Source organism: Ascaphus truei, chromosome 4 (genome assembly GCF_040206685.1).
Source record: "Ascaphus truei isolate aAscTru1 chromosome 4, aAscTru1.hap1, whole genome shotgun sequence".
Lineage (NCBI taxonomy): Eukaryota > Metazoa > Chordata > Amphibia > Anura > Ascaphidae > Ascaphus > Ascaphus truei.
The window spans coordinates 230,063,036-230,207,214 of record NC_134486.1 but is presented as its reverse complement, the minus strand read 5'-3'; positions in this window follow the sequence as shown (position 1 = coordinate 230,207,214).

Below are 144,179 nucleotides of genomic sequence, written 5' to 3'. Positions count from 1 at the left end.
CCCTGTTTTAGCCATAGATTCCTTTGTTAATCAGTATTGCTGACCTGACGAAAAGAGGAGAACTCTCAAAGCTTGTCCTATGACATAAATTGTTAGTCCAAATAAAAAAGGTATCACTTAATACTGAAGATCTCATATATTCTACAGAATTAAATACAAAGACAAGTGAGTCAAGGTGCAAGTTAACGTTTGTTAAGGTTTATTCAAAGTATTTAGCAGGTTTAGTGAGGTTAAGTTAAAGATGAAGTCATACACAGTATGATTTGGTCATATAAAGCACAGAGAGAAAGGTGATAAATAGAATGATAAATAGAATAAAGTGTACATTTATTTTTTCCTATTTGAATTTTTTACTTCAATAGCAAGAACTTATTATAGCAAAAAATGGTAAAATACTGTAATGTCAACCAATAAAAACATCACTGTCTTTGACATATAATGATTAATATGTTTCACCAAGGGCATTTGCCTATACTACTACATACACTTTCTGCTCTGTACAGAACTCGCTTTCCTCCTAATAGCAAAAATAACCCTATTCATTACAAAAGTGGGACAGAAAGGGGCTATCACAATGAAGAAAAAGGGTAATCATAATGAGAACAGCTTAATGAGTATATAAAAAATAATTAAAAATGTGGTCACTGTCCTGTGAAAGATCTAAGAAATGTACTTACAGAATAGGGCCCGTAGAGATTTGCTTCCCCCATTGACTATGTGGGCTATAATATTCATAAGAGGAAAAGTCTCAAGTGGGCTATGAATCCAGTAGCAATTTCCACATTGTAGAGGTTATTTCTGTAATGTCAATGTCTACCGAAGAACACGTAGTCCTTGCTACGAAAAATCTACACTAAAAATGAAAGTTATATTCTAAGTAAGTATTGCTTATTTGAGTATTGTAGAGCACACATTTTAATAACAGTTAATAATCTATTAATTTAGCAAAACATTTGTCAGTTTAGTTGACTTTTTGGCTTTAGTTATTTTAGTTGTTTTATTTTCAGGTATGCTTTTGTTTGTGGACAAACTGACAGATGTATCTGTAGGTATTTGTATGTATCTGTACACAAAGTCATAAAAATGAAGCGATAATAATAATTATGCCAATTATTATCAATCTTCTTATCAAGTTTCTTACATTTGAGGTAGACAGAAGCAGATGGAAAAAAAGGTTGATATAGGGCATAGCATCCTTGCCATACACAATCAGGCATTTGGAGACCCTCCCATTCCTACTACTGTGTTAATTATTAAAGCAATATGGCTGTCAAATAAGTGAGACATTTTCATTTAAAGGCTTAGATTGACTAATCTCAGTTAAAACAGAGTCAATATGGCACCTGGAAAAAAAAAAAGATCAGGTCGTATTACTGCAATTGGATGAAATAAGTCCTCAAAATTGTAGTAATATTTTCTGAGATGCGATATTTGAAAAAAAGTCGAGAAATGGTAATTAACAGAACATAATAAAGTGTTAATTACTGCATCACGATCATACAGTATATCTACCCTGGGGCGATCTCACATAAATGATTATTAAACCCTGTGGTAGAAATTACATTAACCCCTCTGATGCCTGTTACCAAGGTACTCCACAGGAATCATAACGGTTAATAGTACTAAAACTATGCTACCCACGGCTACTTAAGTGGCTAGTATCACAACTAGTGTTAAAATATTGTTTCCCCAAAAATATTACTTACTGATAAGGCAAGCAAGGGGTTAATCCCTACCACCCCTCCCCCTGAGGGGCCTAACCACCCTCCCTGGGTAAACTACTCCCACATACACCTCTAACCTCACCCCCTAACAAATAACCCACCCATCCCCCTGTTAAGAAATGGCTAATAGTCCTATTAGCAAATGTGGCTAATAGGGATTTTAGAGAGAAAAAGCAAAAAAATGAACACCTAAGTGTACAATGGTGCTCTTGGCATGAACTTGTTTTTTTTTTCATTATGTGTGTAGCAATGTACCACTCTTTAGTAATTTAATTATAGACTAAATATTACAATGGAAACATGGTGTAAAACTGGAAACTTAAAATACATATAAATGTATAAATATAAATATATGAATATATAAATAAATAAATCTTAAAACATTCTAAAACTTTATAATAACCACTGATAGATGTACCCTGCGACCCCCGCAGACAATCTTCTGTGAACCTTTCAGGGTACCAAGCATGTCGAGCAGCGTTCTATTGTACCGCTCCGGCATAGCGTCCCCTTCTGGGTGACAAGGTGTCATCCGCGACTTGGTAATATTCAGCAACTTAAGCAATTCTCGTATTAGATTATTTTCAAAGTCTCGGCCTGGATCCGAATGCAATCGATTTGGCAAGCCATAATGAAGGAAATACTTCTCCCATAATACTTTAGCTACAGTCACAGCCCGTTGGTCTTTGGTAGGGAAGGCTTGGGCATATCTGGTGTAGTGGTCTGTGATCACCAGTACATTTCCGATACCTCGGGTGTCTGGTTCGATGCAAAGAAAGTCCATACACACCAGATCCATAGGTCCGGAGCTTTTCAAATGGGCCATGGGCGCAGCCTGGGTGGGTAGTGTTTTCCATTGTATACAGAGGGTACACCTCCTACAGTGTATCTCCACCGATTCTCTCATTTTTGGCCAAAAGAATCGATCACGAAGAAACCCAAATGTTTTGTCAATGCCGAGATGACCGTTATCGTCATGTAAGGCTCGGAGGACCGTGGGTTGCAGGATTTTGTGTAAAAATAACTGCCGTCTATCGGGATGGTTGTGATATGGTACTACCCTATACAATAGACAGTTATCCAATTCAAATTTTTCCATTTCCTTCATTAGCAGAGCTACCATTTCTTTAGGGGCTCATTTAAGCATTGAAGGGTTATCTTGTTGCAGAGCTTGACAAACTATTCCCACCACTGACAAGATATCCTCACGGAAAGAACGGAGCACAGCAATTGCAGTAAGAAGGGGGCTAGATACCGCTGTTAAAAATCCTTTATTCCATGGTAGACATCATGGCATGGGATATGTTAAAAGTCTCGAACGCGTTTCGGGCCGTCGCCCTTTGTCAACGAGAATACTAAACAGACTGCGGCTGCCGCAGCTGATATAGGAGTTCCCCTGCCTCCAGCTGATTGATGACGTCATTTGCTATTGGCGCGGGATCGTCAAGGTATAATCTGATTGGTCCACACCCTGGACCAATGAGCTCCTTAGGTTGCGAATGCATCACTGATATCAGGGAGGAAAAGGGGAGTGACACCTATATCAGGAGCGAAGCTACTGCATGTTGTAAACTCAACATGCACTAATGACAACATACAGAGTTAAAAACAATACTATAAACATGTATAGAAGCAATCTTCTACTCTGAAATGGAGAACATGGAGGGCATCATTATATCATTTGTATGGTTATGTACAATATTCTTCATTATGTCTAATATATGGCCATATATAATATCATCCACAGTCCTTAATGTATGTATATACATAGAGCAAAATACATCTTTGCAGGTATAATTTTTACAAATGAAAAAGCTATACTATTTATCAAACATCTGTTGTAGACAATCAGGGGTATATATAAAATAGTTAGGAGTTGAGCCTCTCTTGTGACATGGATAGACAATTAAACAGTGGTATACAGATTTCTATGTCAGAGACGTCCAAAATATACATATAAGATAGTAATTATATAGTTGGAGATAAGTAGGGAATGGTAGAAAAAACATCTCTGTTAAGAGCCAATAGTGCACACCCGAGACCACTGCTCTATGGTATCCCCAAAAGTCAGTTTCTAAGATTAAGAAGGATTTGCTCCACAGAGGAATCCTTCGATACTCAAGCTGAAAATCTCAGACAAAGGTTTCTAGCTCGTGGATACTCTGACAGTGCTATCAGGAATGCACTTAATAATGTGAAAAAGCTCAAAAGGGCAAATCTCCTACACAGATCCAAAAAGAATAGGCCAGTTGAACAAAAACAAGGGAATTATGATAGAGAGGCACCTCTCTTCATCACCACCTATTCCAGACAAGCTGGCATCATTCGGTCTATTCTGAACAAACACTGGGAGGTACTCAGATTGGACCAAGATCTGAAAAAATACACCAAATCAAACCCCAGAATAGTGTACAGGAAAGCTAAGACGCTGGGGACTCATCTTTCACCGAGTATGTATAGAACAAAAAAACCCACTAAAAGCACTATCCCTAATGGGTTCTACAAATGTGGATCCTGTAATTTTTGCAAATACGCCCTACCTATTAAATCCATTAAGAATATATACACAGGCCAAAAACATAGAATCAATTCTTTCTTAACATGCAATACAAAGTATGTGATCTACATTCTGAGATGTGCATGTGGCTGTAGCTATATAGGTAGAACGATTAGACCTTTAAAAATAAGAATTAGTGAACACATCAGAACCATCAAGAAAAAAGATGAGAAATTTCCAGTCGCTAGACATTTCAATCAATGCTCAATGGGCTCAGTAGACCAACTTACATTTAGCGCCATTGAACATATTGCAATGCATCCAAGAGGTGGAGATAGGGAATCTCTTCTCAACTGTCGGGAGATGCATTGGATTTATACCCTTGGGACTTTGATGCCCAAGGGTATGAATACCGACTGGGAACTTAAACACTTTCTTAAATAATGTTATCTGATGTTCATACATATCCTTGCTCTTTTCGCCCTCTACCTCCCCCCTTTTTTCCCTCCCCTCCTTTTTCCTCCCTTCCTTTCCCTCCCTTATTCCTCCCTCCCCTTCCCACCCCCCCTTTGCCTCACCCCCTCCCTCTTCCCTCTCCTTCTCCCCTCCCCTTTTTCCCTTCTCCCTCCCCCCCCTTTCCTTTTCCCCCTCTCCCTCTTCTTCCTCCCCTCCCCCTCCCCCCCCCCCTCTCTTATCTTTTCCTCCCCCCTTCCTCCTTTCCCCCCCCCCTCCCTTTCCCCCTCTCCTCCCCACTCCCACCGGTCCTTGCCCCCCCTTTCCCCCCCTCCCCCCCCCCCCCTCCCCCCCCCCACCTTGCCATGTTTTTTCTACCATTCCCTACTTATCTCCAACTATATAATTACTATCTTATATGTATATTTTGGACGTCTCTGACATAGAAATCTGTATACCACTGTTTAATTGTCTATCCATGTCACAAGAGAGGCTCAACTCCTAACTATTTTATATATACCCCTGATTGTCTACAACAGATGTTTGATAAATAGTATAGCTTTTTCATTTGTAAAAATTATACCTGCAAAGATGTATTTTGCTCTATGTATATACATACATTAAGGACTGTGGATAATATTATATATGGCCATATATTAGACATAATGAAGAATATTGTACATAACCATACAAATGATATAATGATGCCCTCCATGTTCTCCATTTCAGAGTAGAAGATTGCTTCTATACATGTTTATAGTATTGTTTTTAACCCTGTATGTTGTCATTAGTGCATGTTGAGTTTACAACATGCAGTAGCTTCGCTCCTGATATAGGTGTCACTCCCCTTTTCCTCCCTGATATCAGTTATGCATTCGCAACCTAAGGAGCTCATTGGTCCAGGGTGTGGACCAATCAGATTATACCTTGACGATCCCGCGCCAATAGCAGATGACGTCATCAATCAGCTGGAGGCAGGGGAACTCCTATATCAGCTGCGGCAGCCGCAGTCTGTTTAGTATTCTCGTTGACAAAGGGCGACGGCCCGAAACGCGTTCGAGACTTTTAACATATCCCATGCCATGATGTCTACCATGGAATAAAGGATTTTTAACAGCGGTATCTAGCCCCCTTCTTACTGCAATTGCTGTGCTCCGTTCTTTCCGTGAGGATATCTTGTTGCTGCTTTCTCAACGTGATGCACGCCGTGGGACTCACTACACAGGATTTCTCTCTACTGTGAGTACACCCATCCGTTTATTACGGCTGGTTATTCATTCACTGTTGTCTTTTCTCCAGGGGGGATACAACATACTGTGTTACTGGGAGGTCAGAGATTTTTTACTGACACTCACCAATATAATACAGTTCCCCCATACTTTAGGAGATATAATCAGAGACACATTTATATATATATATCTGTAGAGAGTGGTGTCTCCCTGTTTCCCTCATTGAGAGGCATTATTTCAAATGGACATTTAAAGATTTCCTGCAGTTGAGCACGGTACACTGGGAACGCTGTGTCCTAGTATCTACAAAAATATTCCCACCACTGAATCATGAATTTGATATTGTACCAAATCTTTCCAGGCAATAATCTTATCCGGAGTGATATTCATTCCTTCTGGATGGCGGTACGCCATCGGGATAGCTTTTGATTGACATCCTCAATTCAGAAAAGGCTACTCGGTCATCTATGACCGCTGCTACAGAGCACAAAGCCCGTATGCTGGGTCCCGGAATTTCTTCCCCAACCTCCTCATCCGGAGTAGGATTTAGTAGGATTTAGCCCTGGTCGTCGCGATAGGGCATCCGCACCAATGTTCATAGGTCCTGGCTTATATTTAAGGTTGAATGGATAATTTGAAAGTACAGCTAGCCAACGGTGGCCGGAAGCATCCAGCTTAGCAGAGGTGTTGATGTATGTCATAGGGTTATTATCAGTCCTGACCTCAAAGTGAACGCCGTACAAGTAGTCATGCAGCTTATCCACTATAGCCCATTTGAGGGCTAGAAATTCCAACTTGTGTACAGGATAGTTTTGTTCACTAGGCGTCAGGCTTCGACTGGCATACGCCACCGGTCGAAGTCCGGTATCGTATTTCTGGTGCAACACCGCTCCTAAACCATTAAAACTAGCATCCACATGCAGGACATACAATCGGTCAGAATCTGCATATGCCAATACCGGAGCCTGTGTTAAATTTGTCTTTAGCCCCAGAAATGCCTGCTCGCATGCAGTAGTCCACTTGTCCCCAAAGGGTGCTTGGGCGGAAGTGGCTTTGCGACCCGTGTTTTCGGGGTAGATTTTGAGAAGGTTGCTTTGCCTGAGTAGCCTTCTACAAATCTTCGGTAATACCCGCAAAACCCCAGGAACGAACTTAATTCCTGGACGTTATTGGGCCGCGGCCAATTCACCACTGCTTCTATCTTCCCGGGGTCGGTAGCTATTCCTTTGGCTGAAACAATGTGACCCACATAAGTCACTGAGGTGTGGCAAAGCTGACACTTATCCATGGACAGCTTAAGCCCTTCGGTACTGAGTCGATCCAGCACTTTCAACAGCCGTTCTTCATGTTCCTCCAATGTCTTCCCAAACACTATGATATCGTCCAGGTACACTAAGCATTCCTGGGATTCATATCCCCAATTATCTTTTCCATCAGACGCTGAAAGGTAGCTGGAGCACCACATATCCCTTGAGGCATACGCGTGAACTGATAAAACCCCAATGGGCAAATGAATGCTGTCTTCTCTTGATCTTCAGAGTTCATTGGCACTTGATAGTACCCTGACCTTAGATCCAACACACTAAACCACTTATTCCTGGACAGGGCATTCAAAAGGTCTTCGATTCGCGGAATGGTACAGTACGGTTATTCAAGGTTCTATAGTCCACACATAGGCGTACCGTCCCATTCTTCTTTCGCACCACCACGATGGGCGAGGCATAAGGACTACGCGATCCCCAGACAATACCGGCCTCCTCCATTTCTTGTAGCAATTTCCTCACATCTTCCACATCCCTCGGGGCAATACGACGAGATCGTTCCCGGAAGGGCGTCGTATCTCTAAGCCAGATGGTATGCTGGGCACTGAGGCTGCATCCTACATCCATATCACTGATGGAGAATACCCCTCGTCTGTTTTTGTAACTTGGTCTGCAACCTTTTCTTCCATTCCGCCGTCAACGGGGAATCTCCGAAGTCAAACGCCAGTTGAGGAACAGCAGGGGAGACGGTAGCTGCCTGTGATCTAACTTCCATCTTCTCATCCGGAGTGACAGAATATATTCGGCCCAACAGATGCCCGTACTCAATGGACATGGAATAGGGAGAAAGGTTCTTTACATAGACCCGTACTCTATTCAGTATTTTAGACGGCCATTCTTGTACTGAGGCCAACAGCTTGTATCCGCGCTGTTGGTCGTCGTCTGCAGTACTCTCCAGTGAGAATAGTCGATACATATTGCGTCTTTTTGGGTAGCAGCAGGTGGTCGTCATCATCTTTCCTCCCCCTGGGGGAATTTCAGTCAATCCGTAATCAATGTTGTACAGGACCCCATGCTCTTCTTTGGCAGCTATCCTACAGCATTCTTCTTGTAACACGGGGCACGCCGCTAGCGCCATCAACGGTAGTTCGCCTGCCTCCTGTAAGTACATACAGATCACTGCCTGTACTATGTTGGTATTGGTTCCCATGATTATAGGGGCACTGGGATGTTCTTGGGGTTCGGGGCACACTAACGCTTCCACTTCCATAGGATGATGCTTGCCGGTATTCAACTGTGGAATATCCAAATATACCCGTACCACTCCATCAATAGGATAATCTTCATGGCTCAATCCCCTTAATCTCATAGTGTCCGCGGACAGTAGGACAGTAGGGGTAACCGGTGCAGGTGTTGATCATAGAAGGGTCGATATACAATGGTTACTTGTGAACCAGTATCCAGTAGAGCAGACGCATAGATGCCTTCAGTGACGACCTTTACAATGGCCGGCGGTCCGATGCGGCTGCCCATCTGTGACGGTGCCGGCACTTCATTAGACTCTGGGGTCGACCCTTCTTTGGACACAAGGGCGGTTTCAGCGGTCAAGGTGGGGCACAGCATGGATTTCACAGTGGTGGATGCCATTTTCTTTTTGACAGGACAGAAGGAAGAGATGTGGCCCATCTTGCCACAGCGGAAACACTGGACATTACTCCTAGCGGAATGGTTCCTAAGAGCAGGGGAAGTTCTTTCTGAGGTAGAGTCTTCAATGTCGTCCTCACATTCATCAGGATCCTCCTTTTCTCGACTCACTTCCACAGCAGGTTTCGCTCTAGCCTCTCCTTTCTTAGCTTCCTTGGAGGTGAGTCCCGCTTTCTTAGCTGTATTCAGATTCTGACCTAACAGCACAGTTTCATGAGCCTGTACTCGGTCTATAAGTTCGTCAAAAGACAAGGCTTGACCCGGCATGAGACATCCGCTGACTCTTACTGCTACCGGATGTAATGATAGGAGTCCCCTCAGGAATTGTGTGGTTCGAAGTCCATCGGCATTAGCCTTCTGTACAACTTTCCTCTTTACCAGAGTCCAGAGATGCAAATTCAGACGCCTAAGAAAGTCAGACACTATTTCTCCCTCTTTCTGGGCAAGCGTGTGGAATTTGGCCATCAAGGAGAACAAGTCCACCGGTGTTCCGTAGGCTTTGGTGAGTGCATGTAGTACCCCGTGTGTGTCCGCCTCCGGATGGTCATCTCTGTAGCAATGCACTATATGGGATGCGGGCGGCCACAGGCATTCAATGATTCGCTGCCTCCTCACTGCGTCAGTGCAGGCCCATTCGGGCAGTACTTGTTCAGCATGGTCCAACCATTCTTCAAAACCCACCTCCCCTAAAGGCGTCAGTTTGTCTCCGCAGAACACCTTCAGTTTCCTGTATTGATGCGACTGGGCGGATTGATGTATGGTCTCCGCCAGCACAGGTATTGTTAAGTCATTAGGCATATTTCCCGCATAAGGGCTACTTGAATAGAGTCTGGGCATGCTGCTTCTACTCAGGGAGGGCCGGATAGTGGATGGTGCGAAAGACACTCCTAGACCAGTGGCTGCTGGCCACGCAGGGGGCTAAGCTGCTCTCTGGAGTACGGAAAGGAGTATACTTTACTGCAGATGATGGTCCGGGGCGCTCTCTCTGGCCTGACATAGCCAATGGTGCGGCTATGCCCACATGGACCAGTGAACAATGAATCCCCGGGTCTTCAGGTAGGGTTAATATAGGGAGTACTGCTTCTGGGCATATTTCCCGTTACGTGGCCAATAGTACTTTACGCCATGTGTAGTCAGCATCATACTTATGGTCCATAACTCGGGCCGTCGCCAGGGATGGGAGTTTCCTCACTTGATCCCCTACTGTGCCCAAGGACATAGCGGCAGGAACATGCCCAACGGCAATGGCACAATTTAGAGGTATCTGGTATTGTTGGGCCCACTTGTGCACCTCGGTCTGGGAGGGCACAAACATGGTGAAATTGGATAGCACAATTTAGATACTGATTAGGGCACCCCAGGTCTAAGATCTCAGCAGCGCCTCCAAATGTAGCCCTCTTTCCTAGTGACATAGAAAGACTACGTATGCTGTATATACCTGTTGGCTTAGCGAGATCTGAACCTCTGCTAACTGGGAGCCTATGGCCACAATATGTATTTGGCAGCGCCTCCACCCACCCAGGATCCCCAATTAGTAAGATTCCCCTGGACAAGAATAACAATAATAGTTCATATAGTATAACGGTTTACTATAAGTGAATGTAGAACATGAACATACACACATCTATATAACTAATCACCCTACAAGCATATAGGGCAATATAATGATATAACACTGGCGGCCTGGCTGCCTGCACCTTGGAGTGATGTCTCTACCCACCACCGCATGTACCCCACACCGTGTCCAATGTACTGGACCAGTCCCTTGGTCACTCAACCCTCAGTGTCCCCAAAGAACACTCCCCCAAGGTGGGATCAGCGCCTGTAGGTACCGGTGTTGGTGCACTTAGTATAATACCTTCCGACTGCTCCAGCAGCTGGTAACTGTACTTCACAAAGGATCCATTGATCCAGCGTAGTCTCCTACGAGTCTGTACTTGAGTCCAGCAGCTTGATCCCAAACCACCACTCTCACTGCAGCACACGTAGACGCTGTGTCCCTGTCTGCTGATCTCAATAAAGGGTATGCTGTCCCTATCTATGGGCGTTCCCTGCAGTACCACAAGCTAGTGGTGACTCAGGGCCTGCACTGGGGCCTAAGGGGAATCTCTGGCCTACGCAGTGGGTCACCGACCCCCTGCAACACACACCTCCTCTCCCCTTGCTTCCCCGAGCGCACTGGCTAGCGTGGTCTCTCCCCCACGCTTCCCTTTCCTGCCTGCCAGCAATCCTCCTCTCCTATTCGCTCCCTGGCATCACGTGTCCCAGCTGAGGCTCATGGGAATTGTAGTCCCAGCCAAGAGTCTCCGTTCTAATGGCCATCCTTTGCGTGCTATTCACTGCGCATGCACAAACTTCCTCAGTGTCTCCCGTCGCGCATGATACTGCGCATGTGCCAGACACAACATGGTGGCGCCCTGTGCTTTTCGGTCCGCCGCGGAGTCTCTGTGACACCCGTACGCTGCCTGCTCGACCCTACAGTGCTCTCAGCTAAGTACCACAAATGGATGCTCAGGGGACCACCACTACACATGTTAAATATGTCAATATGATCATTTATATTTTAAAGATTGTTACAGTATATTTATAATGCTCATTTATAGTAATATAGAGCTAAGTAAATAGATCATCATTTTATAGAGCAACATAATAAATAAGTTGCTCTTAGTGCAATAGGTTGCAGATCGGTAGTACAAACAATGTGTCTATATCTGTAAGCATTGAATTGTTCAACTGAACCTTAGGGTCATATAGTGTCAGACATTGAAAGAGACAAGAGCAACACAAATTTAAACAGAGACAACCAAAGTGTAACTTCAAAAGACATGCATATGTCAAATCATTATTTGGATATCATAAGATTTTGTAAAGGGGACTTATCAATGGAATAATGCATTGAAGAGTAGAAAGCTGGATCAAGGGATCTATTATAAATAGATGACAAGTGCAATATATGTTGCACCATATCAACTATCTTGTTATAAAAAATGTTTTAAATCCCATTCTGAATTCAAAACTTTTGGAATGAGTGTATCTAATAGGAATATCCAGAAGACTTCTCTCCTTTACAAAGCATTGATCCTGTCACCTCCTCTTAAATGAGATTTGACATGTTAAATTGCTAGACGTTTAAAGTTATTCAAATTCCTTGTTGGCATATGCTAAAATGTTTCAAAACCGGAGGTATCTAATCTTTTTGAGAATAAGTTTCATATGCTCCATGATACGAATCTTGAAGGGTCTTGTAGTAAGACCTATATATCTTTTGTTATAAAAGATATGTGTAACAAAAGATATATAGCCTTTTGCATATATAATATAGAGAGTGAGTACATAGCTTATTTTGTGTGAGTATAAGGCCCAGGACATAGTGAAATCAGCATCGCTGAGGCACGCTGAGCCGCGCTGAACAGATGCACAAAGACCCTGCATCTGTAATCAGCGCGGCTATAGTTTCTCCCTCCGCATGCTTGCTGATGCGTGCGGAGGCTGAGAAACTTCCCCGAGATAGGCAAGTTTGAAATTTGCCGCTCGGGGAAGCGGAGGAGCGGTCACGTGACTGCTCCCATCCAATGGGTCTGCAGCCGGTCCGGCACAAGACAGAAGCAGCACAGAGGTGTGTGTGTATTTGTATGTGTGTGTGCATGTGTGTGTGTGTATGTATGTATGTGTGTGTATGTGTATGTGTGTGTATGTATGTGTGTGTGTGCCTGTGTGTGTCTGTTTATATGTGTGTGTGTGCCTGTGTGTGTCTGTGTGTATATGTGTGTGTGTGTTTGTCTGTGTGAGTACCCCCCCCCCCCCCCAGACTCCCATTGTTCTCAGGGAGGCGGCAGCAGAGGCTGTAGCATGGCACTTACCGTGGCAGAGGCCAGGCTGTTCTCTGCTAGGCTCAGGTGGTGGGGTTCCCATCTCCTGAGGAACTTGGAGCTGAGGATCTTGCTCAGGAAAGTCCGGGGGTGCCTGATCACACACACGTGGATGTCCCCCTCTGGCAGCCGTTTGTACCTCATCCCATTGAAGTGCAGCAGGGACCTCCTGCATGGGGCAGCCCCCTCTGTGGCAGACATCTCCCCCCCAGCAGAGGCTTGCTCTCCTCTATGTGTCTCCTCCTGCTGCCCGGGTCATTGCCCCCACAGGAGCTGCTGGTGAGGTCCATCCCAGACAAAGCAGCTTCTGCAAGTCTTCTATTGTCTCTCCCCCACTCAAATCCCAACAGCAGAGAGAGGGGGGGGGGGGGCAGCAGATACCCTCCAGCGAGAACAAGCCCAGTGCTGAGATCCTGTGAGATCCACTGAGATCCTGTGAGTGTCTCAGATCCCCAGATCCCCCAGGGGGGCCTCTAGTTGGGTAAATCCATCTTTCTCCTAGGAGCAGGCTGTATGTGTGAGCTGCCTGCTTTCTGTGTGTCACTGTCACTGTGTGTGTGTGTGTGTCTGTGTGTGTGTGTTGTATGTGTGTGTGTGCTGTATGTGTGTGTGATGTATGTGTGTGAATATATTTATCAAAGTTGCACAATGTTAATAAATAATTTATTCTCACAACATGTCTTTTTTTAAAAATGTTTAAAATATTATATAATACACACACACACACACACACGAACGCACGCACGCACGCACGCACGCACACACACACACACACACACACGTTCCCCAGTGACACACAAACACACAGACCACTTCAAAGTGACACACACACACACACACACACTGACAGCTACCAAGTGACACACACAGTGATACCCGCCTCCCAAGCGCGCTTGCTGTCTCCTCTGCCAGGACAGCAAAAAGCTCCTGGTAGAGCGAGCGGCAGCAAGCAAGAGCAATAAGCAGCACCAAAGTATGTACTATGTCCCAGGCCTAAGATATCAGCCGTAAAATACTTTGTAGCTATTTTGTTGTGCAATTCCTTCCATTCCTCAGCATCTCATTCTTCATTCATTTCTCGCTCCATGTCTTAAGAAAGTACATGATACACGGATACAAAAAAGGAGCAAGGTCTCTACAATTTAGAAACAATATACAGTAGAGACATACAGAGATATATAGACTCGAAAAAGGTAAAGGAGTGCGATATTTGTGAGCTGCTGTGTGTGTGTGTATATAGAGCTGCGTTGTTGTGTGTGTGTAGAGCTGCTGTGTGTGTGTGAGTATATAGAGCTGCTGTGTTGTGTGTGTGTAGAGCTGCTGTGTTGTGTGTGTGTGTGTGTGTAGAGCTGCTGTGGTGTGTGTGTGTGTGTGTGGTGTGCTTGTGTGTGTAGAGCTACTGGGTGTGTAGAGGTGCTGTGTTGCGTATGTGTGTGTGTCAGTAGCAGTGTTTATGGGTATAGCAGCAGCAGTGTGTGTGTTGTGTTGTGCTGTTGTATGTGTGTGTAGCAGCAGAGTTTGTGTGTGTAGAGCTGCTGCGTTGTGTGTGTAGAGCTGCTGTGTTGTGCGTGTAGAGCTCTATGTTGTGTGTGCGTGTGTAGAGCGTGTGTGTGTGTAGAGCTGCTGTGTGTGTGTGTAGAGCTGCTGTGTTGTGTGCATGTCGAGCTGCTGTGTTGTGTGTGTAGAGTTGCTATGTGTGTGTGTGTGTGTGTGTAGAGCTGCTGTGTTGTGTGTGTGTGTGTGTGTAGAGCTGCTGTGGTTTGTGTGTAGAGCTGCTGTGGTTTGTGTGTAGAGCTGCTGTGTTGTGTGCGTGTGTAGAGCTCTATGTTGTGTGTGCGTGTGTAGAGCGTGTGTGTGTGTGTGTGTGTAGAGGTGCTGTGTTGTGTGTGTGTGTGTGTGTGTAGAGGTGCTGTGTTGTGTGTATAGAGCTCCAGTGTGTGTGTGTGTGTGTGTGTGTGTGGGGGGGGGGGGGGAGGGGGGGGTGTTGTGCTTGTGTGTGTAGAGCTACTGTGTGTGTAGAGGTGCTGTGTTGTGTGTGCTGTGTGTGTGTGTAGCAGCATTTTGTGTGTGTGTAGATCTGCTGTGTTGTGTGTTGAGCTGTTGTGTGTGTGTGTAGAGCTGCTGTTGTGTGTGTAGAGCTGCTGTGTTGTGTGTGTGTGTGTGTGTGTGTGTGTGTGTGTGTAGAGCTGCTATGTTGTGTGTGTGTGTGTGTGTGTGTGTGGTGTCCTTGTGTGTGTAGAGTTACTGTGTGTGTAGAGGTGCTGTGTTGTGTGTGCTATGTTTTGCAGCAGTTTGTGTGTGTGTAGATCTGCTGTGTTGTGTGTTGAGCTGCTGTGTGTTTGTGTAGAGGTGTTGTGTGTGTGTGTGTGTGTGTGTAGTGTGTGTGTGTAGCAGCAGTTTGTGTGTGTGTAGATCTGCTGTGTTGTGTGTGTACACAGAGGGGACGGCAGTGTCTGGATATAGATAGCTGCAGTGTAAGTGTATATAGAGGTGGATTCATGTATTTACCATTTTATTTTAATAATAAAATCTATTTAACTATACAAAAGTGTCTATTATTTATGAAACAAAGTCTACATTTAGCCTATAATAGTAATAATCCCCTCAGAACAGGGCATTACTGGCCAATAATGCCCTGGCTGGGTTAAAGTCCCTCGCCTCAGGCCTTCAACTTTTCTAGCCGGCATTATTGGCCAGTAATGCCCTGTTCTGAGGGGATTTTTACTTAAATAACTGCCTTATACAGTGGCGACCAACTTTATTCGTACTTGGCTAGCTCCGCGAATTTCAGAAGATCCCGGTGATGTGCGGTTTTGTGTCGTTTTCTCCCGGGGTGTATAGCGTTATTTTCACGGCTGTGATTTAAGCATTTTATTCCCGCTGGCTGCAATACTGCAATGCCGTGTAAAAACGCATGGGGGCGTTAGCGAGCTGTTGTCTCTGAAGTCTAATACCTTCGCGGTTCAACCTACAGTACACAGTCTGCGCGCGCGCAGTAATAGTAAAATTGCATATTTAATTTATTTTAAAGTACAGTACTGTACATGCTCGGACCCTGTTGGGGTGAAGTGAGGGGGTTCCTAACATCTGGGGGAAAATAAATTTTAATTCTATGGTGAGTACTGTCTTGTTGCCGTATTATTTTGGTGGGGCTGGCTGGGTACTTCTTTAGGGGGCTGACCATTACTGTACATTAAAACTTTTCTTTTTTTTTCCTCAGAAAAGAAAACGGCTAATGGGGGGATTTCGATGGATAATATTGTACTGTATTATGCTGATGTTTTCCGGCCGTACAGTATACTGTACTGTACTGTGTAATAAACCCGAACATCTATGGGCAAAAATAATTTTATTCCTAGGTGCCCTAGAACAGAAGTTCCCACGCCAATTGCCCATGAACTTGACCGTGGCCCTAAGTAGTTCCCACGGCAATTGCGCGAATATAATGTAAAATAACCCGTTCTGTGGGTCTGAGCGGGTTGAAATTTACCTGGTCCTCATGCGGGAGGACCCTTGACATAGTGGCAAAATATCAGCCTTGCACGACCCCTGGAACCGGAGGTACCAAAAGACAGTTTAAAAGCACATTACCAAAGTGGCTTTTTTTCTGCCATGCAAGTCAATGGCAGAAACCTGAACTTTAACATTACCCTGACTCCGTTCTGTTGCCACGAGAGGGTCGCAATTTGCCATGCAATCCTGCCGCAACTAGGACTACATGGTCACCGAATCTGAGCCCTCTAAGTCGAACAGAACTTGTGGGTTCCAGGTTTCTGCTAATTCTGACTTAGCCGGTTCAAAGCTTTCTCCGCCATTGCGCTCAATGGTAGGACCCTCCTCGCCGGCGTGACCCTTTCTCGCCGCCATTACTGCTCGGACCCTGTTGGGGTCAAGTGAGGGGGTTCCTAACATGTAGGGGCAAAATGAATTTTATTTCTAGGTGCCCTAGAACAGAAGTTCCCACGCCAATTGACCTAGTTCCCACGCCAATTGCCGTAGTTCCTACGCCAATTGCGCGACCAGGCAGTAAAAAAACAGTGCAGCAAGCCTCTACATTTGTTACACTGGCAAAGGAGCAAATGGAAACAATGTGAGGCAATTCAACATGGTCTTTTATTGGTGGAGTCAGTACAAAAACATTTGTTTACAGCAATTCTAACCATCAACACACAATAATACATACTGCAGCCTTTATTAAATTCTTCTGCCACAAAACATTTTTGGTGCATGGGGCACAGGGAGTTACAGTGACTTGCTTTTTATGTACTGTATTTGGGGGTTGTCTTTGGGGGTTTATTCATCAAATTATTATGATGAACTGCCTTTTGAAATTACAGTGCTGTTAACTATTTCAGCCACACACCTCCAGAGTTTTTAATCCCTCCCTAGCCAAGCGTCAATCGGCTGAGTCACCCTAGCCTACCATTCCCCTCTCTCCACTGGGTCGTTGATCTTCTGCATATTGCCATTGTGTTCTTAATCCGCCCATAGCCGAGCTACAAACACTCAGCACGCCTGCGTCTAATCACACCATCCCCCTCCCCAACAATTAGAGGCCTGTTGTTTGAACGGTAATGCTTTGGAAAATCCCCTCTCAAATTTGAAATGTAAATCTGATGTGCACAGCACTGTGAGAATTGAGAGTACACTGATACAGTATTTCATCAGGGTGTGAAAATATTTGTCAGTCACTATGGTTTACAGTCACATGTTTTTAATACAATACAGTACATTCTTTAATATCTTTAACATAAAAATATATAAATCCTGGTAAAATATTTTATAAATAAATAAATAAATAAATAAAATAATTCATTGGTGCACTGTAGGGGTGGCTGTCAATGATTATGATTCGCAGGAAAGTGAATAAATATTTATTTTATTTTATCAGGAACCAAAAAATACAAATATAAAAATAATCAGGAATAATACATACAGTAATGCAGTCTTTATTAAGTTATTTTGGCAGCTTAAAATTGGATAACCATTTGGAAAACCTTTGAAAAACATGGGAAACATGAGTAATGCACATTTATAAGAATATTATTTAATACTACAGTATACAGTATACAGTACAGTACTGTAATGTACTGTATAATATACTGTATATACTGTATAGTAAAATTATTTTTTCTTTAGTCTTTATCTTTTCCTCATTCTGGTCTACTGCACTTACTCCGCTGGCGTCTTCACCCAGTTGATGCCGCGCTCAAGGATATGCGCCGTTGACGTAGTGTGCTTGGGATCGTTGTCCTGGTAGAAGCGGTGACCATTGGGGAAGTCTCGGGCACAATGTTGTCTTGGAAGAAAGCTTTATTCATGATTCCTATAGCAAGAAAAGAAAAGTGCTCAAAAAACTGCACAATAGTACAGTACAGTGCATATGGTAAGGCAACACTAGTCAAGTACAGTGCATTAGGCGACATTATATTTGATAAATTTTACCTTCAAAGATGACAATGCATCCCGGTCCATGCCTAGAGATGGCACCCCACACATGCAGCTTCACAGGGTGTTTTGGCCGCGGCTTCAAAGATAAGTGGCCTTTTTTGTGGAACGCAAATCGTGCAAATCTCTCCAGCGACACAGTAGACTCATCAGTGAAGATGCAATCCTGGAAAGTCTCCCCGCTGTCGATCCATGCCTGGGCCTGGAGCACTCTTTTGATTTTGTTTGCGTCCCGTATCATGGGGTACACTCTGTAATGACAATTAATAAAAAATTTTTGCGGCACAGTGCAGTACAGTTTGCGAAACAACACTTTTACCTCCTGTACTGTCCAGTACTAACCTCACACGTCCATATTTCCATCCAATGCTGCGTCTCATCTTCTTTATGCTGCTCTCGGATACAGTCAGATTGTGCTTTTCCTGCAGAGTGTTTTTAACCCTTAATGCACTCCTCTCATCATTCTCCTCACTTATTTTGTCCACCAGAACAGTTGTCTCCCTACAATGTAAAGAAATTATATTGTTTTATTAATATGCAGCAATATAAAATGTATATAAATGTAATGTTGTAATATACATTAAATATAAATAGACAAAATATATATACTGTTGTACTATAAATATAAATATACAAAATAAATATACAGTACTGTTGTAATATAAATATAAATATACAGTACATCCTATACAGTATATACCATTGTAAGATTAATTGAAATATACAAAAAATGTATACTGCTGTACTATAAATATAAATAGACAAAATATATATACTGTTGTACTATAAATATAAATATACAAAATAAATATACTGTTTTAATATAAATATACAGTACATCCTATACAGTATATACCGTTGTAAGATTAATTGAAATATACAAAAAATGTATACCGCTGTACTATAAATATAAATAGACAAAATATATATACTGTTGTACTATAAATATAAATATACAAAATAAATATACTGTTTTAATATAAATATACAGTACATCCTATACAGTATATACCGTTGTAAGATTAATTGAAATATACAAAAAATGTATACTGCTGTACTATAAATATAAATAGACAAAATATATATACTGTTGTACTATAAATATAAATATACAAAATAAATATACTGTTGTAATATAAATATAAATATACAGTACATCCTATTCAGTATATACCGTTGTAAGATTAATTGAAATATACAAAAAATGTATACTGCTGTACTATAAATATAAATAGACAAACTATTGTACAGTATGTTGTAATATAAATCAACAGAAATAACAACAGTATTACAGTTGATACAGAACTGTACTGTAGATGTACAGTACAGTTTTCTATATTTTTTTTTTGTTAAGTTTTATAAATATACTTACGCGTTAGTTACCCTTGGTGCCCTTTTGCGGTCTCTGTTTTTTCCTTGTGCATGATAGCTCACAGTGGTTAATGGTACAACGAGGTCAGAAGTAGCTAACCAGCGTTGGATAGCAGCAATTCGGTGTCCGCTCGTGTACATGTCCTTAATTCGCATGCTGAGATCCTTTGAAATCTTTTTAACAGGCATTGCTGCGAGTAGAAAGAAATATAAACACAAGAATGTATATTCGATGTTTAGTCGATGTGTATTCTATGTGCAGTCAATACACAAAATGGATGTTGTATTTATACGGTAATGACTCACACGCCCACTTTCAACACCTGTACCTGGCCGCCATGCATAAAAGGTCACACACTTTGCATAGGCCACCACTCCATGATCTTTATCTGAACTTGCCCTTGTCCAGATACTGTACTGCATTGTGCCACCTGCTTCCATGGAGCATCCCCGGTTCTATGGATGCAAGAACCCACTCACCTCTGCCGTGCCTGTCATGCTGAAAAAGCGAAAGGCGGTTGCCATTTCCATGCCAAGGGCAAAGCGACAGGCTAAGGCCAATAAAGAAAACTTTCTGCTGACCGCAAAGGTTAAGGGTTTTCTTAGACGTAAGCCTCATTATGTGAAGAAGATATACGGTGATGTACTCTCGACGCAGAACGAATGGCAGCCAACCCATCGGACCCGCAGACCACTTCCTCCCATATGCTTCGACGACTCTGCTTTAGCTGTCCCGGAAATCTTCATCCCGTCTTCTCCACCCCCATCTTCTCCGGTTCCATCTGACGACGCTGCCGCCTCTGAAATCCACGGGTCACTTTCTCCTTTGCTCTTAGACGACTCTGCTTCTCGCCCGGAAATCCAAAGGTCACCTTCTCCATCCCTCTTCGACGCTACCGCTTCTCCTCTACTGGGTATCCACAGGACACCTCCTCCACTCTCCATCGATGCCGCTTCTCTCCATGGAACCCCCATCTCATAATCCATTGCACCCATCCCCCCAGATGTCCAGACGCCATGCACAAGAAGCAGCTCGTTGTATCGGATGCTGAATGGGATAAGTGTGGATCTCCCCGGGAATTCTATTGTGCTGGCAAAGATAGATCTGCTTCTGGAGACAATGTTAAATGTGGAGCAACGGATGCTACAAATGGAGCAACGGATGGATCAACGGATGGGGAAGATAGAGGCTGACATTGTGGGCATACATTATTTGCTCGGTGCTAATGCCCCTGTTTCCCCGACGCCGGAGCAAGAGGGTGACATGGATGTGATGAAAGGGACCTTCGACCCCCTTCCATCACCAAGCGCCCCCCCTCCACCACAAGATGTAGTGTACATTTATGCCGTTGAGGAGGACATGACAGTCCCGTCAAGACCACGCTAGGAGACAACACGGCGACCACGACCGTAGGAAAGCTTCCTCCCTGACATCCTACCATCGCCCATCGCCACAAGCACACCCGCTCCCAAAAGACCTACACCCGCTCACATCGAAACAGTGCCCGACATCACCCTGCACGATCTGACAGCGGCGCTTAGGGAGAAGTATAGGGTGATGAGTGCTGGTGTACCCCACAAGTATGCCTTGATCATTTTTAAGCACCATGTTCCCTACATGTTGTACTGCGAGTGGGTGTTCAAAGTGAACTACGATGGGAATCGCGTAAAAAAGGCCCTTCCTGCCAATTTAAGGAAAAACATTGTGGAAGAATTGCGGCGCTTTTATACAGTTACAGATCCTGTAATGAAAGGCGTTAGAGACTGCATTAATGGCGTTTTGCGCCATGCAAGGAATCGGCCATGGATGGACAATGTGGAGGACTGTCAGTGAGACCATACTGTTGTGCTGAACTGTATTGTACTGTACATGTTTTGCCCTACAATACCTGCTGTACTTAAACAAAGGAGATGTTGTTGTGTGTTTTTTTCACAGGACATGCACAACTCCAGTCCCTGAGGGCCGCAAACAGGCACGGTTTTCAATGTTGCCCTGAAAACCTGCCCTGTTTGCTGCCCTTTAGGACTGAACTGGTGCAGGTCTGACTGACAGTGTTGCGCACCATCCCACTGTACTGTACTGTATACAGTACTGGGTTTCTTTAATAAAGGAGATGTTACTTAAAATGCTTCAACATTGTACAGTATGTGTAAATAAATGTTTTTGTACTGACCCCATCAATAAAAGACCATGTTGAATTGCCTCACATTGTTTCCATTTGCTCCTTTGACAGTGTAACAAATGTAGAGGCTTGCTGCACTGTTTTTTTACTGCCTGGTCGCGCAATTGGCGTAGGAACTACGGCAATTGGCGTGGGAACTAGGTCAATTGGCGTGGGAACTTCTGTTCTAGGGCACCTAGAAATAAAATTCATTTTGCCCCTACATGTTAGGAACCCCCTCACTTGACCCCAACAGGGTCCGAGCAGTAATGGCGGCGAGAAAGGGTCACGCCGGCGAGGAGGGTCCTACCATTGAGCGCAATGGCGGAGAAAGCTTTGAATGGGCTAAGTCAGAATAAGCAGAAACCTGGAACCCACAACTCCGGTTCTGTTCGACCTAGAGGGCTCAGATTCGGTGACCATGTAGTTCTAGTTGCGGCAGGATTGCATGGCAAATTGCGACCCTCTCGTGACAACAGAACGGAGTCAGGGTAATGTTAAAGTTCAGGTTTCTGCCATTGACTTGCATGGCAGAAAAAAAAGCCACTTTGGTAATGTGCTTTTAAACTGTCTTTTGGTACACCGGTTCCGGGGGTCGTGCAAGGCTGATATTTTGCCACTATGGCAAGGGTCCTCCCGCATGAGGACCAGGTAAATTTCAACCTGCTCAGACCCACAGAACGGGTTATTTTACATTATATTCGCGCAATTGGCGTGGGAACTACTTAGGGCCGCGGTCAAGTTCACGGGCAATTGGCGTGGGAACTTCTGTTCTAGGGCACCTAGGAATAAAATTCTTTTTGCCCATAGATGTTAGGCACTGTATACCACTGTACAGTATACTGTGGAAGACACATAATGAAACAATACTGAATATGTACAGTAGAATAAATGCATAGTTTTATTTATTCAGGGTTTATTACACAGTATACTGTACGGCCGGAAAACATCAGCATACAGTACAATATTATCCATCGAAATCCCCCCATTAGCCATTTTCTTTTCTGAGGAAAAAAAAGAAAAGTTTTGATGTACAGTAATGGTCAGCCCCCTAAAGAAGTACCCAGCCAGCCCCACCAAAATAATACGGCAACAAGACAGTACTCACCATTGAATTTCCCATTCAGCTTGCGCCGGTGCCGGTCCACTGCCAGTCCAGCTTTCTTCATCATCCACGTCGATAGTTGGCAGCGGGACTAGTCCACCTGTAGTCAGCAGGTGAGGCTGGAAATCGCTCAGGCTCAGGGTTGTCACTGACAGTGGGACCGTCATTGGAAGCCGGTGCTGGTGCTGGTGCATTGCTTGGCAGCGACTGTCGCTTCTTAGTTGGTTTTAACACGACCCTTTGCCTTTTGCCGCCTCCATGATCATAGATACGGGAAAAACCCGGTGATACACACCAATACCCTCCAACAAATTGGGGCTCAATACGGTGAAAACAGGGGTCACTACATAACCTTTTCCTTACTGCACGCTTCCATGTATGAGGAGTTGGCGAAAATTTGTAAAAGTCATAGTTTTCGATAAAATACTGATAAATTAAGCAACTGTTGCCATCTTATCCTCTGTTGCATAAATCGCGGCCCATATCAAATACGCGTAACTTCTGTCAGGTTTTTGGAAAGCAGGCTGCAATTGAACACTCATGGCGGGTGGGTCTCTGGAGAATAGTGTAACACAAACTGAAACTGGTCTTTGTCTTTCTTTAATATGAAAAGCCTAAATTGATACATTTTGGCAATTCTTCCTTCAGTCTCAAGGCCAAGGCCAAGTTACAATGGCACACTTTGGTACAGTATCTTTTTTAAACGAAACACCTGCAAGCCGACACATTACTGATTCGGCGCATTACAATTCATGAATTTCTGCCATCTGGCAGACATGCGAAGAAGCATTGCAGCCTATTTAAATCCGAACCATTATCAATAAACCCATCAACCGCGCGTCAGCCGGGCATGACCCTGGCTGGGACCGCAAAAGGAGCACGGCATGCTCCAGGTGAACAGCGTGGCATTCCAGGAACAAGCCAGGTAAAAGCCGGTGATTTGTAAGAATAAAAGCTGCCGCAACAGTATGCTAACCCTCATCAAGAGAAATGTGGAATCATTGCTTGAGCATTTCTGTATTAATACTTACAAAACCAGGGCTTGTTCTATATTCTGTAGCACATTTAGGCAGAGTCATCAAAGCGCAATGTGGGATATAACACCCGATCTGGTGGTAACTGCAATTCAAGTCAAAGGCAATTACCTCCAGATTGAGCGCAATACCCTGCATCAATCTTTGATGACTTCTAGCCTTACTAAGTAGTGCTATGCCATAACAACCTTCTAGCACCTGAAGACACCTTAAGGCCCATTCACTTTAAGGTGTCATACGGCATAGCACCAATGAGCAAATACAAGCCTACGTACAATGTGGAAGAAGGGTTTTCAGAAGATAATACCAATATTTTAAATATATCCTAAATTATGAAACAAAGAGAATGTGTTCTTTGGGTGAGTGCTTTTATTTCAATGAAACAGCAGCACCTACTGCAATTAGAGATGGGTGAAATTTTCTCCAAAATGTACAACTGCTGCGAATCAGCGAGTTCAGCCGTAGGTCAGCCCCAACAAGGCTGAATCATTTTTTTTTCTGTTACTGAAAATGCGTCCAAGGAATTTTTACAAATCTGGATACTGAGAAAGAGAGAGAGATAATCTGTTTCAGTGGAGTCTCAAGTTCTCTCTCTATATATATATATCCCCTCAAACGTCTCTCCAAATAACATATGGAGAGACACGTTGCCTGAAAAAGGAGCACACCTTAGATACATTGGAGGCTTGCTAATGAGATGTGATGTGCAAAGTATATTTAAATGACTCCCATCCCATGCTTCCTAAAATAATTTCCAAAAGAACTATATTGAAAAGTCTCAGGCACCTCGTGAGGAAGGGGGTACTGGTGTCAAGCCCAACAGGATCAGAACCGCTGCTATTCCGGTCAGCAGTTCTAGCAGTGTGCGCTAAACCAGTTAATGGGTGGCACCACTATCACAGTATACTTTTGAGCTCTACTGGTCACACCTATAGCTAATCCAGCTGTTAGCATATTAGGTACAGTATAACAGGTATCTCAAGTGTACTCCTTTTTGTATACTAGGAACATTGAACTGACAAGCAGCAACAAGGAAGTGAAAGTGGTCTGCTTTTAAAGGAAGCCAGTGGAGGGTGCTACAGGTGCTAGCAGTGAGAAGTAGAGTTAAAGAATATGCTGTGACAGTGATGCCAACAGGGGGGGTCTGCCAGGGTTGGCACGGTGACTCAGGGGGCCCGTGTAAAAAAAAAGTGTCTAAAAAAAATATGGCCATCCATCCCATGTACCCCGTCCCACCTTTCGGCACTCTTCAGCCTGCAGGATTTGGACCCCCCACGTGCATCCTCGGCCCCCCCCCAGGCCCTACCAGCATCCTTCGCTGCTGCGCCTGCAGTTGCACCTGGGGCCCGGGCCTTGCACGCCCTCCCGAGTCCCCAGCCACGCTCCTCAGCCCCCACCACTGTTCCCAGGCCCCTACTGGCAACCGCTTAGCTCCCCCAGCCAGCCCTACCACATGGCATCCTTCCCCACTCCTCAGTCCCAGGCCCGGCTCGGATCTATTCCCCTCCCCAGCCAGGCGGCTCCTCAGGAGCTCCTCCGGCCACCGAACCCTGCAGCCACCGGTTCCGACCATCCCAAAGGTATGTCTACTTTTTTATATATATCTTGGGGGGAGTGTTTTTTTAATTTTATATGTATTGGGGGGGGGGAGTGGGGGTCTTTATATATGTATTGGGGTTAGTGGGGGTCTTTTTTTATATGTATTGGGGGGAGTGGGGGTCTTTTCATATGTATTGCGGGGGAGTGGGGATCTTGTTATATGCATTGGGGGTCTTTTTATATGTATTGGGGGAGTGGGGGTCTTGTTATATGTATTGGGGGAGTGGGGGTCTTGTTATATGTATTGGGGGGAGTGGGGTCTTTTTATATGCATTGGGGGAGTGGGGGTCTTGTTATATGTAATGGGGGCTTGTGGGAATTTTTACATGTATTTGGGTGCTTGGAATTTTTGTATGTATTGGGGGGGCTTGGGAGTATTTTTATATGTTTTGGGGGCTTGGGGGAAATTTGATATGTATTGGGGGGCTTGGGGGTATTTTTACATGAGTTGGGGTATCTTTTATATGTATTTGGGAGGGTTGTTTTTATAAATGATGTGTGTGTATACATGTAAACAGCTCCCATACCATTTATGACTAGCCCTTTGAGAAAGTCGCTGTCTGGTGACGAAACGCGTCAGGGAACGTCATTACGTCACTACGATGTCACGCATGCACACGAGGAGGCCGCTTCGAGCGCGAAATTTTATTGTGGCCATTTGAATACAGGAGGCAGTCTCTGGGACTTTTAACAGATGGATTTTCACTTTCTGAAAGCACCGCTGGTTCCCTATGTAGCCCTTTTTCTGAACCCTCCCAAAGGAACTACTGGTCACTGTACAACACCTGCAGCTCCAGGAGATCTGAGCTTCCGCTAGCTGGGAGCCTGGGGTAGCACTCATACATTTACTTAGCGCAGCGCCTCCACTTACCCAGGATCCCCGTGATGTGAGATTCCCCTGGGCAAGAAATACATACACACACATGTGATGCAACCAACTTTATGTAATATGATAATGCATGGCAACCTTATCACTCTAACATGCAAATTAGCAATAACACATATCCTAATAACTGGTACCGTCCTTATAACGGTAGTGGCTTAGCCCCCCTCGTACGGAGTACTGTCTCAGTCCCGCTACCGCGTGCTCCACACCGTGTCCGTGTACGGTACTATATGGTATAGGCTCAGTCTTGTAACCACTCGCTCAGTGTTCCTACAAAGAGTTTAGCCTAAGGCGAGATCAGCGCCCTGATGTCCGGTGTTGGTGCACTTGATGATATAGTACCTGCCGAGCACTCCAGTGCTCGGATCTGCAACTGCTTCACAAAGGATCCGTCGAGTTCCGGCCCAACATCCAGGATCCACCGTCCGGAAAGACCCCACCAAGATGGCCTCTGCAGCCGTAACGAAGAGCAGCGCCCAACCTTCTGCACGGGTGCGCAGCGTCAATGGAGTCCCTATCTGACTCCGTGAACTAACGTGACACTCGCTGTACTATAGGTCGTCCCTACAGCACAGCAACCTTGAATGGCTTTAGGGGAAATTCCTAGGGCCTGCGGGGTAGCCTATCCTATGCAGGTGGGTCACTGACCCCCTGCACCCACACTACCTCTCCCGTACCCACCCGGGTCCCCTCTGGCTAACTTCTCCCTAACCTCTGCAGCAAACACACTGCACACACACTCAACCTGCAGCAACCCACTGCACTGCACACACTGTGCCTACTTGTCAGCGCTCACAGCACTACCAGCCGTGACACTGACAAGACTGCACCCTCACACACCTAAGGGCAGAGCCCCTAACCTATGGGCCCTCCCTCAGTACCTACCCACTACCCTGGTGGGGATTGGGGCCTGCCTGGGATCTGGGGAACTACCTTACCTGGTGTAGGAGCCACTTGCTCCCTACACCCTTCCTCCCCCTTCCTGCTCCCAGCTTCAACTGCCAAACGTGATCCCCGCAACATTGTAGCCTTCCTCCACAGGAGAAGCTGCAAAACCCTATTTGCTGGCTGGCTGCACGTGATGTGAGTGAAAGGGCAATCCCCAGAGGCTGCTGGGAATTGTAGTCCACTCAGGACCTCTTTAGCATTGGGACCGCGTGCGCTACCCTTACTGTGCCTGCGCGACCAATGCGCACGCTCGCACAACCTGTCATGGCGGCCCCTGCGGTCCGTAGGCTGGGGTATAATAGGCTTTAAGAAACATGCACCGCAGCAGGCACATTCGGGCTCCCACGTCAGTGCGCCTCTCGAACAGTCACAGGTGGGGATAAAACACTGTATACACGGTTCTCCGTCCACCTCGGTTGTCTTGCAGTCTATCAGGAACTGGGACGTGTCGACTCCCTTGGCACGGGCTTCCTGAATGCAGGGGCACACTAGCACAAAGCCATCTATTCCTGGCACTTGCCAAGACACATACACATTAGGGTGTAACCCCTGGCAGTCTATCTCATTCTCGGGGGAAGAATAATCCGTTTCCGCAACAGTGTTCTCCTCTTCCTCTGGAGGTTCTGTAGGCTGCGGCAGTCTGGGTTTCAGGAACTGCGCCTCACAGTCAGGACACTTGGGCCCTTGGGTCAATTCACCGACGAGTCAATCACATTCGCTCAGGCAGCAGTGCATGCATTCTTCCCCATCTACCACTGTCATCATGAGCGCTATGGGTAATATAGGTGACCCGTCCGTCCAGCCACCAGTCACCTTCCAGTCTCTTAACGCACACGGGCATACTACCATTGGCAAGACTAAATGTGGGGGCCGTATGACTCTATACAGCCAGGGGTGTGTTTCTCTGCATCCCGTACTTTCCTTAGGGGGAACAGACATCGCTGATTGCTGCTCACTGTGCTCCCTCCTATTGTGGGGGCGGGGCTCGTGTTTTCCCTCCAGTCCTGGATAACTGTTTGCAAAATTTTCCCGCACGGGCAGGCAGTCAGCACGTGGCCTCTTCCTCCTTGAGGGCTTCCTCATGGCGAAACAAAAATAGCACAATTTAGAAAAAAATTACCGGGCACCCCAGGTCTGATCTCTCAGCAGCGCCTCCAAATGTAGCCCTTTTTCTGAACCCTCCCAAAGGAACTACTGGTCACTGTACAACACCTGCGGCTCCAGGAGATCTGAGCCTCTGCTATCTGGGAGCCTGGGGTAACACTCATACATTTACTTAGCGCAGCGCATCCACTTACCCAGGATCCCCGTGATGTGAGATTCCCCTAGGCAAGAAATACATACTGTACACACACATGTGATGCAACCAACTTTATGTAAAATGATAATGCATGGCAACCTTATCACTCTAACATGCAAATTAGCAATAACACATATCCTAATAACTGGTACCGTCCTTATAACGGTAGTGGCTTAGCCCCCCTCTTACGGAGTACTGTCTCAGTCCCGCTACCACGTGCTCCACACCGTGTCCGTGTACGGTACTATATGATATAGGCTCAGTCTTGTATCCACTCACTCAGTGTTCCTACAAAGAGTTTAGCTTAAGGCGGGATCAGCGCCTGATGACCGGTGTTGGTGCACTTGATGATATAGTACCTGCCGAGCACTCCAGTGCTCGGATCTGCAACTGCTTCACAAAGGATCCGTCGAGTTCCGGCCCAACATCCAGGATCCACCGTCCGGGAAGACCCCACCAAGATGGCCTCTGTAGCCGCAACAAAGAGCAGCGCCCAACCTTCTGCATGGGTGCGCAGCATCAATGGATTCCCTATCTGACTCCGTGAACTAACGTGACACTCGCTGTACTATAGGCCGTCCCTACAGCGCAACATTGAATGGCTTTAGGGGAAATTCCTAGGGCCTGCGGGGTAGCCTATCCTATGCAGGTGGGTCACTGACCCCCTGCACCCACACTACCTCTCCCGTACCCACCCGGGTCCCCTCTGGCTAACTTCTCCCTAACCTCTGCAGCAAACACACTGCACACACACTCAACCTGCAGCAACCCACTGCACAGCACACACTGTGCCTACTTGTCAGCGCTCACAGCACTACCAGCTGTGACACTGACAAGACTGCACCCTCACACACCTAAGGGCAGAGTCCCTAACCTATGGGTCCTCCCTCAGTACCTACCCACTACCCTGGTGGGGATTGGGCCTGCCCGGGATCTGGGGAACTACCTTACCTTGTGTAGGAGCCACTTGCTCCCTACACCCTTCCTCCCCCTTCCTGCTCCCAGCTTCAACTGCCAAACATGGTCCCCGCAACATTGTAGCCTTCCTCCACAGGAGAAGCTGCAAAACCCTATTTGCTGGCTGGCTGCACGTGAGGTGGGTGAAAGGGCAATCCCCAGAGGCTGCTGGGAATTGTAGTCCACTCAGGACCTCTTTAGCATTGGGACCGCGTGCGCTACCCTTACTGTGCCTGCGCGACCAATGCGCACGCTCGCACAACCTGTCATGGCGGCCCCCGCTAGCCGGGTACGCCGCAGAGACTCTGGGGACTCGGAGCGCTCCCTGCTCCGGCCCCCACCTTTGCGTTGTGCCGGCGGGTCTGTCGCTGCCTCCGGTGGCACCCCCATCGCTCGGCACACTACAGAGGGGGTCTCTGGAGGCAAAATAAGACCGGGGCTACAACTACAATAGCTATATCATCTCCACAGCCCTGAGGGAGCTTCGAATTGTGGACTATTGACGCAGAGCAACCGGATGGTGGTGATATAATTCACAAATTGCCTGAATTGTTTTTACCCTTGTGAGTGCATTTCCTCCCCCCCCCCCTCCTTCCTTTTATACCATTAAATGTACAATTTTACGCTATGGGGTGTGCGCTCTCTCTTCTTTTTCTCCTCTAGGTTTCCATTGGATGTGGTACATCCATTTTGAGAGCAGCCAGAGACCCCTATACCAGCATCAATTGTCACGTATCCTATGGACTGATTTAAAAGGACTGGTTTGATAATTTTCTTTTGCAGGTTTTTTTTTTTTTTTTATTGCACATTTTTTGCACTTTATATTGATTGTGGTATATACTGTGTTTATGTTTATATATAGAACTTAACACTTACACATATATTATTACCTTTTATATTGTTGACACACGCACCTACACAGGGTCTAGTCTTACCACTAGAAGTAATTTATTTACTATTAGGGTTAGATTCTAGAATCACTTTGGCGCTACTTTATTTGTTTATATATATATATATATGTATGTATGGGGGGTTATATGTATTTTTTTTATATGTATTGGGTTGGTGGGTTTTTTGTATGCACTGGGGGGGTTTGGATATTTTTGTAGGTATTTGGGGGTGGGAAGTTTTTTGGTATATATATTGTGAGGGGGAGGGAATGAGTGAGCATGGGGTAATTGACGGAAGGAGAGGAGAGAGGGGGTGATTGAGGAAAAGAGGGAGTAAGTGTGAGACGCAGGGGACAGAAATACATAGGATTGCCAGGTGTCCGGTTTTCAATCGGACAGGCCAGTAATTCTGATGCCTGTCTGGTAGAAAATCGTAGGTAATAACGGACACATATGTGTCCGGTATTACCATGTTGCGGGCGGATGCGTCGGCAAGCCAAGCGCATGGGCGGTGGAGGCGAGCGCGTGGGCGGTGGCGAGCGCGGCGGATGCAGTGGGCACGGCTGTGGCTGGAACAGCTGGTATGCTGAGGATGGTGGCTGGGCGCAGTCATCCTGCACTCGTGCTGTCGAGGGAAGGAGAGGACAGCGGGGGCGGAGCCATATTCAGAGACGTCTGCTGGAAATAAGGTAAGGACAACATTTAGCGGCATGGGGGCCAGCCTGGGGAGATTAAAATGATGGGGGGGGATAAGATGGGGCATGGGGGCCAGCCTGGGGAGATGAGATGATGATGATGGGGGCAATGATGAGATGATGATGGGGGTATATTTTATATGTATTGGGGAGATGGGGGTATATTTTAAATGTATTGGGGAGGTGGGAGTATTTTTTAAATCTGTTGTGGAGGTGGGGGTATATTTTATATGTATTGAGGAGGTGGGGGTATTTTTAAAATGTATTGGGAAGGTGGGGGTATTTTTTTATATGTATTCGGGGTGTGGTGGTATTTGTTATATGTGTTCAGGAGGTTGGGGGTATTTTTTATATGTGTTTGGGAGGAGTGGGGGGTATTTTTTATATGTGTTTGGGGTGCGTGGGGGTATATTTTTTATATGTGTTCGGAGGGCGTGGGGGTATTTTTTATTTTATATGTGTTCGGGAGGTTGGGGGTATTTTTTATATGTGTTTGGGAGGAGTGGGGGGTATTTTTTATATGTGTTTGGGAGGAGTGGGGGTATTTTTTATATGTGTTCGGAGGGCGTGGGGGTATTTTTTATATGTGTTTGGGGTGCGTGGGGGTATTTTTTATATGTGTTCAGAGGGCGTGGGGGTTCAGTATTGTGTCCAGTATTTTTGGACAAGCCACTGGGCAACCCTAGAAATACATGTGAGGCGGGAGAGTGAGAAGGGTGAGACGTAAGGGAGAGAAATATATGGGAAGAGAGGGGCTCGTGAGGTGTGAAATGGGGGGGGGGGAGGGAGTGGCTCGCAATACCTCCGACACTGGGGGGGTGGGGGGCCTGGTTAAAATGTTTGTCCTGGGCCCCACGATTTCTGTTGGCGGCCCTGGATGCCACCCAGCACCTGGTTTAATGAACAATGCTAGAGCTGCTTCCTTGAATAGCAGAGGTTGTGGGTTCTGATCCAGTTGGGCCTGACATCAGTACCACCATCTTCATAAGGTGCTTTAGACTTGTCAATATAGTACTCATGGGGATCCTTTTTGAGCCCAGGTGTCTCTGCATATGTTAGGCTATATAGAACTTGAAGTTCTAATAAAATGTATCCCTCTCTCATCGTCTATCTCTAACCAATTTACCTACAGAATGGACAGAAGTTTTAGTAAATTATGTTCTGCTCTTTGCTTTTAAACCTGACATTTAGCACATTTGGTGTTGGAAAATCCAGCAGCGCATTGCAGAGCGGCGTAACGAATTGGTGCAATGCAGGGCCCTTACAGCACTGAAAACATTTAATAAATGTTAAGACAGTTAAGAAAACATGGAAATAAATATCTCAGGTTTGAATGTGTAACACTAACAGTGATTCTGGGCCAGACTGCAAAAAGCTTAGAGGTACATTTACAGTCATACACATAGGGACAGCCCACCCTGCTGGTCTAACAATAATTGACAAGAAATCTTTTTATAGCTGACTGACTGATATTGCTTTACACGTCCAAGAACTCAAAAGACAAAATCTGTTTTCACTGCTTCCACATCTTTCATTTTATTTATGCTAGGCAATTTAAGCAGGAATATGTGCTGCTAATAACGACATATTTTACTCCTATGTAGTTCTCTAAACATTATCTTCCAGTAATTAGTTAAATGTCTCTCAAATGGTTGTTATTAGCTATAGTATCTACTTTTCCTTTTTCAGCCTCCTTGCAGACTGCTCCGTGAAATCCCCTCGCATGTGCAATACAGAACAATATTGCTGCAAATAATTTTTGAAGGGGCATCTTACATATGACCATCATCATAAATGACCTTTTCCTGAAGTCTTTCAAACATCAGAGGGGTGATGGATGATGCATCAAAGAATTTTGGAGCAAAATAGTGTAATTTTCGACTTGTGCCTCCTACCTTCCATGTTTCAAGGCTCATTGCTCCAAATTTGGTTTGTGTGAATCAATTTGAGAAGTATTGACCCCTAAAGTACTGGATCATGACCACAAAATTGCTGAGAATTGTATGCGTCCACCAACAACACAAGCAGAGGAGGTTACCTTCAGTGCTGCCAGCTACACAAGCATACATGAGACAATGTTTACTGAAGGTTATACTGTAAGGGCCACTAATATACTATCACCTTTGAAGCTCAGTGAACATCATAAGGGCACTAATAGGAGGAGTAAAGGAGGAGTTAGATAAAACACTTATATAATGATATGTATAAAATTATGTGTTGGTATACATTTTTTTTTTTCAATTTAATTAGAATTGCCAAATCAAGCCCATTATCAAATCAACAAAAACTGCATTTTAAATGGTATTCAGTCATTTATTGAAAGTAGTGTTGCTGTACCTGATCATTTGTGCATTATTGGGGTAAAGTTCCCAAGCAGTCCTTGATCCAGACTTTTCCAATATTTATGCTATAGAAACAGAAATGGCGAGATTCTTTATAAAATGAAATCCCTTTTTTTTTTTAAAGAAAAACAAATATTAATTGTAAGTGTATGTACACCCCCCCCCCTTCTAGAGGGTTACTAGCAGGTCAGTGTATGTTGGGCCCCACCCGTGTAAACATAGGGATTCTGATGTCATAGAGAGTATTTAGGATAGGGAGAAGGTTCTAGAGAGTAGGTTCCTGGAGGATATGAGAAAAGGAGCCTCGGGGAGGATGTTGGGATAGACCCATAAATAGTAGACCTGGCCCCCTTTTTTTAAATTATATTGTAGAGATGGACAGTGCTTTTTAAGTTAGGATCCCAGAAGAAGGCTAATGTAGACTAGCAGGTCCCAAAGATGCAAAAGCGGCACGCCACAAAGGGCCTCAGAAAAGAGGACTCCTTTGTGTTGGCAGATAGGCTCTAGCTGTGGATCCGCAGTAATACTCGTCTCAGTCTGTATGGAAGTGGCAATTCCCAAACAGGCCAAATGTACCATTGTCAATTACAAAGTGCAAGGGTTCCAGTCCAGGATTTGGCTGGAACCCCCCCTTACCTGGCTGCTGTGGACATTTTTACTGGCCACCTGCTATAGTGGCTGCACCTGTTCAAGGGCTTAAATAGCAGCCAGTGACTTCCATCCCCTCCCTGCATGAGCATTGTGTACATTTCCCTGTGTTCCTGGACACCTTGGGTTCTAGCTACTGAGCCTTCCCTGTGTTCCTGGCCACCTTGGGTTCTAGTAGCTGAGCCTTCATTTTTCGTGAGCCTTCACTGTGGCTTTCCTGTTCCGGAGCCTAGACTGTTCATTTGGAATCCCTGTGGCTGACCCCGGACGGTTACCCTGATGTTGCTGCCTGCCACCTGCCCTGACCCTTTGCCTGTTGCCTCGACTTTGCACCACTGCCACCAACCCAGACCTCCTGCCTGCTTACCGACTATGGATACTCTAATAGGACTCTGTCCCTGGGCTCTGGTTAGTTCATTTGATCCCTACCTCAGCGGGTCCGCTTCCTGATCCAGACGAGCACCGTCACATAATGCTCAGGACACATATGGACCCTGCTGAGGTAGGGAGGGTGCTGTCCTTCCGGGGCAAAATCCTGGATAGGCTCTCTGCCCTCCTGACTATGTGGGGCACTGTAATTGCTTCCATCTCCTGCAGCTTGCAAATCCTTGCCAATCAAGCTCTTCTTGCACCACTGGCTGATTCTTCGTCGGCACCTACTGTACCCCTCTGCTTTAGCAAGCTAACCTTGCATTCCAGTACCCAAAAGATGAATTCTCCACTGCTGTTTCAAGGCCAAGTACATCTCTCACTGTTTCCTTGGCAGTAAGTGATGTAACCCTTAATGGTTCTAAGACTCCTTATTCAATGGCTGATGTGCCTATTACTGAATCTAAGGATCCTGTTTCAAAGTCAAGTCCCCCTTTCTCTGACGTTCCCGCAATACCTGCTGTAACCCTTGCTATTTATAAGGCCTTACAGTATATTTAAAATCAGGCACCCCTTTCTCTGACTCTCCATTAGTGTTTGACATATCTATCATTAATGCTAAAACTCCTGATTTAAAGTCAAGTTTTCTTTTCTCTGATTCACCTGCAATGTCTTAGGTTACTTTGTCTGTTTCTAAGGCGCTTGCCATAAAGTTTCCCATAGTATCTAGTATACCTACTGTGGATTCTCAGACACCCACTTCAGCGACAAGCAGACCTTTCACCCAATGTCCCCACATGCTTAAATATACCTAGTTCTGATTTTTCCAAGACCAGTACCCCTACTGCTGGTTTCCATGCAATGTTGCATAACCCCATCTTTGTTTCTAAGGTTCTTGCCATAAGATTCCCCACAGGATTTGGCATACCAATTGTTGTTTCTCAGACTCCCACTTCAGAGACTAGCGTACCTTTCTCTGATCCCTTTGCAGTACCTAGTGTAACCACTGCTGATTCTCAGACAATCATTTCAGTGACAAGCATTTCTTTCACTGACGGCTCTGCAGTGCCTGTTGTAACCATTGAGGACTCTGGGACTCCCTTTCCAAGGACAAGTTTAAGTATCACTAATTTTTCAGCAGCATCTGAGTACTTATTACTGACTCTAAGTGTAGCTAGGTCCCTTTTGAGTCCCTGTGTGCCCCATTCTTACCTTGGCTGGGGCTGGGGAGGTGCGCGGATGCACCCGGCCAGTGAGGTGAAGGGGTGTCCTGGTCGCCGGAGAGCTTCGGCGGGACACCGGTAAGGGCACAGCCATTTTAGAAATGCCGCGCATGTGCAGTAACAGCTTGCGCATGCGCAGTAACAGCTCACGCATGCGCAGAAGGTATTCAGAGTAGCGGCGGCCACCTTGGGACTCCTCACCCATGCGCAGAACAACCATACAGCGCGGCCATTACATCCAAAGCTCTGCAGGGGAACTACAACTCCCATGAGCCTCCGGCAGTAGGGACACACGACCCACAGCAGCCAATAGGGCTGCAGCATTCCCCTGCAACAAGGAAGATACATTTGGCGCGCTCAGGGGATCACGCCGGTCGGAGCTGGGACATCAGATGGTAAGGGTGTAGGTGCAGGGTGGTAGTAGGTCCCTCTACTAGGCCAGAGACCCCCATTAGGCCCCAGCTAGGCCCCAACTTGTAGCTTGTGGTTGCTTCATTGAAGGCCCCTTAGATAGGGACGCTTCCCCTATTACTGTCTAGTGTAAGGGACACAGTGAAACGTCTCACAGTGATTGCGGCCTGTGGTCTCGGACCAGACTACCTCCCTGTGAGAGACTACAAGGTGATATTATCCACGCCGTAATTCACCCCACACGGAGGGGGACGCCATCGTGGATGACAACGTCGGATCAGACGGATCCTCTGTGTTAATCTGCATCACACCGGTGCTGGAGCTCCGGGCAGGTACCCAACTAAGTGCACCAACACTTCATGGGATAGCGCGATCTCCTACACTTTTGGTGGGCCTTGACATTGGGAAAAAGGACATCAGGGTATTGGTGCCTGGCACCCAATGTACTTTGGAGACACTCACTGGTGGTATCAGGTTGGGGCCTATATTACTGTTTGGTACAGGGTACCGATATTATTGTGTTCAGTAAAGGTTATTAGTATATACTTGAGTGTGCGTATTATTGGTATTGTTCCTGTTAAGGGGCTTATCCCACCCCGTTGGGATCCCTTGCAGGTGGAGACGCTGTCACCAGACGAATCAGGCTCCCAGCGGCGGAGGTTCAGGCCTCCTGTGAGCCACAGGTAACGCACCACACGGTAGCCGCCTTATATCCCATAGGGTGGGGGAAAGTGCGGTACATAAGATTCCTACATCAAAGGATAGCTTTCCCCTCAGTGGTTTCTCTACAGTACCATATGTAACCCTTCATGAGTATGGGACTCCCACTCCAAAGGCAAGTTTAAGTCTCGCTGATACTTCTGCAGTGTTTGAGTAACCCCTTACTGACTCAAAGTCTTCTGCTTCATGGTCAGGTTTACCCTCACTGATTTTCCTGCTGCACCTGATGTCCTTACTGATTTGAGGGCTCCCGCTTTAAAGATGGATTTACTGCTTACTGATCCCTGTGTAGCACCTGACATATCCTTTCCTGAGTCCATGGTGTCTCCTTCAAAGGAAAATGCACCCCTCTTGGACTACCCTACAGAGCTTGATATATCCGTTCATATTTCCTGTGTGACTGGTGCTTCCTCTGCAGATTCTGGGGGCCCCATGACAGAGACAGGTTTCCTGCACATTGATCCTCTTCCAGAGATTTTTGTATCTATGGCAGATTCCAAGGCTCCCACGTCAAAATTACATTTATTACCCATGGATTCCCTAGTCTCTATATTGATGCATTTCCAAGCCCACATGCCCAGGGGTGCTGGCCTCCAGGTGATCGCCAGTTCGATGGCAAAAAACTACTTCATCACCTCAACGGTCACAGATACGTTGCTATGTCTAACTGGACTGGATCTTGACAAAAGGATTGTATCTGTGCCTGAGTCGTCTTATAATGCATTCTGTGTACCAAGACTAGCAGTATCGCAGCTTTCTGCCCCATAGAGGGTACTCAATAAACAGGGTTTCCTCAAGTCTTGTACCTGTCCAAGATGTTTTTGAAACAATTCAGTCACCAAGATCATCGAGTGAGCCAGGTTCTGTTCACCCGGAGGTCTCTCCTGAAGGGGGATACTGTAAGGGTTCCAGTCCAGGCTTTGGCTGGAACCCGCCCTTATCTGGCTGCTGTGGACATTTTTACTGGCAGCCTGCTATATTGGCTGCATCTGTTCAAGGGCTTAAATAGCAGCCAGTGACTTCCAGCACCAGCTTCAGCATTGTATATGTTTCCCTGTTTTCCTCGCCATCTTGGGTTCTAGTTACTGTGCCTTCCTTGTTCGTGAGCCTTCCCTGTGTAACGCTGTTTCCCCCACCCGGTGGGAGATTTGGCCATTACTAGCCGTGTGGTGCATGATACCTGCTGGTAACAGGAGGACTGAGCTGTCCACCGATGGTAGTGGAGACACAGGATCAGGTTTCTGGGGTACATTACCCACATGGTTCTCTAGCAGTGCAGCGCCTCCATCTGCCGCAGGCTCCAAGATGAATGGAGGCGATCTTCCACGGTAGAATTATTGAATACACCACAACACAGCAGTGGTCTGCCAAATCACAGCTTCTCAGGATCAGCTATACACTGAATGATGGTCCCTGGACAACCACTACAGGTCAGGGCCCCTGCAGCTGTCCTAGCTCTTTCCGACTCCCCTATCAGGAGTCAGGGTATATGTCTACACTCACTGTCTCCCAAGGGGGAGTGGAACAGGGAAGGCCCCAATCTCAGGCTCCCTGTGTGCAACCTGCCTCTCTCAGTGGGAAGAGGCACTACTCAATTTGGGGCGGCACTGCCCGTAAGTACAGCCAGGAGGAGGGCACCAGGTCTATCCCACGATTGGACATGCTCAGGCCTGATGTCACCGCCTCCCACTGTCAATCAAGTGCAGCACCAAGGAGTGGGGAAAACTCATATTAACTACTGGCAAGGCCTGCTCTTACCAGGGCTTACTGCCAGTACAACGTAGCCACAGATGGCATGGCTACACCTGTGATCCTGGCCACCTTAGGTTTTAGTCACTGAGCCTTCCTTGTTCGTGCGCCTTCCCTGTTCCTGAGGCTAGCCTGTTGCTGTGCCTAGCCTGTTGCTGTGCCTTCCTTGTTCGTGAGCCATCCCTGTGGCTTCCCTGTTCTGCAGGCTAGCCTGTTCATTTGGAATCCCTGTTGCTGACCCTGGACCGTGGCCCCAACCTTGCTGCCTGCCCTGACCCATTGCCTATTGCCTGGACATTGCACCACTGTCACCAGCCCAGACCTGCTGCCTGCTTACTGACTATGGAAACTCTAACACCGAAGTGGGCAACCCTGTAGCCAATAGCCACAAGTGGATAATTGGCCATCAAAGTGTGGCTAATTGGAGTTTGCCAAAAAAAAACTTTAAAAAAAAATGTGATATATATATATCTGATAAAACTAGCTGCTATTACAACAGACGGTGCACCAGCATTGATTGGAAAAAAATCCGGATTTGTTTCTCGAATTGTTGATGTCAGTTTGGAGGCAGAGATAAGATGTGCATCGAGTACAGATAGTCAACCAGTGTTTCTGCAACTTCGCATTAACTTGTCTTGCATTTTCAATTTCAAGAATTGTCATAATTTGCATCTCAAGCAGTTGTAACTGAGTAGTCAAAGTGTACATGTTTTGAATGAACTTGTTCAAACAGTGCGTGTTTTAAATGTTCGTTTAAGTAGCCTTATTTCTCAAATTTTACATGGTGTGGCTATTTTCACTTCTCATTCGCCACACCTGTGGCTACATTGAAAAATAGGTTGCCCACCTAGGCTCTAACAGGACTCTTTCCTTGGGCTCTGGTCTGTTAATTTGCATCCCTAACTCAGCCCTGAGCACCGTCCCACAAAGGACTAGCCTGAATCCCCATAATGGGCCTAGTGTAACTGGGGTAATACACATGATTATTTTGAAGCAACAAAGGGGGGATGGGTCCAACACCAGTAGAGCAACTAAGTTAATACACCTCCATTTGAGTGTTAAGAGTGGTCACTTATGGAATGTATTTTTAAGCATATTATATATATATTATATATATATATTATATATTATTTTTAATTTATTTTATGGTAGTATTTGTATATAACTACTAAAAAAAATGGTACAAGTCGTCGCATGAGTGGGAACATGAATAAAAGACTGATGTTGTACTATAAAAGTTCCTGGTGCCTATTATTTCCATCAATGCTACCTCATCACCCAGCCGAAGGTATCTAGCCGAGTCAAGGTAACTCATGTTGAGTAGCCGATACTGTACCGCGATATAATCTCCCTATAAGAAGGGCAGGGAGGGTAACATGTAAAGAGAGGTAAAGAGAGGACTAAATTCTTCAATATCTCCGCTACAGGTCAAGAAAAAATCTCAATATAGCAATATATGTGTAGATGGTGTAGTATCAGCTGCCACTGATGCTTCTTTCTCCAATTATCACATCAGTACTCATGATTATGAAGACATTCATGTGTACTAAAAATAGAAAAGGTTTATTAATACAGCATCAACGTTTTCATCCCCACACGGAACTTTATTAAGATTTCCTGTCTGTCTGTTTATCTTAAATTTTAATACAGTACAATATTGAGAGGTAAATAACCACAGTAAAAAATAAAATGGAGAAAAAAGGAGAAAAACAACTGTTCAATCACCTGTGAATTAAATATCAAAAGATTAAGGGGAATATTCTAGTAGCTGCGAGAAGTGCATATCCATGAAGAAAGAACTCTTTCTGCTCGGATATGTAAGTTCAAGTATTCTGTAAGCCCTTCTCACATGTCCAAACCGTGTGAGGAAGGCTTATTTAGAAGCGGTTTCATTCTGGCTTTGCAAATCGGTATGACTAAAAAGGCTCAAGCTCAGAATTTTAGAACGCTCCGTTAACTCAGAAACGCGAAACCGCTTCAAATAACTCACAGATTTTTTCTCGCCACCTCAAGGTATGCGAGCTAGCCTTAATAGACATGGAATTGCATAATTAAAAGCCACACAGCCTATTTCAGCTCGGTTGAGCATGTACTTACTTAATTAATATGCTTAATTAACTTATCTATAGTAATGTCTGTCCTTCTACACTACTGGCTAACTCATGACGTACTTAGCAGAAAACATATTTTCCCTATATACACAAAAACATTATCACATTCATATGAACTACCTGGGCCACATTGCATGCCTGATTGTCTAATTAAATCACAAGTGGCCTGATTAAAAGCCACATTGCTAATTAGTTGCTTACTAAAACCCCAATTTTATGTGCATAATTAAAAATAAACTATTACCATTGTTTTTGTTTAAAGAAAAGTTTGTTTTTTAAAATGTAAAACAAACTCAATTGTTTTTTTTTAATGATTTATTTCAGTATTTTTCTCTACCCCTTTTGGGTGGGGGTGGTGCTGTTGGGGGGTGGCGCTGTTGAGGTTTCTCTGGCTCCTCCTCATGTATATGGGCCCTGTCTTGATGTTGACAGATGTGTGTCTTGCATTGAGATCTCGAGGGATTCAGAATTCATTGCGTTGTTTTGTCTGCGTGGAGGTTGTTCCCTCATAGCAGTGTCATCTCTTAATATGCTACACATCTCTGATAAGGTTGCTGCGATTTGTTTGCTTGTTGAGGTCTGCCTCTCCTGTGCTTCCAGCTGCTTTTTTTATTCTCTACAATCAAATGTCCTTCAGATGATTTTTCATCTCTTTCAAATCCTCTGCCACACCTTTATAAAGTTCAATAAGCTCTCAGTGGTATTCCTTATGTTTGACTAAAAACAGTTCCTCTTATTTCCACCATCGGCTCCTCCACTTCTCCAACAGATGGTTCTGATGTTGGATCATGGCGAGATGATGGCTCGTGTCTTGGTGACATTCTTTGTTTTGTCATCTGATAAGTCTCATCTGTCTGCTCCTCCAGCTCAGGATTGTCTGAGACATCAATAGGATTGGTGAGACAGGTAATAGTGAGTCATGGTGTGAAGATATCGAATTTGGATTGGTGAATGTACTTGAACAGGACATACTTGAAAACGAGATGTAACTCTCAATGTAATACTTCCTGGTAAAACATTTTCTCATTTGACAGGAAGGAGATGATGAAGTAACACCTGCCAGAAAGAAGAAAAGCAAGAGGAAAAGAAGAAAAGAAGATCTACTTACCGATGACTTCTCTTCAAGTAACGAAGGATCTTGGCGTTCTTTTCATCAAAATGGATTTATTTTTGTGCCATTGGGCAAGGATTATTTTTTATGATTTTTGGATTTTTATTTCCCTGCTTTTTTTTTTGTGTGTGCCATCGAGCCTGAATTGATTTGTATGGTTTTTGGATTCTAATTTCTCTGAATTTTTTTTTGTGCCAACAGGCATGGATTGTTTCTCCAAAAAAGGCCAGGGGAGCGTGTCTTGTAGTCAAAAAAAATAAATGAAAACATCACATAGTACAGTAATGTTAAAATACAGTGATTTTGTGTGCGAGGCTCAAAAAATGACTACTCACATGAAGGTAGCCAAAATCAAGCAGCCATCCAACTTAAGGGGTGGATGTACCCTGTGAATATGCAGCAGCCACCAGCCACCAACCTCCAAGGAAGAAAAGGGAAAAGACCATATAGTGTAGACGGTATTATATTCTGACAATAGGTATACAAATGAAGGCTTACACTCTGTATGATCAAGATAGGCGAAAATGGATAGCGGGTAACAGGTATACAGGGAGTCGCGAACTCCTGGGTTCCTCGTTGTCCTCCGCTTCACCGGAACACTGTATCCACGCCGGGGCTTCTTTCACGTCACTTCCGGTGCGTCGAGAACCGCCGGGCCTGATGGTAGGAGTGGATTCTCGGTGTTCCTCCTCTTGGGTATTGCTGGACTGAAACACTGTACACGTTTCGCCGTTGTATGCTTATGGATTGTTTGTTAGGTTTTTGGATTTGAGGATCATTACCTCGTGGGTCAAGCAGAGAAATATTGCTTCAGGGGTCAAGCTGAGGAACATTGCTCCATGGGTCAAGCTGAGGATCATAGCTTTGGGGGTCAAGCTGATGAGATTGGTGTCGCTTTGGACGAGGAGGATGAAAGTCTTGATGCCTCGGTGAGGGCATAGGTAACCACAGAGACAATCAATCAATTAAATGTCTATTTTTTGTCTTTGCAGAGACATTTTGCAGGCACAGGTCCCTGCCCCGTAGAGTTTACAATCTATGTTTTTGGTGCCTGAGGCACAGGGAGATAAAGTGACGTGCCCAAGGTCACAAGGAGCCGACACCGGGAATTGAACCAGGCTCCCCTCTCAGTGTCAGTCAGTGTCCTTACTCACTGAGCCACTCCTTCTCCCTATTATATTTATTTACTATAGGATATCCATTGATTGCCAATTTGGATATCTATGCCCCCTGTTGAGGGCATAGGTAAACAGTGACAATCAATGGATTAAATGTGTTTATTTTAATTTGAATGTATATTGTATTATAATTTGTATTTTATTTTATTGTAATGTCCTGTACAGTATATTTGAATTGGCAAATGCGCTATTAGCCATTTGGCTGATACGACTATTCCCCATTGCTGTGTGTGCTGGTGAGGGGGCTTGTTGAGGATAGAGGGTGTAGCTGAAGGGGGTAGTTTCACTGGGGTGGGTAGTTAGGCCTCGGGGAGGGGGTAGCAGGAGGGGTTAACCCCTTGATTACCTTAGCAGTTAGCCAGTAAGGTAATAAAGGGGGGGTAATGTATGTATGTTTTATGTTTTATTATTTAATTTTTTTTATATTGTACTAAGGCAGGGGGTCTCGGAGGTGAAAACCATTAATTTGAACTCTGGGGACCCCCTGCTTCAGGAGATATAGACACATTGGAAACCTCTACGGAGGTCTATATCTCTGGAAGCAGGGAGCTTTAAACCCCAGCCAGAGCAGCGACCAGCACCCCCTATGAAGCAGGGTGTCCCCAGAGCTGAAGTTAATGGGGTTCATCTCTGGAGATCCCCAGCTTCAGTACAGTATAAATATACTATAAAAATAAAAATAAGAAAACATAGGATCACTGTAAGAGCTGCTCAGGAAGACACAGAGAGAGAGAGACCACTTCTCACTCTGGGACTCCACTGTGCAGCTATTAGAAACTCTCGGGCCCCCGGATGATTAACACAGCTTTAATCATCCCAAGCCGCAAAATGTACTGCTTTTGTGGGCAGTAAATCTTACTACATCTGTAGTTGATGATTAGACACCGTAATTGGTAAACAAATAACAAGTATGCATGAGGACATCCATTTTTAAGAGGGGACAAAATGTAATGACCTAAGAGAGGCATAGACTTTGCAAGAGCTGCTGCTCTTCAAACCTTCAGAGGAGCAGCCAGCGTGAGGTTCTATGATGACAGTTGGGATTTGGCTGGGGTTTGAAAGATTTAAAACTCAGGCCGTGTTTATACATAAAAACGCGCACGGCGCTGCGTGAAGCGGCAACGCCAAAACAAAAATTATACATACCCGGAAAATGCTTATACCGAGCGCGACTGTCGTGCCGCTTGCTACTGCAATGCGTGCGACAGTGGAAGCATTTTGCAAATTTGTTTTCTGGTTGCAACAGCCGCATCACATGACGCGGCTGTCCAATCAAAAAACAGATTTCAGCTTGCAGCCGTGTGCGCAGTACCAGGTGCTCGTGCACATGTCTCTCTGTGATGTCGCTAATGTGACGTCACAGATGCACGCGCCCTGCAGTTCGGCTGTATAATCACATCATCACACATAGAAATATGTGTCAATTGAAATGGATTTGTAAATAAACAGTTTCAAATGCCAAATAGTGTTAAATTTCCTCCTGCTTTTCCTTGTGAATTATGGTAAAAGTGTCCTGTCTGTTATCTTGTCAAATTAAAATATAAATACATTTTAGGAACCTTGGAAGGGGGAACCTACAATGTTATCATGAGTTTGTATTTGATAGTGAGATAGAGGGGATGGGCCAGTACCGTAGTGCAGACGAGTATTCTAAAACAAATCTGGGGCAACATTTGACATAAATATATATTCATGATGTGGTGGGTGTGGGAGTTTGAGCTAGCTGGGAATGTGTGTTAATCTATGTCTGACTGGTAGCAGTCGTTTGGAGGCTGGTGGCACCTCCCGCCAGAGCTCACTCCTCCTCCTTCACCTTTTTAACTTGTGAGGTCTTTTCATTTGCTGCAGGAACAAGACCTATAATGGTTCTTCCCCTCGTAAAAGGAAGGGTTCACAGTGTAGTGTAGAACCTGCATTAATTTGGTTTTACCTTGGCATTGGTATGCAGGCTTATGACGCTTTGACAAAAGGGTTAACTAAATAACCAAGTATTTAATATTATTATTGAAGTATTTTACTTTATACTTTTTACCATATATGTTTTGTCAATGGGATGCAGCATTGGGCACCCCCTATCTCTTGGTATATATATATATATATATATATATATATATGTATGGTCATTACATTTAGGTAACGCACATGCATTACGTAGGTGGAACTCATGTGCGTTAATTGAGATTTCCTACAATGTGCATTGTATTCCTTAACGCGTCTTAGCGCTATTAACATACCCACTAATGCAATTATCGCTACGATACGGCTTCTGGTGACGGACACTATTTTTGTTACGTTATTTACCCTGATTTAACAGAGGTTTGTACATCTGGGCCATTGTATATTTTGTTGTATTTGTTAATGAACCTCCCACTGTTGTAGCTTCACTGGCCCTAATAGAGTTAATGACAGCTTTCATTAAGGTGCCTTAAGTTAAACAAATATATAAAAATACATTGATATTAAGGGGGCTATGCACTAAGCTCCGAGCTTTCGCGCCAGCCTGAAAAAAATTATCACGTCCGATAAAAAATTAAGCCAGCGGCGCGATTCACTAAGGCCCTCAGCCCATTTTCTATCGGATGTGCACAAAACTGGCTTATCGTGCGTGCAAAGTTTTTTCCCTCTGCTAGCACAATGAAACTTCCCGTACGCTAGCTGATAGAAAAAATAAGCCGCCTGTGACATTTGCATGGAGATTCTGCATTTCCATGCAAGGCTGTTACAGGCGATCGTACACTAAATAAATACATTTTAATAATAGTGTAGCCAGGTCCCCCGCTGTGGCGCTGTCCCCCCCCTCGCGACACTCACCGCGGCAGCAGGGAAGTATTAGCCGTTCGTGGGGAGATGCGGGAGGGTGGGTGTGGATAGCGCGACTCTCTGGCAGGCGGCCGGTTGCCAAGAACGCGTGCGGACGCGTTGCCAGGCCGCTGTCGGGTCCCGGTGCAGGGCGCCGCCATAGGGACTTGCGCACGCATGCGCTGAAGACATTTTGGCGCGGGGAAGGCAGAGAAGGTCGCGCATGCGCAGAACGAGCGCGCGAAAGGCCACCAATGAGAGGAGGGCTCTGTAAGGGGACTTCAGGTCCCATGAGCCTCTGGAGCGGCCCCATGACGCCAGGGAGCCAATAGGGCTGCAGGAGCTCTCTGCTTGCAACAAAGAGATACAATTCGCGGGGTTTTGGAGACAGGCAGTTGGTGACCGGAGCAGCTAGGGGCAGGAGGTAGGGTGCAGGAGTCAGTGACTCTGCACTAGGCCAGCAATTCCCCTAGGACCCAGATAGCCCTGAGTCACCCTAGTTGAGTGTTGTAGGGACAGGCCCTAGGTTAGGGACCCTGCCACATTAGCTATTTGCTAGTTAGGGACACAGCGGACGCTGCGTTTCCCACCACGAGGCTTGGGCTCAAGCCCAAGCATTAAAGAGAGCGGGACTATCTTCACGGAGGCCAAGCAAGCAATGACTGCGGCCTGCTGGCAGCAGACAGATCCTGGCCAAGGTACAGACGGTGCGGAGCTGCGGTGATATTATCCACGCCGGAATTCACCCCACGCTTAGGAGGATATCCCGGCGGATACAACCCCAGTGGTATAGCAGCACCCGTGGCTGGAGCCAGGGCAGGTACCGTTATAAAGTGCACCGACAAGGCCTATCATCAGACATAGTGACTGCGCAGTCACACACGTACATGTATATGACTTGGTAGTGTGAGACAGTGGGATTACTGGACACGGGGTGGAATCCTTCCGTGGGAAGGGCGCATAAAGTGTTGGCATCCGCCGTGGCGCATAAAGTGTTGGCATCCGCCGTGGCGCAAGATAGCGGTAGCGTCTTGAGAGACGCCGTGAGTAGTGTCTCCTTTAAAGAGGGACACCTGTTGTTATGGTATTGATGTGAGATGTTGTATGGCATGTTAGTAAATGGTATTAGTTATTATACCTCACCGTGTATGTGATTATTGTGATTGTCCTGCGAGGATCCACTCCCCCTCTGGTGGGAGCCATCGCAGGTGGAGGCGCTGAATTGAGTAAGTGGTTACCCCTAGTATATATTGCCCCAGGTTCCCCGTGGCGGAAGCTCAGCCCTCCTGTGAGCCAACAGGTAACGCACCACACCTATGGTAACACCGTATGTTTCTCCGCACCCACAGTATATCTGCGAGTGGAGGGGGGGGGGAAATCCATTACATTTGGAGGCGCTGCTGAGAGCTCAGACCTGGGGTGCCCTGTTTAAATTTTTTCCAAAATATCCCGATTGTTGCCGCCATCATGTCCAGACCGTCAGAGCAAGACGTCCATGATTGGGCCGTATCGCACCACGTGTCCCCAAGGCACGTGGTTGCAGTGCCTGGAATATCTCGGGATACAGGCTACCGCACCGTACGCACCCAAGTACAGGATTGTCCAGGACTGGCTACGGCCCTGATGATAGACTATAAACTTGATGCTGACGGCCGAGGAATCACCTACCTCATGGCCACAGACTATGACATATGCCCAAGGACTAGTCCCCAGGTAGTGAGCCTACCCGAGCCCTTGGTAGAGGAAGGTATCCTGATCTATCCTGACCCCCAGGTTTCCGAAGGAGCATCAGCACCTACGGGACCCATGGTAAGCCACTGGGCCCTCAGCACCCCCCACGGATCCGTCCCCCTCAGAGTCTCATTTACTCCGAGCGGTATCGGGGGAACCAGCAGCTGGGCCGGGAGCCCGCCCATCTCACCTACTCCTCATAGACGATCCAGCGGCGGGCCTTCAAACATGCCTAGTGTGGGAGCTTTCCTTGCATCTACTCGCCTCCCAACTAGTAGAAGCTGTCACCATCTCGACCCAAGCCCAGCACTACCTGAAGCTAAAGGCTTTTTCTGGGATTCTGCCGACTCCGACAGGAGAAGAAGGGATCGAGGCCTGGAGGGAACATACGCTCCCAGCCATAGCGGAGTGCTCGTGTTCTGAAGCCAGCAAAAGACAGAGGCTGGTCGAGTGCCTCTGAGGCCCTGCCGCCCGGCTAGTGCGGGTGCACCGAAGCGTGGAAGGAGAAGTTACTGCCCAGGAACTAGTGGAAATGCTAATTAAATTCTTTGCCCAAAAAGACTATGAGGATGAGCTACTGGCTCAGTTCAAAGCCCTTCGACAATGGGAAGGACAAGATTTATCTGCCTTCATTTGCGATCTACAGCTGTCCCTGTGCACCCTCCTAGACAAGCATATCATTTCTGCGGCCGAAGCGGACCGCTACCGAGTCAAACAGTTACTCAAGGGGTAGTTGCCTGATCACAACATAGCTGTAATGATGCGGGCCGCACCGGTCGCGGTAGTACCCCCCAAATACGGGGAACTAATGGATTATATCAGAGAACATGAAGTGCAGCGACATTTTCATGAATCAAAGAAACCCAAAGCTACCCCCAAGAGTGACCCCGTGGTTCCCTCGACCCCAAAGGGTCCCAGAGGAGGAAGCGATCCCCAAGCTGCCCGTCAGGGAGAGTCGTGCTCCGGAGAAGTCATCATCCACGTACAAGGATCGTTCAGAACGCCGCAACATAGTTTGCTACAACTGCGGGAAGAAGGGCCACGTCTCTTACAACTGTCCGGAAAGGGAGGACTCTCCAGAAGAAAAACCGCCCGACAGAAGAAACCCAGCCCGATCGATGGTATGCCTAGTACAAACTGCCGAGTCGGGCTCGGAAACCCCTTTGGGAGCCACCGATGTTCCTGTGGACGCCAGCCCCGGGGATGAGGCCTCCACCCGGGAAGCCCTTAGCCAAGTAGGTCCCGCGGCTATCGTACGGGTGTTACTGGAAGGGATCTATGCGGCAGCCCTACTGGACACGGGATCACAAGTGACCATCATATACCGCCCGTTCTATGACCAGCACCTCAGACACTGCCCCCTGAGAGCGGCCGACCATGTGAAAGTACGGGGATGAAGCAATGAAGACTACCCCATCGATGGGATTGTAAGGGTGGAAATAGAAATACCCCAGCTGAATACCGGCAAGAGACACCCCATGCATGTAGCGGCCCTGGTCTGTCCGGAGCCCCAAGACCAGTACAAGTACCCGATCATCTTGGGCACCAACGCTGATATAGTACAAGCGGTGATCCGAGCGTATCTGAAAGAGACTAACGAGTTGCCGCTAGCCACCTCTCTCCTAGATCCGGTCCTACGAGAAGAGTGCAAACGGGTATATGCCCTGGAGTGCCACGGGGATCTCTACAACCGTCAACGCGGACTGACGACCATATTACCAGGGGGAGTGCAAAAGATGGCCGTCTGGTGTTATTATCCCGAACGAGATGAGAGCGACCAGCTGTTCTCCCTGGAGAATACGCCTGAAGAAGAAGAGGTTCAGAGAGGGTATAGGGTACTACCTGAAGTGAGGGAGTGGACGGCTAAGATCCCTCTACGAACCCACGTGTATGTAAAGAATCTCTCTCCCTTTCCGATGGAATTTGATGCCGACCAGAAGTTGGGTTGCATCTATCCGGTCAGCCCGGTAGAAAACACGCCTCAGGTGAAAGCGGCGGCCGTGGATGAGCGATTAGGCGATCTGGACTTCAACATCGGTGAGTCGACACTGCCCACCAAGTGGAAAGAACGTCTGACAACCCAGCTGCTTCAACGACGACATGTGTTCTCCACGAGTGAGATGGATGTGGAGTGCAGTCGCAGTGCCCAACATACCATTCGACTGAGTGATGCCACTCTGTTCCGAGAACGTTCTCGTCGCATTGCCCCGCGGAATGTGGACGATATGAGGAACACCATACAAGACATGTAAACCGCTGGGATTGTGACGGAGTCTCGGGGACCCTACGCGTCACCCATAGTGGTGGTGCGGAAAAAGAACGGGTCAGTACGACTGTGTGTCGACTATCGAACTCTGAACAATCGTACGATACCGGATCAGTACAACCTTCCGCGCATTGAAGAGATCCTGAATGCGCTGAATGGAAGTCAATGGTTTAGCGTGCTCGACCTCCGATCCGGGTACTATCAGGTACCTATGAATGCGGAAGATCAGGAGAAAACAGATTTCGTCTGCCCCTTGGGATTCTACCAGTTTACACGTGTAACGGTGTTTCTGGCCCGGCCTGACCCACCCAATCTCACATTGGCCCCTGTGGTCTAACCGGACCCCATTACAGTGTGAAAATGCCTGATGGTGCACCTGCTGGCTACATGACTCCTGAGTCTCCCGCATGATGGTGTGTGGGGAGGACCCGTCAGACAGGCAGCTGAGGTAGTGTGCTGAGTCTCACCTAGTTCCAGTGCAGCGCCTCCACCTCACCAGGGTCCCTGCGTCCGCAAGGGGATGATCCTGGCGAGGAACTCCTCCGTGGTGCTCCTCTCTGTACACTCATTCCAGATAGATACACGAGAGGGTTTCTGGCTGAACTCATCTTTATTGACACGGTGGGCATAGCTGCCCTCCACAAGGAGTATCTTCAGCCGCTCATCTCGCCAGTGCTCCCTTTAGTTAGGTATGTCACCCAGATCAGGGATTCACTTATTCCCGCAGGAATCACTGTCCTGTGCCAGGTCCCTGGACACAGCCTCCCATGGAGTTACTATAACATAACTGACACTCTGATAGAACTTGAACTCCTTCCTCAGCTCTGACAAGAACTGGTACTCCTTTCTCTGCAGAACAACTACTAACTTTAGAACACTGTGCTGTGCCTTATGTAAGCTTCTGAGGCTGACACATCTCTGACATCACTAACCATGGAGTCAGAGCATGTGACCAGTCCCAGCCATACACAGAGCACCCCACCAGGGTGTGAGGGAAAACCTCCATGATTACTGCTGGCATGCCCACACTTACCAGGCCTTACTGCCAACAGGAGAGATGACTGTAGGCATTTTACATGACCGCTACATTCTCCCCCTGGTGAATCCCATCGTCCTCGCTGGGACCTAAATTTGCATACCTCTTTCCAGGAAGCACTGCAACACAAAACATAATTAACATCACACAAATTTTCTCATAATGCAGTACAAATGAATACAGTACATATCTCCATCATAAACATTACAGATACATCCTAACATAGATGTATAACAACCAGGGTTACTCCCTTATGGAGTATCCATTAGTGGTACTACCATACCCTCTTACGGTGGCTTGCGCACAGCATGGTCCACGGGGCTTAAAGCAGCAATGCTGTAACCCTCTGTGCGACACTTCTCATGTAACCCGCCAGGATCCCAATCTTCTTCCCCTGATCCTTCCTCCTCATCAGTGCCATATCCCCTATCCTCACCAGTGGAACCCATTTTAAACTCAATTTCTCCTTCCATGAGGGGTTCAGGGACATACAGGTACTCCAACCTGTGGGGCGCTTTGTACTTAGCTATAATAGCCCTCTCGGCCCGGCTGCTCCTGGTTAACTCGGCATTCCCTGCCCTTCCTGGCAACACCCATGACAGGGGCTCGTCTGTGTCCACGGGGTCAGATAATATCCCAGGCCCCATAGGCTCTATATTATGCTGACATAGCTGAAACCATCGTTCCTGCATCTTCCTCTTGTTCTGGGCCGGTGTAAATTCCCCCACCGCCCACCATCGGGTCTCCTTACGTTCCTCAGACCCCCACTCTAGTGAGTCCCCCCTCCTCTGTATTCCCCCAGGAGCATACCCCGGAAGTCCCTGCAGAACGGGGCCTGGACCACCTCTCGTGTTTCGGGGCCTCACCAGAAGGTATATCCTCCTCTTCCGGCACCCACCGGGACTTAGATACCTGTCCCAATTGTCCTCCTTCCCTTGAGCCCTCCCCGGAATCAAAACTGCTCAGTCTTTCCCCAGTCCGGTTCTCACCAACCCCCAAAGATCTTTCCGACACCCCCAAACTGGATGATGACCCCCGGGAACAGGTGACTGGGACAGGGGCATTAGCTAGGGCGTGGGGTTGGGCATAGGGACAGGGAATGGGCACCCGCGGGGTTCCGACCCGCTCTCTGCCTTTGGATAGTCCCGTATCATTGTGCGGACGTGCCGCTGGTTGGGCCTCACCCGTCTCAGCTCTCCTCGCAGCCTGCCAGCTCTGTGTCGACACAGGTGATCGGGAAGCACTGCCCGATCGCCGAGGCGTTGTTGTCATCTCTCCGATCGTTCCGCTAACTCCGCCGGAAGTGATGTCATCACCGGAACCGGATACTCCGCCATCTTGCGATGGATCCCCAAGCGGGATCTCTTCCTCCACAACGACATCCGCCGCCGGAAGTGATGGGTCTGCTCTCCGCTCCACTCGGGCCTGGGCTAGGCCTTCCTCCGCCGTTGCCACCACCGGCGCCTGGGGAGGGTAAGGATGTATCTCACCGCTCCGTCGGCTCGGGATGGAATCTTCTCCTCCTTCCGCACTGTAAGTCAGCACGGCCGTGGGACTCCGCCTCTCGGGTTGGTTCTGCACCGGCGACACGAGACTCCGCTCCGCCGCGACACAGGTAAGTGCCGGTTCTTTTCCAGCACCGCTGTAGTGGTCCGCCGGTAGGCGCATCACCACCGTCGTTAGGGTCGCTTGTTCCTCTTTCGAGGAGCCGAACTCCGACTCGGGGAGTGGCACTGCCGCAGGGGACCGACGGTGAGGTTCCGGGTTCTCACCGCGGTTGTAGACCCCTTTCTCTTCAGGCTCCGTTCTGCTCGTTAGGAGCGATCCCCATTCTCCGGGATCAACTGGTTCGGTGCAGGCCGCACGCGGGGCTTCAGCCGTCAGCATGGCTGTGTCCGCCCCCGCCTTGACTACCAGGGAGCATCCTGGCAATGAGTAGGGATATACCCCAATGTCCATCTCGCTCTTTGTTGTGCTGGTTACGGGAGACACTTTGCACAGTGGTCTCTCCTGTTCCACAGATAACGGGGCAGGTGATTCCTTATCTCCAGCTTCACTGGTGTGGTCCGCCGGCTGGGGCATCACCACAGCTGGGTGTTGGTCATGGGAGGCACTAAGTAACTTCTCCCTGAAGACAGCCTGAACTTCAGCAATACTCATATTGATATAGAGTCCCGGCTCCTCCTCCTGGTGAACAGAAATGGCTGATGACTGCTTAAAACTCTCGCTCCCCCTGGTGGAATTTAAAGGAGGGGCGGCACACTCTTTCACGTTATGGCCCCTAATTGGCTCTAAGTCCGTCACAGTCTCTGAGGGCGCGGCTACAGCTTTCGCGCCATACCTCCCCGCAGAGTGTGGTTTTCTCTTTGGCGCCAATCCCGGCCAACTTTCTGCAATTTTAGCATTTGCAGAATTTTCTGCAACTGGCCCACGCGGTCTCCCAGGGAAGCGGGAACCGCCATTTTGGGTCGCTCTGCAATCCATATTCGCAGCAGCTGCAACTTCATATTCCTCTATCTCACCCAATAGCCTCCCTAAGGACAGGGGGTCACCCCGCAGCCAGGAGCACCGCATCTTAGCCACGACAGGATGGTCAGGTCTCGCTCCTCTCAGAATTTGATCACTAAAGTACGCCTCCACCTCAGTGGCCTTAATATAATCCCCCTTTCGCACCTCCCGTAAGGCGATTCCAATCCGCAGGAGGAACCCAGATAGCTCCTCTCCATCTTTCTGACGAAGACTGTAGTACCGCCTCATCAATTGTTCCATGTCCTCTTTACCCGCACACACACCATGTGCGCTCTCTCTATTAGCCTCCGTCCGCCATTTTGGACTATCCGCACCGCGCGGATCCTCCATTCTTGCGGTCGCCATTTTCTCGCTGCTGTTACTGTACATGGGGCTCCGCTCTGCGGGGCAGCCACCACACCGGTACAATAAAGATTAGCTCAGATGCACCACCACATGTGTACCTTATCTAGGTGTGACCCAGTGTTGCACTACCTCAGGCTAGGCTCACTCTCTCAGTGTCTGCTGTGACTCCTTCCTCCCAGTCTGTGCTCCCTACGGTAAGAGTGTCTGGAATGGGCTAGGTACTCTGGCTTCTGCCATGCAGTACTTGGGGCGACTACCTGTCTTGGTCAGCCTAGCGCAGACCCTCTCCAGGACTCCTGACCAAGTTAACAGGCTGTCCCTTCTGGCATCCTACCAACTAGCACTGCCTCAAGGTGACTCGGTCAGCTATAGCCCGCTCCAGACCCCTCACTCCCTTCAGGCCCCTAGGTTGTCCCTGCGAACTGACAATATCCCGTCAGCCCCCTGACCACCCCTAGGTCCGTCCCTACGCAGCACAAAGTGGCAGCAGACACTCTCCCTGTTTCCAAGTGACCTAGCTAAAAGCCTGTCCTGTTGACGGATCTGATCTCAGCAGCTCGCCTCCAAATGTAACGGTGTTTCTGGCCCGGCCTGACCCACCCAATCTCACATTGGCCCCTGTGGTCTAACCGGACCCCATTACAGTGTGAAAATGCCTGATGGTGCACCTGCTGGCTACAGGACTCCTGAGTCTCCCGCATGATGGTGTGTGGGGAGGACCCGTCAGACAGGCAGCTGAGGTAGTGTGCTGAGTCTCACCTAGTTCCAGTGCAGCGCCTCCACCTCACCAGGGTCCCTGCGTCCGCAAGGGGATGATCCTGGCGAGGAACTCCTCCGTGGTGCTCCTCTCTGTACACTCATTCCAGATAGATACACGAGAGGGTTTCTGGCTGAACTCATCTTTATTGACACGGTGGGCATAGCTGCCCTCCACAAGGAGTATCTTCAGCCGCTCATCTCGCCAGTGCTCCCTTTAGTTAGGTATGTCACCCAGATCAGGGATTCACTTATTCCCGCAGGAATCACTGTCCTGTGCCAGGTCCCTGGACACAGCCTCCCATGGAGTTACTATAACATAACTGACACTCTGATAGAACTTGAACTCCTTCCTCAGCTCTGACAAGAACTGGTACTCCTTTCTCTGCAGAACAACTACTAACTTTAGAACACTGTGCTGTGCCTTATGTAAGCTTCTGAGGCTGACACATCTCTGACATCACTAACCATGGAGTCAGAGCATGTGACCAGTCCCAGCCATACACAGAGCACCCCACCAGGGTGTGAGGGAAAACCTCCATGATTACTGCTGGCATGCCCACACTTACCAGGCCTTACTGCCAACAGGAGAGATGACTGTAGGCATTTTACATGACCGCTACACACGTATGCCCCAAAGTATATGTGGGGCGCCTGCTACCTTCCAACGGCTGATGGAGAAGACTATCGGGGACATGAGCCCGCGGGAGTGTCTTGTATACCTGGATGACATCATTGTCTTCGGAAGAACTCTAGAAGAGCACGAAGAGCGGTTACTTAAAGTGATAGACCGTCTGGGGAACGAAGGGTTGAAATTGTCCCTAGACAAGTGCCGGTTTTGCCATACCTCAGTGACCTACGTAGGATACATTGTGTCCGCCCAAGGGATCGCCACCAACCCCGCCAAGGTAGAAGCAGTCGTGAACTGGCCTCGTCCTGAGAATATCACGGAGCTGCGATCCTTCCTGGGTTTCTGCGGGTATTACCGTCGTTTCGTGGAAGGGTACTCTAGTAGGGCGAAACCCCTGAACAATCTGTTGAAGATATACCCCGAGGAAACTGGGAGGAAGGCTGTATCTGCTCGCCAACCGTTTGGTGATAAATGGACGTCTGAGTGTGAACAGGCCTTCTCGAAATTGAAGAAATGTCTGAACCAAAGCGCCGGTGCTTGCATATGCTGATCCCGAACAACCATACGTTCTGCATGGGGATGCCAGTCTCAATGGACTGGGCGCCGTCCTGCACCAGAAGCACCCCGAGGGCCTTCGGCCTGTCGCTTACATCAGTCGCAGTTTGACCCCCAGTGAACAGAGGTACCCCGTCCACAAGTTGGAGTTTCTGGCTCTCAAGTGGGCTATCACCGAGAAGCTCCACGATTACCTGTACGGTGTTACCTTCGAGGTAAGGACGGATAACAATACCCTCACATACGTCAATACCTCGGCCAAATTGGACGCCGCCGGACACCGCTGGCTGGCCGCCCTAAGCAACTACAGTTTCTCCATGAAGTATAAGCCGGGACCTTTGAATATAGGGGCTGACGCTCTATCCAGACGACCCGGGTTAAGTGCTATTCCAGATGATGAGGAATGGGAGGAACTCCCCGGACCCGGAGTGCGAGCTATGTGTAGCATGGCTGCCATCGTCGACGACCAAGTGGCCTTTTCAGAATTAAGAGTGGCCGACTCATTGGGATGCCGGTCGCAGGCTGTCCCAGCCGCCTACTGCGACCCAAAAGGAATGAACATCACGCATGACAAGGTGTTACGGTGGAAAGATCTGGTAGACTACCAAATACGAGACCCTGTCATTAGTATCATCAGGCGAGCCGTTGAAAAGAAGAACCCAGCCCTTCTGAAATGCGCGCCCAATGACTTGGTGGCCTTGCTCATGCGGGAATGGGACACATTCGAAATAGACAATTGCTTACTCTATCGGGTGGTGCAATACCACAACCACCCGGATAGGCAACAACTAGTCCTCCCTAAGAACCTACAATACCTGGTGTTGAAGTCCCTACATGATGATCATGGACATCTTGGTATAGACAAGACTTTAGGGTTTGTCAGAGATCGCTTTTTCTGGCCCAAGATGCGAGAGGCCGTTGAACGTCACTGTCGCCGCTGTACTAGGTGTATACAGCGCAAGACCCTGCCTACACGAGCCGCCCCCATGGGCCATCTAAAAAGTTCTGGTCCCATGAACCTCGTGTGTATGGACTTTCTGTGCATTGAGCCTGGTTGCCGGGGAATATGCAACGTGCTGGTCATCACAGACCATTACACCCGGTATGCTCAAGCCTTCCCTACTAAAGACCAGAAAGCCATCACCGTGGCGAAGATATTATGGGAAAAGTACTTTGTACATTACGGCCTTCCCAACCGCCTTCACTCTGACCAGGGACGGGACTTCGAGAGTACATTGATCAGGGAACTGCTCAAAATGCTGAACATTGCCAAATCCCGAACGACCCCGTATCACCCCGAAGGAGATGCACTACCCGAACGTTTTAATCGGACCTTACTAGACATGCTCGGAACACTACAGAGTGCTTAGAAATTGGAGTGGAGTCGACACGTGGAGGCCTTGGTGCATGCGTACAATTGCACCAGACACGAGTCAACTGGATTCTCCCCATACTTCCTCATGTTTGGGCGAGAGGCGAGATTGCCAGTGGATGTGCGTCTTAGAGTCTCAACGGATGAGATACATAATGCTACCCATTTCAATATGTGCAACGACTCAAAGACAGCTTGCAGCAGGCGTACCAGCAGGCAGAGAAATCCACCGCTAAGCTAAATGCTGACAATAAGAGGCGATACGACCATAAGGTCAGATATCGGGAACTTCGGCCAGGAGACGCTGTGTTGCTTCGGAACTTGGGCGTCCCAGGAAAACACAAATTGGCCGATCGATGGAGAGACGGAGTGTATGAAATAGAATCCCAGATGCCTGGCCTCCCAGTCTATCGCATCAAAGACACTGAAGGCCGGGTAAAGGTATGGCACCGAAATCATCTTCTCCCCATTCCACAAGTGGGAGATGAAGAGACAGAGATGCTGGCCACACCGCTCACCTGTGAGCCCGACTTATCAGAGTTGGGTCAAGAGACTGTCAATAACGAGACCCACTCTGAATCTCCTGAAGATCCTATGGAGGGACCCTCTCAAAGGGACTACTCCACAGAAGGGGCATCTCCCGGAGGAGCTACGGGTAAAGGGCTCCGTAGGCCAATGCCTACTAAGGTGGCACCAACAGCCCAGCCTTTGGATGCGCGGAACCCGTGCTTTGTGCCTAACAGAGACTGTTCAGAGACAATTCTCCCCTAAAGGGAAGAGGCTGAGCCTCAGGACTGTGTTTATTACTCCCCCGAGGGAGTTGCCAAAGAACAGCTTCGCCAGAGCCAAAGAGTAAGGTACCCTCCAAATCGGGTAACCTATGATCAAATTGGGGCACCCCATTATGAGGCTCAGCAGTGGGCTCACAACAGAGTGCAGTCTGTCATTGTTATGTTCACTGAAATGTACAATCTGATCTAGGAATAGTAAGAGTGTTTGATGTTGTGCCAATTTTCATTATATAACTTCTGTATATAGTTACATCGAGTTGTGTCCCAAGCGAGGACGTTGGGATTTTACCAGGGGGAGTATATAGCCATGTCCCCCGCTGTGGTGCTCTCCCCCCACCCCCTCACGACACTCACCGCGACAGCAGGGAAGTATTAGCCGTTCGTGGGGAGATGCGGGAGGGTGGGCGTGGATAGCGCGACTCTCTGGCAGGTGGCCGGTTGCCAAGAACGCGTGCGGACGCGTTGCCAGGCCGCTGTCAGGTCCCAATGTAGGGCGCCGCCATAGGGACTTGCGCACGCATGCGCAGAAGACATTTTGGCGCGGGGAAGGCAGAGAAGGTCGCGCATGCGCAGGACGAGTGCACGAAAGGCCACCAATGAGAGGAGGGCTCTGTAAGGGGACTTCAGGTCCCATGAGCCTCTGGAGCGGCCCCATGACGCCAGGGAGCCAATAGGGCTGCAGGAGCTCTCTGCTTGCAACAAAGAGATACAATTCGCGGGGTTTTGGAGACAGGCAGTTGGTGACCGGAGCAGCTAGGGGAAGGAGGTAGGGTGCAGGAGTCAGTGACTCTCTGCACTAGGCCAGCAATTCCCCTAGGACCCAGATAGCCCTGAGTCACCCTAGTTGAGTGTTGTAGGGACAGGCCCTAGGTTAGGGACCCTGCCCCATTAGCTATTTGCTAGTTAGGGACACAGCGGATGCTGCGTTTCCCGCCACGAGGCTTGGGCTCAAGCCCAAGCATTAAAGAGAGCTGGACTATCTTCACGGAGGCCAAGCAAGCAATGACTGCGGCCTGCTGGCAGCAGACAGATCCTCGCCAAGGTATAGACGGGGCGGAGCTGCGGTGATATTATCCACGCCGGAATTCACCCCACGCGTAGGAGGATATCCCGGCGGATACAACCCCAGTGGTATAGCAGCACCCGTGGCTGGAGCCAGGGCAGGTACCGTTATAAAGTGCACCGACAAGGACTATCATCAGACATAGTGACTGCGCAGTCACACACGTACATGTATATGACTTGGTAGTGTGAGACAGTGGGATTACTGGACATGGGGTGGGATCCTTCCGTGGGAAGGGCGCATAAAGTGTTGGCGTCCGCCGTGGCGCATAAAGTGTTGGCGTCCGCTGTGGCGCAAGATAGCGGTAGCATCTTGAGAGACGCCGTGAGTAGTGTCTCCTTTAAAGAGGGACACCTGTTGTTATGGTATTGATGTGAGATGTTGTATGGCATGTTAGTAAATGGTATTAGTTATTATACCTCACCGTGTATGTGATTATTGTGATTGTCCTGCGAGGAACCACTCCCCCTCTGGTGGGAGCCATCGCAGGTGGAGGCGCTGAAATGAGTAAGTGGTTACCCCTAGTATATATTGCCCCAGGTTCCCCGTGGCGGAAGCTCAGCCCTCCTGTGAGCCAACAGGTAACGCACCACACCTATGGTAACACCGTATGTTTCTCCGCACCCACAGTATATCTGCGAGTGGGGGGGGGGGAAATCCGTTACAATAGTGTACATGAGCAGGGGGTCTCCGGAGCTGAACAGCATTAGTTTCAGGTCTGAGGACCCCCTACTTCAGGAGATACAGGCCCCGTTATGGGGTGCCGTATCCCCTGCAGAATTTCAATGTCCCGGTCACGTGACGCGGACGCTTGAAAGTGCAGGGGATACCGGCACCTGTATCTCCTGAAGTAGGGGGTCCTCGGAACTGAAACCAATGCGGTTCAGCTCCGGAGACCCCCTGGACATCTACACTATGAAACACATGTATATTAAAAAAAGATTTAACAAACATCAATACACAACCCCCCCCCCCCCTACACCCTAACACATACAGTACAATAATGTGCAAAATTACTATTATCCAGATATGGATAATAGATTATTTGCCCATTATTAAACACTGCATTAGCATACATAAATAAAGTAAATAAAAACAGTAGCCAGCTAATCCAATGAATACAAGCAGTAACAACATCAACAATGAATTAATTAAACCACTAACCAATGAAACCAATTACTGTTGCGGCCGAGCTTATTCTAAAGCTTACCCGCAATTGTTCTGGGCTTTTTTCTTTAGGAGCCCAACTTGGCCGCTGGCCAGCCGCATCTCGCGGTCGCGCGCCAACCGCATCTCCGTTCAGCGCTTTTGGCGCTGAACAATGAAAGCGCCGCAGGCGCCGAAACTTAAAAAAAAAGCCCTTGTCTGCCTGCGGTTTACAAATTCCCGCGGTGGCGGCCGCTTTAGAGTAAAGGCGGCCGCCACTGTAATTCCTAAACCAACTCAATATGAATAGTAACACTAACCAATCAAACCAATGAATTACTACAACATTAATGAATGTAAACATTAAAAGACAAAGAAATACATTCAAACAATATCTGAAATAACCATAAAACGCATTAGCTAACATACACTGGCGACACACTTTATTCGAGCTCGGCTAGTCCCACGAATTCGGGTATACCCGGGTGTATTGAGGTTTGTGACTGTTTTCTGCCCGAGTGCATTGAGTTATTTTCCAGGCAGGGATTGAAGCATTTTATTCCCGCTGGCTGCAATACTGCACAGTATATATATATATACTGCATTACAATTCATGAATTTATGCCATCTGGTAGACACGCGAAGCATTGCAGCCTATTAAATCCTAATCATTATCATTTAACAGATCAGCCGCCCATCAGCCAGGCATGAACCCAGGCTGGGAAGGCAAACACAACGGGGCTTGTCAGAGGTGAGGAGTGGCGCATTCCAGGTATCTGCCAGGTACATACTGGGTATTTGCTCGAATAAAGTGTGTCTGTGCAGTAATACAACATTAACTACAAACGAACACCAATCGCAAACATTTTATTACCATTAAGCAGGAAAAAAACAAACAATCACATCCACATAAGAAATTGAAATTAAAAAAAGCAACAGCAATACCAAGCCACAAATGCCCCCCAAATATTGTCATAATAATGTATTAATCTGTACCCTAAAGTGGTACAGATTAATATATTATCAGTCAATGTGTCTCCCCCAAAAAATCAAAAAACACATCCAATGAAGGAACCTGTAAAAAGAGACATTTACAAACATTCAATATATTACTTACCATTAGAAGCGGTGGCCCTCCGACTCCCGGGGTAACAGGAAGCTCACGTACCTTGAAGGCCTCCAACAGTATCCGATGCCATCCGCCATGAAGATCCGGATCAGGTACCCAAATCTATCCTATATCTATCTTCATCTGTCACCATTTCTTGATCTTCTTTATCTTCTATCTTCATCGGTCAATCCAAAAAACCCCATGGTAAATCCCAACCGATGTTGTCTCGTCGTCTTCTTGGGCTCAAATGAGGCGTCACTGCCTTAAATACGGCTTGTGACGTCACATTTTGCCTCAAAATGGTTTTTATCACCTGCATTTAGCTGGTGAGCTTTATTCAGCGCAACTTTCACGTACGATAAGTTTGCGTTGCTTAGTGAATCCCGCAGAAGGACAGGATTCAGCACAAACAGCTCATCGTACGAGCAAAGTTGGACTTTGAAAAATGTCCAGGAAAAAGTCAGTTTTAGAGCGCAAAGTGCCTGTTTGCGCGGCTTAGTGAATGGCGCTCGGCGGAACTTCACGTTCTAAGAGCACTTTGCGCTCTTAAAATGACTTATCACTGCTTAGTGCATAGCCCCCTAAGTGACTTATGGCCTATAGGCCTATTAGCTAAGGTTTGTAGGCCTTGTAAGATGAGACTGTTAGATGTCTTGGTGTTAGGGTGAGATAGGGGTAGGTTAGACCCCCTTATGTGGGGTGTTACCTCCTTGGATGCGATAGCAGTTAGTAAGCATTGAATGGCAATGCCTTCCCAGCCTCCTCGGTATATATTAGGAGGGTTAGTAGGGTAGTGTGAGGGGTATTAACCCATTGGTTACCACAGTCGTCATGTAGGCATGCACGGTGCATGCCTTTTTTCACACTGTGGCTACTAAGGGGTTTGTACATTGTTGATACATTTAATGAAAACATTTTTTAACTACTGCAAACTCTCATTGGGACCAGTTAGGGTTTCTATATGGCAAACACCATACAGATAGACAAATCGGTTAGTACACCACCCTGGACTAGGGTGAAAAATGTTTCTAACCAGTGGGCTGAGATTGTCTTTTTGCAGTTCTTTGATGGTTGATAAATTGCATAAGAATGTGTTATTTAGTGCAAATTACTCATGTAAATACTGCTTTGCTTTTAGCTGAAGAGGTATTTAAAGAGTTTTTTTCCCCTGCTGCTTTTGCTGCCTCTTCTCCCTTTATTAAAAAGGCAAATGACACTTTTTGGAGTTTATTGAATAAGATCCTAAGTAACTATGTCATTTTTGTCTTTTCATGGGATTGCTGATTTAAGAAGCGGTAAAGCTTAGCACAGTTTAGTAAACTTGGGCTTTCACCAACCCTCATTTCAGCAACACCATTTGAGATAAATGTTTAGTTTAACACAGGCATAAATGGAAATAATGTAAAGGGTCCCTGCCACAGGGTGCTAAAAATATGACATGGTAATTTACTTGCAGTGAAACGAAAAGCTCTTACGGCACTATATTAGTCATTCAACTGAATATACAATTTCTTGCTACTGTGAGGTAATTCCACTTTCATGGTTGACAGGATCAGAACTTGGTAGACAACTGTTGACTACTTCCATCTTTACAGGAGAGTCTTTTTGTCTGAACGAAATCAAGTTATTTTTGGCAAATTCGAGGTCAATGATATTTCCACCCACACCAGAATCAATCATAGCAGTAGTAGAGATGTGGCGAGTACCTTCTTTAAGAATAATAGTAAACATGAAGTGAGAATGCTTGATAGGTAAGTTACTATTCTCTTGAATGCTGAAGAATATGGGTTGTGACAGAGACTCTAGCTGGTCAGACTGAATGGCATTAAGAGTATTCAATCTTTGTGGACCTTTAGTGGACGAGGACCTCCTAGGCTTGTTAGGGTACTGTAACTGGCTAAATAATGCCCAGAATCTAAACAATACAAACATAAGTCTTCAGAACGATGTCGACTTCGTTCTTCAGAACTTATTGCACGAAACACGTAGGAGTGGTTCCCTCTGTTTTTTAATGCAGCTTAAATAAAGTTTTCATTTTCTATAACCTGGCTCTCTATTGCTGTGCGCTGGATACCAAATTTTTTGGGGGGGGGGCTTACTGAGGTGAAACATTGTCTCTCTTGTGTCCTCTCTGAAATCCTTCAGTCTGTCTGGAGGCAAACGGAGTCTACCAATACAGTTGGAGTAACAATCCGAGCAAATTCAACATTTATCTGACAGGCCTCTACGGAAATTGACCTTCTATGCTGATTCATTCTATGTTGTGTCAGCTACCTACGTGTATCTCCGGAATTCCACGGCATACTCAGCAGCTGTACGCCTTCACAGGGGAAGGTTAATCAGAATTACTGCAGCCATAACATAGCGATTAGGGTAATCAATCAAAAAGCTCATAGCATCCAGGAAGTCTTGCACGTTTTCCAACAAAGGACAATTTTGCTCCAAAGAGGGCCTCATCCTTTAATGAAGAGTTGCTCAGTCCTATTTTGGCAGCGTCAGTTGAATATATGGCGTGCATCAGCTGGAATTGAAGTGTGCATCTACACTGAATTAGGTATCCTCTGAATTGGTGCTGGTCACAAATTTCTCAAGGAGAGGCAGACAGGGCCGCCAACAGGGTGTGTCTGCCGGGGTTGGTGTCCTGGCTCGCTGGCTCTCAGCTGCCTGTAAGCCTATTCCTTTCTCTCCCATGCCGCCAAGCTTCCACTGCAGGAGCACGATGGGGCTTTGGGACGTCAGCGCACGGCGCACCGGAAGCTGGGCCAAGCTTACTTCCGGCGTGCTAACGTCAGAGAGCCCTGACGCGCACCAGCAGTGGAAGCTCAGCGCCGTGGGGCAGAGAAAGGACCCCTGCAGACACCAGGCCTGGCCTGACCCAAGGTAAGTCTGTATTTTTATGTGTATTGGGGGGCTTGGGGGTATTTTTATATGGGTTGGGGTATTTTTTATATGTATTGTGGGGGTTGTTTTTTTTATATTGTGTGTGTGTATATATTGTTTTGAGTACTATATATGCTGCTTTTATTGATTATTATTATTATACCCATTTGTACTCTATATACCAATTTACATTTTTAAACAGACTGCATGTACTTATGTGAATATTTCATGTGTTAATAGAATTGGAAAACAAATATAATCACTGCGCTTCTCCGTATAAGGAGCATGCAGCTAGTGAAGGAATTGGCCATACAAATGTGCAAAACAGAAAGAGAATCCCTGCGCTTCTCCCTTTGGGATAGCAATCAATGGGGAATGTGTACAGTATATATATGTATGGTGTAAATACCTATAAGAAAAAAGGAGACTTTTGGTATACATCCTTTGATCAAATAATGCCAAGCCTGCTAACCACGTCAAGGTAAGTCTCTATAGCAGGTCCCTAAGCTAAATACATACTAGTGTTATGTGAAATAAGCCCAGAAGGGGTTAAAATATCAAAGCATACAAACTGCTCAATAAGCAGTTGCAGGTGATTGGCTAAATATATTAAATTACATCATGGTAGTGTTGCCCTCTTGGACCGTGCTGCTAAGGATTAAAATCGGCCCAACAAATAATGTAAAACAAATATAATCACCGCGCTTCTCCGTATAAGGAGCATGCAGCTAGTGAAGGAATTGGCCATATAAATGTGCAAAACAGAAAGAGCATCCCAGCGCTTCACCCTTTGGTATAGCAATCAATGGGGAATGTGTATATATTTATGGTGTAATAGAATTGGATACAGACTGGAATCCGAAGATTTTAAGTATCAGACAGCTAATAATATTGTATCTGGCACTAAATCATTTCAATTAAATATTTCAACCATTCCAATTAGAATTGAGGGTATATATAACTAGTGTCTGAGAGCAATTAAGCACCACCTGACAAAGCACTGTATAGTGTGAAACGCGTTGTTGTAGCAGCTCTCTTGTTCTGTCTCCCTAGTGTTTGCGTATTGAGATCTCCTGGATCGGTGTGAGCAGTGAGTGAGTGAGACATGCACGGATGTAGTGCATGAGGGACCTTTGAACCCGGAAGCATCAATGAGTAGAAGCTGATCCCAACGCGTGGGTTTTCGGCTCTATACTAAACATCCATCCTGCTCCTGATTCAAACTGGACTCGATATTTGCCAAAAGGACACAGTTTATTTTTATCTGATGAACTGCAGCTGCTACATTATATGTGTTTCTACTTATTCTTACTTGTACTGCACATTACATTTTTACATACATTTGGTGCGTTCTGTGTTTTCTCTCTTCATGGTCTGTCACCCACGGAGCCTGTGTTCAGTTGGTGTTGTGGGGGACAGGAGAAACCCTCATCACAGAAGCTGCAAGATGGAGTTGGTGTCATACTGTACATTCATTCTCAGAAAGCCCGGGCACGGACAGAACCTTTTCTACTAGGAGTGCTGCAAAGTCCAAATGGAATTAAATAATATTCAAAATGTCCATATTGAGTCTCAGTGCTTTTTTGTAAAAAAAAAAAAGAGGTGTTGATACGGTCACAAAAAAGCCTTACGGTTCTCCACTCATTCCCCTATGTGGATCCTCACCACATAGTATGCCCCTCTCAAGTCCAACTAAGAAAATCAGGATGCATCCTGAACTTGATCAATAAGATCCGGAAAAAGAGGGAGGGTATCAGTTTTTAATGATAATGTTGTTTAGTTTACGATAGTCAATATGAGGGTGAAGATCCATGTTTTCTTCTGTACAATTAACAGTGGTGCCCCTGCTGGGGATGTGGAATGGCGAAAAACACCTTCCTGTAGGTTTTCATCAATATATTGCCTGAGTATCTGGTCTTCTTTCAGAGACAGGGAATGGATCCTGCTGTGAGGCCTTCCTTTCCATGGATTAGGTTGATGGGATAATTGTAGGGCCGATGGGAGGGCAAAACCTCTGAGTCCACCTGATTGAAAACAACCCTGAAGTCCTGATACTCTTCAGGTAGCTCCTGGATAGAATTATCCACAAACTTTTCTGAAGGTTTACTCAAAGACTTTCCATTAAGCATTAAACTGACTGATCCTTCAAGACATTTCTCCAGGCAAAGGCGGGAAGGAAAGAATATCTGCCGAGTGTCAATCGATATTGGATTGTGTATAGTTAGCCATTGAATGCTCAGGATAACTTTGAAATGTGATATGTTTATCTATTAACTAAAAATAAAGGTACTCAGAGTGGTACTGAGTCTTCATGCGTGACATAATAGTTTCATGCCTGCTCCATCTACCGATCTGATGGTTTTCTGGGCTTTCTTTTAGAAACATGGGTATGAAGTGATCCTGACATATTGAAGATCCATATAGTTTCCTGATGCTCCAGAATCAACCAGTTCTTAGAAAGCCAACTGATTGTGTGACCCCACAAAAACTACAGGTAACAGAAAGAGTGTTTGTGGGTCCACTGATGGTTGCGATTTAGGAGTGTTGATTTCTATAGGACTAACGCTCAGATGTGCACTCCTACCTACCTCTGAGTGAACTCATTTCCCATCTTTAGTCGTGTGTCCACTTACATAATGTACTTTTCTGCCCACAATATGGGTTTCCATTTTGTCTTAATTTTTTCTTTTCCAAGGATTTGCAATTTGATCTGGCGATGTGGTTTCTATCTAGTAGTTAAAGGATTTATTATTTGGAGATCTGGTAGTTTTTGAGTGGCAAGTGTCCATTAAGGAAAAAAAGAATGGTGTATATAGCGCTAAAAGGCTGTGAATATATAATAAACAGTGTATATAAACATATAAGGTGATAAAAAATGTGTGTGACCTTACACACTATACCTTAATAATGTAAGGCTAGGCTGCCGAGTGAAACTAAACCAAAACACAGTTAGTACTAAGCAAAAAGCAACAATAAAAACCAGCGCCTACAGAGTCCCATATAGGAAAAAAGTTCAGTCCAATGGTAAAGAAGTGACCAGAAATGTCCAATCTTGCACTTCACGCTCCACAGCAAGATGTTACAAGAAGCATGTGATGCAAAGAGAGAGAAAAGAGAGAAAAATCATAGTGCAACAATGCTACAGTATAAACACATAAGACAAACAGGACAAGACAATACTAGACAAACACAAGCAAGGCTGACAAGTAATACAAGAGTTAATTTAATACACAAAAAATATATAAAATGAACAAGGCAGATGACGGATCCGGTGGTAAAACCGGAATCCTACTTACAGGACGTTCGTTTAATACAGACAGGGGTGTATGGTGAGTGATGCACGGCCGCGGCGTCTGATGGATGCGTGGCATCTAGGAGTTGCTCCAAACACTGTCCCTAGCTCCGCAACCGGATGTGTGTCACCGGGGGTAGGTCTCATGCTCTCCAAACGCTGTCTGCTACTCCGTGGCCGGAAATACATCACCGGGGACGGGTCAAAATGCCAAAATCCCCTTCTCCTACTGCTGTACCTCGATCACTCCTATGGGTACTCTGCCTTAGTCCAAATAAACTCTCACAAACTGCCCAACGCGTTTCGTGTGCTTGCGCACGTCTTCAGGGGTAGTGTTCAGTGTCCATTAACCAGCATTCGCGCCATCTTTCACTCAATTGGTGATCTAGTTGAATAGTCAAATCGACCAAACTTGATACGGTTGCGGGCAACATGTGGGCAAGGGCATCCTTAAGTTCCTCACTTAACATATGTTGGAAAAATGCCACCAGCAATTCTCCCGACCAATTACCATAAGCCACAAGTTGTTTAAAGAGGGTCACATAAGTGAGCGAATCCTGATTTCCTTGACCTAAGGTTAACATTTAGATGGCCTTGGTTTAACTAGCATATCGTTGTAACGGATCGGGGGACTCGCGCTTCCCAGCGTGTCCCCATCACCTCAGGTCCCACGGAGGCTAGCTGTCCCACTCTCCTACGTCCCCAATCTCTATCCTCCTCCCTGCGCCGTTCCTCCATGGCACGGCCCGCATGCCCAGGCACACGTTCTGCTCACGCCCGCAGTTCCCTCACCGAACGCGCACGCTCCCGATCTCTTGCCTCCTATCGTGGTACAGGCGCCCCTCGGCATGCCTCCGTCATCCCAGCCCTTTCCCTACCTGGTTCCTCCGCTCCTCCTTCCCCTCTGTCTCCCGTGCCGAGTGCCTCCTCCGCGATGCTTCCCCCAAGCTCTGGTACACGTGCGGTGCGCGCGCATAACAAGGTTACAGAAGGCGCGCGCACCCGCTCTAGTTACCAGCCCTCCCCAGGCCCTAGCTCTGCCCCCCGTCGGTTGCAGGCAATTACCCTCAATTACCTCCCTGTCTCCTCCCCTGATCGCACAGACCTATCCCTGCAATTACCCACTCAAACCTCTGCTCCTCCCATCACCCCAATTGGCCCTTCTTCCCGTATAACCTCACTCTGTCTTCTCAGTCCTTGCTCTGCATAGCTTTCTTGTAGCTCCTGTGTGTGCAGTGTCTATGCCTAGCTCCCTTGTCTGTTTCAGCTCTGGTTCCTGTCCCTGTCCCTGTTTGGATTCCTTTGGTTTGAACTTGAACTCTGCTTTGGACTTGACTACGCTGCCTTCTCCTGCCCTTGAACCCTGGCTTTCGGACATCACTACGCTGCTCTCCCCAACCCCTGAACTCTGGCTCTTGGACATTACCTTCCGACCTCTGGCACCCCGGATTCAGCAAGTATAACGTTAACCCTTACTCAACAGGCCCGGCAACGCAATTACCACACTCCGGGCACGCCCTCACTGCTGTGGGTGCATGTTATACCCTTACCCACCTCAGTACTGGGGACTGGCCAGGTCTGCGGCCATACAGGCATTACATTATGCAGAGCCCAACAAATGCAGACACCCCTGAGGTGGGCCAAGGTGTCACCATGGAACATTGGCAATTCCTAAGCGACCAACTCACTAATGTCACACAGACTTTCTAACTTATCTCTCCGGGAATCTCCTGTGTACTCTGGCCCCAGTACCTATAGGTAATCCGGGGCCACGTATTCCACCCCCCAACCGGTATGACGGGGACCCAGTCGCTTGCCATGGGTCCTGGACTTCAAATAGAGGTGGAAGCGTTCATTGACTCCGGTCTGGTGGCAACTTTCTTGCTCATGCCTTTGCTTGCAACAACCAAATCCCGTTAGTCAAGAAAAAGTCACCCATCGGCCTGGAGGCTATTGACGGTCGACCGCTTCAACCAGCCTTCATCATTTGGGAGTCAATTCCACTTACCCTGACCACCGCGGATGGTCATACTGAGGTAATGGTCTTCGATGTTTTCCACTCCCCTACTGTCCAGGTTATTCTGGGACTGCCGTGGCTTCAGCTTCACAACCCGCGTATTGATTGGACCAATGTTTTGCCGATCCAATGGGCTGCTACCTCAGAGAAGACGGTTTCTCCTCCTGTTGCCGTGCTCGCTGGCCTCGACACACCTCATCTCCCCACTCCGCTTTGCCGAAGGTATACCATGAATACTTAGATGTCTTCAACAAAACCCAGGATGAGGTCTTACCCCTTCATCGCTCTTATGACTGTCCCATTGATTTAATTCCTGGAACCATACTCCCCAATGTGACGGGGAGGAAAGGGTTAATACCTGATTTGCCATGCATTACTGTTGTTGCCCTGTACCCGCCATTTTTATTCCCCATGTGCAGGCCATTCCCTGTCTGTGAGGGTAAAAGACAAGATGCATTGCTTGCCATACCCTCTAACCAACACATGATAGAAGATCTTAAATGTGAGGCAGGAGGTATTTTTTTGTAAGTCTAAGCAGGAATTACTTGGACATCCAGCTGTGATATGGGTGAATGAGCTTCGGTATTTTTATGACCAAGCCTGAAAGGGTTGTAATTATTTTTATGATGGAGCCTCAAAAGGCTCCCACAGATTTAGAGTCCCCCTGTCTAAAAGAGTGTCAGTTATGACAAGACCCAGAGGCCCATAATGTATACAATACTGGCATACTGATGCACAGCAGATGTCAGGCTAGTGACACCTTCGAGACAGAGACCAGACCCAGTGGCCCCAAGAAATGGGTGTAGCCCAGGTATGCTAAGTGGCATGGGCGTCAACCTGACCCATGCGCCCTGCCCACCGGACAGCCCTTTTGACCGGTCTTAGGAACTGTGGGTCACTTGGCAATTCGTGGTTTTTTTTGTTCCCACGAGGGGATTGGATCCACATGTTAAAGATAGCTTTGGCCAGTCTATAACTGTGGCTCCACAGGTATTTCCCAGTGTGATTCCTGAATTTTAATCCATGATGTAAAGATGCAAGACTTTGTTCTAGTCCAGCAGCAACCAGTCCAGGAGTGAAGGGTTTAACAACCACATAACCACGGGACTTTTAAAACCAAGGCTGCATTTCTTGCACTGGCAAGCAAAGGACCATTTCTTTCGTTCAAAGGACAATTTATTTCGTTTCCTGATCCCAGTGAGTGTGATTTTTTTTTTTTTTTAAACTTTCTTTTTATTGGTTTTTGTATACATACATAGGAAAAAATATCAACGACAGCCTTAGGTAGACAAAAAACTGTCTGGGACGTACGACACAAAACAGATCACATGATGGGGAGAAAACAAGACAACACAACAACAAGACCAGGACTACAAAGGAGAGTGGGGAGGGAAGAATTGGGGGGGGGGGAGGGTCAGGCGAAGAGTGTCGATCTGTTCAATCTTGAACCGCGTCCACCAGCTGATAGCCACTTCTGCGATACAACGCACATATATCCACTTGAGCGGTAATGTTCCCGTATTACCGGTACTACAAGGGGGAGCCCTCCGACTTGTCAGCCCATCTCGTCTTGACCCAGGCCGCCCGTCAAAGGAGAACTCACTTGCATCAATCACAGCCAAATTGTGGCCTCATTCACCCCTTGGATATCTGTCTGGGCCAGCCATGGCAGCCAGACTTTTTGGAATTTATCGCCAGAGTCATTAACTAAACTCGTTAACTTTTCCATCTGGCATATGAACCAAATTCTGTTTCTGATCTTTGCTATTGATGGAATTGCGTTCTGATTCCACAATGCTGCGTTCTCGTACCTCATAGCTGTTGCAAAGTGTGCTATTAATTTGTTCCCCGAGCGTGATACATCCTTTGTGGGTTTGCTTAACAAGAACAGCCACGGGTCAAGCTGAATTTGGAGGCCCAAAAAAATCCTCTGTAGCCAATCTCTAATCTTGATCCAAACAGGTACTATTTTCGGGCAAGACCACAGCATGTGCACCAGATCCCCCCGTTCCCCGCACTGCCTGGGGCAGAGCGGGGAAGAGCCCGATACAAATTTAGCCAATCTAACTGGGGTGAGATACCATCGTAACATAACCTTATATGAGTTCTCCTTCAATGTCGTGCAGATGGAACTACTGGCTGCGGCCTTGAATATCGCTGTCCAGTCCTTGTCTTCTAGTGTGCCCTGTAAATCTGATTCCCATTGTGCCATAAATCTCGGTTTGTTTGTGACGTCTTTATCAGCACCGACCACGTCTCTGTACAAAGCAGAAATCAGTCCCCGCGTGTCTGTACCTCTCACGCAGAGCCTTTCAAAATTTGTTAACGGCAGTCTCACCGGGTGTGTATTATAAAATGCCCGGACCTGGAGGTACCTAATAAATTCTGTATTAGGGATGTCCGTTTCTGACTTTAATAGCTCAAATGATGTAATGGTGTTACTACCCTCCAGGTCCTTCAATCTTCTAATCCCTAATTTGCACCACAGCGGAAAACTCTTACCTGCTAGTCCCGGAGCAAAATCTGGATTACCATACAAAGGAGCCATAAGTGTGTGTTTGGAGGTTAGCGAGCGATTACTTTTAGACGCATCCCAGACCGAAATCGAGTTGAGCACAGTGTTAGAGGTTTTTTTATGTCCTTTACCCGTATCCTCGGGTACCAGATTAGGTCCCTGACCTCCAGTGGGGCGCACGCCTCCCTCTCCAGTGCCACCCACCTCCGAAGCTCCGGGTCTCCGTGCCATTGCGTGATTTGGCACAATTGCGCCACTTTGTAATAGGACATAATGCTCGGGACAGCCAGACCCCCCGCCTCCTTAGGTTTCTGCATCATTTAGGCGTTTATCCGTGGTTTTTTACCCTTCCAAATAAATTTTGAGATCGATTTTTGTAGCCCTGCAATATCCGCACATACTACGGGTATCGGGAGAGTTTGAAACAGGTATAAAATCCGGGGGAGGATGTTCATCTTGACACTATAGATCCTACCCATCCATGAAATACCATATGCTGCCCAGTCTTGTAGTTCCTTCTTTAGAGTCTTCAATATACTGGGGTAATTTGCTTGATATAAGGAGCCTATCTTTTTTGTGATATGCACCCCTAGGTATTTTATGGATGTGGATCGCCACTTAAACTCAAAGTTGAGTTCGATCAGCTTCTCCATCTCTCGGGTAATGTTAAGGCTTAGGGCCTCATGCAGTAAGCGTTGATAAGGGAATTATCGCCATTTTATAGGCAAAATTGGGTTTGAGATTCAGTAAGCGCCGATAAGTGCTTGATTTCGCCAGGTTTCGGAGCCGATTATTTTGTTATGGCCAGTCGGCTGCCGATAAGCCTGTTTTCGCCACTTATCGCCACTTTTTTAAATCGGCTGGATTCAACAAAAAAAAACAGCTTATCGGGCCTGATCGGCACTACGAAATTGAGATGTTATGGCCAATTTCTCCCGCCAACTAAAGTTGGCAGTTTGGAGGGGAGAACGATCGCTAAGGCTGCCGCAACGGCACTTAGAAAAAAAAAACTTCTGTACATCAATGGAGTCAATGGAGCGGGGACGTATAACAGTATAGTACTGTTTACGTTTCATTGCTCACAATACAAACGTCATTTGCATTACAGTGTGGGGGCATTCCCTGCATTGTGTCACAGCTGACGTGTATTATTTGCATAACATTATACTTTTACATGTTTGCAGCATTTGCGGGTCACATTACTCATCATGTGATGATGTGCCAAGGGAAAATACTATACTCAACTCTTAAAGGAGAACCTCACATCATATCACACATTTTAATGAACTGAGCGACAATTATTTACATGATGTTACACATGTCACACATGTCACACATACACAGTATATTCATCTTCCTTTACATTACACAATGCTAGTAATGTGTCACGCATCTTTAAACGTTCATGTACATCTGTCTTCTCATGTTTACATATACTTTTGGGTCCTCCCTATTTTCATGACGTCACTTATTGGACGCTCAATCACATTGCATGTTTACATTGTAACCGTAGCATTACAAGCACTTCAACCTAACTTATACACACATGTACTGCACCGACACACTTTATTCGAGCAAATACCCAGTTTGTACCTGGCAGATACCTGGAATGCGCCGCTCCTCACCTCTGACAAGCCCCGTTGCATTTGCCTTCCCAGCCTGGGTTCATGCCTGGCTGACGGGCGGCTGATCTGTTAAATGATAATGATTAGGATTTAATAGGCTGCAATGCTTCGCGTGTCTACCAGATGGCATAAATTCATGAATTGTAATGCAGTATATATATATATATATACTGTGCAGTATTGCAACCAGCGGGAATAAAATGCTTCAATCCCTGAATGGAAAATAACCCAATGCACTCGGGCAGAAAACAGTCACAAACCTCAATACACCCGGGTATACCCGAATTCGTGGGACTAGCCGAGCTCGAATAAAGTGTGTCGCCAGTGTACAGTAATTCAGCATTGGGACACCTTGTTAACTCATTCTATACCAACTATCCTCCTTACAGAAATGCATGCATATGCACACGACTATTCATTGTTGTCAACATGTCACAATAACATGCCTAATTACACATGTTACACAAAACTTTTCCCACGTCAATCTCAGCCTTTTTGCCTAATTACATGACTGACTGTTGCGTTCACAAGTGTTACATGCATTGCACATGCAACTATTTATTTGCAAGCAATGTTTCTACAAAGGTTCACGTCACATCATTGCCAAATATCATCATTCCCTGCAGAATACACACAACAAATACTTATAACAAGAACTGCACACAGCTTGCCACAGAAGTACTTTATTATGTTAATGTAACACCTAGCATTTTACTATGTCACCTGACATCATCACATACCTATTTAAAGGACGCCCATTACCTGATCATTCACAGCTACTCATTTCAAAATGTTGAGATTGTTTAGGAGACGGAGGAACATTCTTTTCTATGACATGCTTGATGATGAAGACAATCATATAGGGCAAGGGAGGGACACACCGAGGGACAGTGACAGGGACAGTCACGCGGATACGACAGAGACAGGGAGAGGGACAGGAGATCAGAGGAGAAGACAGAGGAGACAAGCTGTGCCTCGTCCGCGTCTGTACAGGGAGAGAACCCTGTTAGATGGGATGAGTGAGGAGGAGATTGTAAGTCGCTATCGTTTGAGTTCAGCAGCAATCTTAGCTCTTTATCAGGAGATAAGGGGAGATTTAGATTTTTTCACAGCCAGAGGTCGTGCAGTCCCTGGGCTTGTTAAAATGCTGTGCTCATTACATTATCTTGCTTCCGCGTCATACCAGACAACTGTGGGCATAGTGGGCGGGGTCTCGCAATCTACATTCTCGCGGGCCTTGACCCAGTTTCTCTATGCACTCAATAGACGCGCTAGGAATTATATTCATTTTCCTACAGAGGCGACAGAGTGGCTGGAAGTCAGGACTGGCTTTTATAATATAGCAGGGATACCATGTGTGCTGGGTGCAATCGATTGCACACATGTTGCTTTGATTGCACCTAGTCAGAGTGAGCATGTGTACCGCAATCGTAAGCACTACCATTCACTCAATGTACAGGTGGTATGTGATGCCACGATGAGGATAATGCATGTGGTACCCAAATTCCCTGGTTCCAGTCACGATTCCTCCATCCTGAGGAACTCTTCAGTCTTCCATGCGTTCGAAGAGGGACATTTTGAACATGGTTGGCTGCTGGGTGAGTACACATTTACATGTTATAACACAAAACACATTTTTATTTAGGAATGTTGGCATTGTACAATTTGATCACTAATGTCAGCTTATGTGTGCTACATTCATTATAGGTGACTCAGGATACGGAATTAGGCCGTGGCTCTTGACTCCGGTGCTAAACCCTCAAACTGAAGCAGAGGAGAGGTACAATGCAGCCCATATATCTACAAGATCTGTTATAGAGAGGACATTTGGCCTACTCAAGACCAGATTTAGGTGTCTGGACAGAACTGGTGGGGCTCTTCTATACAAGCCTCAAAAAGTGTCTGATATTATCCTTGCCTGTTGCATTTTGCACAATGTTGCACTCAGGCACAATGTACAGTCAGACCTAGCTGTGCCTGTGGTAGACGAGCATCCCACCCATGTAGCTGCTGAAAATGAACAAACAGCCAGTGGTGGCCAGACACGCCAGAATCTCATCAATTCATTTTTTTCTTGTAAGTAAAAACATCTATGTTCCAAGTTCTACTTTTATACTTACATTATGTTATCTTAACAATAATGTTTTTTTATATACCCTTCTGTTAGGACACAGATGAATATGGGTTGCACACCTTTCTTCTCTCTGCTGTGTGCACAAAGGGATGTGGCACCGGTATGTTATTGTTGCACAGGTTATATAATCCCTCTTCAATTTTACTTTAGTTGTGTGTATGTGAATACAACTGGGGTAACAAAGCACTAATATTTTAGCATTGTGTTGTTCCTTATGCTAACACAATACACATATTATGCCCATACTCATTCATGCTTCTAGTATGCTTACATACAATGTTATTGGTGCAGTGTAACATGTACATCCATATGATGTGTACACCAGCCTGATTTACATTTTGAATGTCATGAAATATACATGGTGTTGCACATTTAACACCAAATACACACTTTGCTGTGTTGTTTACGGTACTGAAGATGGCATGTCAATGTTTGCAATTTATATATTGTTCCTTTGCATTATAGGTATATCTCCAGTATGACTGATCATGGTATGTATATTTGCTGACATCTCTCATAAGATGTGCCTACATCAATCTTCCTATAATTATTTGTAGTAAAAACCCAACATATTGGTTTAAACACAAATGTTACATATATGTACTTTCTGTATCATGTATATGCATTTAGCTACTCTTGAGCTTTCATGTGCATTGTATTAGAAAATGATTACTCCCATTTCATCACATTTTATGTATGTTTCCTTATAAATTCCATTAATGTAATATAGAGGTGTTTGGAGACAAGGGGATAACTGTAGTTATTTCTTTACTTACGGGAGATCATTCATCACGGATGAAATTGACTGATCATAAAACTCCATGCATGAATGCCTGCAATCACAACAATGCGTACTACATCTTATATTTAGCAATGTTGGTGTTTTGTAATGCTAGGAATTAATAGTCAACATTAATTTAAATTTGTGACATGTGTATGTATAAGTCACACGTGTGTGGATGTGTCCTACATGTACCAAGTGTTAAACTGTTAACAGAGAAGACAAATTTGTCGCTAATGTTACTGTCATTTAGCATTTATAATTTACCAATATGACAATGTTGGTAATATTTTTGGAATATAAATCACGTCACTTCATCATTATCATGATGATAATTATCAAGTATTTTCACAATTGTAACGTCAATCACGTGCACATTAGCATAGACACACTTTTTAAGACAACTGTTTGTGTCTGTATCAATTTGTGTAGGATCCATGTATAACACCGACAAATGATAACACCAGCTTTATTATGGAAGCTTATATCATCATATTGACTATACTATGTATTTTTATAACGTTTAATAAACACAGTAAACTATAGTTAGTTAGGTTAATGAAATATACACAGAAACGTACTTCATTACATGATGTTGATGTCATATTCAGAACTTCATGCATTGTAGGGGACCACAACATCTGGCCAATAACATTATTTGCTACAGTCCCAAACCATTTTATCAACATACCCATGTAACAAGAGATTTTTAACAATAAATGGCTAGTTGGTTGTAAGTGTCCTTTACATTGGGAGAAGGAGTGGCTCAGTGAGTAAAGACACACACTGGCACTGAGAGTTTGAAGCAGGGGAGTCTGGTTCAATTCCCGGTGTCGGCTCCTTGTGACCTTGGGCAAGTCACTTTATCTCCCTGTGCCTCAGGCGCCAAAAAATAAATTGTAAGTTCCACGGGCCAGGGACCTCAGCCTGAAAAATGTGTCTGTAAAGCGCTGTGTACAACTAGCAGCGCTATACATGAACATGCTCATATTATAATTATTATTATTCTTATTATTATTGTTACATAGTTTCGACAGTCATACGTTCCATTACACAATAGAATACACAAATGTGTTAGCAGAGTGGGAATGGTTGTTATATATAAAACACACCATGCCATAAAATGATAGTAGTCATTAAAGAACACTCAATAAAAATTCATGAGGCACTATTTTGCAACATCATTATGTTAATTAAGTGCTTATGCAATATAGGCATAAGGGTATCACATTTTTAATTGTTTGTTAATAAGCGCTGCAAGCAATATAAAATTAGTTCCATATGTAGTATAGTAGTCGGTGACTCCTCCTCACAATCATCTCATATAAAGGTAGACTCTTCTGAAATCATACATTGATCCGATTGTATCTTCCCCGACATCTCTGAAATACAGCAAACACATGATGGTCAAATATGGCACCTTACTATATATGTATCCGTGACAACGCATTACACAGCTCTATATGATTGTGTACATACACACGTCACTCACTTATATGTTAGAAGTACAAGTGTACATCAGTATGTAATTTTTCTTTAAATTTGTAGCAGGCATAACTATGTATATGATGTGAACGTTGCCTTTATACTGAAAAATGTGCGCGCACATCTTAGTGTGCGCACGCACTTCACGCTTGGCTGCACTAACTGTTAGCGCATGCGCAAAACAAAGCGTACGTTGTGCGTTCAATACATCTTGAAAATACCATTAAACATAAAATCTTTATTTCAAATACAATGAATACGAAACTACATTCGTTCTAAACGAGTACATCTGTATTCTTTTTAAACAGACGTGTTTGGACAGAAAGGACGGCCGATAACACAATGCGCAAATGCAATACGTGTGACGTCATGTTAAACCAGCGTGAAACGCACGCTAACACTCCTCCCACTCAATTAACATTTGGCTAACGCCCAGTTGACGCCTACAAACACTGAGCCGCACACATGACACACTGCAGTTACCATTACTATAACAAAACATGACAGCCAATAGGCTTTGAGGCGCGCACGTCGCTTGGGGGCGGGACTTACATCCGTAATCCTTTTTAAGGACGCCTTGGGCCATGACAAGGGTCCCACGTCATACGTGGTGGACCCGCTTTTAAATGTTGCATGATAACAAAACAGGTATGTGTTAGAGTTATGTTAAAATGTTGCTAATATGGTTAAAGGGATAGGAAAGTACGTATATTTATTCCGTCAACAATGTGTACTACTCTTTCAGGTTATACTATATTGTATTCGGCAACAATTTCTTTGTGATCGCTACATGTTATGCAGTCTGCAATGTTACGCTGTATCCACGCATTGAAAGGGAAAATGGTGGTTAAAAAAAACAAAAAAAAAAAACATTTAAACGCACAGTCAACGCATAACGGTTGTTATATTTACCATTCTTCTAGAATTAACTGTTCGTCTGGCTGCAACTGGTCGCTCCAGAAATGCAAGGCATTTTCATCCACGCTTGACCCACCCGCTGAATCCAGTATGACACACATCTCCTCCATGAAGCGCTCATAGGAATCGCCGCTGCTTTCTTCAAACAATTGGTCGGGAGGTAGGTTCATTTCTTCTGGTTCCCATTCCAATGCATTTTCAGCTGAAAGGCTTGGTACATAATCATAGTACTTTTGTTGTTGTACAATGTGGGTTTCAGGAATGGAGGGTGCAGATATTGCAGCAGGTATCGATTCACACGGAACAGTAGTAGCGGATCCATTGCTATTGGCATTAGGAATAAATATGCCTTTCACAACAATATATGTGCCCTCTTTCAGGGTAAAATGCTTTTCCTTTGCAATCTTCCAGAAACCATAGGTGTGTTCTAGCTTATCCTGCACACGTTCAAAAAAGTCATTAGTTGATAAAGTGAATCTTATTGAGGAATTAAAATTCCGCGCATGCCTACGGTCTTGGTAATAAGGATATTTAGCTCGAATCAAATCATAGATTTGGCGTGTGCTTGCTTTGTGTCCGCGACTGTTTAAAATTGCTTCTGAAACCATGTACTTATAACCTAAGAGGGGATTCATATTGTTAACGAATTCATCAGCCATGTCAGAGTAGCACAAAAGATGTGTGCAGTTCTGTCTTCTTTGCTCATCAAAATGATTCTGCTCAATGGCTAACAAATTCCTGTGTTTCGTTTTCAAGGTCAACAAAAGTAACTACTTTTACTCCTTATTTCAAACGCCAATTGGATGTGTCCTTTTAATTGGTTTAAGTTTTGTGGTTAGTGATAGGCGAATGTGGGAAAAACATGTATCATTTTTTTATCTCGTTTGTGAAAACATTCCTACACTTATTTCAGTAACATTGAGTTTTCTAGAAAAATAACAAAGAGCACTGTGTGAAAATAGTGCTTAGACAGCCATATCAGTAAATACACACACCTGCAAAATGAAATGTTTTTTTCCCACATACATTTCTGTGTGTATTTGAAATTCTGGTTAACTACCTGTCTGCATGAGTTTAAATACGTGTGTATCTATATATATATAAATATATCTCTCTCATAAAAATATATATATATATATAAAGTGTATATTGTACTATATGTATAGTGTGTGTGTGTGTGTGTGTGTATATATGTATATATATATATATATATATATATATATATATATATATATATATATATATAATGTATCTTTTTTTTTTTTTATATATTGCAGGAGTACACACAACATATTGATGGCAGTAAGTAGGCCTTGTATGAAACCTATTTAAATGGTGATAAACATGAGTGAATTAAGTAATAAACATTTGTTTGCACCCAATAATGTTAGAGGCTCACACTTAGTATAGTTGTCAAACATTAGGCCTGTATTATTAAAATAGTGTGTTTTCACAAGGAAGCATGAAGTGTATGTTTTTTGTAAATACATCTATACCAGTTTAGATAGTACTATATATACACACACACACACACACACAGTGTGTGTCTGTGTGTGTGTGTGTGCATATATCAATACATACTACATATATATTAGTATCAATTCAGAGATGTTCTTGAAACAAGAACACATAAATGATTAAAGGACAACATTACAATGGCCACCAAAGGTAAGTAATATTTAACACAAAATCCTGCTGTACACGTACAAGAAAGATGTTTGCAGTTAAATAGGTGCTTTTATAATTGCATGAAAATAATATGCACATGCAATGATTACATCAATTAACACACCCAAATGCAATGTTTTGCTGCAAAGTCAATGGCAGCTTCTCTAAACTTAGCAACTGGCTCCTGGTGGACCATTACTGAACAGACGATTAAAACATAAATATTTATAACACTATTCATTAATTAGGAGTGTTAACATTTCCAAAACTTCACGTGTACAAGAACATACTTGAAAGTTTGGAAACAACACAGTCTTCAGCATACATACAATAGTAATTAGATAATCTGAAGTCAACAAAACAAGGCCAAAGACATATTTTCTGAATTATAACATTTATTTTTTTTGTTCCTTTTGCGAGCGAGTAACAGGCCTGCTTGTTGTCTCTTGAATTTTCCTTTTTCTTTTGCCACCAACTTTAGGCACAACAGAGCCACTTTGAGTGGCCTCTGGCACTTCACGGGCAGGGCTTGTGGCCAGTGACTCACCTACAGGGCTTTTGGGCAGTGACTGTTCATCTACGGGGCTTGTGGCCAGTGACTCACCTACAGGGCTTGTGGCCAGTGACTCACCTACAGGGCTTTTGGGCAGTGATTCACCTACAGGGCTTTTGGGCAGCGATTCACCTACAGGGCTTTTGGGCAGCGATTCACCTACAGGGCTTTTGGGCAGCGATTCACCTACAGGGCTTTTGGCCAGTGACTCACCTACAGGGCTTTTGGGTAGTGAATGTTCACGGACAGGGCTTGTGCCCACTGACACATGTGAGCAAGTTGGTAGACACTGCACAAGTGATGGTTGGTCTGTTTCATGTGTGTCTTGTTTTGTTTTTGTCGCCTCCTTTGTAGGTGTCTGCTGCTGAATTTGTACAGATGGCAGCGGTAGGATGTCATCAGGAACATGCACAGCAATGTCTGCTACTTGACCGGTAACATTTGGGCCTGGTGAATGAATATCAGATGAATGTGGTGAAAACTGACCTGCATGAACAGATCCTGGCTGGGAGGTGTTGAATTATGGTACATTAGTCATTCTCCAGTAATTAACTTGTGTTTGCTGAACAACTAATGCTTCGAATGAGGTGTTGATTTTTTGCAACTGTTTAGGCACTTCAATGAAGACTCTGTGGAGATGTGCCAATTGTGAAACTGTTTCTTCCTGCAGTGCAATCATCCTTTCCAGCACTGTCATCAGGTCAGAATGGCGACGATTTTCTGCTTCCACAATTTTTCCCTCAGAAGCTACAATTGCATCATATGTGGTATTTGCTGGACGTTTTGGCGGTAAAACAGTTTCAATTGGAACCTCTTCATGGTCACTTGCTTGTATTTGTGTGTCTATGGCGGCGGCGGCGGCATCATCATCATCATCATCATCATCATCAAAATCCTCTTCATCATGTTCTACAAATAAATGTACACATTATTAAATGGCATGTTAATCTCTGCTGTGTTACTATGTAATTGTACTGTGTCATAAGTAACAACTAACATGTTTCCATACGTTTTATAACCTCACATTAAAAACTACCTTGACTTAAGAATAATGTTTGGACTCAGTATGAAATATGAGTGAATGAAAACTTGCTGTAAACTCACAACTCCTACATGATAGTTAACATCACTAACACAATACAAGTTGCCTTACACTTCATTTTCACTGACACTAAGTAATCCTATTTAAAGAAGATGTGCAAAACAAATAATGAACATGACAACATAACATATAGAAGAGCACATATTATATGGCCACCAACTGATACACTCACCTTCTAGGTGTGTTGAGCTGGCTGACCCAGGTGAAGACACTTGTTCAGTCTCAGGTGACACATGTCCTTCAGGGGCAACTATATATAACAATAACATAAGTTTTACATTTACATGTGTAAATATTGAACAAACAGTTATTGTATGTTCTGTATTTATGAGTACCTAACAGCATCATTTCCTTAACCCAAAATGTGTGTGAAAGTGAACATAAATAGTTGTAATAACAATGTACATGCCTGTGTACTTAGAACTTTTGAGTTCCCTAACATAAAACATACTATGTTCCTGCAGTAATGCGTGAGGATAAATAGATAAAATTTGTACATAAAAATCATATGTTGTGTAGTGATATCAGTATCATAATGTACATAACTATCATGAGATGACCATTCACAATGGTTATCATGAAGGTGGTCATATTGCAAAAAGTGTTGTTTTTGGTAGAGGATATGTGTGGTACATTAATATAAGATGTGGCACACATGAATGTGGCTGTGACTAAACAAGACAACACATGCAGTGTGTGATAATGTGTCGTTGATAGTAGTAGTTCAACTATAGATATGAGTGAACTAATGTGTGACGTACGGTTTGATAAGTAATGAGTTGTTGGGGCATTTAGTAGCTAAAGTGAAGCTTTCAAATGAGTGTGATTAACTTCAGTTGTGCTAGTCAGGTTGTAATAACGGTATTCCCTTCCCCAAAAAGCCTAATCAGCCACACCTTTCAATTACTTGAAACAGGTGAAAATGGTGTGAACTAAGTTGACCCTAAAATGAGGCTGTAATTAGTGTGTGTGCTGAACCCCACCCCCTCTGTTGAAGTGTATGCTGTGATGAGATATTAATTGCAGCTGCTTTAACACAATGGTAGATGAGCTAAATAGTCGTGTGCAGTTTTTAAGTTATGAAAACAATGACATAAAATATGATACGTGTGCCTCATTATGCTGTCTGTATATGACCATCAATTGCTCACCATCAATTGCTTCCACTGCAGCAATGCATTTTGGGAATTCACATGTAAATGAGCACGCAATGGCACGTGCTATATTAGTTACTGCTTTTAGTAGGACTACAACATATATGTCTATTTTGAGATATATATATATACAGAATCAGACATATACATATATAGATGCAGGTATGCTTATATTGTGAAGACAGTATAAAAAGCAGTGTAACTATGCAAAATAACTGTAAGCAACGACACGCCTAGTACAGTAATATTTCTCACCTGGTGGAAATTGTGAGGGGTAAATTCCTATATCACGGTCACCAGGTAAGCCTTCCACGACGACGGGAAGTAATTTTGCCCGAAGCAGCTCCTCCAATGGACTTAATATGAGACGTTGTGGTGTCGGCCCACCTCCAGTGCCAGTAGCATGCACGCGTTGGTGTTGTATTTTCTTTTTCAATTTGGACCTAATATCATCAAATCTCTTGTGACAATTCCGCTTGTCCCTCACATGATTCCCACACGCATTGACACCAATGACTATTGTGTCCCACATTTCTTTTCTGCTTGCTGAACTTGTCCGCCCTTGAAAAACATATAAAATATATGAGGTAAATGAATAATAATAGAAGCACCAGTTTCCTACACTGCTAGCTGTTCCAAGAGATAGCAAACATGCTGTTTTATGTGTAATATGTGAAGCACATGAGCATTCACTACTAAACCTATACATGTAAGCAAGGTTGCATTCATATTGTATGCAGTTATGGCAAATTGACCGCCTGTGTTTAGTTGTCCTTGTAAGGCATGATAAAAAGCTGTGTTTCCAGACTAATTAACATAGAAAGATATTCTGAACCCATATTTGCATATGAACAAAACTCAGATGACCTAGGATCACATGTATTTGAATAATAAATGTAAAGGTACACTTACCTAGTAAATGTCCATATATACTGTCATAGTGCTCCAGAATGCCAGTGACAAGAGCTGTATTTTCCTGGTCATTGAAGCGAGGATTACGTGGCTTCTCCACACGTTTCTTCCGAGCAGGTTTAGGGTCAGAGCTTGGCTGGTGCTGACTGGACTCTCCTTCTTCCAATGGAAGAGCCTCCAAAAGCTGCCCACCAGCAAGCACGCCACCACCATCCACCCCATCAGCAACTGCGCCACCAGCAGCACTCCCAGCACCAGCACTCCCACTCCTAGCACCAGCACTCCCACTCCTAGCACCAGCACTCCCACTCCTAGCAACAGCACTCCCACTCCCAGCAACAACACTCCCACTCACAGCAACAGCACTCCCACTCACAGCAACAGCACTCCCACTCCCAGCAACAGCACTCCCACTCCCAGCAACAACACTCCCACTCCCAGCAACAGCACTCCCACTCCCAGCAACACCACTCGGTGCACCAGCAACATCACTCCCCTGAACAGTACGTTCACTCCGACGCGTACTCGCACGAGTAGCACTCCCACTCCCACCAGCATCACTCTTCCCACGCTTTGCGGGCATACTTCCAGCACTCACAAAAAACAGACAACTAATGTACAGCCAATCACACGAAACACTTCCACATATAAAACAAGACAAAGATGTAAACAAAACAACAATGGACAAAGCTCACCCAATACACAACAAGTCTCTCCGTCAATATGCAAATGTTCAATCAGCCAGCTCTGTGCGTCTCTCTCTCTCTCACTCCCAACAACACAGAGAATGATTAGCAGTACACGTTGCCTTTAAATATGGCGCGCAATCCAATACATGCTTGTTTCGCCTGATTCAGCAAGATTTGTGATTGGGCAACCTATCAGCACCCCGCCACGCACGCCGATACACCTGTGTGTCATCGGATAATCATCGTGAGAGTGGGCGGATTTGTTTTCGGGTTCATTTTGAATGTATTCGGCACTTACTGCATACGGAGAGGAAAAATCGCCATTAACATGACTAATCGGTAAACTTGCCGATTTCACTTAATCGACGCTTACTGCATGAGGCCCTTAGTGCCTCCGATTTTGTCTGATTTATTTTGAACCCAGAGATCCAGGCAAATCGCTCTAGAAGCTCGAACAGGTTAGGTATCGAGGTGAGCGGCTTAGTGAGGGTCAGAATAATATCATCTGCATACAAAGCCACTTTGTGTTCTTACGAGTGGATTTGTACTCCGAGATGTCAGGGTTACTGCGGATTTGGGCTGCTAGTGGTTCGATACATAAGGCAAACAGCAAGGGCGATAACGGGCATCCTTGTCTCGTACCACTTTTAATTTGAAACAGCTCTGAGGGGAACCCCTGGTGAATCACCCTCGCTGCCGGCGCATTATAAAGCGCTTTTATTGCCCTTAGGAATTTGCCTCCAAACCCAAATACCCCAAGCGTGGACTCCAAGTATGGCCAGTCAATCCTGTCGAAGGCTTTCTCCGCATCTAAGCTAAAAACTAAGCTCCGGACCCCGTTGGCTTCTACAAAATCAATTATGTCTAAAATCCATCTGGTATTGTCGGCCGCTTGTCTATCTCTAACAAAGTCAACCTGGTCCGGATGGATGAGCCTCGGCAGGATGACGCTTAAACGGTTGGCCAGTAATTTGGAGTAGATTTTGACATCTGTGTTGATCAATGATATCGGCCTATAACTTTGGCAATTTGTGGGATCTTTGTCCCCTTTATGGATCAAAGAAATCGACGCCTGGAGCATCTGCTCAGCGAAGGGCTCTCCAACTAGCACTCCGTTAAATAACCGGAGCATATGTGGAGCAAGAACTCCTAAGAATTTTTTATAGTAAAGATTGGAGAACCCATCCGGGCCGGGGGCTTTAGAGGACTTTAGACTTTTGACCACTGCTGCCAACTCTTCCCTTGAGAAATCGCTCTGTATTGCCTCTCGCTCTACACTATCCAGTTGTGGCAATGCTGCGTCTGCTAAGAATTTCCGCAGTTTACTGCTTGTCTTAGCATTGTGGACCACCTTCTCCCCATTGTATAGCTGTGCATAAAACTTTTTAAACTCCTCCACTATAACTTTGGGGTTGGAGGATATCTTCCCCTCCGCTGTCCTGATAGAGTGTATATTGTAATTTGGTTTCCTATTGCGGAGTCTGGTGGCTAGCATAGTGTCCAGTTTATTAGCCTTCTGGAAGAACTTCCTCTGTGTCCAGCTCAAATTCTTCTCGGCCCGGGATGTGAGGAGGAGGTTAAGCTCAATCCTTACATCCTTCAACTCCCTTAATGTCTCCCCTCTACCTGATCGGCTATGTAGTGTAGAGAGCTCGTGTAACCTCTGATATAGCTGAGTCAATTTGGCCTCATTTTGTTTTTTCTTTATGGCTGCTATACCTATCAGTACCCCCTGCATCGTGGCCTTGTGAGCCTCCCACAGCGTTGTGTGGGATTCCACACTGCCGAGGTTGGTCTGAAAATACCACGAGATTTCCTCCTTAACAAACTTTTCGCTATCTGGTATTTTGATCAATGATTCGTTGAGTTTCCAATTTGCTCCTGAGCCAGCAGGCCTAATTTGCACGCATCTTAGCTCTATCGACGCGTGATCCGACCATGTAATGTCATGTATTTTGGTGTCGGAAATCTGTGGGACCATTCTACTTGAGACAAAAAAGTGGTCAATCCTGCTGTAACTGTCATGGGGATGGGAGTAGAATGTGTAGCTACGCTCCCCTTGGTGCTGTTCCCTCCAAATGTCTACTAGGCACTCCTGTCTCAGTCCTTTCAACAGGGGACCGTTACCTTCCCTCCTAAGATTTTGTTGTAGTGGGGATCGATCTATCCGTGGGTCTATGACTTTATTAAAGTCCCCTGCAAGAACTACATTCCCTGCTGCAGGAGGCCTACTAGAATGAGATATCTCCCTTCTGTATCTCGCTTCACTTTCTCTACTTGGAAGGAGGATTTATTATGGAATAGAATAGCTACTCCTTTTTTCTTTTCCTCGGCCGAGGATAGGAACACTTGCCTAAAATGCTTATCTAGGTACTTTGGGCTGCTATGGGTGCTAAAATGAGTCTCTTGGAGGAAGACTACGTCTGCCTTCCTACGTCTAAATTCGGAGAAGGCAACCTTTTTCTTTTTTGGGCTATTAAACCCCTTAACGTTCTGGGAAAGAAATGTTACCGCCATGTCATAGTGTGATTTGGGTGGATATGTCTACAGTGGAGCCCGTGCCTACCTAGTGTAGTGTAGTTTGGTGGTCTCTTCGTCTGCGTTGGTGGCATCTGCGGACCATCCTTCTTTCGCCGAGGGGGTATGGGATAGGGGAAGGAGAGAACATAAGGAAAAAACAAAGGAAACAGACATGAACAAATAGAACCGTGTTGGTCACGAAGGACCTCGGGTTCGACGCCTGGGGGAGACTCTCCCCTTCTGGACCCTCCACCCTCCCAGTCCAGATCCATGGCCCACTTCTACGGCCATGTGTACCCGGGACTTTGACAGGAATGTAGACTAGGCCCACATCCCCGCCCCAGCAGCTCATGCCTACGGGCAGGTTGGCGAAATGCCCCCCCCCGTCGACATCTGCAACTATTATTACCAAACTCTATTATTTGTATTATCATTATCTACCCTCCCTCCCCCCCCCATCAACTTCTAGAATGTAAAACTCGGTCCCAACCTCCCAATAACTACGAGACCCATTACTCCTCCCTAAGAGAGCTAACTTCTACCAAACAGTCTGCCCTCCCCTCGGGCCCCTGTTCCTAGGTCCCCCCACTCCTCAGTGTCCCCTGCCGCTATCCAGCTTGCAACCCTCCCACCATGCTAAGTGCTATTGGTGGTCGTGTGCCTCAAGCAGCTCCCAAGGCCATTATCCTCCCCCCCTGTGTCTATCTTATCCACTTGCATAGTGATCTCCTACTATCATTTCGGGTCTTACACCCCTGAGTCTTCATCCTGCTGTTTGGTAGGGCAGCTGTTTTCTCCCCCTCCCTCCCCGTACCCCAGTTCGTGCCTCCCCGGCAGCGGAGTTCACGCACCCCTGCTGGGGAGTACCGTGTCCCTGCCGGTCCTGTGTGCCTCTCGGGCTTCTGTCCCCGCTCTCACAATCTCGGAAGAGCATTATGGCCTCGCGAGATCCAGCCGGGTGACGTCATCGGGATGGGCGAGGAGAGCTCCTTCGGAGGCTGACCACCGGAGGAAGAGGGTGGAGCCGGAGGCGGGCCAAGGCAGTGGAGCAGTCTTTTGCGCCGAAATCATCGCTGACATGGTGCTTTCCGCGCCTTCCCTGCCTCTTCTTCTCCAGGTAAGCCTCGAGCGGCCATTTTGGGGGACTTTATTCAATTTTCCTTCTTGTGGGGTATCCCTAACTCCCGCAGGCCAGTAGCTTCTGGGAGAGTCTAGGACAACCCGAACTGTGGGTTGGTACTTGGCCAAAACAAAAACGGAACCAGAATAGGTTTATTAAACAACTTTGGCAGCGCATAGCCGCAACTTCGGCTCCTTAGACGTTTAGAAGCTCTTGGCGCTTTCACCCATCTTCTCCTTTCTTTTGTCCGGCGGGGAGGAGGACACTGTCACCCAGGTCGCTGCACGTGGCAGGCATGTCTCCGGATTCTCCGGGTGGGCAGCGTCGGTAGCCACCTTAATTCCCAGTTTCTTCAGGAAGGTGATGCCTTCGGAGGGGTGCTTCAGCACATGGGAACGGCCATTTTTGACACCACTACTAGGGCAAACGGGAAGGCCCACCGATATCTTATGTCTCTGTCACGTAGTTCCTTAGTGATATGCAGCACCGCCCTTCTGCGGGCTAGAGTGAGTGGGGATATGTCCTGAAAGATGGCTATGGTGATCCCCTCAAAGGTTATGTGTGGAGTTGCCCTTGTGACTCTGCACACCTCCTCCTTGGTTTTAAAATGGTGTAACCGGAGGATGATATCACGGGGGGGGTTCGTAGGTAGAGGATGTGACCATAAGGCCCTGTGGCAGCGGTCCATTGTCAGTTCAGCTTCGGTTTTACCCAGCATAATGGACGTCATCCACCGGCTCAGCAGGGCCTCGGGGTCCAGAATCTCCTCAGGGACCCCCCGGATACGCAAGTTGTTGCGCCGGTCCCTTTTCTCACTGTCTTCCTGCCAGTCCTCCAGATCTGCGATTTTCGATTCCAGTGCCCCCAGCCATTTGTTGGTCTCTTGGTGGCACCTGGAGCTGTCCTCCATACGTTCCTCCAGTTCATTTGTGCGGGTACCTATTTGGAGAATATCCCTCCTGAGTCCCTCCACCTCCCCTCTAAAAATGGTCTTTAAGTCCGTGAGGAGCCTAGCTATTTCCTTTTTAATTATCTTCGATTGCCCCGCGGATGCTCCCTCTGCCTCCTGGGCTGAGTCGGAGTCAGATATTGCCGAGTGTTCCGCTGCCCCGGCCTTGCCTGTGCCCATGAAGTACGAGCGCACATCTGTCTTGCGCCGGTTCTTCTGTCGCGTTGCCGCCATGTCCCCTCCGGTGGCTGCGTTATGATCCGTGGGGTAACTGTAGTCTTCAGAGAGTACTTGCGGTCCTCTGAGTTTGGTATAAAACCGCTATATTTACATTAATCTGCCGACGGATGGTGGAGCTGTGAACTTACACCGCCATCACCATACCCGTCGCGCATGCGCCTCCTCAGTGAGTGTGGTTTTAAGTTTATTCTGCAGATGTCGTGTGTTTGTCTATTAAGGAAATAAATCACAATTTATTTTGCAACTTGTTCTGTTCAATCAAGTACCCAGAAAAATAAATGAGTTGATAAAAGTTGATGTCATCGTGACAAGCTTTTAAAAAACTGGTGGCAGCTGGTGGTATACTGATTGAACCTATATTGCAGTTTCCTGCAGGCCCTGTAATATAGTGAGGACCTTGTAGCTTGCGAGCTCTTCAGACAAGTAGCAACTGACACACACTTCTAAAGAGCACGAGAGACTTTACTGTTCCTTCACCCATACTCCAAAGGCACCATGAGCGATCGCTCAGGAAGGTTCAGGTCATGGACCAGAGAGAAAGTCATGGAGAGATGTGCGGGGTATGGCTTACTGACAGATGGGCGGTCGAAGGCACAACTGGAGGAGGATTTGGAGCATCATGAGGACCGCAGGGTTCTACCAGAGGGGCAAGTCCCCGTAGCTGCTGTGTTGGCTGATGCTATTCAGCCTGGAGTGCAGGAGGTCCCTCCAACTCCGGGGCTGCAAGGACATGAGGAGAGTGCTAGTGACCCCCCGGTCGTGGGTGGTTTGGCGCCAGGGGTTGCGGACGAGGTAGCAGCTGCGGCTGCCGAGCGTGCCGTCCCTGGGCTCACTGCACTTCTGGCTACATGGGGAATGGGTGTTTGCACTGCGGAGCGGGTACAGCTCCTGACAGCAGTGCTCAGAAGAACCCACAACTCCTACCTTGCAAACGGGGAACAAGGTCTTTCCCGGGCGGATCATCACAGCTTCAGCAAGTTCGTGGATGGCACAGATGACCTCGATCCGTTCCTGAATGACTTTGAGACACAGTGTTCCCGGTTCCGAATTCCAAGAAGGGACTGGGTGGTCAGACTGCGACCACTGTTATCTGGCAAAGCCAAACGGACAGTGATGGGTATTCCACGCGTGGATGCCAATGACTATGGTCATGTGAAAAGCAAGCTGCTAACCCAGTATGCCCTGACCCCAGAATCTTACAGGGGCAAGTTCCGGACGGGGGTAGTACTCCCCGGAGAGTCATACAGCACCTATGCCAGTAGGATGGCTTTGCACGGGACTCAGTGGGTGGAGGGGAATGGGGTTACAATATTCCATACCCTGCTGGACTTATTCTTTCAAGGGAAGCTGCTGCAGCAGCTTCCCACAGATGTGAGGGGATGGGTCTATGACCATAAACCTCAGACCTATGAGGATGCAGCGAGAATGGCAGATGAGTATGTGGCCAGCCGAGTTGCAATGAAGGACCCTGTAGCACCCAAAGGAGCGGGTCGTGTGGCCCAGGGCGCTAAGACTACCCCTCCGTGGACACACCAGCCTGCGGCAGCAAACAGTGCACCCAAGGCTGCAGAGTTCAAGCATGAGAGGCGGTGTTACACTTGCAACAAGGTCGGGCATCTCAGGCCAGACTGTCCAGACCGGAACCGGTCCAAGGGACCCCATCAGGGGCAATGCTCACCAGCTGCGAGGCCGGTCGCCCGTGTGCGACTGGCACACACAGAGGAGCCAAGTACAGCCGTGGAACCAGCCCACAGAGGAATGCCCAGTGGAGAGACTGCACTTGCCACCTCAGAACCAGCAGCTGAGAGCGGGGGACATCAGGTTGCTCCAGTCGGGATGCAGCCCAACGATGTCCGGCAGAAGCATCTGCGGAAGGTGACCATCGGAGACCGGCAGGCGGACGGCTTGCTAGACTCCGGTGCCACAGTGACTCTGGTTCGCCCTGATATGGTGCGGCCAGAGGATTTGCTCCCGGGCACCGGGATGCAAGTGACCATGCCAGACGAAGGACCGCGGTCACTCCAGGTTGCCCGGGTCTTTTTGGACTGAGGTGCCGGACGTGGCATGAGGGAGGTGGGGGTTTTGCCTGGGTTAGATGCTGAGGTCTTGCTAGGTAACGACCTAGGACACGTTACCTGTGTTTTTACCACTGAGCTGGCACCTGTTGCAGCGATCACCAGGAGCCAGTCAGCAAGGATCGCAGCAGAACCAGCCCCTGTTCCCCTGCATTTGGGACCTACAGTTCCAGTAGTCTCTGCAGAGACCAGACAGGTAAGCCAGACTCAGTCGCTTTCTGACACTGACTTACTGTTCCCTGTACCTGTTCCCTGTCCCCCTGACTCAGATGTGACCGGGGGGTGGCCAGAGTTAGATGTCCAGTTTAGGGATGCAGTGGGATCGGATCCCAGCTTGGAGGGCATGAGACTACGGGCGTCCGAGTCTAAGCCAAGCAAGGGGTCTGATTACTTCTTGTGGCACCGCGGGCTCCTTTACAGAGAGCAAGGACCACCGGGTTAGATGAGGTATGGACGGGGAAGAGACAGCTAGTGGTACCCCGGGAATATAGGCAGCAGTTGTTGCGGGTAGCCCATTCCATTCCACTAGCGGGGCATCAGGGTGTCGCTAGGACGTGAGTAGAAGAGATGCTGGCCCTAGGGGTAATTGTACCGTCCCAGAGCCCTTGGGCTTGTCCGGTAGTCCTGGTGCCTAAGAAGGACGGAACCATCCGGTTCTGTGTGGACTACCGGCAGCTCAATGCGGGCACGGTGTCAGATACCTACCCCATGCCCTGCATGGATGAGTTGTTAGATGAACTCGTGGGGGCAAGGTATCTGACGACTATGGATCTCAGTAAAGGGTACAAGCAGATCCCTTTGGCCCAGGAGGCTAGAGAGAAGTCTGCATTTATTACCCCAAGTGGCCTCTATGAATTTCTAGTGATGCCATTTGGGATGAAAAATGCACCGGCTAACTTTCAACGCCTTGTCAATTGCTTGCTGGAGGGTATGCAAGGGTTTGCAAGGGCATACCTGGACGACATTGCTGTCTTTAGTCATTCATGGGACTCACACTTACTGCATGTAGCTGCGGTGCTAGCCAAGATTAGGGAAACGGAACTCACGTTGAAACCCACCAAGTGCTTAGTAGGGATGGCAGAGGTATTATACCTAGGGCACAGAGTGGGTGGCGGGCATCTTAACATTTATAAAGGGTAATAAAACCGCTCATCCATGTATGTATACGTATGTGTATTGTGCAACAGGTGCTCTAAGGGAAAAGTCAATTGTATTACAGAGTAGATCCCAGAAGGATCAAAAAGGCTCCCTCATATGTCGAGCACTCAATGTTGGGGTGCAGTAGTAAGACTCACAGTGGTCTATCGATTTAAATACCGTTGATAGGACAAAATTAGGCCCATCTTGACCGGAAATAGCTAAGAAAAACCTGGAAGACCTGGTAACAAAGGTTTATATATTGCATCTCTGATACCACCTTACCTATAACTATATACATCGTGAATTTTTCACTATATAGGCTTAAAGGGATACTTACCTGCCTGTCCAGGAATAATTATATTCCGCAATAAGACGTCTGTGGAGAGCAACTAAACTTGTATATTACATTGATACTAATTGTTTGATTGATTGCTCACCTTACCACTTCCTAATGGGGTTTTTTAATGTTTGAATGTTTTTATGTGTTTTTAACCTTACTAACTGAAATTACTTGAATAAAACTTTATTATTTTTCTTAGCTATTTCCGGTCAAGATGGGCCTAATTTTGTCCTATCAACGGTGTTTAAACCGATAGACCACTGTGAGTCTTACTACTGCACCCCAACATTGAGTGCTCGACATATGAGGGAGCCTTTTTGATCCTTCTGGGATCTACGGCGGGCATCTTAAGCCAGAACCAGCTGAGGTGGAAGCTATAGTGCAGTGGCCCGTTCCCAAAACCAAGAAGCAAGTCATGGCTTTCCTAGGCACCGCAGGCTACTACAGGAAGTTTGTCCCTCATTATAGTGCCATTGCCAAACCCCTGACTGACTTGACCCAGAAGCAACAGTCTGTGCTGGTAGTCTGGTCTCCTGCCTGTGAGGTCTTGTTTCAGGCATTAAAGACTGCACTAGCCAGCTCCCCTATACTTGCTGCTCCAGACTATGCAAAAAAGTTCCTGGTACAGACTGATGCCTCAGACTTAGGCATTGGTGCTGTATTCAGCCAAGTGGGGGAGGAGGGCGATGAGCACCCGGTAGTATATCTAAGCCGCAAACTGCTGCCCAGAGAGGTGGCATATGCCACCATTGAGAAGGAGTGTCTGGCCATAGTGTGGGCTCTAAAGAAGTTACAGCCTTATTTGTATGGCAGAAATTTCACAGTAATAACTGACCACAATCCTTTGAGTTGGTTACAGAGGGTGTCGGGGGAAAATGCTAAACTTTTGCGCTGGAGTCTTGCCTTACAGGAATGGAACTTCACCATCCAGCACAAGAAGGGAAGTGAGCATAGTAATGCTGATGGCCTTTCCCGCCAGGACAGCCCTCAGGACTTACTAAATTCAAGAGCTGGCAGGTCAGCCCAGCCACCGGACGGGGTGGTCAGGGCAGTCCCTGCGTCTTGAGTGGGGGAGGTGTGACGGGGAGGAAAGGGTTACTACCTGATTTGTCATGCATTACTGTTGTTGCCCTGTCCCTGCCATTTTTATTCCCCATGTACAGGCCATTCCCTGTCTGCGAGGGTAAAAGACAAGATGCATTGCTTGCCATACCCTCTAACCAACACATGATAGAAGATCTTAAATGTGAGGCAGGAGGTATTTTTTTGTAAGTCTAAGCAGGAATTACTTGGACATCCAGCTGTGATATGGGTGAATGAGCTTCGGTATATTTATGACCAAGCCTGAAAGGGTTGTAATTATTTTTATGATGGAGCCTCAAAAGGCTCCCACAGATTTAGAGTCCCCCTGTCTAAAAGAGTGTCAGTTATGACAAGACCCAGAGGCCCATAATGTATACAATACTGGCATACTGATGCACAGCAGATGTCAGGCTAGTGACACCTTCGAGACAGAGACCAGACCCAGTGGCCCCAAGAAATGGGTGTAGCCCAGGTATGCTAAGTGGCATGGGCATCAACCTGACCCATGTGCCCTGCCCACCGGACAGCCCTTTTGACCGGTCTTAGGAACTGTAAGTCACTTGGCAATTCGTGGTTTTTTTTGTTCCCACGAGGGGATTGGATCCACATGTTAAAGATAGCTTTGGCCAGTCTATAACTGTGGCTCCCCAAGTATTTCCCAGTGTGATTCCTGAATTTTAATCCATGATGTAAAGATGCAAGACTTTGTTCTAGTACAGCAGCAACCAGTCCAGGAGTGAAGGGGTTAACAACCACATAACCACAGGACTTTTAAAACCAAGGCTGCATTTCTTGCACTGGCAAGCAAAGGACCATTTCTTTTGTTCCAAGGACAATTTATTTCGTTTCCTGTTCCCAGTGAGTGTGGTTTTAAGTGTATTCTGCAGATGTCGTGTGTTTGTCTATTAAGGAAATAAATCACAATTTATTTTGCAACTTGTTCTGTTCAATCAAGTACCCAGAAATATAAATGTGTTGATAAAAGTTGATGTCATCGTGACACCCAAGTCCAAGTCTTACCCCTTGTCTGTGCTGAGACGGAAGCGATGACGTCATACATCCAGGAGAATCTTAAGAAGGGGTTCATCTGGAATTCCACCTCCCCCGCCGGGGCAGGCTTCTTCTTCGTGAAAAAGAAGGATGGTTCTTTAAGACCCTGTATCGATTTTCGTGGGCTTAACAAGGTTACTGAAAAAACTGGTACCCCCTTCCTTTGATTTCAGAACTCTTTGACCGTCTACAAGGAGCCTCTATATTCTCCAAACTCGATTTAAGAGGAGCCAACAATCTTATTCGTTTAAGAGACAGGGACGAATGGAAAACCGCGTTAAACATGCGTTCGGGACATTATGAGTACTTAGTGATGCCGTTCGGCCTATGCCATGCCCCTGCTGTTTTCCAAGAATTCATGAATGATATCATCTGGGACATTTTGGGAACGTTCGTCATCGTATATTTGGACGACATCCTCCTTTTCTCCAAAAGCTTGGAGGAGCACATTCGCCATACCAAGTTGGTATCTCTCGGCTTCGTGCTAATCGCCTCTACGTGAAAATGGAGAAATGTCTTTTCCATCAATCTTCCACAGCCTTCTTAGGCTATATAATCTCTGACAAAGGCTTCACCATGGACCCTGAGAAATTGAATTCTGTACTTGAGTGGCCGTTGCCGAACTCCCTCAAAGCCGTGCAGCGTTTCCTTGGATTTGCTAATTACTACCGGAAATTCATCCGTAATTTCTCTACTATTGCTCTACATATCATGCCCTGACCAAGAAAGGTGCTGATCCGACTGTTTGGTCCCCTGAAGCCATCAAAGCCTTTGACTTTCTCAAAAGAGCCTCTGTGTCTGCCCCCATCCTTCAGAATCCGGATACTTCCCTTCCTTTTACTCTAGAAGTAGATGCCTCTGATGTGGGAGCCGGCGCAGTGCTTTCTCAGAGATCTTCCCCACAGGAAAAACTCTATCCTTGTGGATTCTTTTCCAGGAAGTTCTCTTCGGCCGAGAGAAATTATGATGTCGGGAACCGTGAGCTTCTGGCCATCAAATTGGCCCTCCAAGAATGGAGACATCTTCTCGAGGGTACCAAGGAGCCAGTTGCCATCCTCACCGATCACAAAAACTTATTGCACATTGAGGGGGCTCGTTGTTTGGGATCCCGTCAAGCCCGCTGGGCTTTGTTCTTTTCTCTGTTCAATTACACAATTTCTTGTGCCCCGCGTTTTTGTCACAAAATACTTCTGTGGGGACATTCGTCTAGATCTGCTGGTCATCCAGGCTTCAAGCGGACGGTAGATCTTATCAAACGGACCTTTTGGTGGTCTAAGATGAACAGGGAAATTTTCGACTTCACCAGAGCTTGTCCGGTCTGTGCCCAGAGCAAATCCGCCAGACACAAACCTTCTGATCTCCTCCTGCCTCTTCCCATTCCGGAACAACCTTGGAAACATATCTCCATGGACTTTATTGTGGAACTTCCTAATTCTAAAGGGATTAATACGATCCTTGTGGTAGTAGACAGATTTTCCAAGCATACACACTTTATACCCCTCAAGGGTCTCCCCAATTCAGCTACCTTGGCCGATGTTTTTTCTAAGGAAATCTTCAGATTACACGGGGTTCCTATTTCGATTGTTTCAGACACTAAGTTTTGGTGAGCTTTTTCTCAGAGACTTGGCATTTCCCTTCTATTTTCCTCGGGTTATCACCCACAAACCAACGGGCAGATGAAGAGAATGAATCAGATACTTGAACAGTATCTCAGATGCTTCGTGTCTGAATCGCAAGACAATTGGGTGGACCTATTACCCTGGGCTGAGTTTGCCATTAACTCATTAAAAAACGAATCCACGCAAGAGTCGCCTTTTTTCATTAACTATGGATTCCACCCCAGCAGTCTTCCCCTCTCCTTCCTCCCCTATGGTGTTCCCACAGCAGATTCTCACATTTCCAGTCTTCAAAATTCTTGGATAAAGATCCTAAAAGCTTTGCAAGGTCCCGTTCAAAGACAAAAGACGCAAGCTGATCGGCGACGTCAAGTGGGTCCAGAATTCAAACCCGGAGACAGTGTTTGGCTATCTTCCAAGAATATCAAGCTCAGGACTCCTTTCCAGAAACTGGTCCCGAGATTTTTGGGTCCTTTCAAGGTCCTCGAAAGGATCAACCCAGTCGCATATCGACTTGCACTTCCCCCTACTATGAAGATCCCCTCTGTATTCCACGTGTTGCTACTTAAATCCTTAATCCAAAATGCCCATTTTCCGGACCGCCCTCAGAGACCTAATCCGGTCGTCATACAAGGACAAAGGAACGATGCACCGCCGTGCAAAAAAATTGCAGCAAATGCTGAAGTGGTGACTAAAAAAAGATTTATTGGAGCATAGTAGTGTAGTTCTGGTGGATCCTCTGATGCGTTTCACGCCGAAGCGCTTTGTCAAAGAGTGATCCGCCAGTGGACAGGTAAACCTGATATAGCGTGCCAAAATCTGAACCCCTGTGGAAACTGATCACCAGCCGATGATCAGCAGGTGCAGAAGATGATGCGTCCATAGCAGGAGAATAATCATATGAAACAAAAACAGATAAAAACCAGATTCGTGCTTAATAAACTCATAACATGTATAATGCATAAAGTTAACACATATATAAGAAAAAAAGACGAAACTGGTAACAATTCATATTAAAAACAAAAGATTGGCAAAGCCAGAACCTACTAAATATATGCTTGACCTCATAAGGCATGCCATAAATACATATCCCAAAGATAAATGTATAATGAAGAGCAAGAACAGTATCAATAACCAATGATGTAAGATATAATAAAGCATGAATACTATATATACAAAATATAAGAACCACATGTTAACATATTGGTGAGGAGGGGGGAGAAGGGGGAGGGGTAGGGTGGGGAGGGGGGGAAGGGCAGGAAGGAGAGGAGTAAGAGGGGTAAAAGGGAAGGAGAGCAATGAAATGGAAAAGTATGAAGTATATAACCTTAATCCTGAAGGAAATGTTTGAGTTCCCATTCTATATTTAATCCATGTGGGTAAAGAGTATTGAGAGAGAATATCCAGTGCATTTCTCCTCTGTTGAGAACATTTAGTCTATCCCCACCTCTGACATTGATGGATACATGTTCGACACTGTCAGGAATCCACTACTGGCTAGTATCCTGCTTCCAGTCCCCTGCTTCACAAGGCCTTCTTGCTTAGCAGCCCCGGCGTGCTTTCCTGGTTCCTGGCAGACTTTGCCGCCGCGCAGAAGCGGCTACGCTGCTGTCCCCAGTGTTTCCTGTGGCGTGTCTGCACCCCTGGTTCCTGTGGCCTTCCTGTTGGCAGTTCCTGTTCCCAGTGGTCTCCATCACTCTCGGCTGTACCCGGCTAGGGGGTGCCATTTTGTGCTGAAGCACTGGATTCTGCAGTTCCTGTTCCCAGTGGTCTCCACCACTCTCGGCTGTTCCTGGCTAGGGGGTGCCGTTCTGTGCTGTAGCACTGGATTTCCAGTTCCTGTTCCTATCCCTGAAGTACCTTCACCCAAGATTTCCTGTTGATGACCTCGGCTTGTTTCCTCGACCACCGCTCCTGTGCCGCCTGCCTTGATCCCTGCTTGGATAACATTAACCCTACTTTCTCCAATCCTGACCTGGCTATGTCTGATTACGGAATCCGCATTCCGAACCTGACTCCGTGGCTTAAGGTCGGTATTATACATCCCCACCTCAGCCCTGGGGTCCGGTACCAGTTTGTGGCAAGCACGTACGTTACAGTATGTCCAGCCACACAAACTCGGACCCCGCTGAGGTGGGGTTAGGCCGGTTCCCCTCTGAAAACCTGGCCCTCTGTGAAAACCGGTCCCAGTCTGTAAACCAGCCCCTGTCTAAAGATCAGTATATATTTGAGAGACTGCCTCCGCCTGAAACCCAGTCCCTGTTTATTGGCCTAACCCCGTCTGAGAAACAGCTCTGTAAAGAACTCCTGATTAAGGCCCAGTGCCTTAGAGAGTTAAAACAGACTATGATTTCCTATCCTTGCCTGTGACGCTGTTATGGGACTGCTTCCCTGCGCTACCAGTCCTGTTGCTAAACCCTTGGGGTTACCTCCTTCTCCTGGAAATTACCAAGCTGATTTTGTTCCTCTTAAGCCTAAGGGAAAAGCTGCCACGGTCCCTAGTCCTGATTTAACCTCCCTGTCTGAAAGCCGGTCCCTGTCTGAAAGCCTGTCCCGTCCTGAAAACCTGACCCTATGGGAAAAAACGACCCAATTTTCTAACTCTCATGCAGGGTCTGCTTTTACCCATGCTACTTCTCAACCTCTGGGTTTAAAGGCAGACCTTGCATATTATGCTCCTCCTAAAGCTCAAGCTACCGAGCCTGTTGGGATTTACTGATTTCACCGCTCTGCCCCAACTAAAGTTCCCACTCCAGAGACCAGCGTTCCTGTCTCTAAAACCTTTGCAGCACCTAGTGTTACCCCTCCAGTTTCTCAGAAAGTTGAAATCCCTGCCTGTCTCTCTAAATCTCTTTCCTTAGAGCCTTCCCTTCCTGCATTGACAGTTCAGGTTTCCAACTCAAAGTTCTCTTTCACTCCTTCCACTGCAAGGTTTCAGCCCCCTGCTATGGTATCTCAGAATCAAGTTTCTAAGTCAAAGTTTCCTTTTTCTCCTTTCCCTGCAAAGTGCCAAATTCCTGTTATTGCATCTAATGATTCTCCAGCACCTCCTGTGTTAACCTGCACCACTGTTAAAACCCCTGATGTAATAGAAGCCTTCCCTTTCTCTGATTCCCCTGTAGTATGTGATATGTCAATCACTAATGTTAAAACTCATGCTTTTAATATTACCCTCTCTGGTATGTCTGAGTTTTCTGCCACTGCATCTAAAGCTCCAGTTTCTGAGTCAATGTTATCTTTGTCAAAGTTTCGTAATCATGTTGTAGTACCTAGCAGTAACTCTCCCACACCCATGTCAGAGACCAGTGCACTTTTCTCTAAACCCTTTACAGGAGCAAGTGTAATCACTGCTGTCTCTCAGACATTTGAGATTTCTGCCTTTGACTCCAAGCCTGTTTCTTTAGAGCCCCCCACAGCATTTGGCTCTCCTTTTGCTGTCTCTCAATCTACCACTTCAGAGATCAGCCTTTCTGTCTCTGATTCCTTTGCAAATTCTCAGTTCCCTGTTACTGCATTCCAGGATTTTCCAGCAGTTCCTGAGTTAATTTGTGAAAGTTCCAAAGCTCCTGATGAAAAAACATGTTTTCCTCCCTCTGCCTCCCCTGTAGTAAGTGATTTATCTGTCACTAAAACTCCTGCTGTAAGAGGTGTTTTTCCTGATGTCCCCGCATCGTTAAATGCACCTAGCCCTGTTTCTAAGGTTCCTGCCATGAAGATTCCCCCAGGTTCTGTTATGCCTATTGTTGTTTCCCAATTATTCCCTTCAGAGACAAGCGCAACTTCCTCTGATTCTACTGACGCATCTACTCAGGACGTTTCTGTTTCACAGATATCCACTTCAGAGGCTAGCGCAATGCCTTCTGACTCAATCAAAATACCTAGTTTGGTTCTTGCTGCTTCTCAAATACTCAGTGACTGTTCTGCACGTCCTGTTATAACCATGGTAAAGCCTAAGATCCTCACAGTAAAGCATCACCCTTCCCTCCATATCCCCCCCCCCCCACAGTACCTCATGTGTTCTCTCTGGATTTTATGTTGTCATTGTCAAAGCCTGCAACGCTCCTATTGGACTTCCTTGCCTTGCCTGAGGTGCCCATCCCTGCTTCTTGTGCTCTCACTCTGGGCACGGGCATGCTTCTCTCTGCTTTTTCCTTCGTGCCTACTGCGTTCTATGTGGATGCCCAGACTTCGGACCTGATGTTCTCTAAACCTCACCTACCTAGGGGTGATGACCCCCTATTGATTGCAGTGCCACTGCTTTTCCATTTGAAAAAAGTGCTCATTGACAAACGCCCTCGGTGCAGTTCTACAACTATACCCAGAGGGTTCAGAAATAATTCTATGTCGCCCAGACCTCTGTGGGATCCTATCTCTGCACGTCCAGAGGCCTCGCGTGAAGGGGAAAAAGGGTTATGTCAGGATTCCACTCCTGGCTTTGGCTGGAGCCCATCGATCTGGAGCTTTGCAGGTTCCAGACAAACTATTCCCTGCTTCTGCAATCACCTGCCTCCTGCTGCCTCCTGTGCAGCTCTGGCCTGATTGGCCTCCTGTGCGATTTAGTGCCTGCCCCGCCCTCAGGAAGTTGCTGGACATAGACTTTGCAATCCTAGTTGCAAGTGACTTTGCTTGTCACAGACTCCCTGTTTGGCCTGCTTGGCCTCCTTGTGCCTAGTATCCTGCTTCTAGTCCCCTGCTTCACAAGGCCTTCTTGCTTAGCAGCCCCGGCGCTGCTTTCCTTGTTCCTGGCAGACTTCGCCGCTGCGCCGAAGCGGCTACGCTGGTGTCCCCAGTGTTTCCTGTGGCGTGTCTGCACCCCTGGTTCCTGTGGCCTTCCTGTTGGCAGTTCCTGTTCCCAGTGGTCTCTATCACTCTCGGCTGTACTCGGCTAGAGGGTGCCGTTCTGTGCTGTAGCACTGGATTTCCAGTTCCTGTTCCTATCCCTGAAGTACCTTCACCCAAGATTTCCTGTTGATGACCTCGGCTTGTTTCCTTGACCACCGCTCCTGTTCCGCCTGCCTTAACCCCTGCATGGATAACGTTAAACCCTACTTTCTCCAATCCTGACCTGGTTATGTCTGATTACGGAATCCGCACTCTGGACCTGACTTGGTGGCTTAAGGTCTGTGTTTATACATCCCCACCTCAGCCCCGCGGTCCGGTACCAGTTTGTGGCAAGCACGTACGTTACAGACACCACGAAATTGGAAATTATTCATCCCACCCTGTGGACACTCTGTGAAGTGTCTAGACACTGGATGTGTGGCATCTTTTTTGGTGATAAGTCTAGCATGTTCAGCAATTCTTATTTTCAATGACCTGATAGTTCTGCCAACATAATTTTTGTGGCACCCACACATGATTACATATACAACATAGCTTGTATGGTAATTAATGAAAGTTCTGATCTTATATCTGATTTTTGGGTACAGAGTATGTAATCTTTTTGTAGGTTCTGCGAATCGACACCACCTACAGAAGCCGCATTTATGAAATCCTTTAGGTATGTTACACAAAGGTTTTTGATGTCTCGACTGAAAGAGACTTCTGGATATAGATAAGGCCAATGTATTGGCCTTTTTGAATGCGAATCTAGGACCGTGTCTAGTGATAGAATCTAATTCAGAATCCAATTTCAATACATCCCTATGTCTGGAAACAATTTTGCGTATTTGATGTGCAAGTTTATTAAATTTAGTGGTAAATAAAAGATTGTCCCTAAAGTTGTTCTGTATCCGTTTTTTGTATTGGACTAAATTGGTCCGATCCATAGATTCAGCATCCACATAGGCCGCTTGAATGTCATCCTGAGAGTAACCCCTCGCCAAAAACTTGGAACTTAGTTCCTTTGAGTGTTGTACAAATGAATCTTTGTTAGAGCATAATCTCCTATATCTTAAAAATTGACCTTTTGGGATCCCGCGAATGAGGGATCTGGGGTGACTGCTCTTTGCATGCAAAAAGGAATTTCTGGAATGGGTCTTAGTAAAAATATCAGTTTGTATAGCAGTGTCAGGGTCACCATGGAGTGTCACGTTAAGATAATTAATCGAGTGTGTATTAGTTTCAAATGTAAACTTGAGATTAATATCATTAGTGTTAAGAGTGTGAATGAAAGTATGTAAATGATCTAAATCCCCATCCCAGATAAAAAAATCAAATCATCAATATAACGTTTGTAGAAAATAATATTAGAACGGAAAGTATTAGTGCTACCATAGATGTGAACAGACTCCCACAGACCCATAAAAAGATTGGCGTATGATGGAGCAAAGGATGTCCCCATAGCCGTGCCCCGTTTCTGAAGAAAAAATTGTGAATCAAATAAAAAATAATTGTGTGTTAATAAAAATAAAATTGAATCATTAATAAAAGTGATCTGTGCCATAAAAAGTGAAGAAGATTGAAGATAGTGATAAATGGCTTGTAAACCATGCTGGTGTTCAATAATTGTGTAGAGAGACGTGACATCCATGGTGACCCATCTAAATCCATCTCTCCAGGTGATGTCCTGCATCAGCTGATCAGTTCAGGCACCGCTGGTCATAGACCATTCATCGGGACGGAGGAGTTACCTGGTGGATTGCGGTGTGCCTGCCCGTCGGAGGATTACATCATTCACAGGCTCGGCTCGATCTGCTTCACAATCCGTGAGTTCCTCTATTTTCAATACCACTAGAGCACTGGTGAGAGCCAATTGTTAGGAGAGACTGTGTACACTCACGAGTTTATACTGAAGATTAGCTGTGACCCTATCTACATATACCCAATATATGAGCAGGATTCAGCAACTTCATTGACTTTTCGTGCGCCTGATTGGTGAAACTTTTGGTTTCCCTATACACACATGCACGAGTTTTCAGGCTGCTCAAAGTTTACAGGACATAAGGAAGATTATGTTTTCAACTAATACCTGATTGATTTACATATTTGAAGTCTTTCCAGAGAGTCCAGTGTTAGACAAAGTCTGATGGTAACTTTTATTACATTCTTTATCAGTATACAATACCCATTTTTATACAATCTTTTTGGGATTTGATACATTTATTACAAAATGGATGAAGAGCAAGAAATAGTGGTTGAAGAGGTCACCACATATGTTCAGGACTGTGGGAACAATTTAGAGAGAACAAAAAAAGCTTTACGAGTATTTGACGAAGTTACTGAAAACATAACATGCTATAGCCCCTCAGATCTTAAAAGATTACATACTCCGTACCCAAAAATCAGATATAAGATCAGAACTTTCATTAATTGCCATACAAGCTATGTTGTATATGTAATCATGTGTGGGTGCAACAAAAAGTATGTTGGCAGAACTATCAGGTCATTGAACATAAGAATTGCTGAACATGCTAGACTTATCACCAAAAAAGATGCCACACATCCACAGGGTGTCCACAGGGTGGGATGAATAATTTCCGATTTTCTTGGTGTCGAACATGTACCCATCAATGTCAGAGGTGGGGATAGACTAAATGTTCTCAACAGAAGAGAAATGCACTGGATATTCTCTCTCAATACTCTTTACCCACATGGATTAAATATAGAATGGGAACTCAAACATTTCCTTCAGGATTAAGGTTATATACTTCATACTTTTCCATTTCATTCCTCTCCTTCCCTTTTATCCCTCTTACTACTCTCCTTCCTGCCCTTTTCCCCCCTCCCCTCTCCCTCTGTCCCCCCTCCCCCCTCCCTCTGTCCCCCCTCCCCCTTCGCCCCCCCCCTCCTCACCCATATGTTAACATGTGGTTCTTATATTTTGTATATATAGTATTCATGCTTTATTATATCTTACATCATTTGTTATTTGTTACATCATTTGTTATTGATCTTCGATAGTGACCCTGTGTTATGTTATATTCTGCATACGCCTCCTCTTTTTCCTACACTAGGGCTAGAAATGTAAGAGATCACCTAATCAAAGCGGATAAGCCAGGAATGGGTGTTACACAGTTTGTTTTGTCCAAGAGAAATAAGGTCAATTAAAATTTCAGATAATAGATGGGGTATTGCCCCTTCAAAGGGGGGGATATAGGGACAACTTACTTTTAAGAAAGGAATCCCTATGGATCTCTGAATTAGATTGTATTTTTTCAAAGGGTATTAATCAGACATTGGATCTAAAAGCATTTTTCTAAATTGGTGTGGCTACTATACATTTCCTTGTAAGGGCTTGTGCGAATTTTTACTTGTACAGTATGTACATTACAGAGAGAAAGTCCTGGGGGGCTTTCTTTAAGAGTTAAAGAAGAGTTACAGGAATACATTTCTGTATTCCTATAATTGTCTATTGAGTTAGAAACAATATATAGGTTTGTTATTAGGTATTGTTGCAATCTTTGGGATCTACTGTATTTGACATCTTAGTTACCCTATTTTTTTTTTTACATGCCACACCATTTATATATTAAGGTAAGGTACAATAGGCTAAGTGTATATTTGTACCATTAAGAGGTTGTACTGCCATTTGGGATTACAAATTAAAAGTTAGACTTGTCTTTATAAACTATATATATGAATTTGAAACGGAAGATATATTAATGGTGAAATGTAGAAATCTTACATTTTAATATCTGTGATATGAGTATTTTGTGAGATTGGTATGGTGACATACAAACTTCACTATTCAACTTTGGCCTATCTAAACAGATTTTTTTGTCACTTTAAAAACTTAAATCCAAATAGATATGGTTGGGTTGATATTTATTTATGGACTATATGATAGCATTCCTATAATAAATAATTAGTACTTAACTTTTTTGTTTGGTCTCCTTTTCATTCTTTTATCGTGTGTGTGTGTGTGTGTGTGTGTGTGTGTGTGTGTGTGTGTGTGTGTGTGTGTGTGTGTGTGTGTGTGTGTGTGTGTGTGTGTGTGTGTGTGTGTGTGTGTGTGTATGAAAAAGAAAGTACACCCTCTTTGAATTCTATGGTTTTACATATCAGGACATAATAAAAATCATCTGCTCCTTAGCAGGTCTTAAAATTAGGTAAATACAGCCTCAGATGAACAACAACACATGACATATTACACTGTGTCATGATTTATTTAACAAAAATAAAACCAAAATGGAGAAGCCATGTGTGAAAAACTAAGTACACCCTTACTGCTTCCATAGGAATTAAGATGCTAAGTAGCAGACAGGTGCTGCTAAATGCCCTTGATTAATTGATCATCAGCAAGTGTGACCACCTCTATAAAAGCCGAAGTTTTAGCAGTTTGCTGGTCTGGAGCATTCAAGTGTGTGTTAACACAATGCCAAGGAAGAAAGACATCAGCAATGATCTTAGAGAAGCAATTGTTGCTGCCCATCAATCTGGAAAGGGTTATAAGGCCATTTCCAAACAATTTGAAGTCCATCCTTCTACAGTGAGAAAAATTATTCAAAAGTGGAAAACATTCAAGGCAGTTGCCTATCTTCCCAGGAGTGGATGTCCCAGCAAATTCACCACAAGGTCGGACCGTGCAATGCTCAGTGAAATTGCAAAAAACCCAAGAGTTACAAGTCAGACTCTACAGGCCTCAGTTAGCATGTTAAATGTTAAAGTTTGTGACAGTACAATTAGAAAAAGACTGAACAAGTATGGTTTGTTTGGAAGGGTTGCTAGTTGAAAGCCTCTTATCTCTAAAAAGAACATGGCAGCACGGCTTAGGTTTGCAAAGTTGTATCTGAACAAACCACAAGACTTCTGAGACAATGTCCTTTGGACAGACAAAAATGGAGATGTTTGGCCATAATGCACAGCACCACGTTTGGCAAAAACCAAACACAGCATATCAGCACAAACACCTCATATCAACTGTCAAGCACGGTGGTGGAGGGGTGATGATTTGGGCTTGTTTTGCAGCCACATGACCTGGGAACCTTGCAATCATTGAGTCGATATACACATTGGAGGTGAGGATTGAAGAAAATCCATCCACCACAAGAAGCCCTCAAAAGTTGCACTCATGTGTAGTATTTAATTGGGGCATAACATTAATTCGGGATACATATTATCCTATACAGCCAGTCGTAATGAGTGGAAAGAACAAAATAATAAATCTTTAATAGTAATCTACAAAAAACACAGGGAATGGATATTATATACATGGGAAGGTTAAAATTGTGGCAGTGGAGTATGCCTAAAAATGGGAGTACTCATACAGTATATGTGGCGAGGTTTTATTTGACCGCACACGGGGTTAATACTCCCTGAGTAAAGAAACTCCACCACATTTAATCACAGTACAGGGAACTGGGATATTGGAATATACCTAAGTAGTAGGCGTATCCAAGCGGTTAATACCCTTTAAGTATAAACACTCCAAAAAACACTTGCTCACAGTGTAAGGTGCATAGATGTAGTACAACATATCAAAACCAAGAATGTATCCATATATATGTTCCTTTGACATATCTTAAGGGAAACAGTCCTTGCAAGGTTACAAAGTGACAAATAGGTTACATTTAACCTCTTGCTACATTCCTAGATATTGTAACCACCTAATGGTATAAATACAATGTTGAATAGGATTGGAGAAATATATCAAGTTCGTAAATTACCTACACTGTATTGCAACAACACAGAACCAGATACAAGGTAAGTTTCTATATAAGGAAGAGCATATCACCATTGATAATGCAGGTGATTAAACAGTTGCTTGGAACAAGTGTGGTGTATATATGGCAGTTGGTTCAATACAGCAATAATATTCTGCATATAATCTCCAGTGGATGCATTTAGCAATATCTATAAGTAAATCTTAGATATATCCATACATGATATGTTTGTAAGACTCATAAGATATCTCTAAAATACTATAGCTTAGATCAGGGGGGCGCAAACTTTTTTCCCTGCGCCCCCCTGCCGGCGGTCCCCTCTCTTCCGCGCCCCCCCTAACCACCAATGACCCGCCCTCCGGCATCATGACGTCACGTTGCCATAGCAACGTGACGTCACATGACCTCGCGGCGTCATTTTGACGCCGCGTTGCCATGGCGACGCAAGAAGGAAGCCGCCGGAGTCACGGGTAAGTATGGTTTACAGAGGCCCTGCAGCTCCCCTGGCACTTAATTTAAGTGCCTTCGGGAAGTGCGCGGGGCCTCTGTAAACCCCGCGCCCCCCACCGGCAGTCTCGCGCCCCCCCTGGGGGTCGCGCCCCACAGTTTGCGCACCGCTGGCTTAGATCATAGGCACACACTGATAGCTAAAATAAAGTTTGGTAGGTGAGTCAATGAACAAAACAGCGCTATACAACTAGATATCCGTGTTTGTATCGTCTTAGTTCTCCATGCTGCAGCTCCACTGCCGACACCGTGATGACACCACTAAAATATATTAAAATTAAAATAAATAATAAATTATTTTATTTATTTATTTATTAGTTTATTTATTTATAAATATGTTTTATTATTTTTTTATTATTATTTTATTAAATAAATTATTTATTAATTATTAATAAATAATAAATAATTTACATTTAATAATTTTATATATTGAGGGGCTTGGGGGTATTGTTATATGTATTGAGGGGCTTTGGGGTATTTTTTTATATGTGTAGAGGGGCTTGGGGTATTTTTTATATGTATTTGGGAGGGTTGTTTTTTATATGTATTTGGGAGGGTTGTTTTTTAATGTGATGTGTAATATATATATATATATATATATATATATATTACACATCACATTAAAAAACAACCCTCCCAAATACATATAAAAAATACCCCAAGCCCCTCTACACATATAAAAAAATACCCCAAAGCCCCTCAATACATATAACAATACCCCCAAGCCCCTCAATACATATAAAAATACCCCCAATACATATAAAATTTCCCCCAAGTCCCCCAATACATATAAAAATTCCCTTAAGCGCCCAATACATATAAAAATTCCCCCAAGCCCCCCGATACATATAAACGCATGCGCCAGGACTCCTTCTCACGCCGGCACGCCAGAAGCTTAGCCCAGCTGCTGACTTCCGGCGCTGCTGATAGGGAGAACCGGCACAGCTTTTTTTTTTTGTTTTAACTAACTGCCGGCCGGGCCCTCCTGACTCATGGGGGCCGGGACGCCAGTACCCTTTGTCCCCCCCTGTTGGCGGCCCTGGTTTTCTCATCCAAGACATCAATTTATTAGGAGCGTGGTAGATTTTTATATATTTATTAAATCATTGAGTTGACCATGAACTCCTCTGTATACCAAAGTATTCTAGAGTTAAATGTGAGGCCATCTGTCCAACAGCTAAAGCTTGGCCGAAATTGGGTCATGCAACAGGACAATGATCCCAAGCACACCAGCAAATCTACAACAGAATGGCTGAAAAAGAAAAGACTCAAGGTGTTGCAATGGCCCAGTCAAAGTCCAGACCTCAACCCAATTGAAATGCTGTGGCTGGATTTTAAGAGAGCTGTGCATAAACAAATGCCCACAAACCTCAATGACCTGAAGCAACGTTGTAAAGAAGAGTGGGCCCAAATTCCTCCACAACAATGTGAGAGACTGATAAAGTCATACAGAAAATGATTACTTCAAGTTATTGCTGCTAAAGGTGGTTCTACAAGCTATTGAATCATAAGTTATACTTAGTTTTTCACAGATGGCTTCTCCATTTTGGCTTTATTTTTGTTAAATAAATAATGACACTGTGTAATATGTCATGTGTTGTTGTTCATCTGAAGTTGTATTTACCTAATTTTAAGACCTGCTAAGGAACAGATGATTGTTATTATGTCCTGATATGTAAAACCATAGAATTTTAAGTGGGTGTACTTTCTTTTTCACACAACTGTACACGTGTAACTCTCTTAATGTTTTGGATTCTTTTGTGCTTGACCTTATCACCCCAGTTCCTGGGTCCCTAGCTCTATTTAGTCGAGTACCTGGTTAAAATCGCCATCCATAATAAAGGTACCCGCTACGAACTTCTTGGATGGTATCAAACATTTTCTGAAAAGAATCAGGGTGAATTCTAATTACGTTTTCAATGGTATTATTTATTCCCACGTGTATTTTAGGTCTCTATGTATGATTTGTGTGCTCTAAGGCTATGAAACTGTATTTTGTAGTCTTTTCTATATTTTCCACTGTTAAGAAAATAATCTGTATCAGTCCACAATCACTGTAATTTGCTGGTTTCTTCTTTTCACACTTCATCTCCATTTTCTGTCTTTCGTCTATACTTCTATACTTAGATTATAAACTCTGCCTGCCAGTGACCTTTTGACATGGTATACATGTGTTTTTGTTCACGCTTAAATATCGCTCAGTTTTGTCCAGTAATGGTTTACAGTTTAGTGCCTCAAGTGGTATTTAAAAAAGAAAATTCAATTTAATTGTGTATTTTCCGGAAACACGAGGTGCTTTTTGCACAGTGTAGTTTACAAGAATCTAACACAGAATCTAACTGTGGGCCAACTATACAATTTTCAAAAAAAGCTGTAGCTAAACTATGGCATGCCAAACATTTACTAGTTTTCCAGCAGAACAATGTCTTATATTATACTTATGGAATCTGAGAAGCTAATAAAGTTATACAATGTTTCTATAGTGTTGTGCAAGTTGTTTCACTTTGTAGCAGTGGTTCAGTTTGGTTTATGAATGGACAGTCAACTTTTCAAAGTGAATCATGAGGGTACAGGATATTCCTGCCTTTTCAACGATGCAATCCCTGTTTCTGGTCCAGAAAAAATTATAAATTCTAATTTAGTTTTCATCCTGGTAGCACACTTATTGTAAATATGTTGGATTCTCTATTTTGGAGTAAAACTGACATAAAAGCAATTTTGAGGAACTCTTAAAAAAGGGCCACCATGGAGATTTTCTAAATTTCACTTTATAACTCGGCTTTACATAGTTACATTGTAGATGAGGTTGAAAAAAAGACAGAGACGTCCATCAAGTTCAACCTATGCTAAATTTGGATGACAGGTACTTACAGTATATTGATCCAGAGGAAGACAAACAAAAACCCCAGTGAAATATCATCCAATGATATCTCATAAGGGGAAAAATAAATTCCTTCCTGACTCCAAAAATTGGATCAGATTACTCCCTGGATCAACATCCTTCCCATGTTTACTTATTTGCTATATCCCTGTATACATATCCTTTCTAAAAAGATGTCCAACCTTTTTCATTGAACATATCTATTGTATCTGCCATCACAGACTCCATGAGTAATGAATTCCACATTTTAACTGCCTGTACTGTAAAGAACTCTTTCCTTTGTTGCTGGTGAAATCTCCTTTTTTCCAACCTTAAGGGATGACCCTGTGTCCTTTGTGCTGCCCTTGGGATGAATAGTTCATTTGAAAGCTCTTTGTACTGTCCCCGAATATATTTGTATATAGTTATCATATCCCCTCTTCGATGCTTCTTTTCTAATGTGAACAAAAATATAATTTAGCTAGCCTCTTCTCATAAATCAGATTGTCCATTCCCTTTATTAATGTGGTGGCTCTTCTCTGCACTTTCTCTAGTTCCACAATGTCTTTCCTAAGGAGTGGTGCCCAAAATTGTACTCCAAATTCAAAGCTGTGGTCTTAATAATGCTTTATAAAGGGGCATAATTATATTTACTTCCCTTCATTGCAGGTTTAATGCAAGATAAGATCTTGTTTGCCTTTGCAGCTACTGCATGACTTTGGGCACTATTGCTAAGCCTGCGGTGTACAAGCACTCCTAAATCCTTCTCCATCAAGGTTTCCCCTAATATATCCCCATTTCATTTATAAATCGCTTGTTTATTCTTGTTTCCCAAATGCATAACCTTACATTTATCTGTATTAAACCTCACCTGCCATTTACCTGCCCAAGTTTCCAGTCTATCTAAGACTTTCTGTCGAGAAATGACATCCTGCTCTGATTCTTCTAACTTACACAATTTAGTGTCATCAGCAAAGATGGAGACTTTGCTCTCTATGCCAAAATCAACTTAATTAATGAACAAGTTAAAAAGCAGGGGTACCAGTACCGATCCCTGAGGTACTCCACGCACAACTTTAGCCCAACCTGAAAAAGTTCCATTTATGACGACTCTCCGTTGTCTATCCTTCAACAAGTTTTCAATCCAGGTAATATTTTTACCAAGTCCAGTTTGCTTTATCTCGTACACTAACCTCTTGTCGGAAATGTTTCAAAAGCCTTTGCAAAATCTAAGTATTCCACATCAACTACACTATGCTACCCTGGACCTATCCTTCATAAATCCATGCTGACGATAACTAATAATTTTGTTTTCCATTAGGTATTCCTGAATATTATCCCATAATAAACCTTCAAGTAGCTTCCCCACTATTGATGTCAGTGTGATGTAGGGGGTAGCCAGTCTATCAAATAAAGGTTTAAGCCCGTTTGGTTACCCCTGTTCTGTGTTGGGTTTATAGAGTGTCAGCTCTTGAGCCCAGTAACTGTTTTTGCATCATGTATAATTATGCGGTAATAAAGTATTTGATGTGTTTTTACCTTTCAAGGATTGCCAGCAAGCAAGGGGGAGTGGGGCGTTGGGGGGGTGGAGAAATTGTTGTCAGAATGTGCCTACTGCACCGACACACTTTATTCGAGCAAATACCCAGTATGTACCTGGCAGATACCTGGAATGCGCCGCTCCTCACCTCTGACAAGCCCCGTTGCGTTTGCCTTCCCAGCCTGGGTTCATGCCTGGCTGACGGGCGGCTGATCTGTTAAATGATAATGATTAGGATTTAATAGGCTGCAATGCTTCGCGTGTCTACCAGATGGCATAAATTCATGAATTGTAATGCAGTATATATATATATACTGTGCAGTATTGCAGCCAGCGGGAATAAAATGCTTCAATCCCTGCCTGAAAATACCTCAATGCACTCGGGCAGAAAACAGTCACAAACCTCAATACACCCGGGTATACCCGAATTCGTGGGACTAGCCGAGCTCGAATAAAGTGTGTCGCCAGTGTAGGTAGCCGGGGTCCAGAGTTGCTGGATAACACAAAAATGTACCTGGGAATCATGAGTGATTCCTGTATACATGTAGGCACATGGTTCCAGCAATACCTGCCCTTGAAAACGCTTTCGCGACTAACCACTAGGGGTTCCCTGCTTCAGCACAGACCAGAAAGGTAAAAGGAGTATAGGGATGTGAGGTGTCCCTGAAACAGTCAAGGGGTCCCTAGGTTAATGGGGATACCCAGTAAATGTCCAGGTCACCCAGAACCTATATAGGGGTTCACGGGTTGGTTCCCTGCTTTAGCACAGACCAGAAAAGTACAAGGGGCATAGGAATGTGAGGCGTCCCTGAAACAGTCAAGAGGTCCCTAGGTTAAAGGGGATACTTATTTAATGCCCAGGTCACCCAGAACCTGAATAGGGGTTCTGAAGTGCTCCAACCATACTTATAAGGTTGTGAGGGGATTCTTAGAAGTCTATGCAATAGTGTATGGGGAATATAGGCTGATAGGAAAAAAGTACACTTTTCTATTCTATTCCCCATACCCAGGGCTTAGGGATGTATTAAAGGTTCATTTTATTAATACCTGTAATATAATGAAGTGTAGTGTAATGCACTGTAAAGTTAGTGGGCGTTCAGAACCGATGTCCCTGAGACTACCAACTTGGTGTTGATGAGTCTGCCAGTACATCAGAAGAGGAAAGCCACAGAGGACATTTGAGGTGTCTGGGTGCTAAGTGGACGGGGCAACTCAAGGCAGAGTTCTAGGTCCAGAGAACAGAGACACCCTGGTGGGGGGACTCTCTGATCTGCTAGACTCAGTGGGGCCTGCCCTGCAGGAAGTAATGGGCTGGCTAGGGAAAAGATGGCGATCATAGGCACTTTTCCTATTGGCCAGAACATATGTCTGCCCACGGGCCGTCCCGAGCTGACTCAACACACCCCTGCCTTCAGTTTTCTGGAGTTATCCAAGATTCTAAACAGTGTGTCCAGCAAGTAACTTCCAGACCTCTGGAGAGGTGGGAGGGGTGGTGTCTGGAACGGCAGGCTGATTTCAGTTCCAGGACGTGGCAGGCTGAATCTCAGTGTTTGGGGAAAGCCCTTAGGTAGGATCCCCTGCACCTAGTAGAGTATAGTGTGTACCCCAGTTCCCAAGTAAGTGTGTCTTTTCTTATGCAGTTTGTGTAACATTGTGTGTTTGCCTTTTCCTGTGAATAAATTTACAATTTATTTCATTAACTTGTTTTGCTAAATGTATGATCCGGATACAAAGGTTTAAATGGCCTGGTCTCCTGTGACAGTCAGGATTACAGGTCTGTAGTTCCTCAGTTGTGATCTAGCTCACCTTTTAAATATAGGCACCACATCTGCTTTATGCCAATCTTGTGGTACTGAGCCTGTGGAAATTGAGTCCTTGAAAATTAAATTTAATCGTTTGGCTATTACTGAACTTAACTCCTTAAGAACTCTCTTGGTTGTATGCCATCAGGGCCAGGAGCCTTATTTAATTTAATTTCATCAAGCCGCCTATGAACTTCTTCCTCAGTTAACCAATTGTTCATTAATATAGAGGTTGTAGCTTCCTCCTGTGACACTACTATTGCTATTGATTTTGCCCTGGTAAACACAGAGGCAAATAATTTGTTTAATACATCTGCATTTTCCTTATCTCCAATAATCTGTCTTCTCATCTCACACTGAACGGGTCCAATATTTTATTTTCTCATTTTTTTGTTATTAAGGTACATAAAGAACTTTTTAGGGTTAATCTTATTTTGCTATTGCAATCCTTTTTTCATTATCCATTTTTACTAATTTGATTGCCCTTTAGTCCTTATAATTCTGATACAATGCCTCGTCCCCTCTAACATAAAGAATCTAAATGCCTGCCTCTTCTTTTTCATTTCCTACCCTAACTATTAATTTAGCCATATTGGTTTAGACTTATATCTTTTATATTTATTACCCAAGGGAATACACTGCTGTGTGCTTTTCTAACAATGTTTCTAACTGGCAAAAGTTATTTGGAGGTAGGTGGCCCCTCCTCCAAGAGCTCACCACTCCCCACCTTTTTAACTTGAGAGGTTTTCTCATTTTTCTGTATGGACAGGACCTACTATGTTGTTTCCCCTCATACAGTGGTAAAGGAAAGGTTCACAGTGTAGTGTTAGGACCTGCAAATTTGGTTATACCTTGACGTGGTATGCGGGCTTATGACGTTTTGGCCAAAGGCTTTAACTACCGTATTTCCTCGATTGTAAGACGCCATCGATTCTAAGACGCACCCTTGATTTAATAAAAATATTTGGGGAGAAAACCCCACTATATTAAATGTGCAGAATTTTTTTTAACTAGCAGACAATAGCATACATTTATCTACACTACACTACTCTAGGCTACAACTTTATGCTGCAGCCACGCTGCCGCTGAGCACATATGGCGAGATAACTTCAGTGATTCCCAATAAGTACGACGGTGCTCGCTAAGGGGGGAGGGAAAGAATGGAGGGATAGGAATTGAGGGAGGGGAGGGAAGGAGGGGAAGTGAGGGGTGGGAAGGGGTTGGGGGAGGGAGAGAATGGATGGAGGGAAGGGGGGAGGAAGAGAAGAGAGGGAAGAGGGAGGGAGTGAATGGAGGGACACCCATACACACACACAGACTTCTACCGCCCTGTTGGGTGGGAGAAATTGGAAGAATGGGAGATGTATCCGGCAGCACTTCTACAACTGCACAGCCCAGCTGATGGTCACCCAGGAAGGGATGGGAGAGCCAGCATTTCAACCAGCCACCAATGACACCAGTTTTTGTAAGCGCCCCCTAGAAGTTTTATTTATTTATTTTTTAAAACATTGATTCTAAGACGCATTCCAATTTCACACGTGTAAATGGGAAAAAAGGTGCATCTTAGAATCGAGGAAAAACGGTAAATAACCAAGAAAACATTAGTATTTAACTTTATACTTATTACCATATATGTTTTGTCAATTGGATGTAGCATTGGGCACCCGTGTTGTTTGTTGTATACAAATCTTAAATGAAATCAACTGCTAAGCTAAGTATAACCTAAACATTATAAAATGCATAAAAAGTCCAGAAACTTAGCATGAATGCCTCATGTGTTAACTGTAACATAAAGTGGTCCAACACAAAACGTCCTCTGTAAACTGGCAGCTTTCTTCATGGATACAACCACCTCCTTAAATGAAACCTAGAAAAAAAGAAAGAAAAAGCACCCGCTCCTTGTGTAATACCAATGGGATGATTTTACTTTCCTGGACAAAATACAAATTTGCACTCACAAACATCTGTGTAAATAAGGCGTTGTATGAGTAATACTCATTCTCCAACAAGTACTCTGGGACGATGTATGCTAGGTGATAATAGTGAAGGGCAGGGTTGCAGACCTGTCTAAAAGACATGTGAATGTGCTCACAAGTAATATTTTTATATGCTATATGGTGGAGGGTTTTTAGTCACCTTTTCACCCGCCATAACTTAAATAATGTGTGGTGAAGACCTACTCATGTCTCAAGTTGCAAAGCCAGTACAACCAACCTTACACTGACGAGACCCACAAGGTCGAAACAGTCTGTCTTTGAGTGGTTTTTTTTTACTTTGCATCTCATCCCAGGCTACCGTATGTTTAAAAGCTGTGTTTAAAGCAGCATGCATTGGTTTAAGGGTTTAACCATGTTATGTGGTCTTGAGACAAAAGGTGGCACTATGTGCTCATTTGCATGTCATTTCCCAGAATCCCTTGCTGCAGTGAAGCACTGTTTACTAGGTGATAATGGTGAAGGGCAGGGTTGCAGACCTGTCTAAGACATGTGAATGTGCTCACAAGTAATATATATATATATATATATATATATATATATAGAGAGAGAGAGAGAGAGAGAGAGAGAGAACGCTCCATAGCACATAAAAGTGTAACAGTTTCATATGCAATAAAAGGGAGTACTAAGCTGCACTCACAAACATTGCAGAGTTAAAAGAATTGGAAGTGTGATATATAATCACCAAACAGCATCATACGGACACCATCGGACTACGCCACGTCTCAAACAGATCAGTGTCCTATTTTTTGAAGAATGACCGGAGAGCGTGAACCAGAACAGAACAGCAGATTGGGTTCTCCGTGCAGGGAAGGTGATAGCTCCATTCTTTACTGCACTGCAAGCAGCAGCAGGTCCACTTTTCTCACAGTTAGCGTGGTGTCACGTCAGTGTCTTTTAGAAAAGCCCTACGCATTTCATCCCTCACAGGTAACTTCATCAGCGAATTCTTTTCTGCATGTATTGGGATATACACACACATTTTAAGTTATGGTGGGGGAAAAAGGCAGCAAGAAACCTCCACCGTATAGCATATAGTAAATAAAAAGATAACTTGTGAGCACATTCACATGTCTTAGGCAGGTCTACAACCCTGCCTTTCAACCATTATCCCCAGCGTACAGTGCTTCCACTGCAGCAAGGGATTCTGGGAAATTACATGCAAATGAGCACACCGTGTCAACTTTTGCCTGAAACCCGTTTTTATATGGAACCCTTATAAGATAATGCTCACTGTTAACACAGTTTTTAAGCACAGCATTGGATTATATGCTAAACCAGAGAAACCACTCACATACATGTTTCAACCTTGATGGGTCTCTTCCCCCACCCATTATCCTGCCCCAAGAGCTTCTACCCCTAGAGCTCCATCCCATGCTTCTGAGACACAGTTGTATTTAATAATAGCTTTATTTCATATAGCACTTTTCTTCCTATGGGGCTCAAATGACATTGAGTATAGTGCACGGTACACAGCGAGGATTCAAACTCAGTGCCATTGTTAAGTCAGTGTCTGTACTCACTGAACCACTCCTTCTCCCTATTGATTTCTTATGTCTTTACGAGCTGCCTTAATACTTTCTGACATGTGGCCCCAAATCCTTCAAATGGCGTAGCACACAATCCTCCAATCTCCCTGAAATACTTTGTAACAATGTGGCAAGTATGATATAGTGATTTAGTACTCTACAAATTGATAATAGTACTGCACAACATTGCACTTCTCTGCTTTGGCTGTAACTACTCTTTATAACACAAGAAGCATTTTAATCAGGGAATATGGGACATGAATCGGGTTTTCATGCAAAGCGAATAATAACAACCAGAATCATGTTGCTACAGTAGCTATGGCATGGTTTTAATGTTGAGTGCTATATGTATCCAGCTCCAGTCCGGGATTTGCATTGTGCTCACTTCTCTTGTCCTCCTGCAAGAGCAGAGCGACTGAGTTTCACAATCACAGCCGCGTATCCTTCCGCCACCAGTTTACAGCACACTGAGGGGGACAAACACAGCTGCAAGGGGACATAGCACCATAGCTTTAAAAAAAAATAGCACGTTTTCCTATCCAGTAAATAAGTGCTAAGGAGGGGGGGATTTCTGGATAAAAAGTGAGATTCCTGGAAAAGAAGACGTTTACAATAAAGCTCGGGACTATTTGTCTGTGCATGTGACTGCTTGTGGTAATGCTCAGCATTCTTGTGCTTTGAGCATGTCCTCTCCCAGCCCATGAGCTGTTCTAGGCGCCATCCACAACCTCCCCCCTCTGCTTGTTTTTCCTTCCCACACAGATAAAAAAAAAAAAAAAGGGAATGGAAAAGGAAGTTAAAGATTTACATCTCTATCCTATCCCCCCTCATCCCCTTCAATCCAGTGGGACTTTTTCTTCTCCACTGTTTGGAATGTAAACCTTCCATTTGTATAAACTTTTTTTTTATGGTCTGGGAATTTGTCTCCTCATGCAGCAGAGGAGGGGTTAATGTACGTAGTTGATGTCATGTGCTTTAAAAAAAATCCCCTTTTCCCTTATCCGCTACCTATTGCTCACAAAATAAAAAAAATAAAGCTGAAGCTTAGGTTAGTGCTGAAGCATTAAAGCACACTAAAAAAATAACAACACGGACATCTTAGATTCAGTGCATTGCACGTTAGAAGAAAGACGCCTGATCTGTACAAGGAAAAAAAAAAGGTTATAACGATTGGGGGAGGATGTATCTCTAGTTCAGATCCGGCATGGCTTGTAAAAAAAAAAAAAAAAAAAAGAACACTTTAATGAATGCATGAGAGCCTTTTGATCTTTGTGAGTCAGTGAGGTTCAGTTGTGCCTGAAGGTTAGTTGCAAATCCTGGCTGATCTGAAATTCGATCGGCAGAGGGGGCAGAGGAAGCATTTGAATGGGAGAGAAAACAAAATCGATGTGAGAATACAAGCCTGCAAAGGAAAGCTTGTAAGTGGGGGGGAAAAAGCCACGGTAATTTAGGTGAAGGCAATTCCCTCATTATATATGCCCTGTCCACAATCATCACCCACCCTTAACCGAGGAAAGAGAAGGAAAAAAAAGAACCAGAAAAGGCTTGGCAAGCTATTTTCTTTTAGTTTCGAGAGGCGTGAGATGTAAGCAACAGTCCAACAGCTTGCTGTGTGTTTCAAGCTACAGAGCACACATTTATTCGAGTCCACATATGTACATTGCCAGCAACTTTGCAGTTATACTTTACAAGGGGCTATGTTAACCCTTTTACTACTTGGGGCTGCAGCACGTGACCTAAAATTACATTTAGGAATAAGTATAATGCAAGTCGCATATCTTAGGCCTGGGACATGGTGCAGGGAGGATCGCTGGGCAGCGCTGACGCTCATGCTCTCCTGCTCAAGCAGGCGATTTTTCTTGTCCCTGCATGAGTGCCAGCGAGTGCGCTTGTGTGCCGGGTGGGAGGCGGGGCTAGCGCGCCACGTCACGGCGCCGACATCACAGACTGCCATTGGCTTCTGGCAGTCACGTGACCGGCCCTGCACTTCCCTCAGCGGGAAATCTAAAAATGTCCCTGTCGGCTGAAATTTCACACGCCTGCGGAAGCGCCGTCTAAAGCCGCGCTGATGGGGATAATGTTTCCCCTCAGCACGCCTCAGCTCAGTCTTTTTGACCATGTCGAGGACTTAGGCTGCGGCCAGGCAGGGAGCAGGTGCGCTCGTGTGCTGCGCCCTGCTCGGCCGGGCGATTCGAGGCCGGCTATGTGCGTGCTCGTATGGGGGCGGTGCCACAACGTCACAAAGCTGGTTCGCCCTCATTGGGCGAACAGCTTGCGAGCGGCAAATTCAAATTTGCTTGCTCTGCAAGCATCTAAGCGCCGCGCTTGCTCACGCTTGCCACACACATTGCTGCAATGTGTTTAATCACGGCCAGCAAGAGCGCTCTAGCGCCACCCTGGACGAGGCCTTAAAGAGGCAGTACAAGCGGCACTTTAAAATATTTTTTTTAAAAAATATTTGTAGCCTCTGATTACCTTTATTGAAAACTAATTACCCAAGGTGCAGATCGATTAGTTTTTCCAATAATTGATCAGCATAGATCCTGCTTCCCAGGGTTCACTACAATTTATTTATTTATAAAATGTTTTATTACCAGGAAGTAGTAATACATTGAGCATCGCCTATAGTTTTTAAGTATGCCCTGGGCACAGAATTATGTTAACAATACATGGTGACATTAAATGAACAGAGATTATACATTCAATATACAGACATTTCATGGACATTTACAGATATGTCCATAATCCTATGTAACATTTACAGACAACATATTCAAATTATGTTAGGAGAGGTAGGATAGGCCTGCAAATGGTTGCCTTTCTGTTCCTGCTTCCCAGGGTTCAGTAAATTGCTGCCTATCCGTTTCAATCAATCCTTCACTCAGTGTAACACAGCAGCTACAATGTATTCTTATAGTACTAAGGTAACATTATCTGTTGGCAACAAATTATCAGAAACAGTATAGTGTTGCAAAAATCTTGCACTGCTGTGGAATTGTGCTAAAACCTGCTATAGAAATGAAAAGATGCTCATTCGATTAAAACTCATTAATATGGCATTAAGAGCTGAATGTAAAAATGTAGCACTACCTAATACTACACAACTGTTTTTTTTTTTTTTTTTAAATACACGTAGAATATTGCATGGATACATTCTGGTTACATATTTTTTTCCCCCATGCGTATTTGTGAATATTACAAGTCTCTTTTTCAAGATGGGAAAAATAGCACCTGGTACAGTGTGATCATAAAGTAACACAAGGATGCTTTTTCAAAAACATAAACTGTATTTGCTGACAAATTATTTGTGGCAACAAATGTATCAACACAATGTGCTAACCATATTTTAAAGATCTGTAAATATATATATATATATATATATATATATATATTAGACTGTGCCTATTATTGTGTTGTAAAATATATATAAATTGAATTAAAACATATATAGCCCCTATTTGGGCTAAAACTAAATTATGTTCTATAGTGTATTCAAAATAGTGTATTCAAAATCTGTGTGTGTGTGTGTGTGTGTGTGTGTGTGTGTGTGTGTGTGTGTGTGTGTGTGTGTATCTGTACCGTGTTAGCTGAGCTTAATAATCAAAGCGAATAGACGATACCGTTCTGTAGCAAGCTTTTGAGATACACTGATCTCTTCTTCCGGCGGTGTTACAATGGATAAAGCAAGAAAGGGTTTTACTTAAAAACAGTGCATCTTGGAATGTTATCTGTGACTGAAACCTATCCCTCCCCCATGTGCTGTATGCAATTTATGACTTAAGGTGTTAAATGGTCCCTGAATGTTAGTGATGTATGAGTGTGTGTGTATGTGTGAAAATATAAATTTATAAAGTGCCCACAGTGTATACAGCTGTTTATAAAAGGTGTGTGTGGGAGTGTATACCAATGGCGTGGGTAGGTATAGAAATGTAAGAGTGTGTTGCATTACTATTAATGTGTGCAGATACTATGTGGTATCTATTGGTATATAGGGATGGATTTACATTGCACATATTGTGACGGTAGCTTTGAGACAGGCTATAATAATACACACCAAATATAACTGGGTTGAACTGGACGAGACTTAGATATGATAAAATATAATTTATTCCTTGAAAAAGGTGAACACACGAGATATACAAATAACAGACAAAATATGGACACTTACTTAAAGGTTAGGACAAGAAAGCCATCAGGATACAGGATGGGCCATTTCTTCCATAATTCAGTTTCAGATGTTGACATCACAGCAATACATGAAGACGCATGAAGACCCATGAAGACATGAAGGACAATTGAGTAAGGGGTGACTCTGACTACTATACAATTTCAACCCTTCTCTTACACTCAAGGCGCCGAGCTGTCTAGCAAAAATCTCTTTGAAGCAGATTTTGGCTTCCATTGTAAGTGTGAAGTATCACACTTAAAAACACTCAGTTCCTTGGTTCCTGCCTCCAGTATAAACAATTAGGGCAGTTACCTTTGATCACCGGGCTATGTTAATTCTTCAGGATGCCCTTCCTGCCTTATTTAACATAGCAGATGGAGTCTGCATTTTTCAGAGCAGATCCAAAATTCCCATATACACTGTAAATAACTTCATAACATCAGTTCAGTAGTACTTACTGGCACGCGAGCCATATTAATACATTCCGTCATGCACGACGCTCCCAATGAGACTAAATACTATCGTGTAATACTAAAATTAAGAGCGATATTAATATTTGTCTCTTAGTACCGGCGAGACATCAGGTGTCTGTAATCCTTATGTGCGAATCAGTCTCACGAATACACATATGTAGCTTTTAGCACGTTCAGCCGGGGACATCTCATAATATTCTTATATTTAATAACGTCACTCATTCTGTAGCCCCACTCCTAAATCAGGGGCGTTTGGCCAGTCTACCAAATGGAGTGTCTGGCAGGATACTATGGTTTGTAAGTGTGAGTTATAACACTCACAAACCACTCCAGCTTCCTGCAACCATTTGGTCGCATTCCTTAGTAGGCAGGCATCTTGGAGGGTAACTTAAATAAAGGGCTAGAATCACTATTCAATTATTAACCCTTGCCCTCCCGGATGGATCTCAGTGTTTGTGTGGTGCAGTAATTGGAACAGAAACAATACATTTTTACAGGGGAATAAACAGTTGGATGGCTGAAGCAAGGCAAAACCACATTACTGGAACCCAGTCCAGTTAACCCCTTGCTTCCCAGGTGAGAGTAGAGGGTGGCCAAATGGGGTGTAACCCCTTTAATCCCGGGCCAAATCCGCTCTATCATGACACCTCCCCTGCTCAATGGGTGCCTGGTGCCCCAGCTGCCTCCCCTGGCACTGGGACACCACTGGTGCCCTTGAAGCACTCAAGAAGTCTTTATGGGTTGGCCTGGCAAAATTGTCCTCCGGCATTGTCCAGTACATTGTTCAGGCCACAGTGGATAGTGAAGTCCAGATCCTGCTGAGCAGGGCTCCACCGTGGCCACCGGGCATTCTCCTTTGCCTCCCTCTGCCCCCCACCCAGTGCCTGGTGAACCAAGTCCATGGTGAAGGGGCCCCTTTGCAGTCCAGGCTGCACACTGCCCAGAGACTGGCATGTATCTGCACCAGCAAGAGACCAGCTATCAAGCACAGACCATCGCTTTCCTGTCAACCAAGTCTGGGAAAGAACTATGTCACTATCCTGTAGGGACCCTACCTGCCCTGGCCCTGTGCCCACCTGTAACTGCTCTGCTATACCCCTGACTCTCCTCCCTGGCTGCAGATCTACCCACAGCCCCTCCTCTGGGAACCCTGGGGAATCTGTCAGGGGGTCACTCCTGGCCAGTCAGAACAAGGGACCTCCTCCCTACCTAGCCCATCCCTAGCTTCTGCCAGCTGCCTGACACCCCACTGACCTATCTCCCCCTGATCCACAGTGTCTCCCTGCCTAGCCTCCCCTAGGCCCAGCACCTCAGCCCCTGCTGATGACTCCTGCTGCTTACCTCCGTGCAGCCGACCTGCACTCCTCTCTCCCCTGGGCAATCCTAACCCAGACCTGGAACTACCTTAGTGGACCTATCTCCCTGACCTTGTCTCCCCCTTAACAGGGATGAGCTCAGGGGCACAAATATTTTGTCATGCCCTTTAGCTTTTGTAATGCTCAGGCTGTATTCCAAGAATTTGTAAATGAGATTTTTTCGGACCTCCTCAATCTCTATGTCATAGTCTACAGTATCTTGACGACATTCTTATCTTCTCTAAATCTCTCTCGGAACACTCCATCACACCAAGCTGGTCCTGTCTCGTCTTCGGGAGAATCTCCTATACACCAAACTAGAGAAGTGTTTGTTTCACCAGACTTCCATTTCATTCCTGGGCTATATTATTTCTGACACCGGATTCTCCATGGAACTGCCAAACTCAAGGCAGTGCTAGAATGACCACAGCCAACCTCCTTGAAAGCAATTCAACGATTCTTAGGATTTGCTAATTATTATCGCAAATTCATCAAAAACTTTTCTTCTACTGTAGCTCCTATTACAGCCTTGACAAAGAAAGGAGCAAACACCTCTTCCTGGCCACCTGCGGCACTTCATGCCTTCAAATCACTCAAAGAAGCTTTTGAGTCCGCATCTATCCTATGTCACCCAGATACCAAACTACCTTTTACTCTAGAGGTAGACGCGTCTTATGTTGGCGCAGGCACTATTCTGTATCAAAGGCAATCCCCTCAGGCCAAGCTTCACCCCTGCGGTTTCTTTTCTAAGAAGTTTTCCTCGGCGGAACAAAACTATGACGTTGGCAACCGGGAGCTCCTTGCTATCAAACTCGCACTACAAGAATGGAGGCACCTTCTGGAAGGTACTGAAAATCCCATTTCAATTCTCACAGATCATAAAAACTTACAGTACATAGAAAACGCCCGTCGTCTTGGAGCTCGTCAGGCCCGTTGGTCTCTCTTCCTCTAAAGATTCAATTATCTTATTTCTTATATTCCCGGGTCTAAAACCTGAAGGCTGATGCACTGTCCCGCCAGTTCATGGTCGAAGACAAGTCTGAAGATATATCCTTCCTTCCAAATACTTTATTTCTGCCAATTCTTTTGACTTCCTGGATGACATTCCGGCTACTCAAACATGCATTCCCAAAGGTCTTGAGGCACCGGATGGTTGTCTATATGCTGCTCCTCAATTTCGTAAGAAGATTCTAAAATAGGGTCAATCTTCTAAGTCTGCCGGTCATCCTGGTACCAGAAGAACTTCTGATCTCATCAGACGAACCTTCTGGTGGCCCACCATGTTAAAGGACATTGATGAATTCATCAAGGCCTGTTCTATCTGCGCTCAGGGTAAAACTGAACGCAACAAACCATGGGTCTTCTATGCCCGCTGCCAGTGCCCGCTGCCAGTGCCAGATTGTCCCTGGAATCAACTCTCTATGTATTTTATTGTCGAGCTTCCAATTTCTAAAGAAATGAATAATATCTTGGTTGTCGTCGACAGATTCTCAAAACAATCTCACTTCTTCCCTCTCAAAGGTCTACCCAATTCCGCTACCTTTGCGGATATCTTTGTCAAAGAAATTTTTCGTATTCACGGGGTACCACTGACCATAGTATCCGACCGTGGATCTCAATTCGTCTCTACATTTTGCCGTGCTTTCGGCCAAAGAATGGACAGTGCTCTTCACTTTTCTTCAGGGTTTCATCCCCAGACCAATGGACAGACCAAAAGAACTAACCAAACGTTTGAACAATATTTACGGTACATTTTTCCGACACCCAAGATGATTGGGTGGACCTTCTCCAATGGGCAGAGTTTGCCCACAATTCTTTAAGGAACGAATCTAGACAAGAATCACCATTCTTTATCAATTATGGTTTTCACCCAGCACGGCTCCCCATTTCCTCTTCTCCCTCCGGGGTCCCAGCAGCGGACAACAGAATCAATTCTTTGCAAGAATCATTGAGGAGGATTCAGAGGACTCTAGTGGAAGCAACTCGCAGACAAAAGACTCAGGCGGACCGTCATCGTCGCAAGGTGCCCAAATTCAAACCAAGAGACAGGGTGTGGCTCTCCTCCAAAAATATCAGGCCCTCAAACTGGCCCCAAGGTTCCTGGTCCAATTTCCATTTTGGAGCGAATAAACCCGGCCGTATACCGTTTACAACTTCCGCCTTCTATGAAGATACCTTCTGTCTTTCATGTATCTCTTCTTAAGCCTGTTTTTCAAAGTTCTCAATTTCTTAAAACTTCTTCTATTCCTAAGCCTGTGATCGTACAAGGACAAGAGGAATACGAGATACAGTCCATCATTGACTCTAGAAAATCAAGGGATCAGTCCAGTACTTGGTCCACTGGAAAAAGTTTGGACCCGAAGAGAGGTCTTGGTTACCGCATCACCATGTACATGCTCCCAGTTTGCTGAGGCGTTTCCATGCCAGGTATCCCCACAAACCATATTGGAGTCATCCTGAGGCCGCTCCTCAAGGGGGGGTACTGTAAGGAATCCACACACCTGCTCCACACACCTCCGCGCTGCTTACAGAACGCGCACGCACACGGCAGACTTTCTACTCCACCACGGAGCTTGGCTCTGCCCCCCGCACGCGACACACGTCCGTCACGCGCGGCGTGCCCACGTGACGTCGTGCACCACTCCCCAGCTACGAGGCAAGTCTGCTAAATCTCTCCCACCTGTCTCCTGCACCTTACAGCCAATCTCTGCTTCTGCAGAGGCCGTGCCTCCGCTCCTCCCCTCACTCCCATTTGTGCTTCACTGCTACATAATTTCAGTTGTCTCACTCATTCGTTGCTGAGCATAGTTAATGGTAACCTTGTGTTTCCACGTCACTGCCCTGCCTTGTGCTTTAACCTTGTTGCTGCTAATTTCTCCTGTGTACCAACCCTGCTTGACTTTAGGACCTCTCTCTGGATTACCGACGCCAGCTTACCTCAGACCATCCACACTTCTCAATCCCTGACCAAGGCAATCGGACTAACTACCTTCCTACTGGCTCCAACCCCTGATCTTGGCACTCCGGACACTGACTACTCCACAGGCACCTACCTACGACCTTGGCAAGTATCCAGACTAACCCACTCTCTCCAATCCAGACCCGGCGATCTTGACTATCCACCCTCCAGGCGCGCCTCTGCTGCTGTGGGTACGCAATTTAATACTTTCCCTCCTCAGCATGGGGGTCCCACCTTGTTCGTGGTGAGCGCAAGCGTTACATTACATTAATTGAATTAAAAACATCATCATCACAAATACCATTTCTGTGACAAAACAGTGACAAAAGACAAAGAAGTTTCACTTAAAATGTGCGTGCTCCACACACACCCTTTTTTTCTGCTGCTGACACTTGGTATGAATAGAAGGCGACTTCATGAAGGGGCATTTTGGGCCCAGTTCTATGTAAAAGAATGGCACCAACAGCAGTGTCGGAGGCATCCACTTACATGACAAATGAAAATTCTGGATTCAGATGAACAAGGACAGGAGCCGAGGTGAAAAGAGACTTAGTCATTCAAATGCCGAATCAGCTTCAGAAGACCATTCGAATGGGAATTATTTTCTGGTGAATCAGGTAATGGGGGCAATAATGCCAGAGATGTTTTTAATAAAACATTTGCAGAAATTAGCAAAGCCCACCAATCTCTGAATGTCTTTCTCATTTTGAGAAATTTTCCATGCCATCATGACTTGAATCTTGCCTTGGTCCATACTTCAAGAAAAACGAAGCGGTGCAACTCCCACGCAGATATGAAGACAGACCAGGGTAAAGACACTCAAGAAAATCTGCTGATGTAGCTGAAATGACCGCCTACCGGACATACGATAGTGTTGGGCAGTGGATAAGTCAGAGAGTATCCCCTCTCGTGTGTATAAACCGGCTCGTGGCGTCTCTTCTGTGTGGCGCATGTGATGTCCCTCGATTCTCCCTACTGTGCTGTTCGCCTCCCGGTCATGTGATCTCAGACCTCGGTGCTCAGTCAGCTCGGGAGCAAGAGGAACCGCCTCCACAGATTCGCCAGACGGGGATCTCGCCAAGGATGTAAACAGCAGCGGCAGATTCGCCGCGTTCTGGACGTCCAAACAGCGTACACAATGTAGTTCTGTCGGTGGTTGTCACTGGAGTAGGCAGCAGGGCCAGCAGATACCCACCCTACGCGTTTTGGAAGTGAACCTTCTTTCCTCGGGGCAAAAGGTTAACCTGGCGAGAATCGAGGGACATCACATCCGCCACACAGAAGAGACGCCACGAGCCGATTTATACACATGAGAGGGGATACTCTCTGACTTATCCACTGCCCAACACTATCGTATGTCCGGTAAGCGGTCACTTCAGCTACAGCAGCAGCTTTTCTAGCAGACCCTATTTCTGTTTTAACTATGGTTATGTCCTTATATGTTGTTTTAATATTAAATGTGTTTTATTTACCTGTTGTTTTCTCCCAGCTCTCTGTTTTATCTTGTTTTAGTCATGTTCTTTGTACTATTGGTTTACTGCATTGATTCAGTGCCAATTGTTTAACAATATTACGCTATATGTGTTTTTATTTATTTGTTTCTATTTATATGCCAATCCTCATCGTTTGGAGCACATCCCTACACCTGATCCAGCATCTGATCCGGGTTGTATAGATCCTTTTATTCATTCTTGGGGTTATGTGCGGGGCGCCATAGATATGATATTTTATATCACATGTTGTTTCTCTGACCTGGGGGTCAGTGTTATATCACAGGCAGCCGCCATTACACATTTAGTTAATTATTAGCACAATTGAATTTTGGCGCTACCTTCCCTGTTTTTTGAGATGGGAGTAGTAACAAACACCAGCCACAGGCATGGGGCCACGTCCGGAGTGTAGGTTTGTCTTGACAGCAGGGTCAGGGATATAGATATCAGAGTTGTCTTTATACTTGCCGAGTTCAACGTAGGAGATATCCGGAGCGTAGAAGGTACTTTTGCCAAAGTCAGGGTTGGAGAGTGGAGAGTGGTCGATGTGCAATGCCAAGTTCAGGATTAGAGAGGAGCGAGGAGTCAGAGGTAACCAAGATCAGGAGCCAGAGGTTGGAGTAGTCAAAGCAAGCCGGTTCGGTACACAGAAGGTCAAAAACTGGAACAAAGCAACAGGACAGGGACAAGGCAGGAACAACAAGGGTAAACACAGAGTAACATGAATCTATGCTCAGCCAATGTGCCTATAACATTGCTGAGCATATATAGGCTGGATCATCCAGCCCCCATGGGGGGTGGAGCGGGTGTGCGGCCTCTGTGGTAGCTGTGATAGGTCCAGGGCTCAACGAGCAGTTGTGGCTGTTTGTGCAGCTAAAGAATGCATCTATGAGCAGGTGCAGCTGTTAGTACAGCGAATGAAACTTGACACATAGCTTGGGGGCGTGGTGCACGTGTCACATGCAAGCTCTGCGCGCAGTCAGTGTGCGTCATGATCCGGGGGCGGAGCCAGAGTCCGCGGTGTCGGATGACGCCATTTTGGTGCGCGTGCATGCTGCGCGCGTCTGGTAAGGAATGTGGTCCATAGACACCCCGCGCGTGCGCGGTGGTGCTCGAGAGGATACGCGGAGCGGCTGTACTTCGGTAATCCTTACAGGACCGAAACGTTGGCTGCCCTGTGTTGTTAATACACTTTATTTATTCATTATACTGCGGTGTGCTGTCTGTTTGTTACCTGGATTTCCCTGGTCACCTTGTGTATATATGTATATATATATATATATATATAATGTACAGAAAAGACAAACAGAAAACAGGTGCACTCATAGTGTCGTAAAGTTTACAAAATTTATATGGAGTTGGATGTATAAAAATGCACACTCACATAACAGGAATAAAAGCATTCATGAGTAATACTCAATCGCCAGCCGCGATGCAGGATACCAGCCGCTTCGATGTAGCCGTCTAGTGTGGAGGAGAAACAACAGCTACTGCGGTGTACTTCATGTACCGGAAGAGGTAAGAAGCATCTCTCCACTCCAAGCCCTTCATCACTGCATTGGGTCTCTGATCACAATCTCACGAGATTTCAATGATGTCACTGGGCTCTCCATTTTGATGGAGAGCAAATGGATCCCGCAAGGATAGCAATGTATACGGCTATGCTTGGTAATAAATTACCGGATAGAAATAGTCCCGTAGGTGAGATTGCATAATTGCAATAAAACTGGACAGAATAAAGTCCACAGAACACACCCTACGCGTTTCATCTTCAAAAGACTTCGATCCCCTGACTTTGATCCCCTGTTTGTGAGTGTGCATTTTTATACATCCAACTCCATATACATTTTGTAAACTTTACTACGCTATGAGTGCGCCTGTTTTCTGTATGTCTTTTCTGTAGATATCTTGGAGGGAGTGGTTTTCCCCTGTATTCAGGCTGCAAAGACTCATTTGGATAGCGTGTGGAGCTGGAGCTTGATTTGTATTGTATTTTACATATCTGGACATTATTTATTTATTTGTTCATTATTTTTTATTTATATATTTTTTCTTTAGTCATGAAAAGCATAGATTTTTTATCATATTTTGCCTTTCTACATGCTAAGTAGATTTAGGTGGCGCCATATCCTTTCTTTCTTTTTTCTTTTTATATATATATATATATATATATATATATATATATATATATATATATATATATATATATATATATGAAATATGTACATAAAAAGGGACAATGAATTCATAATGGTTGGGAACTATACATTATAATTCCATCTACTTCTGATGTTAAGAAATGTGCATATGTTAGCAAAGAGCATACACACCTACACTGGCGACACACTTTATTCGAGCTCGGCTAGTCCCACGAATTCGGGTATACCCGGGTGTATTGAGGTTTGTGACTGTTTTCTGCCCGAGTGCATTGGGTTATTTTCCAGGCAGGGATTGAAGCATTTTATTCCCGCTGGCTGCAATACTGCATAGTATATATATATATACTGCATCACAATTCATGAATTTATGCCATCTGGTAGACACGCGAAGCATTGCAGCCTATTAAATCCTAATCATTATCATTTAACAGATCAGCCGCCCGTCAGCCAGGCATAAACCCAGGCTGGGAAGGCAAACACAACTGGGCTTGTCAGAGGTGAGGAGCGGCGCATTCCAGGTATCTGCCAGGTACATACTGGGTATTTGCTCGAATAAAGTGTGTCAGTGCAGTACATGTAACTAAAATTCATAAATATTAAAAAATAAATACTAAAAAACAAAAAATGGATAGAAAAATCACTCGATTAGTATAAAAAGGGGCAGAAAAGATAATAAAAAGGTATTCAAAAAGCAGTCAAGGTTTATTGAACTAAAATCCTCTTAAGATCATTGAAGCTCCTAACATTCATATAAGGAAGGCGTTAATATCAAATTCCATGTTAAGTCCAAATGGTCTCAGATTCTTTATTCTATTGATCCAAAGCTTTCTTTTTGGGGGATAGAATTAATTCTATTACCTCCTTGCCGTGTCTTGGGATATAATCTATTCCTAGAAACTTGAGCCCACTAGGCTATGATTGATGAAAATTGTTAAAATGTAATGAGACATTGTGAGTATCTAAACAGTTTTTAATATTTCTCATATGCTCTGATATCCTGACTTTTAATTTCTGTGTAGTGTGGCCTACATATTGGCCACAGGGGCACTCTAACAAGTAGACTTCAAAATCATTGTTACAACTAATCAGACTAGAGATAGTAAACACCACCCCTGTGATGTCAGAGCTTAAAGTTTAGCTTTTATCAATGCCAAATTTACAAGCCACACATTTCAAACATTTAAGAAACCTTTTAGGATTGCTGTCTAACTATGTTCCTTGTTTGCCTGTATTAAATGTGTTGTTGGTCACAAGTTTATTCCTAAAAGTACTCAGGCCACCTTATCCTTCAAATTAGGAGCTTTGGTAAAGACAATTTGCGGTCTATCTGGTAAGATAATGCTGAGGACTTGTTTCAAGATAGGCCAATGCCTCCCAATTCTCCTAATCTCATTTGATTCATTATTGTACTGGGTAATAAAGGGAATAAATATCCCATGGTGCTCTTTATTAACTGGTTTTGGGGGCTTTAAAAGATCCCTCCATTCCATTCTGTTTACCTCGTGCATTACCTTGTCTAGTAATTTTTGATCATACTTTTTTTCTAAGAATGTCTTTTTTAAAATACTAGACTGTTCTTGATATGTCTGATCTAAAGTGCAATTTTGTCTAATTCTTCTTATTTGACCCTTAGGGATATTATCAAGCCATTTTTTATAATGGCAGCTCTTCTTATGAATATAGGTGTTACAATCAACCAACTTAAAATGTGTCTTACAATTTATTTTTCCTTCATATACATGAAGGTTCAAGTCCAAAAACTGAATCTCATCTCTGCTCATATTATGAGTGAATTTAGGATTCATTTGATTGTAATTCAAATCCTCAATAATGTTCAATCTGGTAGTTCTTCCCCCTTCCAAATGAAGATTATATCATCTATGTACCTGTACCAGAGGACCAGACCCGCGCCAATCTCTCCGTCAACCCACACGTCTCTCCTCCCACATCCCCATGAATAGATTTGCCTAACTCTGCACAAATCTGGTCCCCATGGCCGTATCACAGACTTGCAGATAATATTAAACATTGAAAATAATTATTTGTGAGAATAAACTCAATGTTCTTATGAATAAAAAGAGCTTGTTCCTCTGTCTTTTCTTTATTCCTTTTCAGAAATTCAACAGCTTCTAGACCCTGCACTTGATCAATGCTGGTGCAGAGTGCTGTGACATCACAGGTGACAAACAAATAATCAGCCCTCCACACCATCTGATTCAGCAAATTAATTATTTGTGTGGAGTCCCGTATGTATGATGGTAACTGCACCACATATTTTTGTAGGTAGAAATAGATGTATTCCGATAAATTCTGGGACATAGAGTCTATCCTAGAAATTATCGGTCTACCTGGTGGATTCAAAAGACATTTATGCACTTTTGGGATAAAATAAAATATTGGAAATTTTGGAAACCTATTAAAAAAGATAATTAAATTCTGAATTAGTTATTATGCCCAATTCTTTACCATTTTGAGGATAGTTTATAATTTCTTTTGGAACAAGGTTGTAGGATTATTACGGAGCACCTGATAGGTCTTAGTTTCTCTAAGGATCCGCTGTGCTTCCTGTAAATAATACTCCGAACTCATGATTACTGTAGCCCCACCCTTACAAGCTTGCTTGATCACGGTTTTCTTATTTGATTGTAGCTGCTTTAATGTTTCACTTTCTGCTTTTGTTAGGTTTAATTTAAATGTATTCTTCTTACACTCATCAGACATTACCTCAAAATCTTTAACAATCATCTGATGAAATGTCTCAACAAATTCCCCTTTGCATGGTGGAGATATATTTGGGTTTTAAATTTGAATGTATGTATGTATGTCTTTATATAGCACCATTAATGTAAAAAGCGCGTTACAGAAGTAATACACGTGACAATCATATAAATAACAAATAATAAATAATACAAATAACAGATTATGGGAATAAGTGCTTCAGACATTAAAGTAACATTTCGGAAGAGGAGTCTCTGCTCTGAAGAGCTAACAATCTAATTGGTAGGTAGGAAGAACGTACAGAGACAGTAGGAGGGCATTCTGCTAAGTGCATCTGTAGGGGCCAAGCTTTATGTATCACGTATAGTATTAGCGATATGCTTCTCTAAGCAAGTGTGTCTTAAGGTGGGGCTTAAAGGTGGCTATAGAGGGTTCTAGTCGGATATTGAGGGGAAGGGCATTCCAGAGGTGTGGAGCAGTCTGAGAGAAGGGTTTAAGGCGGGAGAGGGCTTTAGATACAGAAGGGGTAGAGAGAAGATATCCTTGAGCAGAACGCAAGAGCCGGGATGGTGTATAGCGAGAAATTAGAGCTGAGATGTAAGGAGGAGCAGAAGAGTGTAAAACTTTAAAAGTGAGGCGGAGAATTGAGTGTGTGATACGGGATTTGATAGGAAACCATGAGAGAGATATTAGCAGAGGAGACGCTGGGATAGATTTCGGAAAGAGTAGAGTGATTCTGGCAGCAGCATTAAAGAGCATTGTAGGGGAGACAGGTGAGAGGCAGGAAGGCCGAACAGCAGGAGGTTACAGTAATCGAGATGGGAGAGAATGAGTCAAAGTTTTAGCAGTCGAGCAACAGAGGAAAGGGAGGAAAAAGTGACAGGTTTTAGAAACATTTTGAATGTGAGAAGAGAATGTGAGAGAGGAGTCGAGTGTGACCCCTAGGCAGCGTGCTTGGACTACTGGGTGAATGATGTTACTTCCAACAGTAATATAGAAGGAGGAAATAGGACCAGGTTTGGGAGGAAGTATGAGGAGCTCTGTTTTTGCCATGTTTAGTTTAAGTCGGCTGAGGGCCATCCAGGATGATATAGCTGACAGACATTCAGAAACTTTAGTCTGTACAGTTTTAACAGCCAATCAGGTGGCTGTTAACGATTTTGAGGCTAAATGTGACGTCACAAGCCCTATTTAAGGCCGTGACGCCTCATTTGAGCCCAAGAAGCCGACGAGACAGCATCGGCTGGGATTTAACATGGGGTTTTATGGATTGACATATGAAGAAAGAAGATAAAGAACAACAAGAAATGGTTACAGATGAAGATAGAAGACGGTGAGTAAAGAAAGAAAAAGAAGATTGCGATACCTGAGCCGGATCCTGATGGCGGATGGCATCAGATGCTGTTGGAGGCCTTCAAGGTACGTGAGCTTCCTGTTACCCCGGGAGTCGGAGGGCCACCGCTTCTAATGGTACAGAGGCGGCACATTTTATTTGAGTGCGGCTAGCTCCGCAAGCCTGGGGATGCCCCGGCATGCTAGCCGCACTCCCTCGGCGTGCCGCGCGTCATCGACGCACGGTCACGCGTCATCGGGTGCCTGCGCCCCTTGCACGCGCGTCCAGGGCTCCCCGAGGGAGCCCTGGTGTCCCGCGATGTGGGGGACGGCGGCAGGGGGTTCCGGGGGACCCGGCGGACCCGGCGAGCGGAGGGAGAAAGCCCCGATCGGAGGGCGCTCCTCCGCGGCTTCGGCGCGCGCCAGGTACATCCCGGCGCGCGCCTGGTTACTGCTGCGGCCGAGACCGGGCAAATGCTCAAATAAACTCGGCCGCAGCAGTAAGTATGATATTCAATGTTTGTAAATGTATCTTTTTACAGGTTTATTTTTTGGATGTGTTTTTTTATTTTTTGTGTGATGCACATTGACTGATAATATATTAATCTGTACCTCTTTAGGGTACAGATTAATACATTATTATGCCAATATTTGGGGGGCATTTCTCGCTTGTTAATGATGTTTGTTTATGGTTAATGTAAGAAAAGGTTTGCAATTGGTGTTCGCTTGTACTTAATGTTATATTATGTTAGCTAATGTGTTTTATGGATACTTGAGAGATAGTTTTAATGATAGTTTTGATAGTTTTCATAGTTAATGATAGTTTTAATTTATTTGTCTTTTAATGGTTACATAAATTAATGTTGGATTAATTCATTGTTTACATTGGTTAGTGTTACTATTCATTTTGAGTTGCTTTCCGAATTAATTGTTTTGATTGGATAATGGTTTAATTAATTCAATGTTGATATTGCTATTGATTATATTGATTGGATTAGCTGGCTACTGTTTGTATTTAGTGAAGTGTCTTTTTTGGTAGTTTAGTTGGCTTTTCTTATTGTGTGTCTTATATATTACTGTATTTTTATTAGGGTGCCCATTGAGTGCTATAGAGGCTTATCATGCCCATATTATTATTATATGGGTATGATGTACCACTATACTACTCAATGGCTATAGGGTGGGTATAGTCAGTCTGGGGTGGGTGCTTAGGCCTCCCGGGTCAGGGTGGGTTGACCCCTTAATAACTATAATGGTTAGGAACCGCTAAAGTGATTAAGGGGTTAGGGACCATTAGAATGTATTTATTTTCTATATATGCTTTCTGGCAACGGAGGACAGAGGGACCTGCTGTTGTGGTAAGTATAACTGTATTTATTTATTTTATTTATGTATGCTAATGCAGTGTTTAATAATGGGCAAATAATCTATTATCCATATCTGGATAATAGTTATTTTGCCCATTACTGTACTGTATGGGTTTGGGCGGAGGGGGGGGGGCGTGTATTGATCTGTTTTTAAATATTTATTTAAATATATGTAACGGCTGTACCCCCCTTGTCTGACCCACCCAATCTCACATTGGCCCATGTGGTCTAACCGGTCCCCATTACAAGGTCGTGTGTGGTGGTGCACCTGCTAGTAACAGGACTCCTGAGTCTCCCGCTTGGTGTTATAGAGGATATCATCAGGACAGGTATCTGAGGTAGTGGGTACGAGTCCAACTTACTTCACGTGCAGCGCCTCCACCTCATCAGGATCTATGCTTCCGCAGGGAGATGGTCCTGGTGAGGAACTCCTTCTCGGTGGTGACTGCCACTGCAGAGTAATTTCACACTCACACAGTGGGGGTTTCTTTGAACACGACATCTTTATTGTAGTTTGGGATGTAGCAGACTGCCCCATGCAGCTGCCGGCTCTAGCCGCACATCTCTCCGTGCTGTCCCTTTGCCAGGTACGCCCTCCCGTATTGAAGTGGGATTCCCTTTCTCCTAGGGAGATCACCACTGTGCCAGGTCCCTGGACACAATGTGGCTTAGACAGACTCGATTGGTCACTCTACTACCGCTAGTTACTGCACTAGGGTCACAAAAGTATTCCTCCAATCCCTTATGCCGTAGCATACATTTTACCAGCTGCTTCTCTGCCCACCTTGCAACAACACTAACTGACAGTGTTGTGCCCTTTATACTTCAGGGGGCAGGCGCATCTCTGATGTCACTATCCAGGGACTCAGAGCACACAGCCACTCCCTTCCTTACACAGGGCACCACACCAGGGTGTGAGAGAAAACCTCCATAACTACTGCTGGCAGGCCTGTACTTACCAGGACTTACTGCCAACAGGGAAGATGTATGCAGTCATTATTATGCATGGCTACATACTCCCCCTGGTTAATACCCACCGTCCCGGCTGGGACCTAAATTTGGTGTACCTTGCGCCAGGAAACACTGCAAAAGAACACACAAATAACGTGGCAAACATCATCACATTGACATAATAATGCAAGCCCATCTCACTCACTGACCAGCAGGGAGCGCTAAAGAAAACAGCAGACCACTCTATGTTGTTAATCAATAATAATGTCGAGGATCTGGCTTCTTCACCTCCCGCCCCGCGGCATCCTGCACAGTCACGCTGTATTCCCGTGGTATCCCTCGCTCATTGTAATACACCACTTTGTGCATGTACACACTGCGTCCTATCTTCCAGACCCGCATAAGCTGGGACACCCTCTGCTCGGCCTGCATTCCTTTAATGGCTCCCCCTTTCTCTACGATATAGTGCTGGATATCGTTTTTAAGCCATCTCTCCCTATTCTCCTCTATCTCTCTCAGAGGTTCTGGGACATACGGATAATCAAGCCCATGTGATTTCCTCTATTTTGCCGCAATAGCCCGTTCAGCTCGGCAAGCCCTGGTTAGCTTACTTTCGCCAGCCACCCCGGGCAACACCCATGATAGGTGCTCATCTGTCTCTACCGGGTCATCCAACCCTGCGGACCCCTTAGGGATAATAAAGCCTGCCTGGATACGATCCCACCTTACCCTTAGGGCCCTAAGGTATGCCTCGTCGTCAAAGTCACCGGCAGCCAACCAGTGATCAACCATCCCTCCCTTTCTAGGATAAATCGGGTGCGGTCGAACCAGGCTACATACCCCTCGTACAACGGGGCTCACCACCTAGTCTCCTTCCGTTCTTCGGAGCTAGGGTCTATAGACTCCTCTATCGACTCCTCATCAGGCCCTCCCGAAGATACCCCGGACGTACCCTCAGATCGCTCGACAACTCCTTTATACTGTGATGTGTTTCTAACGGTAATGCTTAGCACACTAGGGCAATCACTGGATACCGACACTTGTCGGGACATCCTCCCTCCTACCTCTGACCCATCATCCGAAGTTCCCCAGTCCAGGCTTCCAGTCCGATCCTCGGAAGGACCCCGTGACTCCCCGGACAACCCTAAGCTAGAACTGGACCCAAATGAAATAGTGACGGGGACAGGGGCTTTAGCTAGGGCCTTGGGGCTAACCTTGGGTGTGGACGGGGTTTGGGGACGGGACCGAACAGTTGGCATTGACAGGGTTACGACCTGCTCTCCAGCGATACCTGCCTTAACGTCGCCACAAAGTCCGTTCTGGTCTCCAGCAGCTGGGCTTCTTGTTCTGCAACTCGAACGCCCGCTCCCCCTGGTAGTAGGAGATCGTCTTCCGCTGCTCGACCGCAGAGGCGCCACCATCTCCCACTCGATGCCGCTCTGGTCATCCGGAACCACCTCCGCACACGCACGTGCTGCGACGCCATCTTGGGTTGGATCCCCAATCGGGATCTCTTCCTCCACGAGGACATACGGCAACGCCCGTCTGCGCGATCCAGTCTGGCTCTGGACTCGCTCTTCCAGCTCCTCCACCCCTTGGGTCTGCGACAGGCACGGTGTCATCTTAGTACCTCGCAGGGTCGGGGTGGATCGACCTCCTCCCTTTCTCTGTCGACATCCGGTGGAACTGCAAACCACTCCCCCTGGTTGAAACTAGGGGGATGTCTCGTAGACTTGTAGGCTGACCCAGCACAGGTGCGGAGTGAGTCATAGTCCATGAGGGCGCGGCTCCAGCTTTCGCACCAAACTCCCCGTCGAGGTGGAGTTTTCTCATTGGCGCCAATCCCGGCCAACAATTAGCAAACTGCAAAGTTGCAAGACTTTCTGCAGCATGCCCACGCGGTGTCCCGGGAACGCGGGAACCGCCATCTTGGTAAGTATTGTCCTTTTTCCCATTGAAGGTAGCGTCTGGCTGTTTGTTAATTGGGGTATAACAAAGTCCATTTCGTTCCTCCCATCGGATAACACTGTCATGCTCATTATTCTCAGGGGTATCATCCCGAGAACAAAAACATGATAAACACGGCGCAGCCACGGCTTTCACGCCACTCCACAACAAACTCACAAAAGTCTCTTCTGTAGCTTGTTCTTCGTCCACGCACAGTTCATATGCGTGTTCTTCCTCTGACCGCAATCCTGGACCTTCTGCTCTATGCAGATCCTCCATTCTTGTGGTTCTCTCTCCCCGCCGTCCTGGACCTTCTGCTCTTTGCAGATCCTCCATTCCGACAGGTCTCTCTTGATCGTTGAACACTGCGTTCCTGTACATGGAGCTCCGCTCTGCGGGGCAGCTACCACATCCGTACAATAAACATGCCTTGTGCACCACCTTGTGTACCTAATGTAGATCTGACTCGTGTTTGCACTACCTCAGGCTAGGCTCACTCTTTCTGTGTCTACTGTAACGCTTTCCTCCAGTCTGTGCTCCTTGGTCAAGTGATCTGGAATGGAGACTAGAGTACTCTGGCTCTTCCATGCAGTACTTTGGGCGTCGACCTACTGTTGGCTAGCCTAGTGCGGACCCTTCCAGAATTCCTGCCGTAAGTTACCAGTTTACCCCTTCAGGCGTTCCCCGCTAGCACTACCTCAAGGCGACTAGAACAGCAATAGCCCCCGGCTCCAGACTCACTAACCCCTTACGGATCCCAAGGCGTCTTTGCGGCATGCAGCTCCAGCATCTCCCTGACTACCCCTGGCTCTGTCCCACGCAGCACAAAGTGGCAGCAGACACTTTCCCTGTTTCCTAATGTGTGCCTAGCAAAAGCCTGTCCTGTTGACAGGTCTCTCAGCAGCGCCTCCAATTGTAACGGCTGTACCCCCCTTGTCTGACCCACCCAATCTCACATTGGCCCGTGTGGTCTAACCGGTCCCCAATACAAGGTCGTGTGTGGTGGTGCACCTGCTAGTAACAGGACTCCTGAGTCTCCCGCTTGGTGTTATAGAGGATATCATCAGGACAGGTATCTGAGGTAGTGGGTACGAGTCCAACTTCACGTGCAGCGCCTCCACCTCATCAGGATCTATGCTTCCGCAGGGAGATGGTCCTGGTGAGGAACTCCTTCTCGGTGGTGACTGCCACTGCAGAGTAATCTCACACTCACACAGTGGGGGGTTTCTTTGAACACGACATCTTTATTGTAGTTTGGGATGTAGCAGACTGCCCCATGCAGCTGCCGGCTCTTGCCGCACATCTCTCCGTGCTGTCCCTTTGCCAGGTACGCCCTCCCGTATTGAAGTGATATTCCCTTTCTCCTAGGGAGATCACCACTGTGCCAGGTCCCTGGACACAATGTGGCTTAGACAGACTCGATTGGTCACTCTGCTACCGCTAGTTACTGCACTAGAGTCACAAAAGTATTCCTCCAATCCCTTATGCCGTAGCATACATTTTACCAGCTGCTTCTCTGCCCACCTTGCAACAACACTAACTGACAGTGTTGTGCCCTTTATACTTCAGGGGGCAGGCGCATCTCTGATGTCACTATCCAGGGACTCAGAGCACACAGCCACTCCCTTCCTTACACAGGGCACCACACCAGGGTGTGAGGGAAAACCTCCATAACTACTGCTGGCATGACTGTACTTACCAGGACTTACTGCCAACAGGGAAGATGTATGCAGTCATTATTATGCATGGCTACATATATATTCTGAATACCGTGATAGCAACGCCCAAAAAAACCCAATTTTAAATTCCCTGGCGATTTTTTTATGAACCCTCTCTGAATAAGGCCCTAACTCTCATTCATACCTAACTGCCATCTGCCATTTTCTCTGATGCAAATGGTGTCAACCTTTTAGTAATTTAATACTAACTAACCTTAAAACTCGCCTCACAAATCAAGCATCCCAACAGCCTGCACTCATGGCTATTGTCCCACACCCACAGTCTCTCCTGGCTTTCACCTCAAACACTCCACTGTAACTATTCTGCTATAAAAATGTGAAATGCCCTGTTCACTTATGCAACTGCACTTGCAATTATATATCCCCTGTCCTTTAACTCTATGTCCAGGACATACCCAAAAACGAATAAATGGTTACAAAACTATAAATTTGGCAGATATGATATATCCCTCAACATAGGGACGGCTTTCTACCTGCTTTGCTGTGACATCTGCAAAGGTATTATTATTTTTTACCCGGGGCCTGACAGCCCTGTTAGTATGGCAGCAACCTTTATTATTGCAATAGCCCTTGGAGTTAACATTGCTTCAAATACATTCTGAACCTGCTGTGCATTGTGTATTATTTACAACATATCAAGTTCTGGAACCTCTATAGGGATCTCAGAGAGTCCTTTAATAACCTATGTATCTCCCCTCTTTTGTTGATATTATCTATATGAACAAAAATACAAAAATAGTTATGAAAACAGGTTGCTTAACATATAGCAAAATTAAACTGGTAAATAGATTTGTATGTGTAGCAACTATAAAAATATTTACTGCTTGTGTTAAAAGAAAAAGCCTGCAGTAGGTCTTTTAACAACTGTGGCATTAACAATAGAAAACCTGTAAATATAATAAAAATCCTGAAATCCTGAACAAGAGATTTCCTTTTAAAATAGACAAATAATTTTGAAGTCTTTGCAAAGTGCTGAGCACACGGCCAGCATTAACTTTTAAAGACACTCTGACTTTAAAAAAAAAAAAATAATAATTTTCAAAGCGCTTTTTTTTTTTTCTGGGCAAACAGACAGTTGTTCCAGGCTTTTTGCCAGAAACCTCAAAGTACGGATAGCAGATAACAGATTTCGCTGTCTTATTAATGCCTCGCGCAGGGGATTGGAACATTAGTTTAATGTTAAATATGAAGCTTTAAAAGCTGTCCTAAAACTGCATTTTGTATGGGCTTTCAAAAATTAAATAACGGGAATATTTCAAATTACTTATAAACATCAAGTCTATGCCTACAAGAGCATGCAACATTCTTTCACTCATTCACCTGAATGCCTTCTGAAAGAAATCTCATATTGCTGCAAACTTCCATCAATACAATTTATGCTATCCCGTTTCAACTCTGCCCTCTCTTAAACTAAACAAAATCTCTTCAAACATGCAACAGTTATACCATGACTAAAAAAACAGCAATCTTGACCCTACCTGTCTTGTATGGCTTCTATACTGCTTATTTAACGGTGACAATTCTCACTAAAATAACTGATGACCTCCATGCTGCTAAAGACAGATATTATTACACTCTGCTCATATTACCCAACCTCTTTGCAGCATTTGCCACCACGGACACCCTCCTTTTTTTTTGTTGAAGCGCTATGCACATTAATGGCGTTATATACATATATAATGCAATATATTAATTCAAACAGTGTTTGGGAGCTTTTACCAGCATTTTTAAACAAAAACCTTCCCAAACATATCTTAATCCTGTAGAAATAAAATTGAAATGTGTTATCTTACTGGTTACACACAATACAGGACACACAACACAAAAACGTCTCTCATACACAGCCAGCTTCACAGATAAGAAAACAGTTCTACATTACCTTGTTCTCATAAATAAACTGCTTAAGCACAGAGCTAGTTAATTTTAATGTGAATGCTTCACATTCTTTAAACTGTAAGGGAGAGACTTTGCCCCTCCTTTTATTAAGATAGAAATACCACAAACGCAAAGAAATGTCTCCAGTTTAAAAAGTATCCACCTGGCCAGGACGAATAAAACTTTCAAACTATAACCAGGGACAGAGTTGAATATACTCCCTTTTTGTTTTGAGGTATTTCTCTCCTATATTTGGTGTACACCTTTTAAAAACCTTTTAAAATTTAGATTTCATCATGAGCAACTAATATTCATATTTTTTGTAATTATCTGCAAATTCATGGATGGCGACCAATACACACATGATAATCAGCATGACCCACAGTATCTTTCACACAAGAAATCATTCAGGAAAAAAAAATCATCAGGGTTACAAACAAACTCTTAAGAGACTTGCACTCTGAGCCCCCACGGGCAAAGCAGCACTTCCCTGCTTCTGACTGATAGTGGCACACTCTCTGCCAATGACCAAAACCACCACAATTAAAACAGACACCATTATTCTGAGCTATTCTTCCTGATTGATTGATTTCTGGGACCAGCATAAACTATTAGTAGCTTATAGAAAAACAGCTACATTATGACAAATAATTGCAGATAAATAATAATACAATTCTTATACTTTACACCATATACAATGGTCGTTCAACTAGATCAGAGATAACAGTCCAGTCGTGCACAAAATTTACTGGACTCTAACCAAAAATTTTGTTGAAGGGACTCTAACCCAATCTTCAGTCACAATTCAGAAATTATCTGGACTCGAACCAGCATAATTTAGTACTGAATTCCCAGAGGGGAAGTGAAACAATGTTAAAATCACATATACTCACTTGCCGCCTCTGTGAATCCCCACTTCTGGAAGCCAAGGGTCTCATTCTGGATCGGGTGACACTGGTAATATAATACGGATAAAATGTATATATTGTACCTATCCCAGTGAGACCCAACCCACTTCTGACACCAAAACTGAAGGAAAAACCTCTTCCTTGGCTAGGCTCCAGAACTGAGAGGAACCTTTCCTCTGCCAAGAAAGCTGAAGGCCTTGTGACTGGTTACACATTCTGCACCATTATTGCAGCAGACTCCCCGGGAAGCTTAATCACGCCCTGCAACTTGTTATCTTCGATCTTTGTTGAACTTACAGGCCTGGGAATATGAAAGAAATGAAACGTAACGCACGCCAGGTTTCAAATCCTTTGTCTCAATTTATTACTCATAGGGTAATGAGTTTTATACCAGAAAAATAAGATATTGGTTAGAGGTGTAAAATAGGCGTAACATAGGTGTAACATAGGTGTATCCTGGGTGTGTCTTGGGCGTAGCTTTGATTAGAGGCGTGATTTAGGGGCAGGACATGTTAGTGGCATGATTTTGGGACGTGTCTCTCCCAATACAAGCAATGTATGAATACATAGCTTATTCATTGTCTGTTATCAAAAGAGACCTTGAATCTTTAGCAACTAAATTACACTATTTTGCTTTTTGCAGAGAACCAGTCTATTATATTCTGACTAAAAGAGCAGGAGACTATCAATACAAAAGTATCTTAGCAATATCCTGAGCAGGAAGAAAGGAAATGCAATTTTGGCAGAAACTGAGTGCGTTAGGAATTATATTTCAGCAAAAGGCTGACTACAGAATCTTAACTAGTTATGATCAGACAAAATGGAAGCTTAACACAAGTGCAGATTCTGGCCTGACATACTGGTCCTAACAATAACTTTCCTGGATTTGGAGATTTTCAAGGATAATGAGGGTTTCCTCCAGTCAACGGTCCACACTAAAGCAACAGCTACAAAAAGCCTGTTACTATACTCTAGCCA